The sequence below is a fragment of the Ovis canadensis genome, chromosome 1 (genome assembly GCF_042477335.2).
Source record: "Ovis canadensis isolate MfBH-ARS-UI-01 breed Bighorn chromosome 1, ARS-UI_OviCan_v2, whole genome shotgun sequence".
In the NCBI taxonomy this organism is placed as follows: Eukaryota; Metazoa; Chordata; class Mammalia; order Artiodactyla; family Bovidae; genus Ovis; species Ovis canadensis.
Window position 1 is genome coordinate 225,364,170 of NC_091245.1, and position 144,179 is coordinate 225,508,348.

General features: G+C 34.8%; 1 protein-coding gene across 1 annotated transcript; it reads left to right on the forward strand.

The window, feature by feature from the left end:
• Positions 1 to 2,312: 2,312 nt before the first annotated feature.
• On the forward strand, positions 2,313 to 117,059 carry SI (sucrase-isomaltase). The gene is made up of 47 exons (XM_069576813.1): positions 2,313 to 2,430; positions 3,673 to 3,767; positions 5,619 to 5,736; positions 6,031 to 6,140; positions 7,066 to 7,217; positions 8,390 to 8,561; positions 10,087 to 10,186; positions 11,293 to 11,405; positions 13,837 to 13,962; positions 16,606 to 16,737; positions 16,822 to 16,941; positions 18,820 to 18,933; positions 24,637 to 24,721; positions 31,311 to 31,428; positions 34,176 to 34,347; positions 37,653 to 37,769; positions 39,663 to 39,817; positions 40,759 to 40,843; positions 41,731 to 41,787; positions 42,516 to 42,640; positions 44,796 to 44,884; positions 48,101 to 48,150; positions 49,101 to 49,271; positions 58,075 to 58,230; positions 66,737 to 66,943; positions 68,776 to 68,930; positions 70,375 to 70,543; positions 72,154 to 72,250; positions 72,359 to 72,471; positions 72,562 to 72,687; positions 74,154 to 74,282; positions 75,022 to 75,132; positions 77,476 to 77,538; positions 78,879 to 78,995; positions 81,262 to 81,349; positions 82,311 to 82,449; positions 85,965 to 86,098; positions 88,040 to 88,074; positions 88,739 to 88,855; positions 91,837 to 91,985; positions 95,025 to 95,109; positions 95,194 to 95,250; positions 95,833 to 95,957; positions 102,769 to 102,857; positions 113,245 to 113,294; positions 113,753 to 113,920; positions 116,991 to 117,059. Exons 1-47 carry the CDS (start codon positions 2,313 to 2,315, stop codon positions 117,057 to 117,059), a joined length of 5,442 nt encoding a protein of 1,813 aa, XP_069432914.1.
• Positions 117,060 to 144,179: the final 27,120 nt, after the last annotated feature.

The following is a 144,179-nucleotide window of genomic DNA, read 5'->3' on the forward strand; positions in this document are numbered from 1 at the left end:
TTTCAATCATAAGGTATATTTTTAAAATTGAGCTTAAACTAATTTGATGTTAGGATCTGAACTACTTTCATGATTCTTGCTATTAGGAATGTGACAGTACAATGGAGGAAATTAACACGTGCTTAAATAATTGCAATAGATATACTATATACTGTTGTAAAATGGGAAGAGAATAGGTTTAACTCTGCTTCTGAAAGTAAGAAAACTTTCACAGATGATATAGTATTTGAACTGGGTGTAAATTGGAACTAGAAGAGCTGGTGTGGAAGAATTGAAGAAAGATTAAATAGCATGTACTAATGCATGTTATCCAGAAAAAATATTTCATTGTTGGAGATAAGGGTAAAATTCTGAAACTATTCCGGAAGTAGAATCAGCAAGACTTGTTGAATGCTTTATTGTGGTAGAAAGATATGGAAGAGAGAAAAAAAGTTTTTAGATCGAGACAGCTCAGTATATGAACTGACATAGACAGAGGAGAAAGGGTGAGTATAAGAGTGCAAAAAGAAAAATTGATTTTATTTATTTATTTATTTATTTTTGATAATTGAGCTTCTTTATTTTATTCATTAATAAAATTTATGTGCTGCTTACTAGGTGCCAAGCATTGTTTTAAGTACTTTATAAATATTAACTCATTTAATTATTACTATTATTATTTTACATTTCAATATAAATTATTATTATTTTTTTTTTACCTTGCAATGCTCTATTGGTTTTGCCATACATCAACATTAATCCGCCACAGGTGTACATAAGTTCCAACTCCTGAACCCCCCTCCCACCTCCTTCCCTATACCATCCCTCTGGGTTACCCCAGTGCACCAGCCCCCAGCATCCTGTATCCTGCATCGAACCTAAACTGGGGATTCGTTTCCTATATGATATTACACATGTTTCAATGCCATTCTCCCAAATCATCCCACCCTCTCCCTCTCCAACAAAGTCAAAAAGTCTGTTCTGTACATCTGCGTCTCTTTTGCTGTCTCGCATACAGGATTATCGTTACCATCTTTCTAAATTCCATATATATGTGTTAGTACACTGTATTGGTGAAGTAAGCCAGAAAGAAAAACACCAAAAATTGATTTTAAAACCAGCAATTTATAAGAGAACTTACTGTGAAAATTCTTAATTTCTATCTAAGTGTATTCTATCAAATTAAAACATATAGCAATATAAAATATAGAAAAATCGTGGAAGCTTAAAGACAAGGAGAGATAGATTATGATCAAAACTAAGTTAAACAAATAGGCTTTAAGATAATTACAAGAGAAGAGTTCTTCTCTACCTACATTTAGGCACCTCTGGACGGTAACTCAAATACATATTATCTGAAATAAATACATTTTTGATTTGAGAGTCTGGTATATTTTGCTATTTGAGAGCGGAATTTGGTGATCATGTAGTTTAAAGGCTTTTTTAAAGCAACAGCTCCTAAATGTATAGCATATATATATATATATATATATATATATATATATATGTGTGTGTGTGTGTGTGTGTGTGTACGTGTCCTATATATATGTATTTTCTACATTTTATATTTGTATTCTTTTATATGTTTATATTTATTTTATTTGCCCCATATTTATATTTATATACTTTTCCATACTTTTTACTTTTAACTTTGAAGCCGCGCAGTCGTGACCGAACCCCGTGGACTGTAGCCCACTAGGCTCCTCAGTCCATGGGATTCTCCAGGCAAGAGTACTGGAATGGGTTGCCATTTCCTTCAGGGGATCTTCCCGACCCAGGGATCGAACCCAGGTCTCCCACATTGCAGGCAGAAGCTTTAACCTCTGAGCCACCAGGGAAGCCCATACTTTTCCATGATATCCTTATAAGAAAGTAGTGCTGGAATTGCAGAGCAATAGTTATAGTAGGAAGAACTGGGTTTTCTGACTTTGAAAAAATAATATTTTCTCTAAGCCTGAAGTTCATAAAATAACAGTGTCTCCTTCATACAGTTGTTGTGGAATTAGGAACACAATATAAGTATTAGCTTTCCTTGACTTGAAAAATGCTCTAAAATGAGACAGCAACTAATCCCTCCTGGAAATTTTTTTCCTTTTATATTTTCATTTCAGTGTACTACTATAATGTTCATCGCTACTTCTGTCTTTTTACTTGAAATTGCATGTGTTGTTTACCCTTTTGCAAATGTGCATTATTTTAGATTGTAAACTGTTAGAGCTGTCTGGAGCTCTGCTTGCATTATGCTTAGTAGAAAAAATATATAATTTTATGATAATTATGGTCATTTATTCTATATTCTACATTTCAAATGTATATTCTTTTTCTTTCTTTAGATGGCAAAGAAGAAATTTTCCGGATTAGAAATTACTCTGATTGTCCTCTTTGCTATAGTTACAATAATAGCTATTGCCCTTGTTGTTGTTTTAGCAACTAAGACACCTGCTGTTGAAGGTAAATAATATTTAAAATATTTATACATTATAGTAAGTTGAGATAAAGTGTACTCTATAATAATTATGGATGTTGAAAAGTAATTTATAACATATATGAGATCTATATGAGATGAAATACTTCAAGAAAGATCTCAGGTAGGTTACAGTTACTCCAACTTTTTCTATCCATTATATTACAGATATTTCAATGAAGTGTCATTGCAATTAAGAAATCCATATGCTTTGATATTAATGGCCTTGCTTTAGAACTAGCAAATAGGCAAAAGAAACAAAATATGAATAAACAACACAGTAATCTTCTATAGTTACCAGTGAGGTTCTTCTAACTAGCAGGAAATCTCATTAGTCGGGTTTTGCTCTAGCTTTCAGACACTTGCAGTCACGGTTAGGAAATTTAAGGGGATAACCTCTTTGTCAAAGACTTTTTTTTTTTTTTTTTAAGAGTGAGGTCATATGAGAGAAACAGAGAGAGGTGAAACAGGCTTGAAGTGTCTATCATTTTTCCTGAATATTTATATCCTAATTTAAAGTTGATGCATGCTACTTTCATCCACCTGATCTACTTTTTCTTTCTTCCTCATTCTCTCCTGATTAAATCAGAAGTGAAAAATGTATTGCAAATTATCTTATACTCTAACAATAGTTAGTGTTTTCTGCTGCCTTATGCCTTGTTTTATAATCTTCTAGTAAACTGAAAGCTTGCTACATTATGAAGCAATCAAATTTATCTTCCCCATCTCTGGTTCCTAGAAAGTCCCTCTTTATTATACAGAGCTGGGATTTTGCTTTTTTTGCTATTCTCTTCTTTCTCTTCTGTTTAAGTATCTTCTTCCTCCTAACCTTTTTTTCTTCTCTAATTCTTGTCTCCTTCTTTGCATCCTCTCCCCATATATATTCCCCATACATATTTCTCCATCTTCTTTCTTCACCTCTAAAACACAGTTTGTGAGTATGGTACAGGAAACATTTTGCTTCCTTTTGAGTCTATCTTTTAAGACCTTCTGTGAATGTACTTTGATTCACTTAAGGAACAGTCAAAGGGCTTTATACAGGTTTAAATATTGTTTGGATAATTTCCTTTCGGTAATTAGGACTTGAATTTGTAGGGGTTTTTAAAATTTTCATTTTATATATATATATATATATATTTGTGTTTACTTTCAATGTATTTGTTACTTGAAAATTTGAAAAGCAAATTTTTAAAACCATGTTTTGTTTTACTGACCTGTTTCTTTCTCAGAAATCAGTGATTCAACCGGAGGCACATGCCCAAGTGTGTTGAACGATCCTATCAACCAGAGAATAAACTGCATTCCAGAACGATCTCCCACACAGGTCTGCAACCAAAGTCTTTTATATTTCTATGAATAGATATATAGTATGATAATTATATTAAGATAATTATTGGATATATTCCATATTTTAAAAAGTATAGCCATTAATTAGGCTGTATTTCTTTTTATTTATGTATGAACAGATGAGAGATAATGGAAATTACTGACTCTGCTTTTCTGTACTTCAATTCAAAATAGCAAGTTAATATTTTTCCATACTTAAAAAGCTATTGTTAAATTTACAATTCTTTATGAAATTCTATCCACTCAAACTACTGCTTAAAAAGTGTGACCTTTGATAAATATAGAACTTTTAAGAAAGAATATCTACACTCTAATAGAGTGTAAAATAGAGTGTAACTATTTAAATAGTTTAAATATTTTAAATTGTTTGTGATGATGACATTAACAAGAAGAATCTGTGGAAAATAAAGTAACATTGATTCTTGTAACTATTTTTTTAATTTTTAAAACCATTTATTATTTTATTATTTGGGGAGAAGGAATTCAGCTGAGAAAATTAAGTGTAAATAAATGGATTCACTTAACCGTAAATTGACTCTTCCTTAGTCATAACTTGTATGGGATTAAGAGGTCAATGAGTGAAGGTGTGTATGTGTGTATTCCCATTTTGTGATGTTTATATCAAAAGTCACACACACTCCAGATTCTGTTAGGTAATGACCCTCCAAAATGCTCAGTTCCCATTGAACTATCATTTTTTATAACATGTATGCATGTGCATGTGTGTGTGTATGTGTGCCCAGTTGCTCAGTCGTATCTGAGTCTTTGCGACTCCATGGACTGTAGCCTGCTAGTCTCTTCTATCCGTGGGATTCTCTAGGTGAGAATACTGGAGTGGGTTGCCTTTTCCTCCTCTAGGGGATCTTCCCAACCCAGGATTGAACCTGAATCTCCTGTGGTTCCTGCATTTACAGGCAGATTCTTTACCATTAAGCCACCCGGGAAGCCCCTGTGTATATGTGTACCTGATGCTATTTTAATTTGATGTTAAAAATGGGAAAGAATTTAACATGTGTACCATTAACTGATAAACATGGAGATTAAAAAAAAATTTTTTCAAGGCAAATAGCCAAGAAAAAGGGCTCACAAGTATTCAAATTACAAAAATATGTTACACTATTAAACTTAAATATTAGATTTTTTATCATACCAATGTTAACACACAGCATCACCATGTGACTCAAATTTTACTATAAACATATATAAATTTTCTTTCCCTTCATGTAACCTTTCCATATAGATCATAATATTGAGGAGAATTTATTATTTTACTTTATACATTAGATGTAATGGCAGCCTCTATTTGCAACAGCTAGCATATGAACTAGTTTAAATAGTTTAAATCATATCAAACTAATAATTATCTGGAAATAAAGACCTTAAACATTTCACCTAGGCTTAAATTTAGGATCATCTCTTCTTTATGGCCTCACTTGCAATTTGATATATAATTGGTGCACAATAAATATTTTAGTTCTTCTGCACTGACTACATGGTAAAAGAACAGACTATAATTAACTATCTAGAGGGCAGGAATCTTGAAAATAACATGACCTTACAATAATGTATATTCATATGTAAATTTGATAAATCACAACTCAGAGCATTGATCACTGATGTAATTCAATTCATCAAATATTTACATTTCTTCAAAGTGAAAGGAACAAAAGAATAAATGATATTTTAGTACATTACATATTTGAAGAAATAAGTTTTTTAGAATATTCATTCAGACAATTATTATAATGAGTGAATGTTTAAAAAATAGAGACCAACATATATAATAACAGTACTAATCCTATGATTCCTTTAATAAATGTTTTATCAGACACTTTGTGCAGCTCGAGGTTGCTGCTGGAGGCCATGGAATGATTCTGTTATTCCTTGGTGCTTCTTCGTAAATAACCACGGCTATAATGCTGAGAAAGTAACATCAACAAATGCTGGTGAGAAGTGTTCTATCCGGGGTGATCCAACATATTTTAAGTTGAATAAAAAAAGTATATTCACATTTTTTCTTTGGAAAAATATCTTAAATAAAATCAAATAGGAACATGTACACAAGAATGTTCAAATTTGGTATGTTAAGAACTTATTTTTTTCACAATTCTATCTTCCAAATTAAAAAAAAGAAAAGGTGAGATCTACAATAAAATTAGAAAAAATATGAAAATATTTAGTGATTATTAATCATTATAAATAAAACCATAATTCATACAACTTTTTTTTTTTTCTTTAAGGACTTGAAGCCAAATTAAAAAGGAAAGCTTCACCTACACTCTTTGGAAATGACATTAACAGCGTACTCCTCACAACTCAAAATCAGACACGCAATCGTGTGCGGTTCAAGGTTTGGTTTTTGAGTTTCCTAAAGAAAAGTTAATACTAAAGAGCATGTTATGAATATACCCTCTAACCTACCAAGACATTTTCCGTCTTAATAAATGTCTATTCCAAAGAACTTATTGGGCTAGTTACTCCACTTCTCTGAGCCTTCTACTCAGATAGAACTCAAGAACTAGTTCCTCTGGCAGTAGTTTCTAAAGAATTTAATAGTATAGTCAGCGTAAAATACTTGATACAGTGTCCTGAGAAGAACTAACACTCAATAAACTGTAGTAATTTTTGTTATTGAACTATAGACTGTGACAAAAAATTAGTTTAGAATTTAATTTAAGGAAGCTGTTAATTGTTCCATGTAAGTTTGACACACTCACTAGTTCTTTTTACTGGTATCACTTCTAGTCATGATTTTAAAGAAACTAATTTCTGCTTTCTTTACCAAATTGTTTGTGAGTATGGTCTTTTGGACTGGCAGTAAAAACAATATATCCTTTGTACAATAACTTTTCGCAACAATTTCAAAAAATTGTTTTTTTAAAACAAAATTCAAATTACTTTCAGGACTTGTGAGTGAGTGATCATCAAAATACTGCATGGATAATTAATAATTAAATTCACAAAAATCTACTATTTAAGAATCAATATTTAATAATAGTTTCATGATTTTTTCTAATGGTTAATAAAAATTATATTTGATATAGTACCTTTATAATTAACTAATTCTATTAATTCCTTAAGAGTATTTACAATTTATTTTTTGCATAGCCATTCAACAATGTAAGTTAAGTTTATGACTAGATTAATAACTCATTTATAAAATCATTAGATTTATTGTTTTGTATTTAGAACTTGCATTTAATGCCTAATTCAAAACTGAAAAATTCAGTAACAGTTTTGAATCAAATAATGCTAATTTTGAAATATCTTTGCAGATCACTGATCCAAATAATAGAAGATATGAAGTTCCTCATCAGTTTGTAAAAGAATTTAGTGGAACTGCAGCTTCTGATCCACTATATAATCTGGAAGTTATACATGATCCATTTAGCATTAAAATTTCTAGAAAAAGCAATAATAAAATTTTGTAAGTAATTATCTTATATTTATGTAAGTTTAAATAATTGGTAAATTTTACTGTATTATCATAGAACCACAAAAGTCTCATTTTCAGAGCATTTTCAGAAAGAATAAATTTCCTTCCAAAAGAGGATGGGAGTACATGTTTTTAAATATTATAATATCAAAGAAGCTTTAATTTCTTATGGATGAAAGGTACCAGAATATGAAGTATAGAATGGGCCAACCAAAGTTGAAATGAAGAGAGCCACTAATGCAATTTTAGCCTTGCATATATTTTGCATAACTATAAAACCTTATATGTCTTTTCCTTGTTATCTATTATATTCTCTTTCAATTGGTAGGATCAAATAGTTACTATTCAGAGAGGGACAAATATCCATAGTATTAGAGGATTTTTCATTATGTGTATGAAATTAATTGAATAAATTTACACATAATAAATTTAAATAGCCATAGATGATAATTTAAACATTCTGTGAATACCTTCATTATAAATGTATTTTGAGGGACATTTCTGGTAAAAAAGTTACTAACTTTCAATATTGCTGCTCTTGAGTTTCCAAGAAAAGTTAATTGGATGATCAGGACTTAATCTCAGCAATTAATTTTCATAAATATATTTTAATAACTTGAAGTTGATTTTATGTTAAATCACAAAAGAAATGCTATTTGACATTTTGCATAGCTTATATTTGATATATATAAAACATGAAACCTTTCTTTTTCAGGAAAAATGATTTTCAACTTAATTTTAATACATGTATAGAGGTATAGAAACCAGTATAGTACTATGTTTTAAAACTCTGTCTCTGTAGAAAGTCAAAACTGGGTTTGAAATTTGGTTCTGCTGCCTACCAGTTTGTCACCTTGAAAACATGAGTAAATTTGTCCAAATTGTGCCGTTTCTGAAATGAAATTTATAATAGTGGTTCTGCTTCAGTATTGTAGTAAAGATAAAAGGAGAGAAATGCATGTGAAGACTCATATTGTTGATGATGAAGCAAATTGTGTTGATAAAATTAAGTTCTGGTTATGGTACAATTCATGTGTTCATAAGAAGTAATCACAGCTAAAGACTGACCTATTTAAAATGAAATATTCTGTATGATAACATAGATCCATATTTAGTAGAACATTTTATATATTTTTAGCTCTTTTATTTATTTCATGCTCTAGGTTTGATACCAGCATTGGTCCCCTGGTATACTCTGACCAGTATTTACAGATCTCAGCCAGACTTCCCAATGAATACATTTATGGTCTAGGGGAACATATTCATAAGAGATTTCGTCATGATTTATATTGGAAAACATGGCCAATTTTTACTCGGGATCAACTTCCTGGTGATGTAAGGATCTCTATTTTTTGTTATAAATAAAATAATTATATTTGACAGGAGATAATTCTAGCCTTTTTGTAACCATTATTTTTTGTTGTCAGTGATATATATTCCAGAAGCTTCTTTACTTTAAGGGTGAGGATTCATATTAAAGTCCTAAATTAAATAAATAAGTGAACAACAGATTTTATGAATATTTTAAAAGGTATTTCTATTTTATGAATGTTTTCCTTTGACTTTTCTCTTTTATATTTTATTAATCACTTTTCAGTTACTCTTGTACTTACACTATCTAGGACTAGTTATTACATAAGAACACTTCCAAACACTTACCATGTTCAACATGGTTTTGTATATGTGCTGTCTGTCTATCTAGTGGACATCATGTCCTGCAGCTATACCTACTTTTATCTCTTCTGTAACTGATAATCTTTCTTAGGTTCACATATTTTCACAAGAAGTTAGTTTTTTATTATTTATACATATCATTGATAGCTCATTTGATCTCACCTCATAAGAAAATTTCCCAAACTCCTCTATGCAGAATTAATCTTTATTTTCTAAAATACTTTATTCATATTTTGTTATGACATCATCAGTTATTATTAGTATATATATATTTCTGAATTTCAAAAGCATGCAGTTTTTTATGACAAATACAATAGCATTAAAAACCTTTTAAATTGATTCATGATTCCTTTGAGTCAAATGTTACTGATTTTTTAAATTCCAGTGATATTGAAATGAATAAGTCAGTTGTTTTAAAGATTCTCATTTGGTACAAAATATTAATAAATTTTGCTACTCATCAGCTTTCAACATCTATACTGAAAAAGTTATATGAAGTGGACATCATCTTAGAATTCCTGGCAATACCTTGGGGCATACATGAGACATGATATATAAACATTCTATTACCCTATCACAGATAGCTTATTTTTAGTTGAAATATAGTTGATGAATGGCTTATTAAAACTCATTTAATCATCATAAAACATAAAAGAAAGTTAAATAATCTATTAATAGCATAATATAGTTATATACTTATATCTTAATGGATTAATAAGCAAGATAAGTTCAATGCCTTTTGTGCTACAGTGTTTCATATGGTATAAAGTAGAAAAAATTATTATAGAATATAAGGAGTAAATTTGGCGAAGGCAATGGCAACCCATTCCAGTTCTTGCCTGGAAAATCCCATGGATGGAGGAGCCTGGTAGGCTGCAGTCCATGAGGTTGCTAAGAGTCGGACACGACTGAGCGACTTCCCTTTCACTTTTCACTTTCATGCACTGGAGAAGAAAATGGCAACCCACTCCAGTGTTCTTGCCTGGCGAATCCCAGGGACGGGGGAGCCTGGTGGGCTGCCATCTATGGGGTCGCGCAAGGTCGGACATGACTCAAGTGACTTAGCAGTAGCAGTAGCAGCAGGAGTAAATTACAGAAAAAGATAGGAATACATAAAAGCCATTTAAGTATACTTTTTTATTTTAAATGTACTTTAAGTTTTAATTTTCCAATTTATGCCGTACAGAATAATAATAATTTATATGGCCATCAAACATTCTTCATGTGCATTGAGGATACTTCTGGAAAATCATTTGGTGTTTTCTTAATGAACAGCAATGCAATGGGTAAGAGTAATTTATCTGATAATATGTTTAAATGAGACTTGAAATGTTTTATCTGCTTTATTTATTCCAATCATAGATATATTATAGCAGAGTAAACTTTGTTGTTAGTGATTTAGAATGTGAAATTATTATAAGCAGGTTTTATAGTTAGTGAGGGCTTCCTTTGTGTCTCAGGTAAAGAATCTGTCTGCAATGCAAGAGATGTGAGTTTGATCCCTGAGTTGGGAAGATTCCCTGGAGAAGGGAATGGCTACCCACTCCAGTATCCTTTCCTGGAGAATTCCATGGACAGAGGAGCCTGAGATATGGATTTTTGTGTGTCTGTGCTTCTGTTTTTGGGGAAATATGCCATATTATGATATACAAGCTCTTCCTTTTCCCTCCAGAGCAACATTGAATGTATCCATGTAAATGACTATTCCCATTCCCATAGCCTTGATTGTTAAGATAAGTTCATATGCCCTGCAGATCAAAAAAAAAAAAAAAGGTATATATGGGGAAAAAAAGAGAGAAGAATGAATCATATTTCAGTTCATCATAACTCAAGCAATGTAGAACCTTTTATTTTCTAATGTTGTGAGTAATGTAATACCTATATTTGATAGATGAATCAGTGATAATTAAAAAAAAAAAACTACAAAAATAATAATATTCCAGCAAGAGCAGTGCTCCATATGGTTATCCAGACAATTACTATGTTTAACATATAGAAAAATTAAAACCTTCATAGTTTTATTTTATAGAAATCAACTTGTGATATGATCTTTCACAAAATCTTCAATTAAAATAACTGAGATGCAACTTCAAAAAGAAATATTTTTTATTGTAAAAGGACCAATCCTTTATTCCCTGCTAAGCATTTTCTAGGGGAGCTTTTGCCAATATCTGTAAAAGGAATATCTGGAATAACCTATCATAAACCTCATATATGGTGCATTCCACTTTTCTCCTGTATTCTTATCTTAAATATCATATTTTATCTTAATAATTAAAAAGACTCTAAAATGTATGATTAATGTGAAGTACTTAAAGTAGACATTGAAATTATTTTCTTATTATGTAAATTTTTACTATATACATATGCTTTTCCAATTTTTGTTTTGTAGAGATTTTCATCCAACCTACTCCAATAGTAACTTACCGAGTTATAGGTGGAATTCTGGACTTTTATATCTTTCTGGGAGACACACCAGAACAAGTAGTTCAACAGTATCAGGAGGTGTGTTGCAGGTCTATTTTAAAATTTTTTTCTACCATACCTTTCTTTCATCTAACATATTTAAATGATTTTAGTTTAGCTATTGGAGGCCCCTTAGCTGAATATATTTTTATACCTTAACCATTTTTCAGACATGAGAAGATACTTTTTATTTTTGTTTTTCTTGTACAATGACACCTAGGTATATTTAGATGTCTATATTTCTGATAACAAATTGTTTCTTGCTTCCAGGCAGCTGAGTTCAATATTTAAATTTCTTTGAGATGTTACATATGGGATAAAAAATGGGATATCTTATCTTCATTTGATAAGAATTCCGGAAGCAACTGAGTTTAGAAAAAGGGCTAGTGACACTTGCTGTTAATCTACAGTAGGTAAATCCCAGTAAAATTGACTCTGACACTCAGATTTAGAAGGGCAAATTTTGAAAACATAGTCTGAAGTCTTACACCTTAAACATACTAACTAAACAACTTTCATTTACCTATTAAATAACATGCTATTGTACATGAGCCCAAGAAAAACTTCAGAAAGGTGAAGAACTCAGGACTTATTTTGAGCCGGATTCTAAATGTTTCTCCCATGTAAATTGTTAGCATATATAAATCTTGGTGTTATCATGAAAAATAAATAATTTTTATAGACATAAAATTTAAGAATCATGTCTATTTTTTAAATCTTGTTTTATTGATAAATATTTTGACATACAATTCCCATATCCTAGAATAATCTCAAAAGAGAAGTAATTACTATCAAAAAATTTAGTTATGATCTAAAACCCTGAACTAACAGTAGCTAGAATTTTACCCAATTGAATAATTTATAAAATCTTTCAATTTCCAAGTTGCCGTTCATAGATGTGAATTTCAGAAATGTACACAAAAGTTACAGTCTCAATAATATGACATCATATTTATTGTGTATGGCTGTCACAACATCAAAACAGGGGACAGCACATTTTTGAAAGAGCTGAAGATTTGATTTGTGAAATATTAGTTGGGATAGTTGTCTGTTACATGCTGAGTAAAGTCTGTGTCAGCACTACCTGAACTTGACTCATGTTTGACATGCCAGTGCAGCATTCATGCATTAGTAATACAGTTGCATACATCATTTTATGGGTAGACTTGCAAAGTCTTGAATTTAAATAAAAAATGGCATGTAGAATATAGCATTATTTATCAGTGCTAAATTTCAGTGGGGGAACAAATTAGACAGAAATTAGGCAAAAGTGAGTATTTCTTGTTTGAAGAAGAACAAACTATCCTTTCTGTACAAATTAACTCAATAGTGGTGCCAGAATGTCAAAATTGAAAACTTCAATGCGTTTGAATGACCAGATCATTTTATATGTTTTAAAGATAATATATACATATAAAGTATAAGATGAATAGTACATGAATTAATATCATACATAGCAATACCTATTTTATATACTTTTATGAAAACAAATTATGTGATATGTATAACATACACACACAGAAATTTCAACCACATGTCTAAATCTTTAAAATTTTGAGAAACATAATATGTTTATGAATAGTGTAAACATATTGAGTTTTGGCACAGTTTTATTTGATACCAAGTTTTAAAAAATAAATTTAATGCTTAAATTGAAGAGAATACAATGACCCAATATTAGTATTTTAAAAATTTTTTAAATAGTAATTTTTAGACATACATGATGAAATCACAGTTCATTCCCCTATAAAGTTATTTGTTTTAATATAACCTAATAATTCGTTTTTAGTGAAAAAAAAAATATCAGTTGCACTTGTATATCCAAGTGCAAAATCCTGTACTTTGTTGTTGTGATAAGACACTGGGGGCCTGTTGTGACTGTGCACTGAGCCTGCTTGGGCTACCAGAGAGTGGGAGGAGAAGGGCCCATCTGGTCCTTGGGGGAAGGAAGAAAAGAAGGCCCTACATGTGACTATCAAAAGTACCTTATGAAATAATTTGTGGGGAGCCTTGTAGGCATATATTTTATTAATATTTTTGCAAACTAGGAAATAAGTGCCAAATGTAATAGAATAGGAATTGTATTATTCATTCATTTTGTTGCTACAGGAAGTGGGGAGTGTGGTGGGACAGTTTTCTTGTTCTCTAATATCTTTAATGCTATCCTTTTATTCTTTTCTTTAACTCCGTGCACAGCAAAATACACTTTTGTAAATACTACTTTTTAAAGTGCTACCTTTCTGATGTTTTAACACAAAATAAAAGATGAATGACTGAACATAAACTTGCTAAGTGTTTCATAACACAATTCTAAGAGAATATCCATTTCAGAATGTAGATACGACAAAATCTTTGTTTAAAATATGTAGCTAAATTTAAATCGGTACTAGAGATACAGCAATTAAAAGCATATTAATATTAGTTTCTAATGTTCATTATTGAAAGTAATTAAATATCCATTTACTTCTAGCTCATTGGACGACCAGCAATGCCAGCTTATTGGAATCTTGGATTCCAGCTGAGTCGCTGGAATTACAAGACACTTGATGTAGTGAAAGCAGTGGTAAAAAGAAATCGGGAAGCTGGCATACCATTTGTAAGTAGGATGAAGGGTTTGTGGGAATATATATAAAGTTAAATATTTTCACATTATAATAAATGCAGGACATTTTCAGGATTACCATATTTGCCAAATATGAGTTCAGTTCAGTTCAGACACTCAGTCGTGACCAACTCTTTGTGACCCTATGGACTACAGAACGCCAAGCCTCCCTGTCCATCACCAACTCCTGGGGTTTATTCAAACTCATGTCCATTGAGTCGGTTATACCATCCAACCATGTCACCCTCTATTGTCTTCTTCTCCTGCCTTCTATCATTCGTAGCATAAGTTCAGTTCAGTTCAGTTCAGTCACTCAGTCGTGTCTGACTGTTTGTGACCCCATGAATCACAGAATGCCAGGCCCCCCTGTCCATCACCAACTCCTGGAGTTCACTCAGACTCACGTCCATTGAGTCAGTGATGCCATCCAGCCATCTCATCCTCTGTCGTCCCCTTCTCCTCCTGCCCCCAATCCCTCCCAGCATCAGAGTCATTTCCAATTAGTCAACTCTTCGCATGAGGTGGCCAAAGTGCTGGAGTTTCAGCTTTAGCAACATTCCTTCCAAAGAACACCCAGGGCTGATCTCCTTCAGAATGGACTGGTTGGATCTCCTTGCAGTCCAAGGGACTCTCAACAATCTTCTCCAACACCACAGTTCAAAAGCATCAATTCTTCAGTGCTCAGCCTTCTTCACAGTCCAACTCTCACATCCATACATGACTACTGGAAAAACCATAGCCTTGACCAGATGGACCTTTGTTGGCAAAGTAATGTCTCTGCTTTTTAATAAGCTGTTTCAGTTGCTCATAACTTTTCTTCCAAGGAGCATGCATTTTTTAAATTCATGGCTGCAGTTACCATCTGCAGTGATTTGGAGCCCCCCAAAATAAAATCTGTCACTGTTTTAAATGTTTCCCCATCTATTAAGTAATGGGACCAGATGCCATGATCTTAGTTTTATGAATATTGAGTTTTAAGCCACCTTGTTCACTCTCCTCTTTCACTTTCATCAAGAGGTCTTTGGTTCTTCTTCACTTTCTGACATAAGGGTGATATCATTTGCATATGTGAAGTTATTGATGTTTCTCCCAGTAATCTTGATTTCAGGTTGTGCTTCATCCAGTCCAGCATTTCTCATGATGTACTCTTCATATAAGTTAAATATGCAGAGTGACAATATACAGCCTTGATCTACTTCTTTTCCTATTTGGAACCAGTCTGTTGTTCCATGTCCTGTTCTAACTGTTGCTTCCTAACCCACATACAGATTTCTCAGGAGGCAGGTCAGGTGGTCTGGTGTTCCCATCTCTTGAAAAATTTTCCACAGTTTATTGTGATCCACACATCAAAGGCTTTGGCATAGTCAATAAAGCAGAAATAGATATTTTTCTGGAACTCTCTTGCTTTTGCAATGTTCCAGAAGATGTTGACAGTTTGATCTCTGATTCCCCTGCCTTTTCTAAATCCAGCTTGAACATCTGGAAGTTCACATTTCACATACTGTTGAAGCCTCGCTTAGAGAATTTTGAGTATTATTTTACTACCGTGTGAGATGTGTGCAATAGTTCAGTAGTCTGAGCATTCTTTGGCATTGCCTTTCTTTGGGATAGGAATGAAAACTGACCTTTTCCAGTCTTGCGGCCACTGCTGAGTTTTCCAAATTTGCTGGCATATTGAGTGTAGCACTTTCACAGCATCATGTTTTAGGATTTGGAATAGGTCAACTGGACTTCCATCACGTCTACTAGCTTTGTTCATAGTGATGCTTGCTAACGCCCACTTGACTTTGCATTCTAGGACAGTGTTCGTGATTATCAGGGTCATGAAGACCTTTTTTGCATAGTTCTGCTGTGTATTCTTGCCACCTCTTCTTATTATCTTCTGCTTCGGTTAAGTCCATACCATTTCTGTCCTTTATTGTGCTCATCTTTGCAAGAAACATTCCCTTGGTATCTCTAATTTTTTTGAAGAGATCTCTAGCTTTTCCCATTCTGTTGTTTTCCTCTATTTTTTTGCATTGATCACTGAGAAAATTTTCTTATTTCTCCTTGCTCTTCTTTGGAACTCTGCATTCAAATGGTATATCTTTCCTTTTCTCCTTTGCCTTTTATTACTCTTCTTTTCACAGCTGTTTGCCAAATATAGATATAGGTTATTAAGCTGCTTATTAATGATGAAGTACACTTTATGTCCATACACAATGCTCAGGTGTACCTGAATTTTGAGAACTGATCATGAGTTATACTAGAATAGAACACATGTTGAAGTATGAACAAAATTATATTATTGTTCATATATACTTTTAGAGTTTGTATACTTTTAATGTAATAAAATTTCATGTGTTTTATTTAATGTGAAGATTTTTGTTTTCTATACAATGATCCAATATATGTACATATACATGTGTTTATAACATAATACATACCAAGTGGTCATCACTTAAACAAATGTGAATAATCATTAGACAGACTAGCTTTATTAGCCATATCATTGTGTCTTTAGTGAAATAAAAGAGATCTAAGTTCATTTACCTTTTAATCATTACATTTATATAGCAATTCTTTGGACTTTAGGGTTAATGTGATTAGAGGTTTCGTTCAGTGCTGTTTATTGAAATATACTCTGCTAATTTTTAGGACACACAAATCACTGATATTGACTATATGGAAGACAAGAAAATCTTTACTTATGATCAAGTTGCATTTAACGGCCTCCCAGAATTTGTTCAAGATTTGCATGCCCACGGGCAGAAATATGTCATCATCTTGGTAATAACTGAACATATATATTAATTTTAGTATTTACACATTTGAAAATTAATTGATTTTCTAGTTTCTTCTCTCTATTATTAGGACCCTGCAGTTTCCATAGACAAACGTGTGAATGGGACAGCATATGAGTCCTATGATAGGGGAACTGCCCAAAAGGTGTGGGTAAATGAGTCAGATGGGACTACAGCCATTATTGGAGAGGTAAATTATGATATTCATTAAATTTGTGTTGCTTGGATTTTCTATTGTACAGCAACAAGTGTTTCTGAGTGTGTGTATGTATGTGTGTGTCAGAGAATTTGCTTGCTTTCAAATCTGGATTTGCTATTTTAATTGCATAGAGAAGTTTTAGGGTAAATATTCCAATTATCTCTAAAGCAGTTTTTATAAGAAGGCAGATAATTTTCAATGATAAGCAATGAAATTAGTTATACAAATATGATAAATACCTTGATTACAGCAATTCTCATAATTTGATGTAAAATAATTGCATGTATAAATTGAATACTTACATGTTGGATAATAAGATTTATGGTGTATATTTATGGTGCAATGATTTTACAATAAAATCATTAGATATCTATGATTAAAGTTATTTTTAATACTTTACATTTGAAAAAAAGCCAATTTGAGATGGCTTTAACGTTTAAATTTCCTTTTCCAATTTTAACTTTCCTCATATCACGGAACTAATAAAGAGCAGTGTGAAGAAAATGCCTAGCTCCCAAAGGCATAATTTTTAATCAAGATAAATATTCAGATTCATAGACATAGAGACAGATTCATAAGACATACCAAAAACCATAATGTGTAGATATGTTGACCTGATAATTCCAATTCTGTAATTTAGTCAAGGGAAATGAAACAGCAGAAAATATCAACTTATAGAAACATATTTATTATGACTTTATATACAAAAATAAAGACTAAATAAGACAATAAGACTAAATAAATTTATTTACAACAATAAAGACTATACTAACAATAACTTTTTATTTAATCACATTCACCAAAGTTAAAATTTCTGATGAAAATTTTCTTAATTATGAGCTCCATCAGGAAACAAAATATTCCTTCTCTAATGTCATTAATATCTTAACATATATATTTTGTTAAGACCTGTACCAGGGCTTCCTTGGTAACTAAGTCGGTAAAGAATCTGCCTGCAAAGCAGGAGACCCGGGTTCAGTCCCTGGGTCAGGAAGATCCTCTGGAAAAGGAAATGGTAACCCACTCCAGTACTCTTGCCTGGAGCATCCCATGGACAGAGGAGCCTGGCAGGCTACAGTCCATGGTGTTACAAGAGTCAGACATGACTTATCGTCTAAACCACTACCAAGACCTGTTCTATTGAATATGGACAGATCTGATCACTAATATGCATAATTTGAATATTAAAGCAATATTATTTGTCCCAATACATCTGAAATTGAATTTATCTTGCTGAATGTCATTATTTTACATGGTAAGTAAAATAATATGAAGAAGCATAAATCATGAAGAGGCATCTAGTATTTAACAGCATGGAATTGGATATGAGAGTGCCTGGATATGTGATTGGATATGAGGTTCCTTCTGTACTACTTATTAGCAAGTGACTTTGAAAAGCTCCTTTGTTTATCACCTTTTTCATCAGCAAAATGAGTTTAATTATACTACTTACCTCTTCTGTAAAGTGATGATAAAAATAGTACCTAGTTCCTAAATTTCTAGTGAAGATTTAATGAAGTAATAACTAAAAGCCATTGGAGTAGTCCCAAGAACATCATAAATGAGTGACTAAGAATACACACAAATATAAATAAACACACAAAGAACTTTTTAGCTTAAATTTCTAGAGAACATATGCCTTTGGAAATGCACTAATATAATCCCTCTTATCAAACAGTTAATATGTCTGTGCTTTCAAGTAGACCTAAGATTATTGTAAATATAGGTGGTGCAGGGATCACATATACCTAAAGAAGTACAATGTCATAACTTTAAAAATTTTTTACTCTTCCTCTTCACTCAGTCTGAATTTCCATTATTTACGTTTTCTTTTACATTCGTATATATGGGAATAATCTGTTCTTCCAGGTATGGCCAGGATTAACAGTATACCCTGATTTCACAAATCCAAGTTGCATAGAATGGTGGGCAAATGAATGCTACCTTTTTCATCAACAAGTAAATTATGATGGACTTTGGATTGTAAGTAGTTATTTTAGACTTGTGAATTTGGACAATAAATGTAGAATTATTTTTCCATAAAATAACTATAAGTTCAACAAGATGTACTTTATAATATATTAAGCATAAAATAATGTTATAATTTTCCTAAAATATATAAATATCATACCTGACATATTTGTGGGTCAGAAAATACAAACTAAAAACTATTAATTGAGATTTTTATCATCTAATAATATTCTTTATAGATTAAAGTTTATTTCTATAACTAAGAGGTTATATTTTTATGGTTAATAATTTAAGTTGAAAACATTTAACAAAATTTGTAGTGCAACTTCAAAAACACTTATTAATAGATGCAGTAGTTAAGCAATTGCAGCAACATGGGCTTGAACAAGCTCTTATCCTTTAGAAACTTTCTTTTAATAAGTTATAAGTAGAACAAATCAATGTTGTCAATAAGTTAAGTGTTTTATCTCAAGACAGATGACAACAATAAACAGACAAAATTGTATGTTTACTGGTAAAGTTATTAAAGGAAAACACTAATGTTTAAAAGTTGCTTTGGATAAAATTTTTACATCTATAGCTATTGATGCCTGTTGGTAGGCTTATGATTTAAAATAGTGATTATAGTCAATGATTTAGTGTCTTTTGTTTAAGATACTTGGCTTCCATGGTGGCTCAGTGGTAAAGAAACTGCCTGCAATGCAGGAGACACAGTTCTGATTCCTGGGTTGGGAAGATTCCCTGGAGAAGGAAATGGCAGCCTACTCCAGTGTTCTTGCCTGAATGGACAGAGGAGCCTGGCAGACTATAAAACTATAACATATGGGGAATGAAATTACTTGGTAATCTGAGAACTCTGTATTTCAGGAAAAAAAAATCTGATAAGTTTGGACACAGAACATCAGCCATGTTTTACAAAGTTATTACAGCTGTACAAAATTTTGGAAGGAAAAATAATGAATATCTGGGGATAGCTAAATTATTTTACGTTTGAGGTCACAGCATCTCCACTTTCCTGAAATTTTCACTATTAATTCAGTCATTATTAAATTATTCATCTAATCATTTATTTACCCAATCAATTACAGGTGTTTATTTTTCACCATCATGAAAACATGGAGTTGACTAAAAGATTAGCATAACCTTCAGAATTCTTATCATGATAACCAAATGAAGATGGAAAGGCATTTAGTTATTTGACAGAAAATTAGTGAGACTGCAATGATGATATCTAGCTGCTGGGATTTTATTTTCATGATTTACTTTCTGTCTTTTTAATAAAATTTCAAATTATCAGATGCTCCACACAAACAGTTATTGGTGAGATAACTATAGTTTCACCCAAAAACTCATAAGACATACTGTCATCTAGCAGTCCTCTCTTTTGTCTTTTTACCAGTTAAATTTCCATTTATCCTCAGTGAATACTCCATTTTACTAACAGCTCTTATCTATAGAGAGGATCTCTCTCTCTCCTTTATAGAGATAATGGAAGACTATGACATGAACTGTTTCCGCTTCCCACCCCAACCCATCAAAAGCCAGCATCCCTCCTCTTTTTCTTTATTTTCAGTTGATGAAGTGGCTCTTACTCCAGTCAGCATCAGTCCTCCCATGTGGATTTTTCTTTCTCTTCTGTGCAGTTTGCCTCCTATATTTTTAAATCTCTTATGCTAATGATATTTCACTTTATTCTACTTAAGTCTTCCTTATGATGAAGAAAAAAGCCGGGTAGGGAATCATTGACCATACTTGTCATCATCAATCCTACCTCATTTCTTTATTTCCTTTTTTAGCAACAATTCTTGATAGAATCAACAACACTCAGTTCTGGTAGAAATGACCAAAAGAAAAAACAAACAAACAAACAAACAAAAAAAAACAAAGCAATCTTCTCTTGAGTTTTGTTTTCAATTCTAGCTCCAATTTCAATTGCTTTATTTAAATTAGAAGTGCCTTCTTGCCTTCTTCCCTTTCTTTGTTTCCTTTTTTCCCCTCCCTCTCTCCCTTCCTTCCTTTCTTCCTTCCTTCCTTTCTTTCTTTTTATTGCATATGAAATAATTTGAGTCCATTGCATCAGAGTTACAAGTATAAATGACATTTAGCCATAATGCAAGATAATTTGACTATGCTATAAAGAGAAAATACTCCAGTTCCCAAGTCTATTGAAGACTGAAATACTTGATTCATATCCAAAGAGAGGAAAGGATGGGCTGAAGAGCATCTGAGCAAGTCAGAATAATTATGAAACTGACACAGAAGCATTTTGACTAATTAAAAACACACACACACACACAACATGATAACTAGTATGATGTCAAAGCTCATTAAATATCACCAAATTCATATTTACTCTGTGTGTATGCTGAGTTGCTTCAGTCTTGTCTAACTCTTTGCAACCCTATGGACTGTACTCTTCCAAGCTCCTCTGTCCATGGACTTCTCCAGGCAAGACTAATGGAGTGGGTTGCCAAACTCTCCTCCAGGGTTCCTCCCACCCCAGAGATCAAACCCAGATTTCTTAAGTCTCCTGCATTGACAGGCAGGTTCTTTACTCTTAGCACAACCATACATTTGGTTTATGTGGATATTCTGTTTCTAGCTTTTACCTAAATAACTGCCAAATTCTAGTGCTAGTTGTTTCTCTACTTTTTTCATTTTATTCAAATTATTTTTTCTGACAATGAATATATAGTAAAGGAGTATTATTTAACTAATGAAAAATTATTGTCATGTCAAATTTTAAAATATTTGTATAATTTTATAATTTGATAGATTTTTAATTTTGATTCAATGCTAATGCTTTTTAATTTTAAGTATTAAAATCACTTCAGAAAATGTTATGAACTTAATTGAAGTAGAAAAATAGATTTTTCTTGCATATAAGAATACATTACAGTTGAATTATCTTTTCTGTATCATTCTTAAGATAATATCTTAATATTTTTAGAAATAAGAGCCAACTGCATTTGGTACAATTAAGACTAAAACTGATTTTAAAATAAAAGTATCAGTCAATATTTTTAAAATTCAAAGAACATTTCCATTTTTTTCTGAAAAAATAGGCATATTTTCATAATCACATTGTTTTTATGGTTTTATTCTTTAAAATCTGAACAACTGAGTTTTCCCATAAAGAAGTCTAATAATTTAATATATAGTGTTGGGAAGCTTAAAATTCATCAAGAAAATATATCCAAACATGTTCAATGTATCCCAAATAACTGAAGGCTTAATTGGATACATTCTCTCAACATTTCATAAGATTCTTAGAAAAAGTCGATTATTTAAATTTCTTTGAAAATAAAGGCATTTTCATTTAGATTTTTGGAGAAGGAAATGGCAACCCACTCTGGTACTCTTGCCTGGAAAATCCCATAATGGGGAAGCCTGATAGGCTAAAGTCCATAGGGTCGCAAAGAATCAGACATGACTGAGCAATTTCACTTCACTTCATTTAGATTTAGTTTAAACGTGAAGTTAAGTAATGTCACCAGATTATTATAAAATTTTCAATGGACTTGATAAAGTACCCATAAAAATGCCATTGCCAATTTCTACAAATAGTCATTATTAGGCTTGAGATGATTTTAATGATACCTGAAAATCTGTAGGAATACATCTTACTATCAATTCATTGAGTTCTCAGCCTCAAAACTTACAAAATTTTCAATCTGACTCTAAGTTGAAATGCTAATCAAATTCACTTTTTACATGACATTATATAAATGTAACATCACTTAAATGATTTGAGTATGCTAGAGAAAAGTATTTTCAGAATTCTGAAAGAACAAAAATACAAAATACATTAAAAGAAATACAAATCAATTCCTTCAAATTATGAGTAGTAAGTTTAGCTTATTAATAATATAATCTTTCCAAACAGATAAGATATTTTAATTAAAAATAAGAAAATATCAAATGCTATCCATTTATTGTAGAATGTAGTTAAAATCATTTTAAGTTATTTTGCTATTATATTTATTAAATTATTTTATTTACTCTTAAATTGAATAAGATAAAGTATATTTTGAGTGAATGCTGCAATTTTTTTGCAAGTTTGCAAATATGCGGTTCAAGTACAATAACATTAAAATCAGAGTTAAATGTTTGCTCTTGCATTTCTTCAGTGATATTATATACAAGAGTTAGTAAAATATTTTAGAAAAAGACTTAAAATTTAAAATAATACAACTCAGTTCCATTTATGAATTTCAGTACTTGATGCTATGTTTAAATTTAATTCAATTTCTGCAATCAAGAAGAAAAAAATATTTATGTTTATCTAAAATTATTGCCTGTTCAACTATAGTATCTCTTTGTATTAATTTTACTGGACATATGACAGCAAAATTGAATATATTAGGTAAATTTCAGTAAAAAAAAAAAACAATGTATACTTTAGAATAACTACTTGTTTTTCTTTGTGGCTCTTAAGAAAACAAAAATGTGTATCAAAATGAGAAATTATATCTTCTCCCTGAATGGCCTTAATTTCTTACATTAATTCCATCTGAACATCATGTAGATTGAAGAAGGGAAGAGTAATGAAGAGAATATGCTTCCTCTCAGGAAAACCAGATTAACAAAGGAATTGACTGAGTTTGATACCTTTGTGAAAGCAGAAACAAAATATTGTAGAGATGAGGGAAATAAGACTCAAAAATATATAGAAGTTTGGTATATTAACAGAGAAGGAGAAAGACACACATTTCTTGAGCATGTTATAAATGATTTTATATGAATTATCTTTTTTAGTCCAAAGATTTTACTCAACTGTTTGTGGACATAAAACCAGTAAGTAGGAAGAAAATATTGAGGCCTCAGTTTACAAAGCAAGAAAATCCATAGACACAATACCCCACAGCTCTGACTCCAAAAGGTATCTAGATCACTGGTTCTTATAATGTGGTCCAGCAGCCCTAGGGTTCCCTGAAACTCTTCCAGGGATTCAATAAGGTCACAGCCATTTTTATTAGAATGCTAAAATGCTATTCACCTTTTTTGTATTCTCACTCTCTCATGAAAATGAAGGAGTTGTGTTAGTCACTCAGTAGTGTCTGACTCTTTGCAACCCCATGGACTGTAGCCCATCAGGCTCCTCTGTCCATGGGGTTTTCCAGGCAAGACTACTGAAGTGGGTTGCCATTCCCTTCTCCGGGGGATCTTCCTGACCCAGGAATTGAACCCAGGTCTCCTCCGTTTTTTACCAACTGAGCTATGAGGGAAGCCCATTCTAACACCATACACAAACATAAATGCAAAAAATGGATTAAAGACATAAACGTAAGACCAGAAACTATAAAACTCTTAGGAAAACATAGGCAGAACATTTATTTTAAAAGACAGTTGCTTAATACATTTACTCTAATATGATTAATGCTTTATATGTATTTTAAACAAGGTAAATCAAATATATTTTGGTTGTATATAATCCTTTAATTCCATCAAGATACTGATGTTATCTAGTATATACATTTATTCAAACACAAGCAATATTTTTTTCTCACTATAATAACTTGTTCATACTAGAAGTAGAATCAAGTAATGAGAATAGTTAAACAAGCTTGTTTGTAGGTTGGTAGGTTATATTTGTCTTCTGGGAGAAGAATGTCATGGTCGTGCTTGATAAAATATTTACAAATAAATAGACCTTATGCAAATATGATTTACAACTATTTAAAATCTGTTGTTTTATATCTTAAATCCATTTAGGACATGAATGAAGTTTCCAGCTTTGTTCAAGGTTCAAAGAAAGGATGCAGTGCGAACAACCTGAATTACCCACCTTTTACTCCTGGTAAATTTCATTTATTTTCTACAGTTAAGTGAGAAAAACTATATTTATTTACTGGTAAATTCAAGCATATCTTTCTAAATTACAGATGTTGATATAATTTTGAGACCCTGAAATAACTGGTGTTTATTTTTGTCCAAAATATTTATGCCTAAGTAAAGGAGCACATTTTTAAATTTTGGTGCAGAATATTTTGTCTTTACCACAGATGAATTGCTTATGATTAAATGATAAGTGAAAGACACAAAATTTGTTTGAAGTCATAATTTAAGTGATAACAGTTTTTTCCTTGAACGCTATGCTGTGATTCTGTGTCTTTATGCAGTTCAGTCAGTCACTCAGTCGCGTCCTACTCTTTGCAATCGCATGGATTACAGCACACCAGGCCTACCTGTCCATCACCAACTCCCTGAGTTTACTCAAACTCATATCCACTGAGCCAGTCATGCCATCGAACCATCTGTTCATCTTCTATTGTCCTTCTCCTCCTGCCTTCAATCTTTTCCATTGAAGCATATGGGTCTTTTCAAATGAGTCAGTTCTTTGCATCAGGTGGCCAAACTATTGGAGTTTCAGCTTCAACATCAGTCCTTCCAATGAATATTCAGGACTAATTTCCTTTAGGATGGACAGTTTGGATCTCCTTGCAGTCCAAGGGACTCTCAAGAGTCTTCTCCAACACCACAGCTCAAAAGCATCAATTCTTTGGCATGTAGCTTTCTTTATAGTCCAACTCTCACACCCATGTATGACTACTGGAAAAACCATAGCTTTGACTAGACACACCTTTGTTGGCAAAGTAATGTCTCTGCATTTTAATAAGCTGTCTCAGTTAGTCATAACTTTTCTTCCAAGGAGTAAGTGTCTTTTAATTTCATGGCTGGAGTCACCATCTGCAGTCATTTTGGAGCCCCCCAAAATAAAGTCTGTCACTGTTTTAACTGTTTCCCCATCTATTTGTCATTAGGTAATGGGACCAGATGTTATGATCTTCCCTGGTGGCTCAGAGGTTAAAGTGTCTGCCTGCAATGTGGTAGACCTGGATTCAATCCCTGGGCTGGGAAAATCCCTTAGAGAAGGAAAGGGCAACCCATTCCAGTATTCTTGCCTGGAGAATCCCACGGATGGTGGAGCCTGGTGGGCTAAAGTCCATGGGGTCGCAAAGAGACAGATACGACAGAGTGACTTCACTTTCACTTTCACTTTAATGGGACCAGATGCCATGATTTTAGTTTTTTGAATATTGCGTTTTAAGCCAACTTTTTCACTCTCGTCTTTCACTTTTCTCAAGAGTTCTTTCATCTTTAGTTCACCTTCATCTTTAGTTCTTCCTCGCTTTCTGCCATGAGGGTGATGTCATCTGTATATGTGAATTTATTGATATTTCTCCCAGCAATCTTGATTCCAGCTTGTGTTTATTCCAGTCCAGCATTTCTCATGATGTACTCTGCATATAAGTTAAATATGTAGGGTGACAATATACAGCCTTGATCTACTTCTTTTCCTATTTGGAACCAGTCTGTTGTTCCATGTCCAGTTCTAACTGTTGCTTCCTGACCTGCATACAGATTTCTCAGGAGGCAGGTCAGGTGGTCTGGTATTCCCATCTCTTGAAAAATTTTCCACAGTTTTTTGTGATCCACACATCAAAGGCTTTGGCATAGTCAATAAAGCAGAAATAGATATTTTTCTGGAACTCTCTTGCTTTTGCAATGTTCCAGAAGATGTTGACAGTTTGATCTCTGATTCCCCTGCCTTTTCTAAATCCAGCTTGAACATCTGGAAGTTCATATTTCACATACTGTTGAAGCCTTGTTTGGAGAATTTTGAGTATTATTTTACTACTGTCTGAGATGAGTGCAATAGTTCAGTAGTTTGAGCATTCTTTGGCATTGCCTTTCTTTGGGATAGGAATGAAAACTGACCTTTTCCAGTCTTGTGGCCACTGTTGAGTTTCCCAAATTTGCTGGCATATTGAGTGTAGCACTTTCACAGCATCATGTTTTAGGACTTGGAATAGCTCAACTGGAATTCGGAGAAGGCAATGGCACCCCACTCCAGTACTCTTGCCTGAAAAATCCTATGGATGGCAGAGCCAGTGGGCTGCAGTCCATGGGGGTGCTAAGAGTCGGACACGACTGAGCAAATTCCCTTTCACTTTTCACTTTCACGCATTAGAGAAGGAAATGGCAACCCATTCCAGTGTTCTTGCCTGGAGAATCCCAGGGACGGGGGAGCCTGGTGGGCTGCCGTCCATGGGGTCGGACAGAGTCGGACACGACTGAAGCGACTTAGCAGCAGCAGCAGCAACTGAAATTCCATCACCTCCAGTAGCTTTGTTCATAGTGATGCTTCCTAACATCCACTTGACTTTGCATTCTAGGAGAGTGATCATGATTATCTGGGTTGTGAAGATCTTTTTTGTATAGTTCTGTTGTATATTCTTGCCACCTCTTCCTAATATCTTCTGCTTCTGCTGGTCCATACCATTTCTGTCCTTTGTTTTGCCCATCTTTGCATGAAACATTCCCTTAGTATCTCTAATTTTCTTGAAGAGATCTCTAGTTTTTCCCATTCCAATGTTTTCCTCTATTTCTTTGCATTGATCACTGAAGAAGGCTTTCTTATTTCTCCTTGCTATTCTTTAGAACACTACCTTCAAATCGGTATGTCTTTCCTTTTCTCTTTTGCCATCATTCAGTTCAGTTCAGTCGCTCAGTCATGTCCCACTCTTTGAGACCCCATGAATCGCAGCACGACAGGCCTCCCTGTTCATCAACAACTCCCGAAGTTAACTCAGACTCATGTCCATTGAGTCAGTGATGCCATCCAGACATCTCATCCTCTGTCGTCCCCTTCTCCTCCTGCCCCCAATCCCTCCCAGCATCAGAGTCTTTTCCAATGAGACAACTCTTTGCATGAGGTGGCCAAAGTACTGGAGTTTCAGCTTTAGCATCATTCCTTCCAAAGAACACCCAGGGCTGATCTCCTTCAGAATGGACTGGTTGGATCTCCTTGCAGTCCAAGGGACTCTCAAGAGTCTTTTCCAACACCATAGTTCAAAAGCATCAATTCTTTGGTGCTCAGCCTTCTTCACAGTCCAACTCTCACATCCATACTAGACTACTGGAAAAACCATAGCCTTGACTAGACGGACCTTAGTCAGCACAGTAATATCTCTGCTTTTGAATATGCTATCTAGGTTGGTCATAACTTTTCTTCCAAGGAGTAAGTGTCTTTAATTCCATTGCTGCAGTCACCATCTGCAGTGATTTTGGAGCCCCCCAAAATAAAGTCTGACACTGTTTCTACTGTTTCCCCATCTATTTGCCATGAAGTGATGGGACCGGATGCCATGATCTTCATTTTCTGAATGTTGAGCTTTAAGCCAAATTTCTCAATCTCCTCTTTCACTTTCATCAAGAGGCTTTTTAGTTCCCCTTCACTTTCTGCAATAAAAGTGGTGTCATCTGCATATCTGAGGTTATTGATATTTCTCCTAGCAATCTTGATTCCAGCTTGTGTTTCTTCCAGCCCAGCGTTTCTCATGATGTACTCTGCATATAAGTTAAAAGCAGGGTGACAATATACAGCCTTGATGTTCTCCTTTTCCTATTTGGAACCAGTCTGTTGTTCCATGTCCAGTTCTAACTGTTGCTTCCTAACTTGCATACAGGTTTCTCGAGAGGCAGGTCAGGTGGTCTGGTATTCCCATCTCTTTCAGAATTTTCCATAGTTTATTATGATCCACACAGTCAAAGGCTTTGGCATAATCAATAAAGCAGAAATAGATGTTTTTCTGGAACTCTCTTGCTTTTTCGATGATCCAGCAGATGTTGGCAATTTGATCTCTGGTTCCTCTGCCTTTTCTAAAACCAGCTTGAACATCTGGAAGTTCACGGTTCATGTATTGCTGAAGCCTGGCTTGGAGAACTTTGAGCATTACTTTACTAGCATGTGAGATGAGTGCAACTGTGTGGTAGTTTGAGCACTCTTTGGCATTGTCTTTCTTTGGAATTGGAATGAAAACTTACCTTTTCCAGTCCTGTGGCCACTGCTGAGTTTTCCAAATTTGCTGGCATATTGAGTGCAGCACTTTCACAGCATCACCTTTCAGGTTTTGAAATAGCTCCACTGGAATTCCATCACCTCCACTAGCTTTGTTCGTAGTGATGCTTTCTAAGGCCCATTTGACTTCACATTCCAGGATGTCTGGCTCTAGATGAGTGATCACACCATGGTGATTATCCAGGTTGTGAAAATCTTTTTTGTACAGTTCTTCCTTGTATTCTTGCCACCTCTTCTTATCATCTTCTGCTTCTGTTATGTCCATACCATTTCTGTCCTTTATCGAGCCCATCTTTGCATGAAATGTTCCCTTGGTATCTCTAACTTTCTTAAAGAGATCTCTAGTCTTTCCCATTCTGTTGTTTTCCTCTATTTCTTTGCATTGACCCCTGAAGAAGGCTTTCTTATCTCTCCTTGCTATTCTTTGGAACTCTGCATTCAGATGCTTATATCTTTCTTTTTCTCCTTTTTTTTCCCCTCTTCTTTTCGCAGCTATTTGTAAGTCCTCCCCAGACAGCCATTTTGCTTTTTTGCATTTCTTTTCTATGGGGATGGTCTTTATCCTTGTCTCCTGTACAATGTCACACACCTCATTCCATAGTTCATCAAGCACTCTATTTATCAGATCTAGTCCCTTAAATCTATTTTTCACTTCCACTGTATAATCATAAGGGATTTGATTTAGGTCATACCTGAATGGTCTAGCAGTTTTCCCTACTTTCTTCAATTTAAGTCTGAATTTGGTAATAAGGGGTTCATGATCTGAGCTACAGTCAGCTCCTGGTCTTGTTTTTGTTGACTGTATAGAGCTTCTCCATCTTTGGCTGCAAAGAATAGAATCAATCTGATTTCGGTGTTGACCATCTGGTGATGTCCATGTGTAGAGTCTTCTCGTGTGTTGTTGGAAGAGGGTGTTTGCTATGACCAGTGCATTTTCTTGGCAAAACTCTATTAGCCTTTGCCCTGCTTCATTCCACATTCCAAGGCCAATTTTGCCTGTTACTCCAGGTGTTTCTTGACTTCCTACTTTTGCATTCCAGTCCCCTATAATGAAAAGGACATCTTTTGGCGTGTTAGTTCTAAAAGGTCTTGGAGGTCTTCATAGAACCGTTCAGCTTCTTCAGCGTTATTGGTTGGGGCATAGACTTGGATTACCCTGATACTGAGTGGTTTGCCTTGGAGATGAACAAAGATCATTCTGTCGTTTTTGAGATTGCATCCAATGAGATTGCATCTGCATTTCGGACTCTTTTTTTGACCATGATGGCTACTCTATTTCTTCTGAGAGATTCCTGCCCACAGTAGTAGATATAATGGTCATCTGAGTTAAATTCACCCATTCCAGTCCATTTTAGATCACTGATTCCTAGAATGTTGACGTTCACTCTTGCCATCTCTTGTTTGACCACTTCCAATTTGCCTTGATTCATGGACCTGACATTCCAGGTTCCTATGCAATATTGCTCATTATAGCATCGGACCTTGCTTCTATCATTAGTCCCATCCACAGCTGGGTATTGTTTTTGCTTTGGCTCCATCCCTTCATTCTTTCTGGAGTTATTTCTCCAGTGATCTCCAGTAGCATATTGGGCACCTACTGACCTGGGGAGTTCCTCTTTCAGTATCCTTTCATTTTGCCTTTTCATACTGTTCATGGGGTTCTCAAGGAAAGAATACTGAAGTGGCTTGCCATTCCCTTCTCCAGTGGACCACATTCTGTCAGACCTCTCCACCATGTAGCTAATATGAATAGTTGGGCTTCCCTTGGGAGTTGATGGTAAATCATCCACCTGTAAATACTGGAGGCATAGATTCAATCACTGCATTGGAAAGATCCCCTGGAGAAGGAAATAGCAATTCCAGTGAACAGAGAATCCTGGTAGACTACACTCCGTGGAGTCTCAAAAGAGTTGGACATGACTTAGTGACTAAACTACAGCAATAACAAATGTGAATAGCTTTTCACCTATTTTAAAAAGAACTTTTTCACCATTAAAACTGGTTAAAAATTTAACGTAAAGACAAATAAGTGCTCTTAGGGAAATAGATTGTGGTAAGGATATCTGAAGAAAGATAATAATAATTATTACAATGCCACATAAGTGTGCAAATTAAAAGACAATAAAAACTAAAAAGCAGAGATTTAAATGGTTTGCTGTTGTGTAACAAATCTACATGTGTGGAATTAGGTTATATTTTAAAAAAATATTCAGTTTTCAAATTGGAATATAATTATATGATTTACAATACAAATGTATATATTTCTATATACATAAACTCTATTTTTTCCATGAATTTATTTATTACTGAAGCTAAGAAACATAATATGTATTACTTTAAGTGCAAATGTAATGGTCAGTTAATGCAAATAAAGGGTAGAGACCCAATTGGAATTAAGCATAAAGTGATATCTTTAATTATTTTCTAATTATATATAGAATTACATAGCACATCACTTAAGAATTATGAAACTTAAAATGGCAAAATATTTCTTACCTAATTATTTCTTATATTTCTTTCTAAGATATTCTTGACAAACTCATGTATTCCAAAACAATTTGCATGGATGCCATGCAGTACTGGGGAAAACAGTATGATGTACACAGCCTCTATGGATATAGTATGTCTATAGCCACAGAGAAGTAAGTACAATTTCACTCAGACAACTCTCTAAATTTATTGTCTAGAAATATATTTGGTAATTTACATAGAGTGGATAATAACAACTGTAGGAAAGCAAAGAAAGATAATATTTTCATTGTGAAAAATCAGGACATATAAGCATCACCTCTTTTATTAAATATTCACATATTTAAAACTTAATTATCAAGAACTAAATGATATATGTACTTAACTGCGATACTTTAATTCATTGACTGAAATTATTCTTCTAAATTTTGATTCAGCTTGGTGTCACTGAACATGTGTTCTAAACATGAATCTCATAACTGGCCTAAGACAATGGTGCTATTTGAACAAATCACTATTTTTTTTTTAAGTTCAGTTCAGTTTAGTCGCTCAGTCATATCCAACTTTTGCGACCCCATGGATCACAGCATGCCAGGCCTCCCTGTCCATCACCAACCCCCGGAGTTCACTCAAATTCATGTCCATCGAGTCAGTGATGCCATCCAGCCATCTCATCCTCTGTCGTCCCCTTTTCGTCCTGCCTTCAATCCCTCCCAGCATCATAGTCTTTTCCAATGAGTCAACTCTTCACATGAGGTGGTCAAAGTACTGGAGTTTCAGCTTTAGCATCATTCTTCAAAGAACACCCAGGATTGATCTCCTTTAGAATGGACTGGTTGGACCTCCTTGCAGTCCAAGGGACTCTCAAGAGTCTTCTCCAACACCACAGTTCAAAAGCATCTATTCTTTGATGCTCAGCTTTCTTCACAGTCCAACTCTCACATCCATACATGACCACTGGAAAAACCATAGCCTTGACTAGACGGACCTTTGTTGGCAAAGTAATGTCTCCGCTTTTGAATATGCTATCTAGGTTGGTCACAACTTTCCTTCCAAGGAGTAAGCGTCTTTTAATTTCATGGCTGCAATCACCATCTGCAGTGATTTTGGAGCCCCCCCCCAAAAAAAAAGTCTGACACTGTTTCCACTGTCTCCCCATCTATTTCCCATGAAGTGATGGGACCGGATGCCATGATCTTCGTTTTCTGAATGTTGAGCTTTAAGCCAGCTTTTTCACTCTCCTCTTTCACTTTCATCAAGAGGCTTTTTAGTTCCTCTTCACTTAAAGAGTGTTTCATTTAAAATGTGGTTTTGTACGTAGCATCTTTAATAAAATGGGTTTGCTTGTGTGTAAAAATGTAGCATGATACAAAGCAAATAAAGGAGATAATCATATATTGATTGCCTACTATTTTTCAAGCATTGTATGAGGACCTATAATGCAATAGTAAGTAAAAAAACAAATTCTGGATCAATAAATTTTAATTTTTCTAATAATTAAGCAACTGTGATCAAGTTTTAATTCTAAAGCATATTTGGTCCTAAAGCATACTAGGATATCAAAATTGTATATGCTATCTTCATAGTGTTTACTTCACTTCAATCTATATATCATAGAGTATAAGTAAATAAATTCTGGAAAGAAAGAACATTATAGTTCATATAAAGGTAATTTTTAAAAAAGCAGCTCAGAATACTATTATATTTTTATTAAGGTAATCTACAAACTTAAATTTTTATTACCTTTTTTCTGATTATTTTCCAATTATGAAAAAAATTTGTCAACAATATTCAGGTACTAATAGTGGTGAGATGAATAATGCTAGTATTGTGGAGATGAAATTCTAAAAACAAAATAAAATGCTTTTCAAGTATTTAAGTTTTACATCAACATTGCTAGATAATATTTGAAAATATAGACATCAATGTATGATTAGCCAAAATCACTGCAGATGGTGATTGCAGCCATGAAATTAAAAGATGCTTACTCCTTGGAAGGAAAGTTATGACCAACCTAGATAGCATATTCAAAAGCGGAGACATTACTTTGCCAACAAAGGTCCGTCTAATCAAGGCTACGGTTTTTCCTGTGGTCATGTATGGATGTGAGATTTGGACTGTGAAGAAAGCTGAGTGTCGAAGAATTGATGCTTTTGAACTGTGGTGTTGGAGAAGACTCTTGAAAGTCCTGTGAATGGCAAGGGGATCCAACCAGTCCATTCTAGAGGAGATCAGTCCTGGGTGTTCATTGGAAAGACTGATGTTAAAGCTGAAACTCCAATACTTTGGCCACCTCATGCAAAGAGGTGACTCAATGGAAAAGACTCTGATGCTGGGAGGGATTGAGGGCAGGAGGAGAAGGGGATGATGGAGTGAGATGACTGGATGGCATCACCAAATCAATGGACATGAGTTTGAGTAAACTCTGGGAGTTGGTGATGGACAGGGAGGCCTGGTGTGCTGCGATTCACTGGGTCACAAAGAGTTGGACATGACTGAGTGACTGAATGAACTGAACTGAGCATCACTGAATCACAAAAAATGTGTTTGGGGTTCAAGTTTGGACTACTGTATTTTATATTATAAAGAGATTTTTCACTGTATTTAAATCACATATTTCAAAAACAAATATTGATTTGTTTTCTGGGTACAGAAAACCCATGTTTAATTTGGTAAATAAAATTATTCAAAGTCTAAATCATTTTTAGAATTTGTTTTTCTATGTTTGATCTGAATGTATTTTACTAAGTACATATTAATATGTATATACAAAATTAATATAAAATATTGATTAAATAGTTGTAACTATTATAGCTTGGTTCCTAAAACTAATATATGCCTTGAATTTAAGATTTTAGAATTTATCATATCAATATTATTTTAAAATAAATGTTTTTTATTAATTTGATTTTGTTTTTAGAGCTATAGAAAAAGTTCTTCCTAATAAAAGAAGCTTTATTCTCACCCGATCAACTTTTGCTGGATCTGGAAGCCATTCTGCACATTGGTTAGGAGACAATACTGCTTCTTGGGAACAAATGGAATGGTCTATTACAGGAATGCTGGAGTTTGGTTTGTTTGGAATACCTTTGGTAAGTAGTTTTACAATACTGTTTATAAACACTGCAATTACAAATGTTGTAATATTGTCATCTTAATGATTTTCAGTTAAATGATTGAAGGTATATGACAGAAAATTTCAATTTCTATTACTAGAGAATTTATGAGAAAAATAAGATTGTGGATGGTGTTTATAACATTAGAGTGTAAAGAGAGAATGAACAAAATTCAGTCAAATCATACTAATTCCTAAAACAAAAGTCAATATAAACAAAGGACAGAAAAATCTTATATAATAAATACAAAAGCACCAGAGAAAATCATAGGGAAAAATCCAAATTGGCATTGTAAAAAAGTCAATATCAAAAGTCTAGATATATTCAAAATTCTCTAGATTTTCATTTTAAGTTAAAAAATTAATAAAGTTGTTTCTTCTATTTAAAAGAGAAAAGATGACAGAAATGTTTCAGATTTTTTAAGCAGAGAAAATTATATAGGCTATTCCAAATATAAGAAACCAGGTAAGTCTCTAAATCATGCAAAAAAAAAAAGTACTATGCAGTGTTGATTTTCAACAGTAAGAAGTATCATTACATAACAAAATAAATATGAAATATTTATAAAATTATAGTGATTCATTTATTCTCTCATATGTATCGAACAAAATGAAAACCAGAAACAAACCAAACCAAAACAAAAAAGCTACCACACACACACACACACACACACACACACACACACACACACACACACACACATCATCTTGAATTTGGAAAGTAAAGTAAACACATTACCAATTGATTCACCAAAATAAACTGAATGGAAATGAAGGAAAGAAACCGTAAAATTGAATGTAAACAATTGTACTTCATATCAGAAATCTGGGACATCAGACAAATTGGTATTTAGAAGAAAATTTTTAGCTTTAAATGCTTAGATTATAAACAAAGAAGTTTTAAACATTAATTAGTGAAGTACATGAATTACAACAATGAAAAACAATAAATCTAAACATATAGGTAATGAAAATAAGAGATGAATGCAATGAAAGCAATGTCTCTAGAGAAACAAATGTCAAAATAAAAAGGTGACTGAAATCTTGAATAAAATAGACCAATATATGGCAAGTTTTGTCCAAAAAAAAAAAAAAGAAAAAACAAGCAATATTACAATGTATTCCAAGATAAGGTGTTATGTATAGTATAGCAACTAACTAATAAGCAATAACCAGGAGTAAATATTCAAGCTAAGTGTGGGACTTTTTGAGAGAAATTGTAGTAACAGTAAATTAAAGATACACCATGTTTGTGGATAAGAAGTCTCATAGAAATATACTTTCTCCCAAAACTGTTATCTAAATTCAGTGATGTTCTATTTTAAGCTATAAAGAGAATTTGAAGAATATATAAAGTTATTCTAAACTTCATGTGGAAGACAATACACTTTAAAGACAGAAAAGAGCACATGGATTTTGTCCTATCAGCTAAAATAGTGATATAATGCAATGATACTTAATTGAATAATCAAATAAGTTAATATTTCAAAATAAGACATGGGTCCATACATTAATAGAAATGTTTAATGGTAGCACTATCACTGTAGCTCAGTGAATAAAGTATCAACCATTCATATGGACAATTGATTATCCGTTTAAAATATAAAGTAAAATGACTCTCTGTCTCAAATAATACACAACCTATGTGTGAAAAGTATACTTTAAGCATCATAGAAGAAAATATAAGTGAGTAACTTTATGATGTAAAGTTAAAAGTTGAATTTCTTAGAGCACAGAGGCACAACTAATAAAGAAACAATTTGGTTACAAAATGAAAATTTCTGTTCATCTAATATCTAGTTTAAAAATTAAAACAAAATGTTTCCTACTACTGGAAAATTATATTTTCAATTCATATAAGTAATAAATGATTAATATTTAATTTAAAGAACCTACTATAAATCTATAAAAGGTAAAAACAGTAGAAACGTCAGCAAAGGATATATCAAGCAATTCTATAGAAAGAGAAATACATATGAAATTTTTAAAAGTGTGAAAAAATTCTCAACTTTCCTAGTAATCAGAGATGTGCAAGTAAAAACTTTGGTGAAATGCATTTAATATATATAGGAGATAAAAATTAAAAGCCTGAAAATATCAGAAATCAGCAAGAAAATGAAGCAAGTGGGAACATTCCTGTACTGTGACTGTACTTATTATAAATAGTTACTGTTGGGGTCCTTTAATGGACCAGAACTTGGCGTCCGTAGTTAACAATAAGAAAGTGAAAGAGAGAAAGAGAGAGAGAAAGAAAGAAAAAGACACGGGACCCAAGCTCTGATGGAGCAAGTGTGCTTTATTAGCAGAAATACAGGCTTATGTATCTTTAGTAAGATGATTACTCAGCTGTTATCCAGGATGAAATTTTATCAATAGCCACAATATGGATAGTCTAATACATACAAGGTCCCTGACACTGAAAAGAGTTACTGCATGTCTCATCTTATGACCTCAGTCCTGAGAACTGCGTGCAGCTCTACTCATTCTCAGAATAGGAACTGATAAGGAACAGAGAATCCTTGAGAAATAGAAAACAGTATGCAGGAATCCTCCTGTTAAATGTTCCCTGACAAGATACAACTAGTTTTGATTTTAAAAATATACTTTTCCAATTAGTCAGGAATGTAGTCTTATATACATATATATTCAAAAAGAAGCTTATATACACGCTTCATACAATCATATTTTATAGTGATGGGATCCCATACAATAGAGAACTGCAGCCATATTAACCTAATTGAATCTCACAAAAATAATTCTTTGAGAATAAAAGGGAAATGCAGTGTAACACATACATGTCACTTATGTAAAGGTAATAAGAATGCAAAATAGTATTATATATTGTTTATAGATACATATAAACCACTTACAAAAACACAGAAATACTTGTAAACATTAAATACTAATAGTAAATTAAGTATAGTCATTTTCTTCTGAAGAGTTCTTGAGGGACAAAAAGTACAATTATATGTGATCATACATCTGGCAATATTTTTACTCTTTTACTCCTACAGCAATATAAATAGGGAAAGTCAAATCACAGATGGTGAGTTTTGGATTAAGAAGCCACACATTTTAATAACTCAGTTTCGGCTTTATACATTGAATTAGAGGCAAGCAAGTGTGTGGCAAAAATCCAAAATCAACTAGACCAAGGAGGAGTAGTAAAAAGACAGTAAAACAAAGACTAAGTTGGTACAGATTAATCAGTTGCATAAATGTGATGCCCTGGGCAATCTGAGAATCTTTACAATATAAATAATAGATATATATGTTATTTAGGTTGGAGCAGATATCTGTGGGTTTGTGGCTGAGACCACAGAAGAGCTTTGCAGAAGGTGGATGCAACTTGGAGCTTTTTATCCATATGCCAGAAACCATAACGCTGATGGATATGAGGTGAATGCCTCTTGTTCTCCAGGTTTCAAAATAAAACATAATCCTATTTTTAGCAATGTACTTAAATGTATATATGTAGAGATCTGGTCTGAAAGTTTGTGGTATAATTCGCAAAGAAGAGTTGGAACTATTCTTCACAAGGTCTGTATTTTGTATATAAAAATATGATCAAATAAGGAAATCATGACAGTATTGCAGAAATATTTTAAGCCTAACACATATACACATGTGTAAAATTACAATATCTTAAGTTAATGACAAAGCTTTTTGAGTCTGATTTCTTACATTCTAATAATAAGTTCCAGGTAACTTTTCTTTCATAAAAATAGAATATATTCTTAAGGATTTATAATTTTTCTTTTATTAAAGATATACAAGAAATTAAAGACACTTGCAAAGTAGTTTGGGTCCATAATTTTTCTTTAGTAAGTAAAATTGTAATGACAGGTGGGGAAAAATTTAAAACTAACACTTTGTAAACATGCATCTGAACTGGTGGGAGGTTAATCTACAAACCCTGAGCTATGGGCTCTCATAGGCATATTTCTTAGAGGGAATGAGAAAATTAGGTGAAAGTATTAAGTCAATTAAGTGCAAACTGGTTAAGAAATTATTCACTGTACGCACAATGGGGCATAATTCTCTTTGAGAAGAAAGACAGCCACTCAGAGCTCTGCCTGGAAGAAAGCATGACAATACAGAAGTAAAAGGTATAAACTTGATAGTTGTTATTTCCTAATCCACCTAAGTGATGCTTCAATAAATTTGTGTTCTTGGGAGATCCTCATGTGAATTAAATTATACTTGTGTTCATGTATGTCCTCCAAAAAACAGATGCCAAGACAGAGTTAGAAACGTTAGCAATTTATTGATGAAATACTTGTGGTGGATAAAGGAGAAGAAGAAGGAGAAAGTGGAGAGAGCCTTCAGATCACAATACAGGCCTAAATCTGATGCAGATGAAGGCAAAGAAGGAGGTTTGATAAACACTTATATTCTACAGCCCAGTTCAAATGAAATTTTGGCTCATCCAATAGGGAGTCCTCAAGGCAAAGCTGACCACTGGAAAAGACCTGTATCTCCTTGGCATAGGTCCTATATATCCCACCAAGCTCATTGATTTCCAGGGAGCAGCCAAAGGAAACTGTGGCTTTGGCGTAAACATGATGGTGTATCCAGGGAGGCAGTAGCTGGTTTCAGGAAATCTAAGCAGGTTTGCTTACATCATTATAGCTTGGCTTAGTCAACTAAACCAGCTTGGGCTCAGCAAGAAGGCTGTCCTTCTTGCTGGTTGCAAGCCTACAGACTGACCAGATGGCTTTGTTCTTTGTGTCCCTTGGTTTCCAGAGTGAGCTTATTGTTCTAATAGCAGTGACAAGGTGCAAGGCAGCAAATCCTTTGGCAATCCAAGCACGGTTCAAGCCCTTACTTGCAAGTGTCACGTGTCCTAAGGTTACTTTAGTCGGAGTATATCATGTAGCTGAGCACAAAGTCAAATAGTGGGGAAATACATTCCACTGTTAGAGGTAGATACTAACAAGATTTATATAACAGAAATTGTGGGTACAAGGAGGCATGAAAATTGGGACCAATAATTCAATCTACTGCAAATAATAGAAATGAAGAATACTTTGTTAAAATATGTTTTATCTTCTCCAAGTATGTGTATTCAAAAGGGAAATGTCTGCTTTAAAATAAAGTTTAATTAATATATATATATATATCCAAATGAAAACATAAAAACTAGAAATGATGAAATAGGAGTCATCTCAACTATCTATAAGCATGCCCAAAAGTACACATTTTGGTTTTCAAAAATAGATCAAATGCTTATGTTTTCATTTTTATTCATATTTTAAATTTCTTATTTCAATTTCTCTGTTTATCCCACAGCATCAGGATCCAGCGCATTTTGGACAGGATTCTCTTTTGGTTAAGTCATCAAAACACTATTTGAATATCCGCTATGCCTTGTTACCTTTCCTTTATACTCTATTTTATAAAGCCCATATGTTTGGAGAAACAGTAGCAAGGCCTTTTCTTCATGAGTGAGTATCATGTTCAAGAATTTCAGCATTTCAAATTATATTCAGACAAATCATGTGGATTTCTGATGCTTTTCTTGACATTCATGTAAATTATTTGGTGAAATGTGAAATGATAGTAGTAAAAATAATTAATTTGGTGAAATGGACAAGTTCAATCTAGAAATGTGATAATTATATAAAACTTAAAAGGAAAGAAATATGGTAGAATATATTGGAGTAAGTATATCAGTAAGTAATATAGAATATTAAAACACATATTAAATATTACATGTATTAAATATTTAATATCATTTATTAAACATTAAATATCATTACTTAAATAAGCAAATATTAACAGCATAATCATGTATATTGTGAAAATTATCTAAATATAAATAACATATAGTATAGTTGTAAAACAATAAATTGTGCTTGTCTTTGTATTTCTTGACCAAAACAAGGGCGTTCCTCAAGAAATGACTAAAGATCCCTTCAAGTCCAAGTCAAATTGAAGTTTATAAGGAAAAAGTATAAAAAGGAGAAAAGTAGAATATGAAGGATTTCTGATAGTTCATGAACCTATTTTACAGGAAAAAATGAATTAAACAGAATAGTTGTTTATTATACTTTTTATTTTTATAGTTGTTTATTTATCATATATTATAGATTATGTTTTTGAGTCCCAAATGAAGTAATTTCCTCTCTCCCACCTTTCTTTACTTTCTCCTTTCCTTTCTATGTTTCTTTTTCTTGAGTGTCAGGTGTACCATAAGGATGCATTAATAATTATAGATTCAAAATTTACATATTAAGTCAGGTTTGACTTTATAAAGTCAATTTTACATATCAAGCAAAATTAAAGACAATGATTATTTCCAGGGAATAACTTAAAAGATAATAAATTGAAGTATTTGGATTAACATTTTTTATCTTTATATTGTAAACACTGTCATTGTTCTTAGGTTTTATGAAGATACTAATAGCTGGATTGAGGATACTCAGTTCTTATGGGGCCCCTCATTACTTATAACCCCTGTATTGAAACAGGTAGGATACAATTTTAATAAATTTTAAAGGGAATTTTGTGTAATCAAATCCACACTAAATTACAAAACATTTGGGTAATAAATGTTACTCAGTAGAATGCTTCAAACTGATAAGTGTTTAATTAAATTCTAAAACATAGAAGAAATTCTGAAAAGTTTTAAGTGTATTATGTAGATTTATGCTTTTCAAGTATATAATATGTACTGGGGAGCAGAAATTGTGTACAATTAGTATTCTTCCACAAAAGAAAGCTGTATTTATGAAACATATCAAATCTTATAATAGTAACAAATAACTGTCATTCATGTCATAGACATTGAAATTTTGCTATCCTGTAAATAAAAGAGAACTTGAAAGCCAATAGATTATATGAAAATGTTGAAAAAATGGTGGAATGAAATATGTGGATTTTGCCTATTACTTAAAAGTTGGTATGTCATGGAAATATATAGAAATGAATGTGTTCACACTCACACTTACCATGCATATGATAATGATACAAATATATGCATCCATTTGTTTAGTTGCCACTTAAATTTACTTCATCTTTGCTTATGGAATATTGTGTATTATGAAAGTATCTAAAATTATTAAAATAGCCTTTTGTGATATATAGAAAATATTGTAGTGTAACATACAAAGGAAGCTTTTCACTTCACTATGAAAATCTGACATTTGATGTGACTCTCTTCTGTTACATATTTAAGTAAAATATATGTATCTACATACAAATTATTGTTGTTTAGTTGCTAAGTTGTGTCTGACTTTGCAACCCCGTAGAATCTATAGCCCACCAGGCTTCTCTGTCCATGGGATTTTCCAGGCAAGAATATTGGAATGGGTTGCCATTTCCTTCTCCACATACAAATTATCTTGCTTTATTTTAGGGTGCAGAAACAGTGAGTGCATACATCCCTGATGCTACTTGGTATGACTTTGAAACTGTAAGTAAACCTAATATAATAATAGATCAAAAGTATATATTGCCCAACAGCTATACATGGGAACTTAACAATATTTCTGTTATTATTCTAAAAAATAACAATTTCAGATTTTAATAGTGCATAAAAGTCTGCACAGGTATACATTTTCTTACATGTGAGCAGGTATATGTCCCATTGCACATGATTAATATGAAGTATATTCTTCAGTGTAAAGAGTTATCCATCTTAAATTGTGGAAATAAAAGGTCAAGAGTAACTTTAAGAAGAATTGGTAACTTATTTTAATAGTTTTCCTATTTTACATATTCTTCCAGAAAAATTGTGTATTTTAAAGGAAAGTATTTTGCAATGCACTTATATTTGCTAAGCAGACCCTTTATATTTTATAAGAAAGATTTTTTTTCAGTCCTTTCAAGAGACCTGGTTAACTTGAACCAAAAACAAAGAATAAAAATAGGACTAATTAAGAATATTGTTAATTATTGTAGAAAGGAAATGGATTTCTCTATGGTGATTTTTTTGTAAAACAATTTATTTTAGCAAAATTTCTTCAGTAAACTGAAGAAGTTTCTTTAAAAGTTAGAAAACAACATGCTACTATTCACTAAAATGACATGAATGGATCATAATAAGAATTATTTCTGTGTAAATTCTATGTGTAATTCTTGTGAAATGGGGTTAAAGTCATTGCAATAATGAAAAAAATATTTTTATTTTCCAAATATTAGGGTGTAAAAAGGCCATGGAGAAAACAACGTGTTGATATGCAGCTTCCAGGAGACAAAATAGGATTACATCTTAGAGGTGGTTACATTATCCCCTTTCAAGAACCTGCTGTAACTACAACAGCAAGGTAAAATTAAAAGGCATTAATTGAAATCTGAACTATAATATAATATTTAATGTTTCACATATTTATTAAAAATCAGTGATATTTAATGCAAAGGATTCTTACATATAACTATCAGGTATAAAAAGAAGAAAGAATCAAATTATGTCTTAATATATTACAACAAACTTCTTAATTTAAAAAAATGAGCATAATTAGATTAGAACTTTATCTCCTGTGTCAAAACTGTACTGACTTATTTCTGTAAAGAATATATATAATTAAAATTAATTGCTGATTATTACTAAATAATGAAGTATTAAATGTTATATAATTGATTAAAGTGTCAGTTGTTACCTGTTTGGATTGTCAGTACATAAATGTCAAAATGATTGTTTTCCAGGTAAAATGTTTAAAGTCAATAAATGAGGTAGATATTTCTGTATAGGTAAAGAATGATATAGAAATTAAGTTGTTCAGTAAGAATACATTTTAGAACTATTTCAAAAAAAGGAGAAACTTGAAAATTCTGGTACTTCATCTTGAAAATTCATCCTGGGTATATGGACAGAATGTGTCATATTGCATCTACACATTTCCCCATGTTCTACAACACCTCAATAGATAGTCACCCTATGTTCCTTACCCTCTGTATTTTCTTCATAGCATTAAGAATATATGGAATTATATTTTTACTTGTTCTTGTATGTAGCATGTCTGTTCTCCTCAACTATATACTCCATGAAGGCAGGGACCCGACTTTTCACCATTTTAGTTCACATACCAATCCGTTCAGTTCAGTCGCTCAGTCGTGCCCGACTCTTTGCGACCCTATGAATCGCAGCATGCCAGGCCTCCCTGTGCATCAACAACTCCTGGAGTTCACTCAGACTCACATCCATTGAGTCCGTGAAGCCATCCAGCCATCTCATCCTCTGTCGTCCCCTTCTTCTCCTGCCCTCAATCCCTCCCAGCATCAGAGTCTTTTCCAATGAGTCAACTCTTCGCATGAGGTGGCCAAAGTATTGGAGTTTCAGCTTTAGCATCATTCCTTCCAAAGAAATCCCAGGGCTGATCTCCTTCAGAACGGACTGGTTGGATCTCCTTGCAGTCCAAAGGACTCTCAAGAGTCTTCTCCAACACCACAGTTCAAAAGCATCAATTCTGCCGCGCTCACATACCAATAGTGTTACCCTACTATGGAATGAAAGTGAAGAAAGTGAAAGTTGCTCAGTCGTGTCTGACTCTTTGTGACCCCATGGACTATACAGTCCGTGGAATTTTCTAGGCCAGAATACTGGAGTGGGTAGCCTTGGGGGATCTTCCCGACCCAGGAATCAAACCGGGGTCTCCTGTACTGCAAGCAGATTCTTTACCAAGGGAGCTATCAGGGAAGCCCTACTATGGGATAAGCTCTTTCCCTAGATATTTGAAGGAACAAATTTATGAGTGAATGAATTAAACTAGTTAGTCATGTAATTAGATTTGTTTCCTAGAATTATTTTCATATTGTCAATGTTTCATGATTATGTTCTTAAAATCATTAGGTATACTCTAGAGATGTATCAAATAAGAGAAACATACACTCTGATGGGTGCATGCTGGAAAGAATATATTCTGTATAGAGCAGTTACTTGGACTATACAGCCTCATTTTAAGTTTAGAAACCAATGGTAATATACAACTAAAAAAAATATTAACCACATTTCATTTCACATGGTATAATTAGCTTCATTTGTATGATTATTAGAGATTCTACTTGGCATTTAAAAGTTTATTTTATAGTTTTTTTATCATTTTGTAACCTTGATGGATTGCAATGCAGGGTTAATATATTTGTGGCAAATACATGTTGAATATGGTATTTTATAAGATATATTTAATTTTATTGTTTGAATTGAAATATTATTTTACTGTTTCAATTTTGATGATGGTGTCTTAGCCTCCAAGAAGTTCCATACTATATTTATTGTATTTATTTCTTTCATTTATTTTCCAAGTATATAAATTATTTTTCTCATTGAAAAATTATTAATAAATATAGACATGAATTTTATTAATATCAATGTTCTTGTGCAGAAATCCTACAAATCCTTATGTTGAAATTGATTTATTTATAGGATATTTCACTATTATAAATTTATTTTTAATTGCAAATACACCCAAACTTACTTAACAGCCGAAAGAACCCTCTAGGACTTATAGTTGCATTAAATGATAATAACACAGCAAAAGGAGACTTTTTCTGGGATGATGGAGAAACTAAAGGTAAGTTTCAAAGTGATATGCTTTAAAATGTTTATTTTGATGATGGGAAGTTTTGCTTTTATTATGGAATTACATTCATTTAAAAATGTTACAAGTTTTAATTTTTAATTTCTGTTTTATTATTTATCTTAAGAGTTTAAGCAACTTTATGTAATTTAGCATTGCTATTTAATTTATGTATATTTAATTACAACATTTAGTTTTATCTCTTGGTTTATTGTAAAAATCTTTGACAAGTGTAAGATACCTTTATTTATTAGATTATTGAATAAAAATTAAAATAGTTAATAAGTTCACAGATGTGTAAATTGTATCTTATTTTCAACTATCTTAGGTGATTATAGTGGTTAAAACTAATATTTTATTACTGTAAAAGAAAACCAACATTAAAGTTTATTCAATGTAGGAAGGAGGGATAAATTGGTAATTTGAGATTAACAAATACACAATACTATATATAAAATATATAAACAAGGACCTAGTATATAGCACAACAAACTATATTCAGTATCTTTTAATGAACTGTAATGGAAAAGAATCCAGAAAAGAAATATACATATATATATATATATATATATATATGTTTAACTGAATCACTTTACCTGAAGTGTTGTAAATTAACTATACTTCAATAAAAATATTTAGTTAATGTAAAATTATTTGAGATAAGGATTTTACCATATAAATGTCATCATTTATTTGAATTATTAAATGTCTTCTAATTAATTGGCCCAAAAGCTGAGAATTCAGTACACCAAGGGAATAAAAATAGAATCACTTTTTCTAATATTAAATTATGCTATAGAAAATTGATCTGTTTGGATTTACTTAGTCAATTACAACCACTCTCATAAATTTAAGGTGTTTAAATCTCATTTTTTAATAGACGGCTCTTAGATAATAAGTTTTATATATGTGTGTACCCTGGTGGCTCAGACAGTAAAGCGTCTGCCTACAACATGGGAGACCTGGGTTTGATACCTGGGTCGGGAAGATCCTCTGGAGAAGGAAACGGCGACCCACTCTAATATTCTTGCCTGGAAAATCCCATGGACAGAGGAGCCTGGTAGGCTACAATCCATGGGGTTGCAAAGAGTCGGACACGACTGAGCTACTAAACTAAATAGCTCAATACCTCACCGATGTTTTATAGTATATGGCTTGCCTGGGTGCTCAGTCATGTCTGACTCTTTTGCAACCCCATGGACTCTAGCCCATGAGGCTCCTCTGTCCATTGGATTTTTGAGGCAAGAATACTGAGTTTCCATTTCCTCCTCCAAGGGATCTTCCCAACCCAGGGGTCGAACCTGCATCTCTTGTGTCTCCTGCATTAGCAGGCAGATTCTTTACCACTGAGCCACTTGGGAAGCCCGTTATAGTATATGAAGCATCCAATATCTTTAACTTAACTCCAAGAAATAGTCTATGTATTGGTGTGTTCTCTTATAATTTGAAAAATATCGAATCTTTGAAAAAATTGTTTTCTTTTTGAAGTCTTACCTGCCTGTGAATATGTAAATTACCACAGTATATCTGCTCGACTAAATGCATTGTCTTCCACTTGTCAGTTGATGGTAACTTCACCTCAACAGGATACCAACAACTTTACAGTTCACTCTTATCTAGGAATCTCTTTTGGTTCCGTCTTGATCTAAGAATCTTATCAACTCCACCATTGTTATCATCACTACTTTTCATTCTAATTACTGAGATAGCTCCTTAATCATCTATAAGTTGATTGCTCTTGTCAGCTGCCTCTTTTTACATTCTCTTTACCAACTGGCAGATAGAATAAGCCCTTTAGAAAATGATTCAAATTATCTCTTTATGCTCACCTCTGCTCAAAACCCTCTATCAATTCACCATTACAGTCAGGAGCCACAGTCTTTATAAACATCCAGAGCACTCACCATGTCCTGTAGATTTTACACACACACACATGCACACATGCACTCTCACACAAACTGTTCCTTACTGCTCTCCATTTTTCATTCTACTTCAGCACACGAGACTTTTCTTTCTTACTCAATGTGTTAGAGTTTAAGCATACTAAGGTGAGCTCTGACCTGAGTATAGATTCCAAACACTATTACATAGAAATTCAGTAAGAGTGGACTTCAGCAGAAACATTAATAAACTGTTCATAATCATCAGGTAAAGAATTTTGTTGAGACAATACCTCTATTGGTAGCATCTGAGACTTGATTTTAAGTTTATTCTTATTTCTCAAATTATTTGTTTCCAAGTTCATTACTTTTTTCCTACTTGCAAAAATTTACTTATGGGTGATTCATGTTGAGGTTTGACAGAAAACAGCAAAATTCTGTAAAGCAATTATCCTTCAATAAAAAATAAATAAATTAAAAACTATATTGATAATTTACTTCATATAGGATGGTTAAAAATATGAAGTTATACTTTAATCAGTCATCTAATATGAAGACTATATACTTAAATGTGTTGAAAAGTTAAAATCAGAATTTTCTGAATAATCAGTCAAATATGTAAACAGCAAAATAACCTTCAATTCAGATTCTGATTTTAATTTTATTCCCTAGGATTAAAATTTTAAATAAATTAATGTTACTCAAAGTAGTCTATATAAATCCTAGGATTCTCCTTGTATTTTCCACTCTATTTTCTCCCAAATATTTTAGTTATAATCTATGGTCTCCTGTTAAAGAAACATGTTGATAAAAATGCTGTGTTTCATATATGATGCAGAAAATAATTATTTTCTTCCATTTTTCTCATTAAAGTGTACATGAATCTTTACTATGTCTCCACATTCAGTCCTTCAGATAATGAAAAAAAAAACAAATTGAAAGATGCAAAACAATATTGTGGTGTCCCACGTCTTCCCAAGATAAACTTCTTGTTACACAGTTTATTAGAGATAAAATATCATTCTAAACAATAGTTATAATTGTATATATTTTACTACAAGTTTGCATTCTCTGAATTTCTAGAACTATTTTAGCGGTCTGAAAAATCAAACTGGGCAAAGATGCATTTATTAACTTTACTTCCTGGGAAAATAAACTACTAAAGTTATTTTATTTAAAGATAATTAAGAAGTTTAATGAAAAGAATTTATTTAATTTGCTTAATAAATAATACTTATTTTTTAAAAATGTCCTGTGTTGTCTAACTGTAATAATAAAATAAAAATATGGCATTATTTTGATCTGATAACTTATTTTTCCCTCATTACAGATACCATCCAAAAGGGAAACTACATTTTATATACATTTTCAGTTTCTAACGTAAGCATTCTCCTTGGACACATAGTTAAATATAATAGTTTGTTAATGTCTAGATTGTGCCTTTTCTTGGAAAGATGCATTTCTCTCCAAAGATCAATGGAAAGACATGGAATAAATTGTTTAATTTAAATCATTAAATTGTATATGAATTACCTTAAATTTTTATGTTTCAATATAATAGTATATTCCAATGTAATAGATGAGTTTCTGATGATGAAGTTTATACACAAAATCATAAGACTTCTTGAAGCACTAAGTCTTGTTTAAGCAGATCTTAGGAAAATAATCTCAGCATATTTGACAATGTTTTAATATACCAATCATAGCAGTGACTGTCATGGATTTGGGGTGAAAATGAAAATGCTTTGCATAAGGTTAAATTTTGAATAATTAGTAGCAGTGCTTCTAGTAGAAGTTAGATTTCTTCATATATTCTTTCTTGTTAAAGCTAAGTTATTCTTCACCAACATCAGGGCTAGAATGAGAAGTGATAAGAATGATTTGCATCATGCATATTTTATCTCTGAAAATAATTTTATGCAATATATACAAAAAAATTTTAAAGAGTCGCTAATAAGTATATTTATATAGGATACTTGAACGTGAAGAGCTGTTGAGAATGTAAGGATAGATGATTGGTTATTTTCTTATCATATATATAATTAAATACTAAATTATTAATGATATCAGTGTAAATGAATTCTAAATCATGTGAGATTCAAAATATTTTCTTAGAATTTTATCTAATTCTTATGCTCTTTGGTTCAGAGTTTTTCACTTAGCAATTTTCATAAAAATGTGTGTTGGTTAATTGTCTTTATTTAGTAAATAAACTATAATTTATATATATTTAGAACTATAAGATTTAATCCGCTTGTTATAAATACACTTGTATTGTTATTTCTGATTTGCATCCAGTGACCATCTACTTGATATATATTTTTTTTCAGAACAAGCTAGATATCATATGTATGCATTCATCGTACCCAGAGGGAACTGCTTTAGCATTTGAGACTGTAAAAGTCCTTGGGTTGATAGACACTGTTACAGAAGTTTCAGTGATAGAAGACAATCAACCACTGAGAGCTCACTACAATTTCAGTTATGATGCTTCCAACCAGGTAAATACAATCTCTTAAAATATTTTAGTGTCATATTCTGTCATTTTTAACATATAATCATTCAGGCTCATGGTTTTATGAATTTTTTATTCATTACATTTCTAGTTTTATTTTCCTTTTGCTTGCAATATCCCATTTTAGTCGTTTCAATTTATATTGAGATATCAACCATAAGGTGAATTCATACTACTCCTTCTCTATTCAATTTTTTCTTTGATATCACTTATCTTATCTCTGCCTTCCTAATATGTTTTTTATTCAATTTCTCTAATTTACCTACTGCATACAATAAAAATAATAATTTTTTTAACTTCTCATTTAAGACTCCTTAAGTTATTGATTGAATTCATTTCTTCAGTTTTCCCCACTTCTCCTTTCATGAGTGCTCTTTGTCCTCAACATATCTTGTATCAATATTCTTTTTCAAATTTTTGTTAACACTCTTCCCTTCTTGTGGTCCCTTTCTTATCCTCATTCTTTACTCCTTTGACAAATGTACTAGAGAGGGAAAAGAAGTAGCAGAACTGGGTTCAATTCCAGCCCTGCAGTTTGTTCATTTAAACCATAGATTAATATCTCAGCTTCCTCATATGTAAAATGAAATATTTAATCATAATGTTGCTTAACTATGTTAGATAAAATTATTTAAAACATAGAAGTGATTTTTATTGGCATTTAATTTCCTACCATTTCTATAATCCTAATTATTAGTAATGTTAGCATAAATTCTAAATTAAGATATAGAATATGATTTTGGAGTGCTTTTGTCTGGCTCCTAAGCCCTCTAGCCCAGGGTTTCCATGTAGGAATTTCCATAAAATATGTATTGGTTAATTGTTTTTTTATTTAGTAAATGTACCATAAAATAAATATTCTTGTGACTATAAGAACTCATCAGTATAAATTAAACAATGCAGACTTATTGAAAATTTTATGAGTCTAGTAAAGATTATATGGGGGCACAATACAAAATCATTTTATTATACGGTTTTTACAGTTCCAGTTCATATTTATTTCTAGCTTTATGCTAATGTAGAGATTTATGAGGTCTTGGTGACTCAGCAGTAAAGAATACCCCTGCCAGTGCAGGGAAGAGGGGTTTGATTCTTCGGTTGGGAAGTTTCCCTGCGGAAGGAAATGGTAACCCACTCTAGTATTCTTGCCTGGGAAATCCCATGGATAGAGGAGCCAGGCAGGCTATAGCCCATGAAGTCACAAAAGAGTCGGACATTATTCAGCAATTAAACAACAACAAAGATTTACAAAGACACTTGGAGGTACATCTTTCTAATTCTTCTGAGCTTGGACTGATCTTTGTATGACTTTTTATTTCTAAATTAGAGCTATGAAGGATAAAAAAAGAAACTGTACAGATGAAATTGTGATAAATTTTGTCACTGTCATAAACAATAACCAAACAAAAATTTGAAATATCGTAACAATGAAAATACATTCATTGGGTTCTCAAGGCAAGATGTTGAAATGGTTTGCCATTCCCTTTTCCAGTACACCATATTTTATCAGAACATTGTACAGGAGGCAGTGATCAAAACCATCCCCAATAAAAAGAAATTCAAAAAGGCAAAATGGTTGTCTGAGGAAGTCTTACAAATAGCTGAAAGAAGTTAAAGGCAAAGAAGAAAAGCATTTCATGCAAAGATGGGCACAATAAAGGACAGAAATGGTATGGAGGTAACAGAGCAGAAGACATTAAGAAAAGGTGGCAAGAATACACAGAAAAACAATACAAAAAAGTTCTTGATGACCTAGATAAGATCAATGCTGTGTTCATCCATCTGGAGCCAAACATCCTGGAGTAAGAAGTCAAACGGGCCTTAGGAAGCATCACTAGGAAAAAGCTAGTGGAGGTGATGAAATCCCAGCTGATCTATTTCAAATCTTAAAAGATAATGCTGTGAAAGTCCTGCACTCAATATGCCAGAAAATTTGGAAAACTCAGCAGTGGCCACAGGACTGGAAAAGGTCAATTATCATTCCAATCCAGAAGAAGGGTAATGGCAAAGAACGTTCGAACTACAATCCTCCATGCTGCACTTCAACAGCACATAACCAGAGAATTACCAGATGTACAGACTGGATTTAGAAAAGGCAGAGGAATCAGAGATCAAATTGCCAACATCCATTGGATCAAGGAAAAAGCAAGAGAATTCTAGAAAAACATCTACTTTTGCTTCATTCACTACAGTAAAGCCTTTGTGTGGATCACAAGCTGTGGGAAGTTCTTCAAGAGATGGGAATACCAGACCATCTTACCTGCCTCCTGAGAAATCTGTATGCAGGTCAAGAAGCAGCTGTTAGAATCAAACTGGAACAACAGACTGATTCAAAATATGGAAAGGAGTGCATCAAGGTTGTATATTGTCACCCTGCTTATTTAACTTATATGAAGAGTACATCATGTGAAATGGATGAGTTGGATGAGTTACAAGCTGGAATCAAGATTGAAAAAAGAAATATCAATAAAGATATGCAGTTGACACCACCCTTATGGCAGAAAGTGAAGAAGAACTAAAGAGCTTCTTAATGAAGATGAAAGAGGAGAGTGAAAAAGTTGGCTTAAAACTCAACATTCAAAAAACTAAGATCATGGCATCTGGTCCTGTCACTTCAAGGCATATAGATGGAGAAACAATGGAAACAGTGACAGACTTTATTTTCTTGGTTCCAAAATCATGCTGACAGTGACTACAGCCATGAAATCAAAGATGCTGCTCCTTGGAAGAAAAGCTATGACAAAGCTAGACAGCATATTAAGAAGAAAAGACATTACTTTGCCAACAAAAGTCTATGTAGTCAAAGCTATTATTTTTCCAGTAGTCATGTATGGATGTGAGAGTTGGGTCATAAAGAAAACTGAGTGTTGAAGAATTGTTGTTTTTGAACTGTGGTATTGGGAAAGGGACTCTTGAGAGTCCCTTGGACTGCAAGGAGATACAACCAGTCAATCCTAAAGGAAATAAACTCTGAATATTCATTGGAAGCACTGATGCTGAATCTGAACTTCCAATACTTTGGATACTTGATACAAAGAGCTGACTCATTAGAAAAGACCTTATGCTGGGAAAGGTAAAAGGCAGGAGAAGTGGATGACAAGGAATGAGATAGTTGGTGGCTTACAGACTCAAAAGACATGAGTGTGAGCAAGCTCCAGGAGATGGTGAAGGACAGGGAAGTCTGGTGTGCAGTAGTCCATGGGGTCCATAAAACTGGGACATGAGTGAACGACTGAACAGCAACAACAGTAACATGAAAGTAATAGTGTATGGAATATTTGGAGTATACAGTGTACACACCAATACACTATTAAATATATATGTATCAGTTCAGTTCAGTTGCTCAGTCGTGTCCGACTCTTTGTGACCCCATGAGTCACAGCACGCCAGGCCTCCCTGTCCATCACCAACTCCAGGAGTTCACTCAAACTCACATCCATCGAGTCGGTGATTCCATCCAGCCATCTCTTCCTCTGTTGCCCCCTTTTCCTCCTGCTCTCAATCCCTCCCAGCATCAGAGTCTTTTCTGGTGACTCAACTCTTCATGTGAGGTGGCCAAAGTACTGGAATTTCAGATTTAGCATCATATATTCCAAAGTTCACCCAGGGCTGATCTCCTTTAGGATAATGAAAGGGGAAAGGGTCGGTAGGTACCCAATATAATACTGGAGATCAGTGGAGAAATAACTCCAGAGAGAATGAAGGCATGGAGCCAAAGCAAAAACAATACCCAGCTGTGGATGTGACTGGTGATAGAAACAATGTCAGGTCCATGAATCAAGGAAAATTGGAAGTGGTCAAACAGGAGATGGCAAGAGTGAACATCAACATTCTAGGAATAAGCAAACTAAAATGGACTGGAATAGGTTAATTTAATTCAGATGAACATTATATTTACTACTGTAGGCAGGAATCCCTTAGAAGAAATGGAGTAACCATCATTGTCAACAAAAAAGAGTCCGTAATGCAGTACTTGGATGCAATCTCAAAAATGACAGAATGATCTCTGTTCGTTTCCAAGGCAAACCATTCAATATCACGGTAATCCAAGCCTATGCCCCAACCAGTAATGCTGAAGAAGCTGAAGTTGAATGGTTCTATGAGGACCTACAAGACCTTTTAGAAATAACACCCAAAACAGATATCCTTTTCATTATAGGGGACTGGAATGCAAAAGTTGGAAGTAAAGAAACACCTGGGGTAACAGGCAAATTTGGCCTTGGAATACAGAATGAAGCAGGCCAAAGGCTAATAGAGTTTTGCCAAGAGAATGTACTGGTCATAGCAAACACCCTCTTCCAACAACACAAGAGAAGACTACACATGGACATAACCAGATGGTCAACATCGAAATCAGATTGATTATATTCTTTGACGCCAAAGATGGAGAAGCTCTATACAGTCAGCAAAAACAAGACCAGGAGCTGACTGTGGCTCAGGTCATAAACTCCTTATTGCCAATTCAGACTTAAATTGAAGAAAGTGGGGAAAACCATTAGACCATTCAGGCATGACCTAAATCAAACTCCTTATGATTATACAGTGGAAGTGAGAAATAGATTTAAGGGACTGGATCTGATAGACAGAGTGCCTGATGAACTATGGACGGAGGTTTGTGACATTGTACAGGATACAGGGAACAAGACCATCCCAATGGAAAAGAAATGGAAAAAAGCAAAATGGCTGTCTGGGGAGGACTTACAAATAGCTGTGAAAAGAAGAGAAGTGAAAAGCAAAGGAGAAAGGAAAGATATAAGCATCTGAATGCAGAGTTTCAAAGAATAGCAAGGAGAGATAGGAAAGTCTTTCTCAGCCATCAATGCAAAGAAATAGAGGAAAAGAACAGAATGGGAAAGACTAGAGATCTCTTCAAGAAAATTAGAGATATCAAGGGAACATTTCATGCCAAGATGGGCTGGATAAAGGACAGAAATGGTATGGACCTAACAGAAGCAGAAGATATTAAGAAGAGGTGGCAAGAATACACAGAAGAACTGTACAAAAAAGAGCTTCATGACCCAGGTAATCACGATGGTGTGACACTCACCTAGAGCCAGACATCCTGGAATGTGAAGTCAAGTGGGCCTTAGAAAGCACCACTACAAACAAAGCTAGCAGAGGTGATGGAATTCCAGTTGAGCTGTTTCAAATCCTGAAAGATGATGCTGGGAAAGTGCTGCACTCAATATGCCAGCAAATTTGGAAAACTAAGCAGTGGCCACAGGATTGGAAAAGCTTAGTTTTCATTCCAATCCCAAAGAAAGGCAATTGCCAAAGAATGCTCAAACTACTGCATAGTTGCATCCATCTCACATGCTAGTAAAGTAATGCTCAAAATTCTCCAAGCCAGGCTTCAGGAGTACATGAACCGTGAAACTCCAGATGTTCAAGCTGGTTTTAGAAAAGTCAGAGGAACCAGAAATCTAATTTCCAACATCCTCTGGATCATCAAAAAAGAGAGTTCCAGAAAAACTTATATTTCTGCTTTATTGACTGTGCCAAAGCCTTTGACTGTGTGGACCACAATAAACTGTGGAAAATTCTGAAAGAGATGGGAATACCAGACCACCTGACCTGCCTCTTGAGAAATCTGTATGCAGGACAGGAAGCAACAGTTAGAAGTGGACATGAAACAACAGACTGGTTCCAAATAGGAAAAGGAGTACGTCAAGGCTGTATATTGTCACCCTGCTTATTTAACTTATATGCAGAGTACATCATGAGAAATGCTGGGCTGGAAGAAGCATAAGCTGAAATCAAGATTGCCGGGAGAAATATCAATAACCTCAGATATGCAGATAATGCCACCCTTATGGCAGAAAGTGAAGAGGAGCTAAAAAGCCTCTTGATGAAAGTGAAAGTGGAGAGTAAAAAGGTTGGATTAAAGCCCACATTCAGAAAACGAAGATCATGGCCTCTGGTCCCATCACTTCATGGAAAATAGATAGGGAAACAGTGGAAACAGTGTCAGACTTTATATTTTTGGGCTCCAAAATCACTGCAGATGGTGACTGCAGCCATGAAATTAAAAGACACTTCCACCTTGGAAGGAAAGTTATGACCAACCTAGATAGCATATTGAAAAGCAGAGATATTACTTTGCCAACCAAATTCTGTCTAGTCAAGGCTATGGTTTTTCCAGTGGTCATGTATAGATGTGAGAGTTGGACTTTGAAGAAAGCTGAGCACTGAAGAATTGATGCTTTTGAACTGTGGTGTTGGAGAAAACTCTTGAGAGTCACTTGGACTGCAAGGAGATCCAACCAGTCCATCCTAAAGGAGATCCATCCTGGGTGTTCATTGGAAAGACTGATGCTAAAGCTGAAACTCCAATAATTTAGCCACCTGATGTGAAGAGTTGACTCATTGGAAAAGACTCTGATGCTGGAAGGGATTGTGGGCAGGAAGAGAAGGGGACGACAGAGTATGAGATGGCTGGATGGCCTCACAGAGTCAATGGACATGAGTTTGAGTGAACTCCGGGAGTTGGTGATGGACAGGGAGGCGTGGCGTGCTGTGATTCATGGTGTCCCAAAGAGTTGGACACGACTGAGCAACTGAACTTAACTGAACTGTTGCATTATGTATACATATGTATATGTTGTGCATGCTTAGTTGCTATGTTGTGTCCAACTCCTTGCTACCAAATGGACCATGGCTCATCAGGCTACTCTGTCTATGGGGATTCTCCAGGCCAGAATACTGGAATTGGTTGCCATGCCCTCCTCCTTCCCAACTGAGGGTTTCAACTCCAAGTGTCCTGCATTGCAGGTGGATTGTTTACTGAGCCATCAGGAAATCCCATACATATATTGTATATATGCATGTATGTGTGTGTGTGCCTACTAAGTCGCTTCAGTCATGTCCAACTCTTTGAGACCCTATCAACTGTAACCCTCCAGGCTCCTCTCTCCATGGGATTCTCCAGGCAAGAATACTGGAGTGGGTTTCTTTTTCCTCCTCCAGGGGATCTTCCCTACCCAGGGGTCGAACCCACATCTCTTATGTCTCCTGAATTGGCAGCCAGTTTCTTTCTTTTTTTTTTTTTTTCAGTTTTTTATTTTTTTTAAATTTTAAAATCTTTAATTCTTACATGCGTTCCCAAACATGAACCCCCCTCCCACCTCCCTCCCCATAACATCTCTCTGGGTCATCCCCATGCACCAGCCCCAAGCATGCTGCATCCTGCGTCAGACATAGACTGGCGATTCAATTCTTACATGATAGTATACATGTTAGAATGTCATTCTCCCAAATCATCCCACCCTCTCCCTCTCCCTCTGAGTCCAAAATCCGTTATACACATCTGTGTCTCTTTCCCTGTCTTGCATACAGGGTCGTCATTGCCATCTTCCTAAATTCCATATATATGTGTTAGTATACTGTATTGGTGTTTTTCTTTCTGGCTTACTTCACTCTGTATAATTGGCTCCAGTTTCATCCATCTCATCAGAACTGATTCAAATGAATTCCTTTTTTACAGCTGAGTAATACTCCATTGTGTATATGTACCACAGCTTTCTTATCCATTCATCTGCTGATGGACATCTAGGTTGTTTCCATGTCCTGGCTATTATAAACAGTGCTGCAATGAACATTGGGGTACATGTGTCTCTTTCAATTCTGGTTTCCTCGGTGTGTATGTCCAGCAGTGGGATTGCTGGGTCATAACGTAGTTCTATTTGCAATTTTTTAAGGAATCTCCACACTGTTCTCCATAGTGGCTGTATTAGTTTGCATTCCCACCAACAGTGTAGGAGCGTTCCCTTTTCTCCACACCCTCTCCAGCATTTATTGCTTGCAGATTTCTGGATTGCAGCCATTCTAACTGGTGTGAAGTGGTACCTCATTGTGGTTTTGATTTGCATTTCTCTAATAATGAGTGATGTTGAGCATCTTTTCATGTGTTTGTTAGCCATCCGTATGTCTTCTTTGGAGAAATGTCTATTTAGATCTTTGGCCCATTTTTTGATTGGATCGTTTATTTTTCTGGAATTGAGCTGCAGAAGTTGCTTGTATATTTTTGAGATTAGTTGTTTGTCAGTTGCGGCAGCCAGTTTCTTAATCAGAAGCACACCTAGAAAGCTCATATGTATATCTATCTATCTATCTATCTATACCTATATATTATTATGTTTCTATATATATGTGTGTGTATACACTTCAATACACTATTATATATATACAGATATATATATATATATATATATATAAATAAAACACTATCCTCTCATTTTTTTCTTTTTGTGTATTGCCATATTATTTCCTAATTTGTACCTCAAATATTGTTAGCAGTGGATTTGATTCGGGAAGCCTCCAAATCAAGCACAGTGTCAATTTTGTCTTCATTGAAGAAGTTAATATTTATATCATACCTAATATTTGAAGCCCTGTGCCTCAAGCATTGTATGTGTTTTAAATTTCACATATTATTTATCTGTTAATCTTATTTTACAGAGGCAGGAAATTGAAGCTAAAACAAGATAGGTGTTTCCTCAGACTCATGAGTATTTATTGGCAGAATTGAGATGTAAACTCATGTCTGGATTTAAAGATGTTTTTCATCAGTATTCTGTAATTTCTCATAGTTTTCCTGTCTTGAGGTTCTAGCTTTTCCAGTGGCGTGACATGTTTTCTCCTATCTATTCTTTTCTTTTAATATTGCATTAAAATTATTAAGATTTGATTTATAAGAATTGCTGATGGGTTGCTGCATTTTATAAATGTTAACTATTTTTAAATTATCCAATGGTCAAAAATACTCTTCACTATTTTCTTTGTCTTCAAAGATTCTACTAATTTACAATCTGACATTTAACCTTGGAGGAAACTTTACTGTTCAATGGGATCAAACTTTCTTGGAAGTTGAAAAGTTTACTTGTTATCCAGATTCAGACACGGCAACTAAAGAACGCTGTGAAGAACGTGGCTGCTTATGGCAAACGGTAATAAGATTTTTAATCATTCATGAATGGATTTCACATAAGCATTTCAATGTAAACTGTACAGATTAAAATTTTAATTCTATAGCATATAAACTAAATTCATCTAGAGAAGCATTTGGAATTTGAAATTAAACTTCCAATAGGTAATTTATCTTAATTAATTCTCCAAAGACATGGTTTAGTACTGCTATGCTAAATGTATGTGTAAATTGTGCTCCAGGTACTTTAGAAATAGTGTAACTTTATTTAATAAAATAGAATTCTATTTGTGGCAAACTGTTAGATGTTGGTTGTGACTGACTAGCTTAGTTCAGCAAGGCATTTTGCCAGTAGGGAGTAGTCTTTCAAAAGCATTGTCTCAAGTTATCGAAACTTCTGAAATTGATTGATAGGTTGTAACTGGTCCACTAAGAGGTGACAATTTCTGCCAGTAATTCTGGTCAAACCTTCAAGAACAATGATGGTCATTAAAAGCAGAAGTTTTTACAGAAGGGTGTATGAGAAGAGTACCCTCATGTGCTTATCTAATTTTATGAATTCTGAGCTTTTGGTTACATCATTGGGATTTTTTGGGAAACAACAACAACAACAACAACAACACACATTTATTTCAAGTTCAGTTCAATCACTCAGTCATATCTGACTCTTTGGGACCCCATGAATCGCAGCACCCCAGGCCTCCCAGTCTATCACCAACTCCCGGAGTTTACCCAAACTCATGTCTATTGAGTTAGTGATGCCATCTAACCATCTCATCCTCTGTTGTCCCCTTCTCCTCTGCCTTCAATCTTTCCCAACATCATGGTCTTTTCAAATGAGTCAGTTCTTCTCATCAGGTGACCAAAATATTGGAGTTACAGCTTCAACATCAGTCCTTCCAATGAACACCCAGGACTGATTTCCTTTAGGATGGACTAGTTGGATCTCCTTGCAGTCCAAGGGACTCTCAAGAGTCTTTTCCAACACCACAGTTCAAAAGTATCAATTCTTTGGCACTCAGTATTTTTTATAGTCCAACTCTCACATCCATACATGACTCCTCGGAAAATCATAGACTTGACTAGAGAGAGCTTTGTTGACAAAGTAATGTCTCTGCTTTTTAATATGCTGTCTAGGTTGGTCATGACTTTCCTTCCAAGGAGTAAGGGTCTCTTAATTTCATGGCTGCAGTCTCCAACTGCAGTGATTTTGGAGCCCAAAAATATAAAGTCTGACACTGTTTCCACTGTTTCCCCATCTATTTCCCATGAAGTGATGGGACCAGAGGCTATGATCTTAGTTTTCTGAATGTTGAGTTTTAAGCCAACTTTTCCAATCTCCTCTTTTACTTTCATCAAGAGACTCTTTAATTCTTCACTTTCTGCCATAAGGGTGGTGTCATCTGCATATCTGAGGTTATTGATATTTCTCCCGGCAATCTTGATTCCAGCTTGTGCTTCTTCCAGCCCAGCTTTTCTCATGATGTACTCTGCACATAATTTAAATAAGCAGGGTGACAATATAAAGCCTTGATGTACTCCTTTTCCTATTTGGAACCAGTCTGTTGTTCCATGTCCAGTTCTAACTTTTGCTTCTTGACCTGCATACAGGTTTCTCTAGAGGCAGGTCAGGTGGTCTGGTATTCCCATCTCTTCCAGAATTTTTCACAGTTTATTGTGATCCATACAGTCAAAGGCTTTGGCACAGTCAATAAAGCAGAAATAGATGCTTTTCTGGAACTCTCTTGCTTTTTCAATGATCCAACAAATATTGGTAATCTGATCTCTGGTTCCTCCTCCTTTTCTAAAACCAGCTTGAAAATCTGAAAGTTCATGGTTCATGTATTGCTGAAGCCTGGCTTGGAGAATTCTGAGCACTTTACTAGTGTGTGGGTTGAATGCAACTGTGTGGTAATTTGAGCATTCTTTGGCATTGCCTTTCTTTGGGATTGGAATGAAAACTGACCTTTTCCATTCCTGTGGCCACTGCTGAGTTTTCCAAATTTCATGTTACCCACAAATTAAATGCATGTCTTATTACACTGAGAAGAGTCTAGACTCATCTGCCAGCAAGTTCCCAGAAATATCGGTACTTATATGAAGAAAACATAAAATACCTGCCCAAAAAGAGATGGCCCTCATTCCTCTTCATTGCTTGGTAAAATTGCATAATCTTTAACATTAGGAAAGTTTCAAAAGAACTGAAGAAAACAAGAGAGAAGGAGAAAAGATTCTGAAATCAATAAAAACAAATATTGAAGTATCATTACAGTTTGCCTACAGTATCTTCTTTTTACTTCATTCAAATCCATATCCATCCTCCATTGAGTTCAGTGCCTGGCCACTTCTGTTATCAAATTGAATTTAAAGGATGGTACTAAAGCTCTAATAACTTCTAATAAGAAAGTGTGAAAGATTTATTCTTCCCATTACTGTTACTCTTCATATTCAACACGTTATAAATTTTTAAGTCAAATAAGTGGAGCTTTAATATTAGAAATTTATCAAATATAATTTAGAAAATTAATGTTTCTTTAGACCATACTGTTTATTCTTTGATTCACTTAATAAATACTTGAGAGCTACTTACTATGTTCTAGGCACTGTTCTAGGAGAACAAAATAAATGAAACTCTTTTTTCTGTTAGAGATTATATTTCAGTGTGGGAAAACAAACAGATAACTTAAAAAGCTGTTTTAGGGACTTTCCTGGTGGTCCAGTGGTTAAGACATTGTCTTCCAGTACTGGGGCTGTGGGTTCAATCCCTCTTCAGGGAGTTAAGATCCCACATGCCCTGTAGCCAAAAAACAAAGCATAAAACAGAAAAAAATATTGTAACAAATTCAGTAGACTAAAAATGGTCCACATCAAAAATATTTTAAACACTTAAAAAATAAAAATTGTGTTCTATGTTAGATAATTATTACAGAGAACAAAAAGCAGAAAAGGAAAAGGGAGGATGTGGGATGCCAGTGGTGTAACTATAATTAGTGTGCACAAAAGGTTTCTTTGAAAAGGTGGCATTTGTTAAAAGAGACAGAGGAAAGAAGGAAGGAATAATATTCCAGAAAGAAAATAAATCAGTCTGAATTGAATGCGAAGTAAAAATGTACCTGGTGGAGTCTACAAACAGCAAGGAGGCCATCATGTCTGAAACAGAATGAGTGGGAAGAAGAGCAGGAAGAGATAAAATTACAGACATATTGAAACAGATAATGTAGTTCCGTTACTCAGACCACTTTTAGTAATAAGATTTCTACTCCGAGATCGAATTCTACTAGAGAGTTTTGAACAGACAAATAAGTAGATTAAATTTCCATGTTAATGGAACTATAATGGTTTCTGTGTTGAGAACAGACTGTGAGAAAACTAAGACAGGGAGACCAGGAAAGAGGTTACTGCAGTAAAAAAGTAAAATATTGGTAGATTGAGCCAAAGTGGTAATGGTAGAATTAGTAATAAGTGTTTGACTTTGTGGGAAGCTTCCCAGGTGTCTTACTGGTAAAGAGTCCATCTGCCAGTGCAAGAGACCCAGGAGAATCAGGTTCAATTGCTGAGTTAAGAAGATCCCCTGGAGGAGGAAATGGCAGCCCACTCCAGTATTCTGGCTTACAAATCCCGTGGAAATAGGAACCATGTGGGCTACAGTCTATGGGGTCACAAAGAGTCAGACACAACTTAGTGACTAAACAAACACACGATTGACATTTGTCCATATTTTTAACCTAAAACTAGAAAATGTTGTTCTTTGATTGGATATGGGATATGAGAGAAAAGAAGAGTAAAATGACTGCAAGTTTTTGGTGTAAACAGCTGAGAAAAAGAGAAAGTATTTAGTAACACACTGTCAAAACTATGGGGAAACAAGCAAGGAGAGGAAGAGTTTTGTTTTGGAAAAATTAAAATTAAGACTTTCAATATAAATCAAAGTGAAGCTTTCCAATTGTGAGATATAAACTAATGAACACACAAGAACTATACAAAAAAGATCTCATGACCTGAATAACTGCGATGGTGTGATCACTCACCTGGAGCCAGACATCTTGGAATGTGAAGTCAAATGGGCTTTAGGAAGCATCACTATGAACAAAGCTAGTGGAGGTAATGGAATTCCAGTTGAGCTATTTCAAATCCTAAAAGATGATGCTGTGAAAGTGCTGCACTCAGTATGCCAGCAAATCTGGAAAATTCAGCACTGGGCACAGGACTGGAAAAGGTAAGTTTTCATTCCAGTCTCAAAGAAAGGCAATGCCAAAGAACATTCAAACTACTGCACAATTGCCCTCATCTCACATGCTAGCAAAGTAATTCTCAAAATTCTCGAAGACAGGTTTCAGCAGTACGTGAACTGTGCACTTCCATGTGTTCAAGCTGGATTTACAGAAGGCAGAGGAACCAGAAATCAATTTGCCAACATCCTTTGGATCATAGAAAAAGTAAGAGAGTTCCAGAAAAACATCTACTTCTGCTTTATTGATTATGTCAAAATCTTTGACTGAGTGGATCACAACAAACTATATCTGCCTCCTTAGAAATCTGTATGCAGGTCAAGAAGCAACAGTTAGAACAAAACATCGAACAAAAGACTGCTTCCAAACGGGGAAAGGAGTACATCAAGGCTGTATATTGCCACCCTGCTTATTTAACTTATATGCAGAGTACATCGTGTGAAATGCTAGGCTGGATGAAGCACAAGCTGGAAACAAGATTGACCGGAGAAATGTCAATAACCTCAGATATGCAGATGAAACCACCCTCATGGAAGAAAGTGAAGAGGAACTAAAGAGTCTCCTGATGAAAGTGAAAGAGGAGAGTGAAAAAGTTGGCTTAAAGCTCAACATTCAAAAAACTAAGATCATGGCTTCCAGTCCCATTACTCCATGACAAATAGATGGGGAAACTGTGGAAATGGTTGCAGACTTTATTTTCTTGAGCTTCAAAATCACTACAGATGCCTACTGAAGCTATGAAAAAAAAAAAAAAAAAACTTGCTTCTTAAAAGAAAAGCTATGACCAACTTAGACATCATATTAAAAAGCAGAGACATTTCCTTGCTGACAAATGTCCATCTAGTCAAGGCTATGATTTTCCAGTAGTCATGTATGGATGAGAGAGTTGGACTGTAAAGAAAGCTGAGCACCAAAGAATTGGTGGTTTTGAACTGTGGTGTTGGACAAGACTCTTGAGGGTCCCTTGGACTGCAAGGAGATCCAACCAGTCCATCCTAAATATTTATTGGAAGGACTGATGCTGAAACTGAAACTCCAATACTTTGGTTACCTGATGTGAAGAACTGACTAATTGGAAAAGACCCTGATTTGGAGAAAGATTGAAGGCAGGAGGAGACGGGGACAGCAGAGGTTGAGATGATTGGATGACATCACCAACTCGATGGACCTGAGTTTGAGCATGCTCTGGGAGTTGGTGACAGACAAGAAAGCCTGAGGTACTGTAGTCCATGGGGTTGCAAAGAGTTGGACACGACTGAGTGACTGAACTGAACTGAAACTAATGAAACTGAAAATTTTACATTATTGGTAAGATATAAAATATAGAGTCAGTGTGTGTATATATATATATATATATATATATATATATATAGTTTTTAAAGTTATGTGATGCACTGACATCATCAAAGGAAGGAGCTTGAAAAGGGGAAAGTTCAAAAACTAAACTTCTGAATCATCCAACACTTTGACTCAGTGAAATGATAAAGAATCAGTTAAGAGACTGAAAATAAATTGTAAATGAATTAGATTGAAAGCAATCTAATTGTTGTTCTTGCCAGCCAAGTAAATATGGCATTTCAAGACAGAAAAAATTTCAATTGTAAAAGTTATGCTTATAAATTAGTAAGATAAGAACTGGAAAGTGGCATGGATTTGGCATCATGAAAGTCTTTGGTAACTATTACAAGAGAAATACTGATAGAGTTCTGGGAATAAAAGCCTCATCAGAGAGAGAATGAGATTCCATTAACACTGCCGTCACAACTTAGACATAGAGAATATGGTGAGCTTTTTGTCTTTGACCATAAGGAAAGCATAAAAAATAGAGCAGTAATTGGAGAAATTAATGAGGCAACAGTTTCTTTAAGATGCGTGCATGCTAAGTCACCTCAGTCATATCTGACTCTTTGCAACCCCGTGGACTGTAGCCTGCAGGCTCCTCAGTCCATGGGATTCTCCAGGCAAAAATACTGGAGTGGGTTGCCATTTCCTTCTCTAGGATATCTTCCCAACCCAGGGATTGAACCTGCATCTCTTGAGTCTCCTGCATTGGCAGGTGCAATGTTTACAACTAGCACCACAAGATGGGAAAAATCAAATCAGTTTATGCCAGTGGGAATAACTTGTAATGAGTGGAATGTTAGTAATACAGGACAGAAAGTTGAGAATTGCAGGAGAAATGTCTTTTCTGGTAAAGAGGCATGGGACTGGGTGCACAAATGAAATGGTTCTCCTTACATAGAATCACAGGCAGAAAATATTTTGTAACAGGAAGTAAAGAGGTGGTCGGGTAGTTGTCCTGTTTTATTCTGATATTTCTTCTGATTGCTTTCCTTTCCATACTGAAATAATAAGGAAAATCATTAGGAGATGATGAGAATTGGGAGGATTTTCATGAAGACAAAAGGAAAATGTTATCCAGTGCAGTGTGATAGTGAATGAACTAGGCAAATATAGCGTGGTTGTGTCTTTTGGACCCACTCGAACTTTCATAAAGGGAGAGCAGTCTGCACAATTTCCGGCATTTTTTAAGCCACATTCAGCCAAACAACTTAGGCACTGAGATTTAGAAAGAAAGTGAACGTGTTAGTCACTCCGTTGTGCCAGGCTCCTCTGTCCCTGGAATTCTCCAAGCAAGAATACTAGGGTGGGTAGCCAATCCCTTCTCCAGGGGATCTTCCTGACCCAAGGATCTCCTCAGTTCAGTTCAGTTCATTTCAGCCACTCACTTGTGTCCAACTCTATGCCACCCCATGGACTGCAGCATGCCAGACTTCCTTGTCCATCACCAACTCTTGGAGCTTACTCAAACTCATGTTCAACAAGTCAGTGATGCTATCCAACCATCTCATTGTCGGTTGGTCCCTTCTCCAGCCTTCAATATTTCCCAACATCAGGGTCTTTTCCAATTAGTCACTTCTTTGCATCAGGTGGCCAAAATATTGGAGTTTCAACTTCAGCATCAGTCCTTCCAATGAATATTTAGGATGGACTGGTTGGATCTCCTTGCAGTCCAAGGGACTCTCAAGAGTCTTCTCCAAACCACAGTTCAATAGCATCAATTCTTTGGTGCTCAGCTTTCTTCATAATCCAACTCTCACATCCATACATGACTACTGGAAAAACCATAGCCTTGACTAGATGGTCCTTTGTCAGCAAAGTAATGTCTCTGCTTTTTAATATGCTGTCTATGTTGGTCACAGCTTTTCTTCCAAGGAGCAAGCATCTTTTAATTTCATGGCTGCAGTCACCATCTGCAGTGATTTTGGAATCCAAGAAAATAAAGCCTGCCACTGTTTCCACAGTTTCCCCATATATTTGCCATGAAGTGATGGGACTGGATGTCATGATCTTAGTTTTTTGAATGTTGAGCTTTAAGCCTGTTTTTTTTCTCTCCTCTTTCACTTTCATCAAGAGGCTCTTTAGTTCTTCATTTTCTGCCATAAGGGTGATGTCATCTGCATATCTGAGGTTATTGATATTTTTTCCGGCAATCTTCATTCCAGCTGGTGCTTCATCCAGCCTGGCATTTTGCATGATGTACTCTACGTATAGGTTAAATAAGAAGGATGACAATATACAGCCTTGATGTACTCCTTTCCTGATATGGAACCAGTCATGTCCAGTTTTAACTGTTGCTTCTTGACCTGCATACAGATTTCTCGGTAGACAGGTTAGGTGTTCTGGTATTCCCATCTCTTTAAGTATTTTCCATGGTTTGTTGTGATCCACACAGTCCAAGGCTTTGGCGTAGTCAATAAAGCAGAAGTAGATGTTTTTCTGGAACTCCAGTACTTTTCTAATGATCCAACGGATGTTTGCAATTTGATCTCTGTTTCCTCCTAAGTTGTGAAATTTCTGAGTCTTGCTTTTTATAATTGAAGATTACTGGCAAGGTTTGTGGTAGAATGTCCATCAGTTTGGGTCTAGTTGATGTCTTCTTAGGATGGTGGCTCAGATGGAAAAGGGTCTGCCTGCAATGCAGAATACCTGGGTTCAATCCCTGGGTTGGGAAGATCCCCCTGGAGAGGGAATGGCTATCCTGATAGATAATGTTGCCTGATAGATATTTTGTGTTATGATTGCACTTTCATTTTAGTATTAAATAATTTGTAAATTATTTAATGTATTTTATTACACAAATAATATAAATTTTAATTAATATTTAATGTAAACTACAGATTTTTAATGTAAAAATTGTATAAGTCATACATGTGGTTAACATGTCTACTCTGGTTTTCTTTAGCTAAACATTACAATTCTTACAATTTCTGAAATGAACATGTATTGTGTTTTTAGGCTCAGTTAGGATCCAAAGCACCTGAGTGTTACTTTCCTAAAGAAGACAACTCTTATTTAGTCCACTCAACTCAGTACTCGTCAGTGGGTATAACAGCTGACCTCCAACTGAATACTGCAAATCCTCGAATAAAGCTACCTTCTGATTCCATCTCATCTCTTCGTGTGGAGGTGAAATATCACAAAGATGATATGTTGCAGTTTAAGGTATGTTTATTATAAACTATCACAATGCATGATTCATGTCTCAAGAAAAATTTTAAATAGATTAGGTGCTTGGGTTTTTCATGTAATATTAAGGATTATTAATTGGATTGATGGTCTTTTGATTCTATAAAGCTTTCTTTGTCTTCCTACAGAGCCCATAGCTAGATGCACAAAAAGTAAAATTTTCTGTTTTTGCTAGCTTTTTGAACAATTAAACATATAATGGTGATTTTTAATCATTTAAATTATTGATAAATCATTTAGTTGGACTCTGTTGGTTGTTTCATTCAAGTAAACAAAATAGGACAAAACAAACACAATAAGATCCTTATTGTTTCCATTCTTTTTAAACAGTGATCTGAAGTTTATGGCCAATATAGTAAGAAATACAAAAGAAATAATTTCTTTCAATAGCTATACTTAGCAGTTATCTTTTACTTAAGAGCACTGAAGTGAAGTGAAGTGAAAGTCACTCAGTCGTGTCCGACTCTTTGTGACCCCATGGACTATACAGTCCATGGAATTCTCCAGGCCAGAATACTGGAGTGGGTAGCCTTTCCCTTCTCCAGGTGATCTTCCTAAATGTGGGATTGAACCCAGATCTCCCACATTGCAGGCAGATTCTTTACCAGCTGAGCCACAAAGGAAGAGCACTGAAGAACTCCATTAAGAAAATTATTAGAAATTGTACTACATATATGACAAATGGAAAGCAATTTCAACCCATACATATGCAGGCATTTAACTGAAGAAATACAATCTGGAATAAAATATTAAAATACTTAACACCCTTTATTTTTTAATATAAATTTATTTATTTTAATTGGAGGCTAATAAAAATGAAAGAAATTAAAGAAAAATACAAAAAATGAGGAAACCATGTTTATCCTCTACAGCAAGGAAATAAATGGCAATTTTAGAAAAAAAGTGTTTTCTTGTTTAACAAAGAATAGTATTAGAGTACATATTTTAATGAGAATGTTCTTTAATATACTAATTCTGGAAAATAGTTTACCAATAGATATCAAGGACCGTACAAATTGTAATACATTCTGACCTAATATTATCACTTGTAAGTAATATACTAAGTAAAGATGTGAATGAAGATAAATTAGCATTAATATTCATTGTAAAATCATACATAAGGTTAAAATATTGAGGCAACTGTGTCTAACCATGAGTGGTAAATAATTTTGTGTATCCATATAAGTGAATATCTAGCTCTGAAAGTTCTCTTCTTTAAGAGTTCTTACTGTATGGAAAAATGAATTAGAAAACATTAAAACAGGTAAAATATAGTACATTATTTAATTCATTCTATATCTATATATGTTTATGGAATTTGAAATAGATATATGGGCCATGGATACAAAATTAGGAATTATGTAAATAAGAATGTAAATGTTCTTGTTTGAGGCATTATTTAAATTATTTAATGATATGTACCTAAATATATTGGGCTTCCCTGATAATTCAGCTGGTAAAGAATCCGACCTGCAGTGCAGGAGACAACAGTTTGATTGCTGGATCATGAAGTTCCCCTGGAGACAAGATGGGCTACCCACTCCAGTATTCTTGGGTTTCCCTGGTGTCTCAGATGGTAAACAATCTGCCTACAATGTGGGAGACCTGGGTTCTTGGGTTGAAAAGATCATGGCAGCCCACTCTAGTATTCTTGCTTGGAAAATCCCCATGGACAGAGGAGCCTGGCAGGCAATAGTCCATGTGGTCTCAAAGAATCAGACACAGCTGAGGGACTAAGCACAGCACAACACCTAATACGTCACCATTAAGAACTAAACATATTTCTTTTCATTATTTCTCTATAATAGATTTATGATGCCCAAAATAAGAGATATGAAGTTCCAGTACCATTGAACATTCCAACTACACCAACAAGTACTTATGAAACTAGACTTTATGATGTTGAAATCAAGGAAAATCCTTTCGGCATTCAGATTCGAAGAAGAAGCACAAGAAGAGTTATGTAAGTGATTGAATTATTTGATATGAAAGATAGTTTCATTTTAGCTTAGGTGGCAAAGTTGGATGATTATTTTCACAGCCTTCACTGTGCTACTGTGTCAGAACATCAAAAGTAGTTTTAAAGATGTTAAATAATTGGCTTATTTTAATATTCAAAAATGAAAGTTGGTGGGCTGTTAACAACTGGTCTAAGATTTTATTGACACTTTGGATGTGATGAATTTTATTATTAAATATCAGACCCATTCTTCCATTCAAGCTGAGAGCAAAAATAAAGACTCATGTTGAAAAGCCTGATGAGTGTTGTCAAAATAAGTATCTATACATGTATTTAGAAATATGTCATATTTTATTAGAATGATTGAAATTGGAGTTTTTTAGTTCTGGATTTTGATCAAGTTAATACTATCTCTGTCAGGAATTGATGAAAGGAAGTTTAGATATGTACATATAGACATGATTTTTATATTCAATGAATAAACTTAATTTTTAAAATATTTCCTTTATTTTAGTGAAAAGTTCTACAAAGTATATTCCTTTGTATTTTCTATTACAAAATACTTCTATGTAATTTAAACTTTCCCTGTATTCTTTACATGATGTTGTCAGGATGTTTTCAGGTATTGTCAGTATGGATACAAATAATGAAGAAAAACATGTTATATTGTTTCAAACTGTTGAAGAGTTTCATTCCAAATGTTAAAAAGCTAAATGATTTTGTGGAAAATCCCTGGTACAGAGACATTATTTATTGTTATTCAGGAAGTATTATTCTTTAGCAAATACTTTTCCAAAATCATTAATATAAAAATATGAATATGTTCCAAATTCTTTGTAATAATGTTTTCTTCCTCTGCCAACTTTCTTTTCCTCTTCTTTTATCTTCTTATTGCAAATGACATTCTCTGTAACACATTTCTTCTGGAGTTCTTTGTAAACACGTTTTTACAAATATAAATTAAAAGATGAAAATGATTAGGTATAGTAATAGAGTTTGAAATTAAAATATACATTATGTGTTATTTATTTTGATATTGATTTCTTTTTATTCTATATGTAGTAAAAGTTTGCTGATTCTCTCAAGAGAACAGGAAAATGAAGGACTTTCAATTCTTAGGACATATATTACTTCTAGGTCATATATTATTTATAGATTCATATTGATTTTATTTTAAAAAGTGATATATATCTAAAGATACACATATAGCCATAATAAGATTATGAATTTGTGAAACAGATTTTGATATTTGCTATGTTAGCCAAAAAAGTATTGGAATAATTATCTATTTCCATCTATATCTGGGTATGATAAGCCCTATATAGGGAAAAATACTACTGATTTTCAGATCACCTAAGAAAGAATTACCATTATTATTTGTGATCCTATTTGTATGCATATACAGGAATAAAACTGTATATGTTTATATGTTTTCTTTTGTTTTCAGTTGGGATTCTCGCCTTCCTGGTTTTGCTTTTAACAACCAGTTCATTCAGATATCTACACGCCTGCCTTCAGAATATGTGTATGGTTTTGGGGAAATGGAACACACAACATTTAGGCGTGACCTGAACTGGCATACTTGGGGAATGTTCACCAGAGACCAACCCCCTGGTGTAAGTACCAGTATTTGACTACCATAAGTGGCAACTAAGACACAGTCATCTCCTTGTCGGCCTGTATTTCAATATTGAAACAAAGAAAGGGACTAGAAATCATGACAGTTGCTGGAGTGTTTTTCTGAAAAACAAAAAGTCACAATAAAGTACAGGTGAAAGTAAATGACTGATCAGATAACATTATTGACTACAGTGAGAAGTGAGGTCGTGACCTAATTGCTTGCTCTCTCAACTGCATAGAAAGAACATTCAGATTCAATATTCCCTGCCAAAACCATGTTTACTTTCAGCTTTTAGAAAAAAAACTGGCTAAGGTTTTCCTTGAGATTTTCTTTTTTACTCCTTAGATAAAGATTGGATTCTCACTTTTTCCTTTGTTACCCTAAGCTGCAGTTGTGCCTTTTTATGAGGTTATACTGTTAGTTATAATCTTAGGAAATATTTTTATGTGCTCATGACACTTTCCCCAAAGTTTTGTCTTATTAATGGTATATATTTCATGAATATTTAATATATTTCTCACAATTAGTATTAACTATAATTACTCTAAATATATCATAGAAAAGCACATTTTAATAAAAATACTAGTTCATTTGCATTTTCCATTTGTCATGTGTACTTAAAGGATATATTCAGAATGAGATTATAAATGTGTATACTATCATAACCACTTCTTATTGTAAAGTACTCATACAATTTTTATTTGTATCACAATAGTTCAAATCTATGAACACTGTTTTTCATTTATTCCAGCTTGAAAGACCATGTTTACCAAAGTTTACCTCTTTAAAACCCTTCAGGGACTTCCTTTGTGGTACAGTGGTTAAAACTCCATGCTTCCCCTGCAGGAAGCACAAGTTTGATCCTTGGTTGGGGAATCAAAAAACAAACAAAAAAAAAAAAACAAAAACCCTTCAACATTAAGTATTGGCACTGTTAGGCTTATATAACCTTGATCCTAAATATATAAATTTTCTGTCACATGCTACTCAGTTACTAGGATTCATTGTGGGTCAATGACATTAATTCGATTAGGGATCTTCAACTTATAAGTTTTGTAATCTTGACATTGCATGACTCTGCATATAGATTTTCCATTCTGAAAAAATAAAAGATGATGCTGAAAATGAAATTAAATGCTCAGTAGAGGAAAATATATTAATTTAAAATACTATCATAAATTAGTATAGAAAGTTAGATATCCCATTAAGTCCTTGAGATTGAGTACTTTGATCACTTTAATCATTAATAAAACATTCTATTATTGAAAAATAAGTACTAATTCGTAAATAAACTAAGATACATAATCTACGGAAAGAAACACAACTATTCTAAAACCAGTGGTTTCTTTATGTAAGTTAATTTGGCAGTATTTGTGAGTATTACACATTTGTATATTCATTCTCATACTCTAATGCACTAATGGTTTGAATAATTACATTTTTTAAAAAATGTGTTTGTTTTAATTCAGTCATAGTTTGGGTGTGCAATGAAGGAATATTTAAATTCCTAGGCTCAATCTTATAGTGAATTTAAATATCACATTGACAAAAATTCGCATGCTATTATTATTTAAATATACATTATGTTTATTTTTAAAATTTTAGTACAAACTTAATTCCTATGGATTTCATCCCTATTACATGGCTCTGGAAGATGAGAACAATGCTCATGGAGTTCTCTTACTTAACAGCAATGCAATGGGTAAAACAATTTTTTTTAAATTTAAATTTAAAAAATCATATTTTATGTGACTCAAATAAAATAATAACTTATATATAGATAAAATGTAATAATATTTTGGATTTCCAGATGTTACATTTCAGCCAATGCCTGCTCTGACATATCGCATGATTGGAGGAATCTTGGACTTTTATATGTTTTTGGGCCCATCTCCAGAAGTCGTAACAAAGCAATACCATGAAGTATGACTGTGCATTTTAAAAAGAGATAACATTTTCTTTATAATATAAAGTATTTATCTTAGTTCACCAAGAATTTTTTTTTTTTCAAAGGTAATTGGCCAACCAGTCATGCCACCTTACTGGGCTTTGGGATTCCAGTTATGTCGTTATGGGTACAGAAATACTTCACAAGTTGAAGAAGTATATAATGACATGGTGGCTGCTCGGATCCCTTATGTATGTATATCAACTTTTAAAACAGTGTTAAATATGTCATCTATAAAAGCAGAATGAAATAATTAAACACACACTTTAAAATTATTTAAACCTTTGACAAAAAGCAATACTTGGTTTGTTAGTAGCACAAAATGAATTGGATATCAGATTATACTGATTTTCTTTAGCAGAGGGATAAAGAAAGGGCTAATACCATTATTTTTCTTTCTTTCTCATCAGTCTTATGACTGTGAGTTGTGCTAAACAAGTCACTATGCACTTGCTTTTCTCTTAGAAACTCTGTCTCATAGGTAGTCAAACACATTTATTGTCTTCTTTTAAATGAGAGTAAGAATCCAGGGAACTTATTTCATCAACTGATATGAAAAGTTACAAAAAATTTGAGGTGAAACAATGATTTTTGCAGTGGAATTGATGACAGTTGTCATACAGAATAAGTGGGCTTGCAGAATATCCTCTTCCCTCAATGTGTGGGAAATTAATATTTTTATGTATCGAAAATAATCAGTTCCTGTGATTTTTATTTTTTAGCAAGATTAAGAAATCTCAGGTATCTTCCTGGTAATATTTAAAAATTGAAATCTAGAATGCTTTGTATATAAGAACTCCCTCTAAGAAGAAGAAGTAGAGTATCATTTATAAGACATCAAGACATACAGTAGAATCCAACATATGGTTCCCAAATACATTATTATAGGGAAATTAATTGTATAGGTTAATGAGGTAGTGATATGAAAGTGAAAAAATATATTGAAGAAGATTTTTTCATTATTAGTTCTATGTTATCCATATTTTTTGTAATATCTAGAAAAAGAAATTGCCTTTAACAGAAAATAATTTTTAAAGTAATTTAGGCCTAAATTAAGGATTTAATAATATAATGAAAGCATTTATTCATATAAATATATTTGTAAATATCTACTGGTAAACAATATTTTGCTTATTTAAGCTTAGGCTATTATTTTGAAAATGACTTTGATGGATGATAAAAGAATAACTTTAAATAATTGATGAATTTATTAATAATTTATTCTCCTTTATAATTTTATAATTATTGAAATTATCCCATATTTGCTTTTTGTTTCCAGAAATAGAGCAATACTTATTTCTGTATACTGTGCAAAATTCCAAGTTATTATTTAATACAATTTCATGACCTCATAAGTCCTTTACTCTTGTGTCTTATTTCTTTTGGGAATTATAAAACAAAAGATAGTGATTTAAAAGGATTTTTACTTCTAAATCAGAATTACTATTTAATGAACTTTTAACAAAACATAGCATTTATATGAACTTGTTCTTAGAATATTTTGCATCTATACATGCTCTTTTTATTTCTTGAATATCGCACTACTCAAGTCTCAAGCATTTAAACTTTCATACTACTATTACTTTTATAAACATGATAGAATGTGATAAACTCAATCTGCTGATTCTTACCACACTACAATTCTCATATTTTTCAGGATGTTCAGTACACAGATATTGATTACATGGAAAGGCAATTAGACTTTACAATTGATGATGAATTCCGTGACCTTCCTCAGTTTGTTGACAAAATAAGAAGTGAGGGAATGAGATACATTATTATCCTGGTCAGTATTTATATTTTATCTCCTATCTGAGCCTTATTATCTTAGTTTTGTTCAGACTTCTCTTCTTAATGAGGGAGGAAAAGGTGTTTCAAAATATGAAATATGTAAGTTTGAATTCTACTCCCAAATCTAAAGCTTTCTTCCTTTAACACTTCATTTACGTGGGCAGCCACAAGGCTATCTTCATTCTTGGGTTTATCCTTAGAGACCTAAGACTAAATAAAGCTGGGAGTCAAAGACAGGCTGTTTCTTAATAATCACCCAAGCTACAAACTGACCTCAGTTTATAGACACTATCACAAAGTGATGATGGATTTTTCTATTCCTGTAAGAATCTCATATCATTCTCTGGGACAGCTTCTTACTCTTGCCATGTTTAAAAATTTGCTTCGAGTTAGTGATTCAATGGGGAGATTATTTCATCAATATATTACCAAAAGCAAGCTAGGCAGTCAGAAATCCCACTGGGGAAATAAAAGCAAAACAAAAACAGTAGTAATCTTGCTTGTAATCATAGCTAACACATTTTCAAAAGTTCTTAAATTTTCCTTCTAGAAAATTTAAAAAACAATCAAGCTAGAACACAGAAATTTATACCGTCAGTCCATCTGTCAGTCTATGTGATAATACAATACAATGATAATTTGATAATGGAAAATTGTAATATTTCATAACAGCTACCCAGGTGGCTATACTTCTATATCATAGACACCTGTTTTGTATTTCATTTTCGTTTTAGGATCCAGCAATTTCAGGAAATGAAACGAAGCCTTACCCTGCCTTTGAAAGAGGACAGGAGAAAGATGTCTTTGTCAAATGGCCTAACACAAATGATATTTGTTGGGCAAAGGTATTGAATTGATAGCTTGAAATAAAATAAGTGTAAAAGTGCTATTTCACTGAAAGTTTCTACTTAATTAAGCAACTGTTAAGGCATATTCAGAAGAAGAGATACAGTGATTCCAGTTCAGTTCAGTTCAGTTCAGGCGCTCAGTCCTGTCTGACTCTTTGCAACCCTAAAAATTGCAGCATGCCAGGCCTCCCTGTCCATCACGAACTCCTGGAGTTCACTCAAACTCACAACCATTGAGTCAGTGATGCCATCCAGCCATCTCATCCTCTGTCGTTCCCTTCTCCTCCTGCCCCCAATCCCTCCCAGCATCAGGGTCTTGTCCAATGAGTTAACTCTTCACATGAGGTGGCCAAAGTACTGGAGTTTCAGCTTTAGCATCATTCCTTCCAAAGAACACCCAGGACTGATCTCCTTCAGGATGGACTGGTTGGATCTCCTTGCAGTCCAAGGGACTCTCAAGAGTCTTCTCCAACACCACAGTTCAAAAGCATCTATTCTTTGGTGCTCAGCTTTCTTCACAGTCCAACTCTCACATCCATACAAGAGCACTGAAAAAACCATAGCCTTGATTAGACGGACCTTTGTTGGCAAAGAAATGTCTCTGCTTTTGAATATGCTATCTAGGTTGGTCATAACTTTCCTTCCAAGGAGTAAGCATCTTTTAATTTCATGGCTGAAGTCACCATCAATAGATACTCCATGAGTTCAATCCAAACTATTAGAAACAGAAAGAATTCATACATCATATGTCCAAATACTATTTGTTTCATCTTTAATGTGTTTTTTATTGTATTTATTGGTACCTTTGTGTTTTATTATAAAATTGTCGCTAATAAGATGGTCATTCATTATTCTATACTACAAAAGTTATTTAATATTTGTAATTCTCTTTAAAACATCTTGTATAATTGTAAAAGCTATAGTTATATTCCTGACTTGAACAGGGAAAATAGTTTGTTGTATTTCATTTAGACAATAATATTCAGATCTGAGTATATTAATACATTATAGAAAACATCCTCCTTTGGCTTATACACAAAGAATAAAGATGCTCAATACTCTATAAAAGCCTAAATGGGAAAAGAATTTCAGAAACAATAGATACATGTATATGTATAACATAATTACTGTATACCTGAACTAATACAATATTGTTAATCAACTATACTCTAATATAGAATACATTTTTTAAAGAATAAAGAAAAAAATCCACTAGTCACAGTCAGAATGAAAATAATTTCCATAGTGGGAGATGTAATTAAATGCAATGTGCAAGTCTATTTGGATCTTAAACCAAAAATATTAACACTAGTGATAAAAGTGGTGAAATTTGAACATGGCCAATAGATTAGTTCGTAATATTCTATTAATGTTAGCTTCTCGGTTTTAATAATTGTACAGTGGTTATAAATATATTACTATTAAGAGAAGCATGGTAAAGGGTACAGAAAAACACTAGGTATATTGTTTGTGACTTTTCTATAAGTCTGAAAGTATTTCAAAATAAAAAGATAAAAGTTAAATAGAAAAAATTCTGCAGTAAAAGGTGAAAAATCACAATGTTTTAAGAAACATGAAAGTATAGAATATTGATTATTAAAAGGGATTATTTCCCTCCTACTTTCTTCTAATTCTATATTTTTGTATATTTTCTCATTTTATTACCTTTTAAGCACTATTCTCTATCAGCAACTAATCTCTTATATGTAATTACCCTTCTGCAGATTCTACTTTCTACAACATAAATTTAAATCCCAGAGCTTTTGGCATGATTGAATTTGAGTCCTGTTTTGTGTTTGTGATTGGAATAGAAGAAACACTGGTAGGCTAAGAGGCAGTGACTGGGTTAGGTATATGGTAGAGAGAAGGATTTTAGTACTACTGTGAAAACCAAGAGGATTATTTGCCTCAGTGTGGCCTCATCCAACTCAGATATTCAATTCCTTTCATATAAAAATATATATATTTTTGTTTTACAAATGTTTTTTATTTTTATCCTGGAGTAAGTGTAGAAATAATTTTAATATATCACATTACATTAAATTTGGTGTATGTGATTCAAATTAATTGTTGACTAGACACTTTGGTTGCATGCATTGTTTTCAAAATCACTACCTACACCAAGGTTGGATTTTTTTATTTGTCATATTAAAGAGAAGATTAATATGGAAAATGGAAAGAGTTTGCAAATGATACATATGCCAAAACACAAATTAAGCAAATAATTGAAGGGAATATTTTTTATTATTTGCTTATAAAACTTTCTTATACTTTATTTATAAAAGTCATACCACACTGAATTTATTTTGAGCTGGTTTCTCATTTCTTCTCTTTTTGTAGGTTTGGCCAGATTTGCCTAATGTGACAATAGATGAAAGTTTAACTGAAGATGAAGCTGTTAATGTAAGTTTCATATTGATTAATTATAGAACTAAAAGAAATTCAGCACTTAGATTTAATAATTAGAGATTTCACTGTTCTGCATGTGAATATCCAGTTTCTCCAGCACCATTTGCTAAAGAGACTATACTTTCCTCACTGCATACTCTTTCACTCTTGTCAAAGATCAGTTAACTATACATGTGTGGATGATTTCTGGGCTCTTTAACTGTGCCATTGGCCTATATGTTTATTTTTATGCCAAGACCATGCTTTTCACTACTGTAGCTTTGGAATATATCTTGAAATTAGGAAACTTAATGCCTTCAGCTTTTTTCTACTTACTCAAGATTATTATGATTAAGGAAATATTCAAGGTGTTTCCTAAAGAGTATGATATTAGCTATCGGGATTTAATATATAGTCTTCATCATGTTAAGGTAATTTCTTTCTATTCCTAGTTTGTTGAGAGTTTTTTGTTTTTTATTTTTATCATGAAACAGTGTTGAATTTTATCAAATACATTTTCTGCATTGTTTATTGATATGCTTATGCTTAGTCATTCAGTCGTGTCTGACTCTGGGACCCTTTGGACCATAGCCTACCACGCTCCTCTGTCCTTGGAATTTTTCAAGAATACTGGAATAAGTTGTCACTTCTTTTTCCAGGAGATCTTCCTGACCCAGGGATCAAACCTGCGTCTCCTGTGGCTCCTGCATTACAGGCGGATACCTTACCCACTGAGCCACTGGGGAAGCACTGTTATTGATATGACCATGTGATTTTTATCATTTATTCTGTTGATATGCTGTATCACAGTAATTGATTTTTGTATGTAATATAATCCTTGCCTCACAGGGAAAAATCCCACTTATTCATGGTGTATGAGCCTTTTGATGTGTTGTTGAATGTGTTTTGCTAATAGTTTGGTTGAGGATGCTTGTATATCTACTCATCAGATATTGTTTGTGTGACTCTAGGAATGTGTCCATTTCTTCTAGGTTATCCAGTCTGTTTTATTAGTATTCATCATGGCCTCTTACCACCCTTTCTATTTCTGTGACATCAGTTGTAATTCTCATCTTCCATATCTGATTTTATTTAACTTTCTCTTTTTTCTTAGTCTAGCTAACAGTTTGTAAGTTATATATATGCTGTCAATGAGAAACTCAGTTTAGATTTAAGGACACACATAGACTTGGTTGTTGGAGGAAGATCACGGATATGATTTCATTAGAGTTGAGGTCAAGTTGTCTTTACTATCACTTGTTGACAACTTGTGAATCTGATAGATAAATGTCTTACTGAAATATAAGGTTTCTGTTATGACTTTCTACATGTTGGTCTAATTTTTGTTTTTACAGGCTTCCAGAGCTCATGCAGCTTTTCCAGATTTCTTCAGGAATTCTACAGCAGAGTGGTGGGCAAGGGAAATTATAGATTTTTATAATAACCAGATGAAATTTGATGGATTGTGGATTGTAAGTAAACTTTAAGAGACTTACATTTTAAGTTATTTATTGTGTACTGATTATGCAAAAATTGTACTAAATTCTATATAATCTTAGCAAAGTATTCTTTATGAAAATATCTCACTCATTTTTTTCTGTAGAACTTTCTTATGCAAAGAACTGATAAAATGCAGTTTGAACAATTCAATTTAAGTATTTGGCTGCTTTTTCCTGAATAAACTTTACCAAGAAACCAAAGTAGTCTCTTTAATGATTTATAAGTGCTTATAAATACTTATTTTATTTTCATTCAATGTAGGAATAAATCTCACACTCAACTGTCAGTCTTTGGTTTAAGAAGTCATAGTCTCTTACAGATGTAACAAAATCATCCTTTAAATACTGTTCTAATTTTATGTGTAACATTAAAGTGTTGATATAAGAGTTTTAGTAATAAAATTCTGAGAAAACATAAAATGAATTTACTGTATCACAAGTAAACATTTAATACAGGAGATTTTGCATAATACTTCTCTAGATATTTGTAGGTGAATTTATCTGTTGATTTTTTTTTTTTTGCTCTTTATTTTTTTTATTTTTTTTAATTTATTTTTTTTTATTTTTAGTTTTTTATTTTTTACATTTTAAATTCTTTAATTCTTACATGCATTCCCAAACATGAACCCCCCTCCCACCTCCCTCCCCATAACATCTTTCTGGGTCATCCCCATGCACCAGCCCCAAGCATGCTGCATCCTGCGTCAGACATAGACTGGCGATTCAATTCACATGATAGTATACATGTTAGAATGTCATTCTCCCAAATCATCCCACCCTCTCCCTCTCCCTCTGAGTCCAAAAGTCCGTTATACACATCTGTGTCTCTTTCCCTGTCTTGCATACAGGGTCGTCATTGCCATCTTCCTAAATTCCATATATATGTGTTAGTATACTGTATTGGTGTTTTTCTTTCTGGCTTACTTCACTCTGTATAATCGGCTCCAGTTTCATCCATCTCATCAGAACTGATTCAAATGAATTCTTTTTAACGGCTGAGTAATACTCCATTGTGTATATGTACCACAGCTTTCTTATCCATTCATCTGTTGATGGACATCTAGGTTGTTTCCATGTACCCCAATGTTCATCGCAGCTCTGTTTATAATAGCCAGGACATGGAAACAACCTAGATGTCTATCTGTTGATTTTTTAGTGAAGAAAGTGAAGTCGCTCAGTCGTGTCCGACTCTTTGCGACCCCATGGGCTGTAGCCTGCCAGGCTCCTCTGTGCGTGGGATTTTCCAGGCAACAGTCCTGGAGTGGATTGCCATTTCCTTCTCCAGGGGATCTTCCCAACCCAGGGATCAAATCCGGGTCTCCCGCATTGTAGACAGACGCTTTACTGTCTGAACCACCAGGAAAATCCCCTTATGTCTGCATTAATTTACTTACTTTTTTAATTAAAAAAATTATAGAGGTGATATTATATACAACGCTAGAGGATATAAAAGTGTATGTATTTTTTAAATTAACAGAAATACAGTTTTATTTTATTTATAAAGTTGTGCACTATAAGGGATTTTATTAAATAATCCCCAAGAATTATATCTTGTTTGAGAAAAAATAACCTTTTTATGCTAAAGGAATTACCTTTAAATGTGTTTGTTAGTTTCTTCTGTCGTGTCCAAATCTTCACAACCCCATGGACTATAACCCACCATGCTCCTCTGTCCGTGGGATTCTTCAGGCAAGAATAATGGAGTGGTTTGCCATTTCCTCCTCACCTTTAACTGTCAACTAATTTATATATTTATATGATGGTCCTTTTATATGTGGCTACTAAGATTCTAAAATGTGTATTCAAAGACTTTTTGAAGTTTTCTGTATTTGTAAACTATATCTTGCAGTTTTAAAAACCACAAGCCATTGTTCAAAAATAAAAATTATACAAAGTTCCAGGGCAGAAGTGGAGGGAAAAACATGGGGGGAATATACACTATTATAATTTAGTTTTATGTCTAGAAACACAGAAAACAATTCACTTTTACATATAGGTTTTATCTACAGAGAAAAATAGTATATTTTATATTTTAAAAAAGGAGACATGAACTGTAAAATGTTAAGAAATATTGAGCTAAACTAAATTCTTTAGTATTGTTGGGATTGTCTTATATTTTTTTCTTTTTAAAAAAGTGTTGTTATTTGGATGTGCTATTTCAATTTGAGTTTCTAAATTAGTTCTTTTAAGAAGATATGCCCTAAATTTGTTTTTGTTTACTTTTCTTTCTCTCTTTAAGGATATGAATGAACCATCAAGTTTTGTAAATGGAACAACTACTAATCAATGCAGAAATACAGAGCTAAATTATCCACCTTATTTCCCAGGTACAATATAGCTGTTATACCTTTGATGTTATCATGTTATTATCATTTATTTATCAGGTTTATATACTTTATGATCTAGAGAATAGGATTCACATTCCCAATTCTCACTACCCATTTGCACACTGGACCACACCTCAGCTCATTACCAATATCATCTAGATCATCTAACATTACTTTGAGAAAAAAAAAAAAGGTCAAGAAACATGATTTACCTATATGAATACATTTCTAGGTTTGATTACTTTGATTTTCTTATGAATCATCCCAGATTTGAGAATCCTCAATATTGTTTGAATAAAAGTCTTTAAATCTTTTATAAAGGTTTTTTTTTTTTTTCAAGTTTTTCTTTACTAGGGAAAAAGTGAAAGAATGCTAACAGCACTTCCTTGGTTGTCCTGACCTAGGAGAGAAAAGAACAGTCTTTTGGCATTCATCCACATACTCCTACATAGGCAGTAAATTGAATAAATGGTTAACATCTAAAGTTATGGCAAAGCTCTGATAATTTTAATCTGAAACTGAGAAACAATTTGATCAAGAAATAGTGCTGTTGTAGCATTTGCTTGGCTCTTTATCCCAGGGCTTTATGTTAGCAAATGGAATCTTTAAAAAAAAAAATCTATTTAATCAATATTTCTTATCTAAATGCATAAAATATAGTAGATTTTAAGGAGTACATTTTTCATGATTTTATGAATTCATATTAATTATTAACATTTTTGTTACTAAGTAGAGCAAAATTTTGCACATATTTTCCAGTCACAATTGTAATTGCAATCACTTACAGTTGCAGACAAGTTTTTAATTTAAAATTAGCATAAACAAAGTGCACAATTGATTAAAAAGTATTCTTTTCAAACAGAGATTAATGTTTTACCAAAATAGCTTATGAGTACAGGTTACAGATTTCAAAACAGATGACTTTATAACATATTAATGTTTTTTCATTGATTCTCCCCAGAACTCACAAAAAGAACTGATGGATTACATTTCAGAACCATGTGTATGGAAACAGAGCAGATTCTTAGTGATGGATCATCTGTTTTGCATTATGATGTTCACAATCTATATGGATGGTCACAGCTGAAACCTACTTATGAGTAAGCAATTTTCATAATCATCCTTTATATTATTTGTTAGATTTACTTTGAGTCCTTCGCTGCTGATCTTACCTTACTTGATCATTCAAAGCACTTGGAATAGTTTTTTCTCTCTCTCTGTCTGTATATTTATTTTAAATTTTCATCCTATTCCCAAAGGACCCTGAATTATTATATTTTGTTCCCAAGCATGTACTCAGCTCATAGTAGCACAATGCCTCAGGAATAGTAAGAGCTCAAAGAATACTTTTTAATGAATATGTGTAAACAATGTATAGTTTGATGTCATTAATTAAAGCATAAATGCTAGGCTAAATCTGCTATTTAAATCCATTATTAGCAAATAAGAAACTATGTAATTGACTTTGAGCTTCTCAAACTTTAATACTCATACACGTGCTCAGTCATGTTTGACTCTTTGCGACCCCATGGACTGTAGCCTGCCAGGCTCGTCTGTCCATGGAATTTTCCAGGCAAGAATACTGAAGTGGGTTGCCATTTTCTATTCCAGGGCATCTTCCCAACCCAGGGATTGAACCCATGTCTCTTGAACTGGCAGATGGATTTTTTATCACCACAACATCTGGGAAGCCCACTAGTAGCTCTATGAAACAAATTCTTATATGAGGCTAATAATGATGGAACATAGTCTATTCTTTAAATAAAAGTCTTTATTAACATTGTGCAACAGATTTTTCTGCAATGATAGAAATGTTTTATAATTCTGGATAGTTCAATATGGTAGCTACCAGCCATATATGATTGTTGAACAATCTGGCTAGTGTAACTCATAAAAAGAGTTTTAAATTTTATTTAATTTTCATAGATTTAAATTAAACAATACCATGTGGCTTATGGTCACCATACTACACAGTGCAACTCTAGATCATCTTAACTACAGATTATAATCCACTGGATATTTTTTAAATTTTATTTTATATTGGAGTGTAGTTTATTAACAATGTTGTGTTATTTGTAAGCATATGGCAAAGTGATTCAGTTATACATATATATATATACGTATATGTACTTTTGTATATATATACATATATATATGTATATATATTCCTTTTCAAATTATTTTACCATTTAGGTTAATATAGAATATTAAGTAGAGTTCCCTGTTCTATACAGTAGGCCTTTGTTGGTCATCTATTTTAAATATAGTACAAAATTAGAAATTTTTGTACTATATAAATTCTGATTTTAATTAATCTGAATTGCAGCCTAAGAATCTGAATTTTTTTAAATTACCTAGGTGGTTGTAATGAGCATCTGGGATTGAAAACCAGTACTCTAGTAGATGACTAAAGTTGATAAAAGAATGAAAAGCATTTTGCAGTAAAGGGTATGGGTAATATTTCCTCATTTAGTGAAACACACATCTTATTTCCAGGACCAAAATCAATTTTCAACCTAGAATCAGTGAATTATCTAAGATATTATTACATGAATGATAGACTATAGATTTGTTCACGAAATCCCAATGCAAGGGCATTCAGAAAAACTAGTAGATGTATTTCTTAAGAGTAATGCTTTTTTATTGAGACAAATGCTTCTTCAGTTGACCCTACTGAAACATACTATGGGGCACAATTACCCTTCCTTAACCTTACTTTACCATAATACTATAGATATTAAGAATAACAGAAATATTGAGAAGTGACTGGTGAACCCGTTAGCAAAACTTATATAACTTGAGAAAAAATTGTACTTTAAGGGAAATGAAAAAAAAAATCTTTTTTCAAAGAGGACAATAAATTGAATTTCTGGAGCACATTACAGAATTTAGCATGGTTCCTGACACACTGTGCAATGTTTAGTACATCTAAATGAACCAGTTTTATCTTACCACAGCTATTAAAATTGTATAAATAAACTCAGGGAAAAATTAGGTAAATCTCTAGATAGTTGATATGTTGTTATATGATATGTTATAAGTTGTTTGGGGATTTAAAAATCCATTTTCGGTTCTTAAATAGCATTATGAGGAAGATATTGGTACAGTTTTCCAAAGAACATCCATTTAATGTTAATTTTATTCTTATACATAAAATCTTTCAGTAAAACTTTAATCATATTTGTTGTTTAAATTAAAAGATTAATAAGTTTTAAATATTGAGTTAAATAACTCAATTTATGCATAGCCATAGACTTTTTATATCTTTTAAATACTTTCTTACTATTTAATTTTTTCAGTTATATGAGAATAAAATTGTTGAACTCTCAGATATTATAGAGATAATCATTATAGATTTAAAGATCTTGCAAATGTAAAAGGATGCTATAAATAAACTACATTTAAACAAATGATGGACAGTAAGACTTTTTAACATTGGAAAAAACTGAAAGAATGAAAAGCATAATATTTTCATTCAAGTTATTCAGACTGTACCATTTTTAGTTTCATTATTTCAGTTTCAATAATTCTCAGTTTCCTATAAGTTTGAGATATTCGTTAATTCAAAAATTAATTATATGCCAAGCACTATATTAGGTATAAGGAGTACAAAGAAGAATAAGGCATTCCTTAAACTTCAGAGTCTCAAGGTCTCATTGAAGAAGTTTTATGTATAAAAAAATCAGTACAAACACTGTTATCCATCTTTAACAAGGAAATGATTACATAGAGTTGATAACATGCCTATAGGTTACAAATCTGCCTAATTAAGAATTTGAAATATTTTTCCAATATGGTTCTATAGTCCCTATTCATATACAATTTATTTTGAATAATAAAATAAAAACAATTATTTTTAAAGCTAATACAATAGTGAATTTTTTAATTTTTGGTACATTTATAATAGACAGATACTGATAACATATTGCATTATTCTTAACACTAGCATATGTTTTAAATAAATAATAAAGTCAATAAACTTGTTCTTCAAAGGCTGAAAAGAGAGGAAAAGAAAAATATATGATCCAATTTTAAAAACCATTCTCTTGAGATCTGTCTTTGGACAGATTCTATCTTTAAAATAGAATAACTATTTTTATTTTTTTTTAATTTCTAAGACCTAGAGAAGCCTTTCTGTCTTTAAACTACCCGCTAAAACAGGGAGTATTATAGCCAAGATTCTCTGCAGAGTGATATGGAGATTAATTGTTGACAAGTTATAAATAAGAAGAGTTGAAGCATTAATAGGGCCTAAACTTTATTAAGAGAACATATTTAAGTAGGATGAAATGAGTTCATTCAAAACCTCACAATATAATTAGTTGAGTCGATAATATCAATAGTTGGCTTATATTCACTGGTCAAATAGCAAAAGGGCCACTTAGGCATGTTGCTCTGCTATGTGTTGGAAGGGAAAAAGATGTTTTCCATGTCTGTGAGGATTTTATAGTATAATGAGAGAAGACTCACTTGTAAAGGCTAGCTATAGCAAGAGACAGCATAGACAACATAAATAAAATACTTTTTTGTTTAAGGAAGTGGTCCTATGTAGAAATATATGAAGAAAATATCTCATATATTATAAGAACTCATAGTTCCTCTCCATCTATATTAGTGCATTGCAAAAGGCAACTGGCAAAAGAGGAATTATTATTTCTCGTTCCACATATCCTTCTGCTGGACGATGGTCAGGACACTGGTTTGGAGACAACTATGCAACATGGGACAATTTGGAAAAATCTATCATTGGTATGTGAGAGTCACCATCTTTCTCATTATTCTTTTGAAGTTTGTATTAGCTATTCACTGTTGCTAGTTCATATACTTTATAAGTCCTTTTAATATGCTTTTGGCACCATGTTCTCTGACAAATAACATAATGAAAAAGCAATGGGCCAGAGAGCAGGATTTAGCTTATTTTGAGAAAATCATTTTGTCCCTTTTGGTCTCAGTTTCCTTTTGTGAAAGGGCAGAAACTGAGAAAGATAGCATATAGAACTAAGAAAAGAAATGGATAGAAATTCTAGAGTCTAGGGAATAAGAATATCTTGTAGATGCTAAAGTATGAAACATCTCAAACAAATTTTGAAAGTTTTCTGACTATATTTGGATAGAGTAAATAAAATATTATTTTGTTAAAGGGATTATTTTTCAGTTTCAGATATAGACTTAAAAATTATTTATATTTATATTAGGATTCAAGGAAAACACTTAATCAATGTTTAGAAATATTCGTTTAAAAGAAGAGCTGGAAATTCACATACATTCTATTTCATGAAAATGATCACTCCTCAGGGGATTTTATCTAATAAGGATAACTCAGTTTGTTTCAAATGATAAGATCTATGGCTAGATAATTACAGAAACAGCCTTTTATTTTAATAATAAAACCAAGGAAGCCATTAACACGTTCTTATACTATAATTTGTTCATAACAGCTTTGTGATCTAAATGTGTCATCTTGAAAGAGTCAAGGAGTCTTATTTTTATAAATGTCATTAATACTATAAAGTAAAAAAAAATACGTACATTTTATAGGAAGAAAAAATAAAAAGTGTATTAATAATCGGAAAAGCTGTTTTATTGAATTAGAGGTCAGTATTAGAAAAAATAAATAGAAAATATACAAGCAACTTATGCAGCTCAATTCCAGAAAAATAAATGACCCAGTCAAAAAATGGGCCAAAGAACTAGACATTTCTCCAAAGAAGACATACAAATGGCTAACAAACACATGAATAGATGCTCAACATCACTCATTGTTAGAGAAATGCAAATGAAGACCACAATGAGATACCACTTCACACCAGTCAGAATGGCTGCGATCCAAAAGTCTGCAAGCAATAAATGCTGGAGAGGGTGTGGAGAAAAGGGAACCCTCTTACACTGTTGGTGGGAATGCAAACTAGTACAGCCACTTTGGAGAACAGTGTGGAGATTCCTTAAAAAACTGGAAATAGAACTGCCTTATGACCCAGCAATCCCACTACTGGGCATACACACCGAGGAAACCAGAATTGAATGAGACATGTGTACCCCAATGTTCATCGCAGCACTGTTTATAATAGCCAAGACATGGAAACAACCTAGATGTCCATCAGCAGATGAATGGATAAGAAAGCTGTGGTACATATACACAATGGAGTATTACTCAGCCATTAAAAAGAATACATTTGAATCAGTTCTGATGAGACGGATGAAACTGGAGCCGATTATACAGAGTGAAGTAAACCAGAAAGAAAAACACCAATACAGTATACTAACACATATATATGGAATTTAGAAAGATGGTAACGATGACCCTATATATGAGACAGCAAAAGAGACACAGATGTGTAGAGCGGACTTTTGGACTCAGAGGGAGAGGGAGAGGGTGGGATGATTTGGGAGAATGGCATTGAAACATGTATACTATCATGTAAGAAACGAATCACCAGTCTATGTTTGATGCTGGATACAGGATGCTTGGGGCTGGTGCATGGGGATGATCCAGAGAGATGATATGGGGTGGGAGGTGGGAGGGGTGTTTCATGTTTGGGAACTCATGTACACCCGTGGTGGATTCATGTTGATGTATGGCAAAACCAATACAGTATTGTAAAGTAAAATAAAGTAAAAATAAAAATTAAAAAAAAGAAAAAAGCAAATATCAAAATATTGATTTCTGCAATTTTCTTTTATAATTTTTAGGTATGATGGAATTTAGTCTCTTTGGAATGTCATATGTAAGTAGCTCTATTCCTCTTATCTTCATCACTTGTGAATATTAAAAAAAGTACTATTAACGTTCATTAAATATCACTGTATTTTATTTTTTTTCTTATTAACTTTTTTATTTCTTTTAAATGAGCATAATTATAACATCATTATGAGAATTAAATTTCATACATGTAAAAAATTTTATAGAAGTGATTAGCTCATAGAAAATACTCATTATGTGTGAGTTATTAACTGGAGCCGATTATACAGAGTGAAGTAAGCCAGAAAGAAAAACACCAATACAGTATACTAACACATATATATGGAATTTAGGAAGATGGCAATGACGACCCTGTATGCAAGACAGGAAAAAAGACACAGATGTGTATAACGGACTTTTGAACTCAGAGGGAGAGGGAGAGGGTGGGATGATTTGGGAGAATGGGAATTCTAACATGCATACTATCATGTAAGAATTGAATCGCCAGTCCATGTCTGACGTAGGGTGCAGCATGCTTGGGGCTGGTGCATGGCGATGACCCAGAGAGATGTTGTGGGGAGGGAGGTGGGAGGGGGGTTCATGTTTGGGAACGCATGTAAGAATTAAAGATTTTAAAATTAAAAAAAAATAAATAAAAAATTTAATAATAAAAAAATAAGTACTAAGAATAATAAATCACTGTATTTTAGACTGGAGCAGATATCTGTGGTTTCTTCAACAATTCAGAATATCAGCTCTGTGCCCGCTGGATGCAACTTGGAGCATTTTATCCATATGCAAGAAATCACAACAGTGCATTTACTAGAGTATGTAATTACTGCATTTACTCTCATTCTTTTGTCCCACTAACCTTAAGCATCTCTGACTAGAATTCACCCTTCCTGGCTGATTTCCAGATGAATGTTTTGAATCTCTACATTTACTGAGGGCATCTGAGTCCATCAGTTTAAGAATTTCCTGATTTGGGTTATCTTTATACTTTGGGGTTTAAGACTTGGTTGGCTGGCATATGTACTGCTGGTCTATATAATTTTGGAGAAGCCAGGGCAAAAACTGCTTCTGGAAATCCTTACAAACCTGGACAGAACAATGAAAAAAAAATTGTCTTCAAACTAAATAATTAGAAAGAGTCACTTAAAATACTAGTATCAATGTGTGAAACAGGCAAATTTAAACAGCAAACATTTTAAAGATGAATTGAGAAGAAATAAAAGGAAAAGGGAATCATGAGAACAAATTTATATGTGGTGGCACTATATACCTTATATATACTTTACTAAACTGGAAGAACTTTTTGAGTGAGGTGGTTGGTGGCGTTAGTGGTAAAGAACTTGCCTGCCAGTTCAGGAGACATAGGAAACATAGGTTCAGTCCTTGGGCTGGAAGATCCCCTGGAGGAGGATGGCAACCCACTCCAGTATTATTGCCTGAAGAATCCCATGGACAGAGGAACCTGGAGGGCTATATGTTCCATAGGGTTGCAAAGAGCTGGGCACGATTGAAGTGACAGCACACAGCTCATAGAAAAGTATAAACAATTGAAGACAGTATTTAACTAAGTGTTATATTTTGTGATATTCATTTTCAGTGAAAAATTATAGAAAAAAAGATAAATTATCAAAATGCACCTCATTGAAGAATTGTAGATGGAGCTGGTCTTTTAAGGATGCAGTTTAGCCATAATAACTGAATGGCAGAATTCATCATGTGTTGTGAATTCTTCATGTCACCTCTAGGAAATTTCAGTCAGAATAGAAGGAAAAATTTGTATTACAAAATGAAAATATATACAAGGTTAAAGGCAGTATGGGGCCACATTTTGGGAGAATTTGTAATTCTTTGTAATAATTTGTAATAAGTTGGGCAATAAAGAAGTTGATAAGATAGGAATATTTTAACAGGAGAACATTTTGTCAATAATGCAATTCAGAAAGCTGTATTATTAGGAGATTGAGGCTTGAATGAATAAAATCCTAAACAGGGATTCTTTAATAATTCTTTAATTTTTCTTTCATTCAAGAGGAATTCATTGAAAATCTATTATTTAATAATTTACAAAGTCCCTGCACTCTATATGATTTATATAATATATATCCAAAGGATAGAGATAATAGACAATTATGTGTATATATATATACACATAATATAATATGTATATATTGTATGTATACATATTGTATGTATGTATATATGTATATAATATGTATATATAACATATATATAATATGTATATAGAACAGCAGTCCAAATAAGTTATATGAGGGAAAACTTGGGTAAGCTAAAATTATAAAGAGTTATTTGGGTTCTGTTTTAGAGGGGATGCTCAGGGAAGTCTTCTTGGATAAAGTGACATTAGCATTAGAGCAGAGACTTGAGTTGGGGAAACAAACAAATTTAAACATATGGGGATGAATTTCAAGACAGGGGAACAAGTGAAAGACCACAAAGTGGGAATGTGGCTGGAGTTTTGAAGGCTATGAAATTGGAGAGGGAAAGACTGATGAAGTATTTCTGAATGAAATGTGAAGAACAGAAGTCTCACGTTTAGGAGGTAGTATAATTGAATTTAGGAATGTATGGTTTAGGATTAAATGCTTATTTTCAGCATGTAAAAACTGAAATAATGTCAACAAAGTCAGTATGCAACAGATATGGTCTTTACCTCTTCTAACTTGACTTGGAAACTGGTAACAGTAGGAGAAGACAGAGCTTAGTAGTTATTGGATCATTGTACTTTCAAGGTTTTACCTATTCTAATTCTACACGTACCAATTTAACAATTGGTCACCATTCAAACGTTTTTACTACTGGAATCTAGGAAAATTGAAATCTTCATAGATAGGATACCACTCTTAAAAACTCTGTTCCTGTTGATAATCACAAAAAACACTGAAAGTGTTGTCCCCTGGAGTCATGTGGCAGTCTTATTTGTTCCCTTGATATAAAGTAGAATGTAAGATAGTAATCAATTTCCCTATTATTTTTTAACCAGTAAGTGCGATAACATTGTTTGAGTGCATGCATGGGTTGTGCAACCCCATGGACTATAGCCCACCAGGCAATTTCCCTTGAGAATACTCAAGCGGGTTGCCATTTCCTCCTCCAGGGGATCCTCCTGACCCAGGGATTGAACCAGCCTCTCTTGAGTCTTCTGCATTGGCAGGCAGATTCTTTACCACTGAGCCATGAGGGAAGCCCACAATAACATTATTTAGAAGTTTTTAACTTTCCAGGATCAATTTTAGGCTTTTTACCTGGAGAGTGATTCCAGAGCAGATTTGGTGGGCATGTTCTTTTTTGTTATGCAATATTAATTTGATCCTCTCCTCTTCCTATACTATTATTTCTTCAGTACCATAGTTTATTCATTTCTCATGAGATCACAGTGTGCAGGGTTACTGTGATGGACTTTGCATGTCTCTTTATTTCAATCCACTTTTGTATAGCATTCTGTTTCTCCCCTAGACTTTTCATCCTATAGTGAGTATCACCACAGTTGACAAGGGTATTTGTCACCTATTCAAATATGAACTGCTCTTTAAGTAGGTTCGCCTACATGAAATCATGTATGAGCTTAATTTGTACTTTCTTATTAGAGTGTTAATATTATGCTCTGTCTTTCCATCATATGAGATAGAAATATTACTCCAGAAGAATTTTGTGAAGAACGTATGTAGCATATGATGGTGATTTAAAGTATTCCATAGTTTTTATCCTTCAAATATGTATTTGAAAACTATGATTTAACCAAGGACAAGAGCTTATATTTCATTTTGCTTTGTTTCAGAGACAAGATCCTGCTTCCTGGAATAAAACTTTTTCTACAATGTCAAGGGACATTCTAAATATTAGATACACTTTATTGCCCTACTTCTATACACAGATGCATGAAATTCATGCTCATGGTGGCACTGTTATCCGACCCCTTTTGCATGAGTAAGTTCACATTAATTTTCCTACCACAAAGAAATTAGCTATTCTTTGTTTTATTCAATTATCAATATAAAATGGGCTTTCCCTGGTGACTCAGCTGGTAAAGAATCCGCCTGCAATGTGGGAGACTGGATTTAATCCCTGGGTTGGGAAGATCCCCTGGACGAGGGAATGGCTATCGACTTCAGTATTCTGGACTGGGGAATTCCATGGAGTGTGTAGTCCATGGGATCACAAAGAGTCAGCATGACTGAGCGACCTTGACTTTCATTTCCAATCTACTTTCACTTCAATATAAAATATTTTAAACTAAAACATTTTTTGTTGTTGTTTTAGTGTACATTTTGGATTAATAAGCATTTACATGAGGAAATCTGCTAAAAAGCAGTCTAATATATGCCATTAAAAATGAAGTACATTAACCAGTTTTTAAAAAGCAATAATTTTTAGAAATAACTACTACATACCAAGTATTGTTTTAGATTACTTATAGACCTTATTACAGTGTGTATTTTTGAGAATTCTTGCAAGTAAGTAATATTATCTCTATATTATGATTTGTTTAACTGAAGTTTACTGCAATTCAGTTAATGTACCACATACAAATGCCTGACTGAGGAAGACCATCCTAACTCTCCCATTCTTTGTAGAAAATTGTTTTGGATTTACTCTTTAAATCTCAAACTGATACATGACCAAATCTTGAAATTCAATTCTATGAATATAGTTGCAAAAATGTTAACATGTTCTGTTTTTAGTGCAAATACATTTCTTATGGATGTTACACAAAATAAAAAACAAACATGTATACAAACCAAAAAAAATTGAAATAATCATGATATACTTAACTTCCTGTGTGACCTATATTATCAGAATAATTGAATGCGGTCATTTGTTAGATTTCACTATTCATAAACCAGTAAAAAAAAATACACAGAGAATATTTACTTAAATTAAGCAGTTCAGGTCAATTAAGTCACACAGTCATGACCTAATCTTGGCGACCCCATGATTCGCAGCAGGCCAGGTCTCCCTGTACATCACCAACTCCTGGAGTTCACTCAGATTCATGTCCATTGAATCAGTGATGTCATCCAGCTATTTCATCCTCTGTCCTCACCTTCTCCTCCTGTCCCCAATCCCTCCCAGCATCAGAGTCTTTTCCAATGAGTCAACTCTTCCATGAGGTGGCCAAAGTACTAGAGTTTCAGCTTTAGCATCAGTCCTTCCAATGAGCAGGACGGATCTCCTTTAGGATTGACTGGTTGGATCTCCTTGCAGTCCAAGGGACTCTCAAGAGTCTTCTCCAACACCACAGTTCAAAAGCATCTATTCTTTGGCATTCACAGTCTTTCTTTCTTCACAGTCCAACTCTCACATACATACATGGCCATTGGAAAAACCATAGCCTTGACTAGATGGACCTTTGTTGGCAAAGTAATGTCTCTGCTTTTCAATATGCTATCTAGGTTGGTCATAACTTTCCTTCCAAAAAGTAAGCGTCTTTTAATTTCTTCCTGCAGTCACCATCTGCAGTGATTTTGGAGCCCAGAAAAATAAAGTCTGACACTGTTTCCACTGTTTCCCCATCTATTTCCCATGAAGTGATGGGACCAGATGCCGTGATCTTCGTTTTCTGAATATTGAGCTTTAGGCCAACTTTTTCACTCTCATCTTTCACTTTCATCAAGAGGCTTTTTAGTTCCTTTTCACTTTCTGCCATAATGGTGGTGTCATCTGCATATCTGAGGTTATTGATGTTTCTCCCGGCAATATTGATTCCAGCTTGTGCTTCCCCCATCCCAGGGTTTTCACGATGTACTCTGCATAGAGGTTAAAAAAGCAGGGTGAAAATATACAGCCTTGACGTACTCCTTTTCCTATTTGGACTGGAACAACCAGTCTGTTGTTCCATATACAGTTCTAACTGTTGCTTCCTAACCTGCATACAGGTTTCTCAAGAGTTATGTCAGGTGGTCTTGTAGTGCCATCTCTTTCAGAATTTTCCACAGTATTGTGATCCACACAGTCCAAGGCTCTGGCATAGTCAATAAAGCAGAAATAGATGTTTTTCTGTAACTTTCTTGCTTTTTTGATGATCCAGTGGATGTTGGCAATTTGACCTCTGGTTCCTCTGCCTTTTCTAAAACCGGCTTGAACATCTGGAAGTTCACAGTTCACATATTGCTGAAGCCTGGCTTGGAGAATTTTAAGCATGACATTACTAGTGTTGAGATGAGTGCAATTGTGTGGTTGTTTGAACTTTCTTTGACATTGCCTTTCTTTGGGATTAGAATGAAAATTGACCTTTTCCAGTCCTGTGGCCACTGCTCAGTTTTCCAAATTTGCTGGCATATTGAGTGCAGCACTTTCATAGTCTCCCACTTTTCTTCCAGAGTGTTTGTATCTTTGCTTCCTGTTTTTTGATCTTCTATTTGGCAAAGTTAATATTTGAACCTATGTATTGGTGATGGACAGGGAGGCCTGGTGTGCTGTGATTCATGGGGTCGCAGAGTTGAACATAACTGAGCGATTGAACTGAACTGACTGAACTGAACTTAAGTTCACTTCAAAGGAGATTTCTCACTCAGTCGGTCTTACATGTCCATTGTAACTCTGCATTTTGTCAGAAGGTTTAGTCATGCTCTAGATTTACTCATAAAATATTGTACCACTGTGTATTGAATTTTGGGGCTTCCCTGGTGGCTCAGCTTGTAAAGAATCTGCCTGCAATGCCAGAGACCTGGGTTCAATCCCTGAGTTGGGAAGATCCCCTGGAGAAGGGAACAGCTACATACTCCAGTATTCTGGCCTGGAGAATTCCATGGACTGTATAGACCATTGGGTCACAAAGAGTTGGACATGACTGAGTGACTTTCACATATTGAATTCCAAATGATGGAATTGTTTTTGATCTTTTATAGTTTGATTTGCATTTCTATCCACAAAAGTCCATGCTTCAAAATATGTTTTCAATAATTATTTTATTGTATTTCAAAGAGATAAATTTATTTGATTTAACTTTGTATATATTTTGTCCAGGTTTTTAAATGAAAAGCCAACCTGGGATATATTCAAACAGTTTCTGTGGGGTCCAGCATTTATGGTTACCCCTGTATTGGAACCTGTAAGTCCCATTTAATATTTTTGTTCACAAAAGAATATTCTTTGGTTTATATGTTTTTAATGACTATATATTTTTAAATTCCAGTATGTTGACACTGTAGAAGGCTATGTCCCTAATGCTCGGTGGTTTGATTACCATACAGTAAGTAATTAAGAAATTTGGGGGGATTGACAAAATAGAAATAACAAATTGATTATAGCATTTTTATTAATGACATACTTGTTTTCCTTTCCACTTAAAAAGAATAAGATGTTTCTTACTAATTAACAAACAGTGAGAGAGTTAATTTATTGTGCCATAGATTGTTATATAGTCATGGATTTATTTTACTAAATAAATGTGAAAATTGTACATTGTGCATTAAAAGGTCATTACCTTTTATTAAGTATGCAAGAAGATTGCTAAAAGTAATGCATTCCTTCCAAGAATAATATATGTGACAAGTCAGGAATAACTTTTGTGACCCATCAAACACCCATGTATTTTTTGCATGTGCATACTACAAAAAATAGTGGTAAGTTAATTTCAAAGCTATAAATAACCTAAGGAATAAACTGGTTTATCATTTAACCAACATAACTTCCTGAATAAATGTGTGTGGTTTTATTATTTTTAAATTAAAAATTATATTATTTGATTCTATAAATGTGCCCCCTCAAGTACCAGTGTTGCTGATGATTCTCTAATTGCTTTTGTTCTTTCTTGCAACTGTCTCATTTCCAGGGCAAAGATATTGGTGTCAGAGAAACATTTCATACGTTTGCAGCTCCTTTATATGAAATCAACCTACATGTCCGTGGTGGTTACATCCTACCATGTCAAGAGCCTGCTAACAACACATTTTACAGGTAAGTGAAGTATAAGTCTTGAGAGTCCCTTGAACTTCAAGTCGATCAAACCAGTTAATTCTAAAGGAAATCGAGCCTGAATATTCATTGGAAGGACTGTTGCTGAAGCCCCATTTTGGCCCTGCATGCGAAGACCTTACTTATTAGAAAAGACCCTGATGCTGGGGAAGATTGAAGACAAATGGAGAAGGGGGCAGCAGAGGATAAAATGATTAGAGAGTATCACCAACTAAATGGACATGAAATTGAGCAACACCAGGCAGATAGTGGAGGACAGAGGAACCTGTCAGCTACGGTTGTAAAGAGCTGGACACGATTTAGCAACTGATAACAGCAACAAAAACAAAGTGTTTATAGAACTCAGATTAGATTTTCAGATACATAATGCTAGAATTGTCAAGAACCAGGAAAGTTCTTAGATTTTGTCCTACTTCCAAGCTTACAGGTTAGCCTGCCACAGTTTCATGACTACGGTGTCTGAGACAAAGGTCTTACTCATGGCATAGCAAGAAATATGAGCTTCATGTTTACTTCAGTGTCACTTGACCCCCAAGTCCCATGTGGGTGAGTGACATCAAGTGACCCAGGTGGATACTGTCCACGCAGGAGGTTTATGTCACAATGAAGGAATGCCAAGTTTTGGGAAACTCAACCTTTTATAGTAGACTTTGAGTAAATTATCCATTATTTGCTTTGAAGGGAGAAAAATTGTCAGTGCTTAAATAATGTAGAAATTTGACTCATGGAAAATTGATTTCCAACATGATAGAAATGTTTCACAGACCAAAACAACAACTGAAATTTAATGTCTTCTGTATAAACATGCAAAGGTATTGATAACATGCAAAGCTTTTGTATTTTAAATGGCTGCCTCACCTAAGACTCATTATTTTTTCTGAGTCTGATATGTGGAAAGAAGTATTATTTTATTCATTAAAGTATATTTTTATTTTTTATTTTATTTTATTTTTTAGTTTTTATTTTTGCTTTATTTTACTTTACAATACTGTATTTGTTTTGTCATACATTGACATGAATCCACCACGGGTGTACATGAGTTCCCAATCCTGAATCCCCCTCCCACCTCCCACCCCATATTGTCTCTCTGGATCATCCTCATGCACCAGCCCCAAGCACCCTGTATCCTGCATTGACCATAGACTGATGATTCATTTCTTACATGATAGTAAACATGTTTCAGTGCCATTCTCGCAAATCGTCTCACCCTCTCCCTCTCCCACAGAGTCCAAAAGTCTGTTCTATACATCTGTGTCTCTTTTGCTGTCTCACATACAGGGTTATCATTACCTTCTTTCTGAATTCCTTATATATCTGTTAGTATACTGTATTGGTGTTTTTCTTTCTGGCTTACTTCACTTTGTATAATCAGCTCCAGTTTCATGCATCACATTAAAACTGATTCAAATGCATTCTTTTTAATGGCTGAGTAATACTCCATTGTGTATATGTACCACTGCTTTCTTATCCATTCAACTGCTGATGGACATCTAGGTTGTTTCCATGTCCCGGCTGTTATAAACAGTGCTGCGATGAACATTGGGGTACACGTGTCTCTTTCAATTCTGGTTTCCTCGGTGTATATGCCCAGGAGTGGGATTGCTGGGTCATAAAGCAGATCTATTTGCAATTTTTTAAGGAATCTCCACACTGTTCTCCAAAGTGGCTGTTCTAGTTTGCATTCCCACCAACAGTGTAAGAGGGTTCCCTTTTTTCCACACCCTCTCCAGCATTTATTGCTTGTAGACTTTTGGATCACAGCCATTCTGACTGGTGTGAAGTGGTACCTCATTGTGGTCTTGATTTGCATTTCTCTGATAATGAGTGATATTGAGCATTTTTCATGTGTTTGTTAGCCATCTGTATGTCTTCTTTGGAGAAATGTCTATTTAGTTCTTTGGCCCATTTTTTGACTGGGTCGTTTACTTTTCTGGAATTGAGCTGCATAAGTTGCTTGTATATTTTTGAGATTAGTTGTCAGTTGCTTCATTTGCTATTATTTTCTCCGATTCAGAATGTTGTCTTTTCACCTTGCTTATAGTTTCCTTTGTTGTGCAGAAGCTTTTAATTTTAATTAGATCCCATTTGTTTATTTTTGCTTTTATTTCCAGTATATTGGGAGGTGGATCATAAAGATCCTGCTGTGATTTATGTTGGAGAGTGTTTTGCCTATGTTCTCCTCTAGGAGTTTTATAGTTTCTGGTCTTACGTTTAGATCTTTAATCCATTTTGAGTTTATTTTTGTGTGTGGTGTTAGAAAGTAATCTAGTTTCATTCTTTTGCAAGTGGTTGACCAGTTTTCCCAGCACCACTTGTTAAAGAGATTGTCTTTACTCCATTATATATTCTTGCCTCCTTTGTCAAAGATAAGGTGTCCATAAGTGTGTGGATTTATCTCTGGGCTTTCTATTTTGTTCCATTGATCTATATTTCTGTCTTTGTGCCAGTACCATACTGTCTTGATGACTGTGGCTTTGTAGTAGAGCCTGAAGTCAGGCAAGTTGATTCCTCCAGTTCCATCCTTCTTTCTCAAGACTGCTTTGGCTATTCGAGGTTTTTTGTATTTCCATACAAATTTTGAAATTATTTGTTCTAGTTCTGTGAAAAATACCGCTGTTAGCTTGATAGCGATTGCATTGAATCTGTAGATTGCTTTGGTTAGAATCCTCATTTTCACTATATTGATTCTTCCAATCCATGAACATAGTATATTTCTCCATCTATTAGTGTCCTCTTTGCTTTCGTTCATCAGTGTTTTATAGTTTTCTATATATAGGTCTTTAGTTTCTTTAGGTAGATAAATCCTAAGTATTTTATTCTTTTCGTTGCAATGGTGAATGGAATTGTTTCCTTAATTTCCTTTTCTACTTTCTCATTATTAGTGTATAGGAATGCAAGGGATTTTTGTGTGTTGATTTTATATCCTGCAACTCTACTATATTCATTGATTAGCTCTAGTAATTTTCTGGTGGAGTCTTTAGGGTTTTCTATGTAGAGGATCATGTCATCTGCAAACAGTGAGAGTTTTACTTCTTCTTTTCCAAAGTATATTTTTAAAATGAACTTTTCTATGAACTTTAAGCAAACAATGCTCAGAAGACTTCTCTTTCCTTCTGTCTTTTCCAGACCCCCTTTTCTTCCTCCATCAGTACTATGACACAACTAGATCACTTTCTAACACCACACACAAAAATAAACTCAAAATGGATTAAAGATCTAAATGTAAGATCAGAAACTATAAAACTCCTAGAGGAGAACATAGGCAAAACACTCTCCGACATAAATCACAGCAGGATCCTCTATGATCCACCTCCCAGAATTCTGGAAATAAAAGCAAAAATAAACAAATGGGATCTAATTAAAATTAAAAGCTTCTGCACAACAAAGGAAAATATAAGCAAGGTGAAAAGACAGCCTTCTGAATGGGAGAAAATAATAGCAAATGAAGCAACTGACAAACAACTAATCTCAAAAATATACAAGCAACTTATGCAGCTCAATTCCAGAAAAATAAACAACCCAGTCAAAAAATGGGCCAAAGAACTAAATAGACATTTCTCCAAAGAAGACATACTGATGGCTAACAAACACATGAAAAGATGCTCAACATCACTCATTATTAGAGAAATGCAAATCAAGACCACAATGAGGTACCACTTCACACCAGTCAGAATGTCTGCGATCCAAAAATCTGCAAGCAATAAATGCTGGAGAGGGTGTGGAGAAAAGGGAACCCTCCTACACTGTTGGTGGGAATGCAAACTAGTACAGCCACTATGGAGAACAGTGTGGAGATTCCTTAAAAAATTGCAAATAGAACTACCTTATGACCCAGCAATCCCACTGCTAGGCATACACACCGAGGAAACCAGAATAGAAAGAGACACGTGTACCCCAATGTTCATCGCAGCACTGTTTATAATAGCCAGGACATGGAAACAACCTAGATGTCCATCAGCAGATGAATGGATAAGAAAGCAGTGGTACATATACACAATGGAGTATTACTCAGCTGTAAAAAAGGAATTCATTTGAATCAGTTCTGATGAGATGGATGAAACTGGAGCCGATTATACAGAGTGAAGTAAGCCAGAAAGAAAAACACCAATACAGTATACTAACACATATATATGGAATTTAGAAAGATGGCAATGACAACCCTGTATGCAAGACAGGAAAAAAGACACAGATGTGTATAACGGACTTTTGGACTCAGAGGGAGAGGGAGAGGGTGGGATGATTTGGGAGAATGGCATTCTAACATGTATACTATCATGTAAGAATTGAATCGCCAGTCTATGTCTGACGCAGGATACAGCATGCTTGGGGCTGGTGCATGGGGATGACCCAGGGAGATGTTATGGGGAGGGAGGTGGGAGGGGGGTTCATGTTTGGGAACGCATGTAAAAATTAAAGATTTTAAAATTTTTTAAAAAATAAAAATTTAAAAAATAGTAATAATTTTAAAGCTATTATACTAATACTAAAAAAACAATTTAGTTTATGAAATTTAGTTTATAAAAGTAGATATCTATTGACAATATCACTACTCTTTCAAACTGCTAAGTCCTCTGTTGTCCATAGAAGAACCAGTCCTGTTTTTATCAATCTTGTCCCATTTTACAATAAAAGGTAGTTCAGATTTTCTATCCATTACCATTTATAACTGAACATCTTCTAAGACTGCTTATGTGACATCTCCCTCTTGTTCAACGATGTGTCATATCTACCAGGGGTTGTGGGTCCATTCTGTCTCCTATGACTGATGTAAAATGAATTTCTGATACCAATCACAGAATCTATTTCCACTGTTAAACTCCTGGCTTAGATATTCAGATTCTAGAGAACTCAGTTCTGTTTCTCTTCTCATCTCCTGCTGTACCTCCTCTCATGGTGATCCATGTGCTGACAGCCCCAGCTGGCATGAATAGGTTATGAGGAGCCTGGAAGGCTGCAGTTCATGGGGTCGCTAAGAGTCAGACACGACTGAACAACTTCACTTTCACTTCTCACTTTCATGCATTGGAGAAGGAAATGGCAATCCACTCCAGTGTTCTTGCCTGGAGAATCCCAGGGACAGGGGAGCCTGGTGGGCTACTGTCTATGGGGTCGCACAGAGTCTTACACGACTGAAGCTACTTAGCAGCAGCAACAGCAACGCCATCCAGATCCATCTCTGTCAACACCTTATCTTGTGCTGTGGATAGTCGCTCAGTTATGTCTGACTCTTTGCAACCTCATGAATTGTAGCTGGCTAGGCTCCTCTGTCCATGGGGATTCTCAGGCAAGAATACTGGAGTGGGTTGCCATGCCCTGCTCCAGTACTCCTCCAATACTTTATATTGATATCATTAAAGAGGAGAAAAATGATTGCACCTGAGAAGTAAGAGTCTCATGAAGGAGACCAGTTATAAATTGTGCCTTGAAGAATCCTTATGTTATCAAAGAGGACTAGAGAGGCCATTCTGTGTGTGTGTGTGTGTGTGTGCGCGTGTGTGTGCGTGTGTGTGTAGATAGGTAAAGTAAATAAGATATTTAGGTATACAGTTAACCTTTGAACAACATGGGTTTGAATTACATGAGTCCGCTTATATGTGGATATTTTTCAATAGTAAATAGTACAGTACGACTCAGTCCATGATTGGCTGAATCTGTGGGTGCAGAGGAACTGTGGTTACTTGGATGTATGTTGTTCAAGGGTAAACTGAACTTTCATTCTATACAGGGTAGAATGAAAGTTGTGAAGCTTCTCTTAATCTCATTTTAAGTATGTTGGGAAATTATGTTAAACCAGATATTCATGTTGCTAATAAGATCTACTTATCTTTTAATTCAGTGACTGTGAACTGAAATACATACATACATACTTGCTAAGACATGCTAAAATCTTTACTTGAAAAATATAAACTTGCTATGGAGATTTGAACTCTAGATATTTTAGGAGACTTCCATAGCAGTACAGCCTTTAACATTTGTGATCAGAAAAGGCAGATAGCTAAGCATAATTAATCCTTCCATGGCAGTATAAGGCTGTCAAACCAAGTGATTAGTATACTGAGAATGGAAGCAGATATTTAATTCAGAAATAAGCATATTATAGGCAGAAGATGGTAAGTATTGCTCAGTCCAAAGACAGGATGTGCAATTTTCTACTAGCTACTCTTCACATTCTTATTAATGGCTGTCAATGATAATTAAGTTATTTATTTATGGAAATATGAGGATAATTTATGTCATAAGGATTAAAACATGATACTGAAATAGCTTTATGTTTAATGGCCAATCATAGAATTATCATAGAAAGTGTAAATAAATAAATAACCTTAACATGGTTTTAATTATAAATGAGGTCACTTCTGATTTTCTATAGTAGGTGAATCCTTGATATCAAAGATATGCATGATATTTTCTATTAAATATGAAGGATTTTGTGGTTTATATACTTTCCATTCTTGTTAGTCACTCAGTTGTGTCTGACTCTCTGTGATTCCATGGACTATATCCCACCAGACTCCTCTCTCCATGGAATGCTTCTGGCAAGGATATTGGAGTAGGTAGCCATTCCCTTTTTCAGAGGATCTTTCCAGGCCAGGGATTAAACCTAGATCTTCTGCATTACAGGCAGATTCTTCACTATCTGAATCAGCAGGGAAGCCAGGAAAATCCTTTTATTTTCTTTTCCTAAAACAATTTGTATTCTCCTTAATTGATATCCTTATTTGTGTTCTTTGGACACATACAATAAAACACTCGATACTCTTTAAACGTTCATAAAATTATATTCTTTTTACAGCCGGCAGAATTACATGAAGCTCATTGTTGCTGCAGATGATAATCAGATGGCACAAGGATCTCTGTTTTGGGATGATGGAGAGACTATTGGTAAGTGTTCCATTTAGGAGTGTCAGGGGAGTGTGTAATTTCCTCAGTTCTGTCTCGCCACAGCAAAAATTTGAAGCAATGGACAGACCAGTGTTACAGTTTGGTGATACAGCTCAGTTTCATTTGGCAAGCAAAGGAAAAAACATCCTTGAAGCGTGAGGGTGGGCCGATCCAAAAGAAGTGAACAGAAGAGAAAAGAATCCAGAAACTCCTCTTTTTATATATTTTTCCTCCTCCCCCTGAACCTGCCCTGTGTAAATTGGGCTAGCCAGGAGGGCTGTTTGCTTCACCTGAGGTTCTTACTCTGGTCCTCAGACTGTTCTTCATTCTATTTTTGCAGGCTTTTTCTTTGTCTTTTAGCCACTGCTATTTTTTGGACTCCTTTTTTCCTATTCTAACTGCCTAAAATTCCCCCCTCAAGAGATGGGAGGTGCAATTCTTTAGGAATAGAGGCCTCCATCGAGGTCTTTCTGGCTACTTCCTGCTAAACTGGGATAGTGAGGGATATTGGGCCTCCCCCTCTTGCTAATCTCAAGCCTCAGAGTCCTTATAGTGGTGTCCATCTAAGGGTGAGTGATATTTCCCATGGTCGGGTGTAGTTTTATATATCCTTGTTGAACTGGCACTGCATGTTGTAGCTTATTGACCTGGGCAGAGACAAAAAATGTTTTACACAATTGATAATACGTGGAGCAATCATAAGCAGCATCAATATTGTGATAATAGGGATTAGTAGGGGCATTAGCTAGCTCCAAATCCTCCATTGCCAGAAGAAGGATCCACAAAGAGAGATTATAGCCACACTGAGAACTCTCCAGCTCATTCTTTGAGCTCCTGTAGGATCTGAATGTTTTGTTTTTCTTGAGGACTGTGAGACTTCCTTAAACTTTAGCTGGAGGTATTTACCCAGAAAAAACATATCTCATCCAAGATGGTTCAAGTCCCTCCTTGTTCAGGGATCAGGAGATCTATCTCTTGTCTATTTTGGAGTACAACTCTTGCCAAGCTGTGTTGGCTTTTTAGAGCTATCCTGAGAAATTTTATCCCCAGAAACTTAATTTTTGGCTGTTCATTAGAATGGCACTCATTTGTAGTCCTGAATAGGTATCTGAGATCTCCCAGGGGCTCACAGGTATATTGATTGTCCTCTTCAGTTTTCTTCCATGGCTTGACTTGTGAGTAGTGAATCCAGGAGTCGTATCCTATTAACTTGACTGTTGTAGGGGTATAAAGTATTACAGGGAAGGGGCCCGTCCCTGTGGGCTGGAGTTGAGCCTTTGGAGACTCATCTTTCCAGACTGTAATTAGGACTTGAGTCCCTAGAGCATATAGTGGTGGTTCTTTAGAATCTTTTGGGTCCTAGTTGACACCCCACAAGTGCATATCTTGTTGGAATGCCCAGTGGCCATGGTATGAGGCTGGAGGATCTGAGCCTCTGGATCTAGGAAGAGGTCATTGACATAAACAAATGGTCTCTCATATAGCATCTCATAAGGACTAAGACCAACCTGTTCCTTAGAAGCAATATGGATGTGAAGGAGAGCTATTGGTAAAGCCTCCTTCCATCCCAGGGAGGTCACCTGAGTTATCTTTTTAATTGCTGGTTTTAATAATTGTTTGGCTCTTCCTACTTTTCCTGAAGACCGAGGCCTCCAGGCACAATGGACATAAGAAGTAACGCCTAATGCTTTAGATACCTTGGATGACCTTAGAAGAAAATGGTGTCCCATTGTCACTTTGTAACGATCTGGGCAGACCAAATCTCAGAATGATTTCATAGAGCAGTTTTTTTACCACCTCCTCAGGCTTCTCAGTCTGGGTGGGAAAGCCTTCAGTCCATCCTGTGAATGTATCTATCATGACTTATAGGTATTTATACCCTTGAGAAACTGGCATCTGGGTGAAGTCCTTCTCCCAGTCCTCTCCTAGGTAGGTACCACGTTGTTGGGCAGACTGGGCCAGCTAGTGTCTTTGGGCTCCTTAGGCATTGTTTAACTGGTAATTGGGACAAAAGGAGAACACTTGCCTTCTAGTTGTTCAGAGGCTTGTTCCTCTGAAGGACCTTTCTAGTAATCTTAGGAGGGCCTTTCCCCCTAAATGAGTGGTAGCATATCACTAGTTAACCAACTTCCATTGAAGGTTCCCAGGCAGAAAAATGAGTCCCTCCTTTTGGAACTACTCTCATATGATATTTTTGAAAGTCTTCACTCTTAGTTTTAAGAGTCTCACCTTCAGCTTATGAAGGAGTTTCTGGCAAATTAGTCTGTGGATCTAAGGTAGCAACCCCTATTGATCTGTAATGCTGCTCTCTTAGCTGCCTGATCAGCTGCTTGGTTCCCTTGTACCACTTCTATGCTCCCTTTACAGTCAATGAGCAGATGGACTGCCTTCAAGAGCCTGAGGATTTTATCACCATATTTGATTGGGGACCCTCAGGTGTTCAAGTGCCCTCTTTCTTTCCAAATAGCAGTGTCTATGTAGCACCACAAAGGCATACTTGGAGTCAGTGTAAATGGCTACTCTTTTTCCTTTTCTCGGCCCGAAAGCTCAAGTCAGGGTTATGAGCTCAGCTAATTGGGCTGAAGTAACTGGTGGCAAATGTTTAGCAGCTGTGGTCTCAAAATTGGAGGGTACTGCATATCCAGTTCTTTTTCCATCCAAGACAAAGCTGTTTCCATCAGTGTACACAATTTCCTCAGGATTGGTCAGAAGATTTTCTGACAATCCCTCTTGGGTTTTGTCCAGTGGTCCAAGATTTCTAGGCAAGAGTGAAAAGGAAGAGAGCCCTCAGGGGTAAGCAGGAGGGTAGCTGGGTTAAGAACCTCACAAGGGGATGTAGTCAGGCATGGAGTTTCCATCAGCACCACTTGATATCTGAGGATCCTTTGATCAGACATCCATAAATGGCCTTTCCCATTCAGGAGCTGTTTCACTTGGTGACTGGTAAAAATAGTTAGTTTGTCCTCAAAAGACTGTTTTAAAGCATCTTCTATCAGGACCCCAATAGCTGCAAGACTTAAAAGTCAGGGAAAATCGGTGATGCCATTCAGCCATCTGATCCTGTCATTCACTTTTTCTCATGTCCCCATTCCCTCCCATCATCAGGGTCTTTTCCAATGAGTCAACTCTTCGCATGAAGTGGCCAAAGTACTGGAGTTTCAGCTTTAGCATCAGTCTTTCCAAAGAACACCCAGGGCCGATCTCCTTCAGAATGGATTTGTTGGATCTCCTTGCAGTCCAAGGGACTCTCAAAAGTCTTCTCCAATACCACAATTCAAAAACATCAATTCTTCAGCACTCAGCTTTCTTCACAGTCCAACTCTCACATCCATGCATGACCATTGGAAAAACCATAGCCTTAACTAGACGGACCTTTTTTGGCAAAGTAATATCTCTGCTTTTTAAAAATGCTATCTATATTGGTCATAGCTTTCCTTCCAAGGAAAAGCATCTTTTAATTTCATGGCCGCAATCACCATCTACAGTGATTTTGGAGCCCCCCAAAATAAAGTCTGACACTGTTTCCACTGTTTCTCCATCTATTTTCCATGAAGTGATGGGACCAGATGCCATGTTCTTCATTTTCTGAATGTTGAGCTTTAAGCCAACTTTTTCCACTCTCCTCTTTCACTCTCATCAACAGGCTTTTTAGTTCCTCTTCACTTTCTGCCATAAGAGTGGTGTCATCTGCATATCTGAGGTTATTGATATATCTCCCAGCAATCTTGATTCCAGCCTGTGCTTCTTCCAGCCTAGCATTTCTCATGATGTATTCTGCATATAAGTTAAATAAGCAGAGTGACTGTAAATAAGTACAGCCTTGACATATTCTTTTTCTTCTTTGGAACCAGTCTGTTGTTCTATGTCCAGTTCTAACTGTTGCTTCCATACCTGCATATAGATTTCCCAAAAGGCAAGTCAAGTGGTCTGACATTCCCATCTCTTTAAGAATTTTCCAGTTTATTGTGATCCACACATTCAAAGGCTTTGGCATAGTCAATAAAGCAGAAATAGATGTTTTTCTGGAACTCTCTTACTATTTCCATGATCTGGCAGATGTTGGCAATTTGATCTCTGGTTCTTCTCCTTTTCTGAAACCAACTTGAACATTTGGAAGTTCATGGTTCATGTATTGCTGAAGCCTGGCTTGGAGAATTTTGAGCATTACTTTACTAGCATGTGAGATGAACACAATTGTGTGGTAGTTTAAGCATTCTTTGTCAATGCCTTTCTGTGGGATTAGAATGAAAACTGACCTTTTCCAGTCCTGTGGCCACTGCTGAGTTTTCCAAATTTGCTGGCATATTGAGTGCAGCACTTTCACAGCATCATCTTTCAGGATTTGAAATAGCTCAACTGGAATACCATCACCTCCGCTAGCTTTGTTCGTAGTGATGCTTCTAAGGCCCACTTGACTTCACATTCCAGGATGTCTGGCTCTAGGTGAGTGATCACACCTTCATGATTATCTGGGTTATGAAGATCTTTTTTGTACAGTTCTTCTGTGTATTCTTGCCACCTCTTCTTAATATCTTCTGCTTTTGTTAGGTCCATACCATTTCTGTCCTTTATCAAGCCCATCTTTGCATGAAATATTCCCTTGGTATCTCTAATTTTCTTGAAGAAATCTCTAGTCTTTCCCATTCTGTTGTTTTCCTCTATTTATTTGTATTGATCTCTGAGGAAGGCTTTCTTATCTCCCCCTGCTATTCTTTAGAACTCTGCATTCAGATGCTTATATCTTTCCTTTCTCCTTTGCTTTTTACTTCTCTTCTTCACAGCTATTTGTAAGGCCTCCCCAGACAGCCATTTTTCTTTTTTCCATTTCTTTTCCATGGGGATGGTCTTGATCCCTGTCTCCTGTACAATGTCATGAACCTCCATCCATAGTTCATCAGGCACTCTATCAGATCTAGTCTCTTAAATCTATTTCTCACTTCCACTGTGTAATCATAAGGGATTTGGTTTAGGTCATACCTGAATGGTCTAGTGGTTTTCCCTACTTTCTTCAATTCAGGTCTGAATTTGGCAATAAGGAGTTCATGATCCAAGCCACACTCAGCTCCTGTCTTTTTTTTTGTTGTTGACTGTATAGAGCTTCTCCATCTTTGGCTGCAAAGAATATAATCAATCTGATTTCAGTGTTGACAACCTGTTGATGTCACGTGTAGAGTCTTCTCTTGTGTTGTTGGAAGAGGGTGTTTGCTATGACCAGTGTATTTTCTTGGCAAAACTCTATTAGTCTTTGCCCTGCTTCATTCCGTACTCCAAGGCCAAATTTGCCTGTTACTCCAGGTGTTTCTTGACTTCCTACTTTTGCATTCCAGTCTCCTATAATGAAAAGGACATCTTTTTTTGGGGTGTTAGTTCTGAAAGGTCTTGTAGGTCTTCATAGAACCATTCAACTTCAGCTTCTTCAGCATCACTGGTTGGGGCATAGGCTTGGATTACCGTGATATTGAATGGTTTGCCTTGGAGACAAACAGAGATCATTCTGTCGTTTTTGAGATTGCATCCAAGCACTGCATTTTGGACTCTTTTATTGACCATGATAGATACTCCACTACCCCATAAGGAGAAAATATTTGCCTTTCTCTTCCCCACCCCTACCCACTATATGTGCCTCATCCAATCAACAAATGACCCACAAGACCCCTATCCAAATCCTTGTACCATGGGTATAAAAGTGGACTAAGGACTCCTGTTCAACATTGATTCTCCCTTGAGCTGGCCCACTCTTCTAACAGTGTTTCCCACTCTGATAAATGTTATTCTCCTCTCATTTTGCCTCATGTCTGGAAATTCTTTTCCAACCCACACCCAGACCACAACATTAAGATTTTGTTAGCCATATGTCCCCTCAGCCATAGGATCAAGGACATCCTACCTTAACCCCTTAACAGGATCTTTTGAAATTTGAGACTGAGCCATGTGAGCTTTCTGCCAAGTTTGTTTTTGCTGTTCTGGTTTCCAGCACACTGGGCTTCATGTCAGTTCCTCTGTGCTGCATTTTCTTTGCATTAAGCTTCCACCATGGGAGCTTTCACCAAGTTAGGCTTCTGCTATGCTTGGTCTCTGCCTCATGGGGGCCAGGCTGACATTGTTTCAGCCAGGTTATATCCGAGAAACAGCAACAGAGATGTCAGGGGAGTGTGTAATTTCCTTGGTTGTGTCTTACCGCAGCAACAGTTAGAAGCGACAGATGGACCAGTGTTACAGCTCAGTATTATGTCAATTACAGCTCAGTTTTATTTGCCAAGCAAAGGAAAATACATTGTCAAAGTGTGTGAGTGGATGAGAGGACAGGCCCACCCAAAAGAAGCAAAGAGAAGAGAAGAGAAGCCAGAGGCTCAATTTTGGCTCCTCTCTTTTGGTGTTTTTTTCTCCTACCCCTGAGTCTGTCCCATGTAAACTGTGCTAGCCAGGAGGGCTGTATGCTTCACCAGAGGTTCTCACTCCCGTCCTCAGACCTTCCTTTGACCTATTTTTGTGGGCTTTTTCCTTTCTTTGTCTTTTAGCCATTGCTATTTTTTACTCCTTTTTCCTACTCTAACTACTTAACAGGAGATTAAATATAACTGATAGCATACATATTATCTCACATTATTTTTTGGTTATGTATTATTGTGCTTTGGAAGCTGAGTAAAAAAAAAAAAAAAGGCCAATAATGTTATTGAGAGCTAAAATAGTTTAATAAATAGTTGAATCAACTTAAAAATAGACTTACAAATATTTAAAGACGTTCTTCTTATCTTAAATATATGTAATCCCTATGATCAATGTCTAGATAACAAAGAGATTTGTGTGGACAGGATGGTATATTGATCATCTTTGTATTCCCAGAAGTTAGCCAGTTCTGTTTGCATAATAGACATTCAGTATGTGTGAGGTCAGCTGAGTTGAAAAGCCACTTTCCCATGTGCATATATTGATGCATAAACATGCCTTTAAAACATGAGATAGTTCAGAAACAAATTTAAACTTAGTCTGTGTGCTTTATGGCTATAGATTTTGTTTTTTCCTTTTTTCTTTTTTAATGTTGTACAGTTTTTTACATGAAAAGTTTAAGGATTTAAATTTAAACCTTTGTTTACTCCATGGCTATCCCTCAAAATCGGACTGAACTGCTAAACTTTTAGCAGTGTGTGCTCTGCTTCTTGAGTAGTTTGTAAAGAATGGATATTCTAAGGCCATCGAAATTCCATTAAGTAAAGGAGAGGCCCAGAAATATGCCTTTGAGTCAAGTGCCCCCAGGTTATTATTTCACTGATAAATAAACACTGTTGAGGATTAGTAGTGTCAGCTCCCTTAGATGGGGATCTAGCATTCTCTTGACATGGCTCTTAGTCATAGCAACTAACATCTGTGTGGAGCTGTAGGATGGTTTACTACAATTTAAATACATTATCCATAGATGAGAGATTTTTCATTAATAGCAAAGACATCTTTCTTTCATCTTTTGAGGTTAATTATAGTTAATAGTCTACAACCATAAGAAATAGGAATCTATTAGTAAGTAATCTATATCAGAAAGTGATATAAGAATCATATGGTAATAAGCAAGCCTCAAAATAAATATATGTTTTCTTAGTATTTTGTGAAATAGGAAGTAACTCAACTTCTATTAGTTAAATAAAATCCTATGTTTTCAGAGCCCTGAACTTCATTAACACATTAACTGAGGTTCTACAAAGTTTACAGCCTTTCTTCCTCACTAGGAGGCACTTTGAATTTGCTTACAATTCTCCAAGAGTGTAAAGCTGAGTTATGCATAATTTGCACATTTGTCTTGGGATATTTGAATATCATTCTCTAGCAAATTTAGTTAATTCATTTTAGCTGTAGGGAGACAAAGCTTTTCTTAGTTGTTGTTGTTGCTTTTTTTTAATGCAGCTCTTTCTATCAAGCTAAGATATAGATGAAAGAACTTGGTAAAACCTTTACTCTGTTGAAGTTTCATGGCAGATTTTTCTTTTGTTATATCACTGAAAAGTGAGCAGAATTCATATATTTCTCTATGTTCTCTTTATGCAAACATACAAAGTTGTTCTGACCCATTATATCTACTAGTTTGGTTATATTTCACGATCTCAGTATATTTGTTATAAGTAACTATAAAGGTTTCAGCAAATCCTCTGAAATTTCTTAAGTGAATAACAACAACAATACATAGCAAATGCTTGGAATATTTAGATTTATTAGATCAGAATCTCTGAAGGAATTTTCTCTTACAACAAGCTTGCCAACCTATCTAATAAACTAAATATCTAAATAAATTTTTCTTTTAAGTACATTTAAATTATAAGGAATACTATTGAAACTGTAAAAATGTGTTTTGGGAGGCTCCAATTCTTTATGTTTCAGAGCAGAAAGAATTAAGCAAGAGGATCCTTAATAAGATGCAAGAATAGGACTCTTGTGAGGTTTATAAGAAGATGGGCAAGAGGGTGTTGTGCTGAGAACTTGGTGGGCTACTGTTTTATAATCAAAGGAGAGGTGGGGAGGAAGAAAAGACCACCTTCTTCCTCATTCTTGAGTAGACATCAAGCTTCCAACATCACCTCCTCCTCCACATCAGACAAGGGAGGGAGTTTTCTTGTCCCTACATGGTCAAATGGGGACTGTCATGGCACAATGCAAATGAGCAAAAAGGGGGTAACATACTAAAATATAGTAGATTATCTCAGGTTTCAGTATAATGTCATCTTTTCCTTATATTTTTGTTTTTAGTGTGTGCAGAAAGGCTTGTCCTAGGAATCATTAACTTACTGATCTTACTGAGCAGAGTGTGGGTTTCACTCCACTACTGTTTTATTCTTTTGGGCCATGTCTCATGCTTGCATTGTATGGTTTTGTTGCTAAGCAAGCCTGCTTGATTTTGTAGTTAAGCAAACCTATTTTCCTGAGTGATCATTAGCTTACAGGATTTTTTTTTTTTTTCTTAAAACTCCCTAGTGGAATTAACTATTTAATCATCTATCTGGTCCCTTTCCTCTGCTCCAATCAGTTTTATTTATAGACATGTATTTGTCTCAAAAAACAAACAAAAAAGGATAAAGCAAAATAAACTTATTTTGAAATGTGGGTATATTAAGTAAATTTTGACTGTTCTAGCTAACAAGGTTGTAGTCTAGTAAAATATTAATTTTTCCTACTCATCTTAGTGAAATAGACATATGTCTACCTTGAAGTAAGATCATAAGTGGTATCTTTCTCTTATTCATTAAAAACAAAAAAACTGTTATATGCTCTTAATAGCTGTCACTTTCGCTTTCTTTTATTTCATAGATCTGTACTTAAAAATTGCTCTTAAAAATTTGTTATACTTATGCATTTTAAAATTAGCTTAATTTTTTTGCCTCAAAATGTGTTATTAAAGTCATATATGAATTAATCTATTTATAGAGAAAAAAATTTACAGAGAATATAATTTAATCTTAGTATAAACAAAATTATTCTCAAATTAAGCATTTTATTTTTTAGAGAATTAATAAACATAATGCTGGCATGTGTAATGGAAGAAGGAATTAAAATTTGTTACTTTTTCAATGTTATCCTAATACTTGTTTTCATCATGCCTTTGACTCTACTTTTGCTTTTCTGTCTTACACGTTTGTTTGGTTTTACATATGAACACAATCATAGAAATCAGAGAAAACCAGACATAAATTCAGACTTGATATTAATTAGTTGTTTCACTTTGAGCTATTTATTTAATTTCTCTGGGACTCATTTCTATCTTCTATACAGTAGGAAAAATAATAATACATCTCTTACAGCATAGTGATAAAGTACTTAGAATTTGACAGATACTGAATAAATCTTAGATCTAATATTACATTTTTAATTGGTTTTCAGTATGGCAAGATTATACCTAATTTAAGTGATGAATATAAAGCCTGTGTTTTATCCATTTGATTTCAATTGTCCTGTTAATAATCTCTAACAATGAATATTTTTCTCAAATGACACTAGGATAAGTGGCCATCATATTTTTTTTCCTTTATATTGTTATTCTCAGCCATCAAGATGGCCGGGGAGTGTCGATGATTATCACACTTAATTCTGTTTATTCTTATACTCTTCCACCCTCCTAGAGAAGTGTTTAGACCTGTGTCTCCTCTACAGTTACTCTCCCACACACAAACGAGCACACATAAATCTACCCATCCATGTAGGACTCTGTCTACATGGATACATGACTCATTCTTCATATTTCAGTGCTCCTCAGACTATGTTGAATAAGATACATAAACTTAGACAGGATTAGATATACATTGATGATATTTGATATCCTTTGTACTGTGAAAGAAAAGCAAAATATGCTAGTATTTACTACAGATTATTTTTTGGAAATATAAATACATCACTCTTTTTTCTCTTATAGACACCTATGAAAGAGACCTATATTCCTTGGTACAATTTAATTTAAATAAGGTATGTATTCATTACAGATCATTTATATGTAATTGTGTTAAATAATATTTGAAGTTTTATGCCATATTTTGTATTTACATACTATATATGTTATATAATATACCTCTTTTCAAATATATGAATAAACAATCTGTATACTATGAAATATTGATACAGTTTGGTTAACAAATACATGCTTTTAAAACATTTAATGGGACTTCCCTGGTGGTTCAATGGTAAAGAATGCAGGAGACATGGTTCAATACCTGGGTTGGGAAGATTCCCCTAAAGGAAGACATGGCAATCCACTCCAGTATTCTTGCCTGGGAAATCACATGGACAGAGGAGCCTGGCAGGCTAAAGTCCATAAAGTTGCAAAGACTCAGACATGACTTACCAACTAAACAACAACAACCAAAGATTTAATTGCTTTTGCTAAATGAAAGGTTCAAATGATTTCTTTTTCTTTGTCTTCATAGACCATCTTGACAAGCACTATACTGAAAAATGGTTACATAAACAGAAGTGAAATGAGACTTGGATATATCCACATATGGGGGAAAGAAAAGATGCATGTTAGTGAGGTTACACTCACACATAACGGAAATAAAGAGTCTGTTAACTTTACTGAAGACCAAAACCTGGAGGTAATTGACAGAAGAAAATGTTTCTTTTTAAAAGGAACTATTCAAAATATCTATGTGAACCTCTTACATTTCTTAGATCTAAAAAAAAACAAACAAACAAACAAAAAAAAAACCTATTACTCTACTTATTTTCATTAAACTTTCATACCTATTTCTATATTATCATCCTTGGTAACTTGTCATATAAATCAACCTAATGGAATCTATTTTATAATTGTTCTGACATAATCAAAGCAAAATTAACATTAAATCTCTATTTTCATCCCTTTACGGTAAAGTGCCTCAAAACCTAGTACTTTTCGAAAACAAAATGCTCACATTTGAACATTTAATATGTCTTGGATGAATTATACTTGAAAGCCCTTTCAAAATGAATAGAATTATCGATTAACATCTATGAATAATATGGCATACAATACAAGGATATGATTCAAACATTAAATAGGGACTCAGGATTCTTATGTTAAAGTCCCTTTGCTGCTAGTAATGAGCTTTTTACTTTGAGTAAATAATTTCAGTGTTTCTTTTTCTTTCCTATTAAATAAGAATATGCAAGTAAACAATCTCTTAAACTCTTTCTCATCCTAAATTCTACAAAAATAGATTTTAAAGAACATATATTTTAGAATCCATGAACTGTTTTGCTTGATCCAAGTTCAAGGCTACATCTAAACTGTTAAACTTTGAGTGTGTGTACATATACCTGTTTTGTATTTAAAGCTGAATGAAAACAACTGGCTTTTTAATCAACTGACCACTTCAGTGAACATAATTTACAAAACAGCTAGTTGTTTGGCTGACTGCAACTGAAAAAGAAAATAATTGTGTCTTGGACACAATTTTAGGTTTTCATAAATTTTATAAGATGTGAGAGTTGAACAGTACCCGAAGTCATTTTGTCCTGTTGAAATTTAGCATCTATCCTATTATTACTGCTATTCTATAGGCAATCAGAATTTCCCCTTTCATATATATTTGAGTCTTAATTACTACTTTGACATTAAATTTCTTTAAACTCTATCAAGTTTAAGAAATTAGAGTTTTATGTATTTTGTGTCCATCTATGGTAGAATAATGGAGAAGGCAATGGCACCCCACTCCAGTACTCTTGCCTGGAAAATTCCATGGATGGAGGAGCCTGGTAGGCTGCAGTCCATGGGGTTGCTACTAGTCGGAAATGACTGAGTGACTTCACTTTCACTTTTCACTTTCATGCACTGGAGAAGGACATGGCAACCCACTCCAGTGTTCTTGCCTGGAGAATCCCAGGGACAGGGGAGCCTGGTGGGCTGCCGTCCATGGGGTCGCACAGAGCCAGACACAACTGAAGAGACTTAGCAGCAGCAGTAGCAGCATGGTAGAATAAAAGTTGATAACTTAGCACCTCACCTCCATTTTTTTCTTCTTAAATTTTTACTGGTTTATAAAATTCTAAAGTATGGGAATCAGTGATTTAGTCCAGTAGTCTTATATGACAGTCTAGGAAACTGAGCTTGAAAGGGAAAATTAATTTCCCAAGAATAAACAGTCAATGATTATCCATCATAATCAGAAATCAGCTTTTTTTTTAAACAACCCAGTTTTCAATGAAATTAGAGAATGATGGTTTCCCTTATTTATTTTCTTGTTCTTTGTTTACTACAACAATGGTGAAAAATAAAGCTCACAACATTTACTGTAAAACTAAATACAGTCAGTTAAGCAATGTCAAATAAGGTATTTTAACATATCAAGTATTGTTTCAAGTTAATTTTGACCAAGTACTTGGCATTAAAAAAAAATCACTATTTATAAAGAAAAGTTCATTCCACTGATTTCAAACATTCACAAAGAATTTTAAGTATTAAGAGTAATTTTTTAATATTTTATAATCTCAATGATTCTAAAAGAAGATGTTAACTTTACCAAAAATTGGAGCTATCCCTTCTAAGTACATTTAAATAAAACAAATATTTATGAACACCTTCTGTTTTCTAAAGCTTTATAGATATATGGAAAAAGGAAGGAGTGATCAATTTCTTTCTCTATCTTAGTGACCCTTGCCCATGGGTGTGAGAGTTACATACAAAAGATGATTTAATTGCTGTATCAGTGAATTTTTTAAAATATTTACCTAGCACAATTACTCCTAGTTGCCATCTATGCAGCTATTAAGAGCTATGGGATGCATGGGTTGTTCTTCATGTTTGATATAAAAGAATTTTGTTAGTTTTTCTTATAAGATGGATCAGTATCAAATCTTCCTGTTAGGTACTAAGAACATTATTTACCTGTTATGTTTTAAACTCTTCTAGTATAAAGTGTGGGAAATTCTAAGGTGCTTTAATAAAGAATAAATTGTATAATGTCCCTACGTGCATACTTGGTATTTGGTTAGCAGTAAAGGAATGCTCATTTTCTTCTTCTCTTACATATTTGATGATTTAATCCAACTTTCTGAGCTAAAGGCCCTGAGAATCATGTGAGTGTATCAGAGCAATGGAAGTCTAGTGAGTTCATTATATTACAGATGATTATTTAAGTACAGCTGCTTCATTAGTCACCCCCCTACTTAGTCCCTATATGGTCTGATAAAGATTCTCTCCAGTGAAAGAAAGTAACATACATGTAATGAAATCATTGGCAATAAATTCAGCATAAAGTCCTTTGAGACTGATGCAAAAGAAAGCATATTACTAAAATCTAAATTCTGTGTGTAGATGACTGGATAATATTTGAGGGCAGAAAGCATAGAGGTATATGTAATGCAATTATAATCAAGTATTTAAGAGTCACAGAGAAAGAGAAAAGTTGTAGAAATAAGAATAACTGGTAAATAGTCTCAGCTTCTGATTGTGTTTTGACAGCTCTCTGAGACTTATTTTCATTGTCTGTATAATGGGTGGGTTGGCTGGAAGTACTACTGAAATGGTTGCAAACTCTCTGATGTAAAAATTGACCAAAATGGGAAAGTAAAACAAGCTATAATGTGTTTACTTATAGAGCATTTATTTATGGAATTAGTTTTTGTTGAAAAACACCCCACAGGTTGGATTAAGCAATTAATTACCCTTTTTTTTTCTTTTTTAAGATATTAGATATTGATCTAACAGGGAATAATGTTACTCTAGATGAACCAATAGAAGTCAACTGGTCATGAAGATCACCATCAGTCCGAATTGTCAAAGAGAAATTAACATCTGGATTTAAGTTTCACCACCATACTTATAGTTTACCTTCTTCACTTGTTTCTTGTATTGTGTAAAATATGATTTTAATAACATCTACCTAAAGTTATTGCAGAGTGTTCATCAATATTAATACTATTATATAATATTAACATGGCCTAGATTCAATTTTTAAATATATTTAGTAGAATTTAATGGTTCTAGTTGCTTTTACTCAGTATCAGCTGACTGTAATCTAATTACTAAATACATGTGTGTGTAACTAAGATATAATTAAAATAAGTGATTTTTAAATTAAGCAAAAATTTTGTAATTTTATATGACATTTTCTTCAATGTTTAGTAGATTTAAGTTACCACCAATTGTCATCAGATTTAATTATTTCTTATTCCGTGCATTTAATTAGAAAGCAAAAAATAAACTGTATATCAATGCAAATAATGTACATTTTTCTTTATTTTCCAAAAGGAAATTTTCTTAGTTTGGGTTCCTGTAAGAATTTACCATAGATTTTGTGGCTTAAACAATAAAAATGTATTTCTCACAGTTTTGGGAAGTTTGAGATCAAGGCACGAGCAGATTTGGTGTCTGGAGAGGGCCCTCTTTCTGCTTTGCAGACAGCCAGTTTCTCCTTGTGTCCCCACATAGCAGAAAGCAAAGAAAAAGGACCTGAGCTCTCAACATCTCTTCTTATTGGACACTATTTCCATTAAAGAGGGCTCCACCCACAAGACTGCATATGTCTCAAAGGAGTCATCTCCAGATACCAACTTGTCAGAAATTAGAGGTTCAACATATGAATTTGGGGGAGGGGGACACAAGCTTCAGGCCAGAGTAGAAATCCAAATTTCTTCCTCTAGCTTTCCTTTATGGATAGGAGAAAAAAAAATACTATATATTTATTTAATTAGGTGAATAAATTACCTTAGCTCATTCATTCTGGTTGAATGACTCTCTAAGTCATGATTTAAAATAATATTCATTGGTATTTTTTTAACACTTAGGTTTCTTTGAATCTACTCAACCAACTAATATTCTGGAACAATTTACTTTTTCCTAATTAAAAAATTTTGAATGTTGTTATAGTTGAAATATTTAACAGAATTCATAACTCAGAATAGCTCAGTCACATGCTCAGTTGTGCCTAACTCTTTGCAACCCAATGGATGGTGGCCCACCAGGCTCCTCTGTCCATGGAATTTTTCAGTCAATAATAGAATGGGTTGCCATTTCCTACTCCAGGAGATCTTCCCAACCCAGGGACTGAATCCACATCTCTTGTGTCTCCTGCATTGGCAGGTGGATCCTTTACCACTGAGCCACCAAGGAAGCCCCCATGTTACACTTGATCTTAGCCAAAAGGCTCAGAATACAAGGATGCCATAATGATAATGATGGCTATAATTCAAAACACAAGAAATAAGTGTTGGAGAGGATGTTGATAAAAGGAAACTTTGATAGACCTTTGGTTGGTGGGGGATAAATTAGAAAAAAGTACAGACATACAATTTTGAATAAATGTAAAGAAAGTGGTTTTTTTATCACATAGATTTGAGAAAGTCATTCTAGATGAAAAGAAATACAAGATTAAGGAAGGAGCAAGCTAACTGGTACCAAGATCTCTGCAGGGAACAAAATATACTTATATACTTAGCCTAACTGAAGTTACTATTTTTATTAACTTGCATCAAAGGTACGAGAGCAACTGCACATTACATACAGAGAACTCTCCCTGGGAGATCTTCTGGTTCAACTAGGTAGGAAATGTTGAGACATCTTTTGAGCAGTTGAAGGATTGCAGAGGAGATTGTGGTGTTTTTATCTTTTGTCATTACCAATTTTTATGAATACAAGTTTCAAATTGATACAGTTTGCATAAATTAGGGGAAATGAAATATTATGTTACTACCCTATATATGTTGTACTTTTCCAGATAGCAACTTTTAGACTCCAGAGCTTGAACGTAGTCTCAAACTAATCAAAAAAATCTCACATTCTCTCTTGAGAGCATGTATTGTATCTTATGGTTACTGAGTACTACAGATTGTGGTTTTCCAAAAGAAATCTTTTTCTCTTCTCAAAATTTAAATATTTATCTTCTTATAATTTCTTTAAATGAAATTGTTGGATAAATTATTTGAAGTTTATTCTTTTATAAAATTCATTTTCTTCTGCTTCTTGTCTATTTGCATAACTCCTTGTTATATTTTTATGTATTTCAGTAATTCTGGACACTATCTGAATAGTTGGATGTAAATTTTTATCTTTTTAAACTTGACATATCATATAGGACTTGAAATAATCAGCCATTTGATCAAATAGCTATTTCCTTTATTACCCAGGTCTTCCACATTTTGTTCCTGATGTATGTTACTGCCATATCTGGCTAAGCTTTTTCTCTTATAATATATGTATTTCATCTCTTAATGTCATTTTAGTAAACATTTTAAAGATCTTTGATATAATTTTGTGTTTACTATGGATATGAAAATTGCTTCACTTTTTAAATGAATGCTAATAATATGTAGTGACTAGATGTCATTTTATTTTAAAAGGAGATTACAATGAAATAGGTTAATTGGAAAAAAACCAAATCTATTACTTTATTTTAGTCCTTTCATCACTGTGAATTTTATAACATCATCAACTAGTATTTCATTTCTCAACACTGAGTTTGGGAAAAAAAAATTTTAGCTCATGTAGGTGAAATCCTTACTTGAAACATCTGATATATTATGATATAATATTCAAAGAAATCACAGTGTATGAATTGAGAAAAATAATTATCTAGAAGTACAATAAGATTAAATAGTATTGAATCAAAACATTTACTCTTAAATTTCATCTGATGTGATAGTTTAAATGTGAAAGCTATTATCAATACACAGATGCTATAGTAAGATAAATTTTAAGAATTTGGAAGTAAGATGTCTCTAAAAACAACATGCAGTGGTTCAGAGCAGAAATATGTAAATTAACTTTAGAGGCATTCCATATCCCTCAAAGGCTCCCTACATCCTTTTCCCTTCACAGGTATTTACTCCTCTACCTCCTACTCATTCTCTGGGCCATTTCAGCTTCACAGTCAGTTAATGACCAGATCCTTCTGCTCAGAATATTCCCTCAGCACATTTTGCTATCCTTAGTGGAAGCTTGACTTCCCCCCTTGGCACCGCTTCTCTAGTGCTTTATTGCTTCAACCTTCAGCAATCTGAACCTCCAGGCCAGATCTCCATGTGAGCGTCACACCTGTGTATGCAACTCTTTTCAGTAGTTCTTTGGACATCTCACAAGCAGCACAAAGGTGAACTTCTCATATCTGAATTCACGATCTTCCCCAACTTTGCAACTCCATTTTAATTGCCAAACTAGCAATTACTTCACTTCAGAAAACGGCCCCACCATTCACCCAGTATTTTATACCAAAATTAGGAGGTCATCTTTGGCAGTGATTTCTTCTTAATATCCCAGAACTAACATGTCCCCAAATTCTGTAGATTCTAGGTCCTATATTTTTCTTTCAACTTTTTATCTCTCTAGCTCCTGACATAGTACGAGTCATTTTTATGGCTCATCTGGAATGCCATAATAGCCCATTAATTACTCTATCTTCCTCAGTTTCCTCAATTCTTGCCTCCCCCTCCAACCCATTCTCATTACAAAAGCCAACATGTTTAATAAACAACTGCAATTACATTGCCATCACACTTGCTCATCAATGGCTTTCCTTTTCTCTTAGGGTGGAAATAAACCATCACATGAACCTTCTTGATATGGTATAGTTCTGGTTCTTCATACTCACCTGGTGTCATACTATCCTTCACTTTCCCTGCTTCAATTATACATATCTTTTTTGTGTTTCTAGAAATGCTTTGCTTCTTCCAACTTGAGACATTTGAACATATTCTTCCATGGGACTCCCCCAACACACACACCATGGGGCATGGCATGCAGTATCTCCATGGAGTAAGAAATGATAACCCACTCGAGTATTCATACCACTAAAAATTCCATGGACAGAGGAGTTTGGCAGGCTATAGTCAGAGAAGGCAATGGCACCCCGCTTCTGTACTCTTGCCTGGAAAACCCCATGGATGGAGGAGCCTGGTGGGCTGCAGTCCATGGGGTCGCAAAGGGTCGGACACGACTGAGCGAATTCACTTTCACTTTTTACTTTCATGCATTGGAGAAGGAAATGGCAACCCACTCCAGTGTTTTGCCTGGAGAATCCCAGGGATGGGAAAGCCTGGTGGGCTTCCATCTATGGGGTCGCACTGAGTCAGACACGACTGAAGTGACTTAGCATAGTCTATGAGGACACAAACAGTCGGATACAACGGAGGGACAACATGGGTGGGCATGCAATATTTCAGTTCCCTGGCCAGGGAACAAGCCCAAGCCCCTTACAGTAGAGTCTTAACCACTGGACAACCAGGGAAGTCCCTCTATGGGCAGTTATTGTTTTCTATGTGTAATAGCACATCTGATTCCCTCACTTCCTTTAATGCTTGATAGTGGTTGCCTTCTCAATGAGGTCATCCCTGACCACACTGTTTTACTTCCTACCCACCTTCAATGGTTCATTTTTAGCACTTTCTACCATAAAACACACTATAATGTTTATTCGTGTATTTGTCTACCTGTTTGTCTACCTGCCCCCAGAATGTGAGCTCTTTGATGCCCAACTCCTAGAAAAGCACATGCCAATGAATAGATAATAAATATTTTTGGAGAAATTAATTCACCTTCTTTAACTCTCCTGAAAACACAACATTTATATAATTGTTTCTATTTTTTTAAATGAGGAATCTGACTGTTAAAGTCAGCCAGAATGAAAGTGGCAGAATGGTGGTGATTTTCATCTCAGCTATTTTGGCTGCAAGGTATTCTGGTTTGATACTCTCACATGCATTTGCTTGAATCAGGAGTGGCAGAAAAGAAGGTGTTTCCTCCAAAAGAATGGTTACTATTTTCCATAGATTCATTATTTCTATTTTAACTGATGTCTATTAGGAGGAAACAGCAATCAGTATTACTTACCTTGGCACTAATGGGTTTCTGCATACAATTAGACATATCTGTGGTAAAATTTAGCCAACCCAAGGAGCATTCTCACCCTCTGAAACATCAAAACACAGAAAACATTTGCATTTGACATGCTGAAAATATGGATATTTCCTTTTCAGCTCAACACATTCTAATAGGTGTAAATTGGTTTAAAACAAAACTCAGAAATGTGTTTTATTTCTTCAAACACTGTTAATTTTTTAAACAGATATTTTCGTAACAGAAACACAAATTTCCTTGATAGGAACAATGTTATGAAATGAAAAATTTGGAAACTGCATTTTATATACAATATTTACAATACTGAAGTTCTAACAAAACACTGCCACAGTTATCATCACAGCAATTACCATAGCAAATACATTTTTTGGGGGGGCGGGACTTGGCATATTTGCTCAAAGACCATAGTAATCAGATAGAGGAAAACAATAGAATGGGAAAGACTAGAGATCTCTTCAAGAAAATTAGAGATACAAAGGGAACATTTCATTCAAAGACGGACTCAATAAAGGACAGAAATAGTATGGACCTAACAGAAGCAGAAGATACTAAGAAGAGGTGGCAAAAATACACAGAAGAACTGTTAAAAAAAAAATCTTCATGACCCAGATAATGATGGTGTGATTACTCACACTCACCTAGAGCCAGACATCCTGGAATGTGAAGTCAAGTGGACCTTAGGAAGCATCACTAAACAAAGCTAGCGGAGGTGATAGAATACCAGTTGAGCTATTTCAAATTCTGAAAGATGAAGCTGTGAAAGTGCTGCACTCAATATGCCAGCAAATTTGGAAAACTGAGCGCTGGCCACAGGACTGGAAAAGGTCAGTTTTCATTCCAATCCCAAAGAAAGACAATGCCAAAGAATGTTCAAACTACTGCACAATTGCAGTCATCTCACATGCTAATAAAGTGTTGCTCAAAATTCTATAAGCCAGTGTTTAGCAACATGTGAACCATGAATTTCCAGATTATTAAGCTGGTTTTAGAAAAGGCAGAGGAATCAGATCAAATTGCCAACATCTGCTGGATCATTGAGAAAGCAAGAGAGTTCCAGAAAAACATCTATTTCTGCTTTATTGACTATGCCAAAGACTTTGCCTGTGTGGATCACCACAAACTGTGGAAAAGTCTTAAAGAGATGGGAATACCAGACTGCCTGACCTACCTTTGCGAAACATATATGCAGGTCAGGAAGCAACAGTTAGAACTGGACATGTAACAATAGACTGGTTCCAAATAGGAAAAGGAGTACGTCAAGGCTGTATATTGTCACCCTGCTTATTTAACTTCTATGCAGAGTACATCATGAGAAACACTGGGCTGGACGAAGCACAAGCTGGAATCAAGATTGCTGGGAGAAATATCAATAACTTCACGTATGCAGATGATATCACCCTTATGGTAGAAAGTGAAGAAGACCTAAAGAGCCTCTTAATGAAAGTGAAAGAGGAGAGTGAAAAAGTTGGCCTAAAGCTCAACATTCAGAAAACTAAGATAATGGCATCTAGTCCCATCACTTCATAGAAAATAGATGGGAAACTGGCTGACTTTATTTTGGGGCTCCAAAATCACTGCAGATGGTGATTGCAGCCATGAAATTAAAAGACACTTACTCCTTGAAAGGAAAATTATGACCAACCTAGACAGCATATTGAAAAACAGAGACATTACTTTGCCAACAAAGGTCTATCTAATAAAGGCTATGGTTTTCCCAGTGGTTATGTATGGATGTGAGAGTTGGACTATAAAGAAAGCTGAGCACCAAAGAATTGATGCTTTAGAACTGTGGTGTTGGAGAAGACTCTTGAGAGTCCCTTGGACTGCAAGGAGATCCAACCAGTCCATCCTAAAAAAGATCAGTCCTGTTTGTTCATTGGAAAGACTAATGTTGAAGCTGAAACTCCAATACTTTGGCCACCTAATGTGAAGAGCTGATTCATTTGAAAAAAACCCTGATTCTGGGAAAGATTGAGGGCATGAGGAGAAGGGGATGACAGAGGATGAGACGGTTGGAGAGCATCACCACCTCAATGAACATGAGTTTGGGTAAACTCTGGGAGTTGGTGATGAACAGGGAGGCCTGGCATGCTGTGGTTCATGGGGTTCCAAAGATTCAGACACAACTGAGCAACTGAACTGAACTGAGCTGAATCAGATAGTCATCCAGTTAAAGGTTAGTGATCTAAAATCTTTATCTTTGGTCTATTTTTTATACCCAATTGTACTAGGCTGAATAATACCCACCCCAGAGATGTCCATGTCCTTATTCTCTGAATCTTAGAATATATTAGGCTACACAGCAAAGGAAAGTTGCAGAAGAAATTAAAATTTCTAGTCAACTAACTTTGATATTGAAAAATTATCCTGGGTTACTTTAGTGGTTCCAGTGTAATCACAAGGATCCTTATAAGGGGAGGAGAGAGGCAGAAGGGCATCAGTGTCAGGGTGCCGTGACTGGCCATTTTTGGTTTGAAGATGAAAGGGAGCACAAGAAATATATCACAGGAACTCTTGGGCAAGAAAGTCTGGGAAAGTTTTACAGGCCCTTGTGGTAAGAGTTAAAAAGTTAGGTGGGATACTGAATATCAACAAGCATTACTGTGACTATTAAGTGCATGACTTTGGGCAAATTATGTAATTATTTTTATCTGTAAAAAGGGATAATGATAGTATCTACTTTGTATATTTATGTAGATTAAAGGAAACGATAATTGGAAAAAATTTAACATATGATATACAGAAAGATCTTATATAGTTTAGAAATTATTTTAATTTCAGAAGAATGTGTTAAAATAATATATGTAAAATTTAGGTGCTCATAGATTTAAATCTTGATTTTTATATCACTTACTAGTTTTACACATTTGCTATGTTACTTCATTCTCTAATGCTTCTTTTCTTCAGCTGTAAAAAATAGACACATCCATCCATAGAAAAGGTGACGACAGAGGATGAGACAGCTGGATGGCATCACCGACTCGATGCACGTGAGTTTGAGTGAACTCCGGGAGTTGGAGATGGACAGGGAGGCCTGCCGTGGTGTGATTCATGGAGTCGCAAAGAGCAGGACAAGACTGAGCAACTGAACTGAACTGAACTGAACTGATCCATGAGTTAATGCATGGCAAGCACAATTTGTGATCTGTATATTAGAAGTCAATGTTTTGATTTAAATTAATATAACAAATAATAAATTTGAATTAAATAAATATCTTCTGATTTGTTTCATATATCAATAAATGAGTTGTGGTTGTTCAGTGGCTTGCTTGTCTCTGACTCTTCGCAACCTCATGGACTGCAGCACACCAGGCTTCCCTGTCCTTCACTATCTCCTAGAGTTTGCTCAAACTCATATCTGTTAAGTAAGTGATGCTATCCAATCCTCTCAATAAGTGAGCTGAATACAAATACATAAAATGTGAAGTAGGACTCATGATTACACAGTTCAGTTCAGTTCAGTCGCTCAGTCATGTCCAACTCTTTGTGACCCCATGAACTGCAACACGCCAGGCCTCCCTGTCCATCAACTCCCGGAATTCACCCAAACCCATGTCCATTGAGTTGGTGGTGCCATCCAACCATCTCATTCTCTGTTGTCCCCTTATCCTCATGCCCTCATTCTTTCCAAGCATCAGGGTCTTTTCAAATGAGTCAGCTCTTCGCATCAGGTGGTCAAAGTTAGAGTTTCGGCTTTAACATCAGTACTACGAATGAACATCCAGAACTGGTCTCCTTTAGGATGGACTGGTTGGATCTCCTTGCAGTCCAAGGGACTCTCAAGAGTCTAATTCAACACCATATTTCAAAAGCATCAATTCTTCAGTGCTCAGCTTTCTTTATAGTCCAACTCTCACATCCATACATGACCACTGGAAAACCTAAGCCTTGACTAGACTGACCTTTGTTGACAAACTAATGTCTCTGCTTTTCAATATGTTGTCTAGGTAGGTCATAACTTTCCTTCCAAGGAGTAAGCACCTTTTAAGTCTAGCTTTATCTTGAAAAAGGATGTTAAAAGAGATTATTCATTAAGAACACTTTCTCCCAATTCTCACTCCAGCCAAAAATGATTGCATGCTAAACCTAATTGATTTGAAACCTGGGTTTTCTATAAATTTAATGAATGATAAACATTCACAATAAAACAAATCTTTAAAATGCCAATATAATATTTAAAGGTATTACAAAAGAGTTTTATTTTCAATTGTCTATTATTTAAGAAAATATAGTGCATTATTTTTTTTAATTGAGCAAAGCAGAGAAATACTAAGAAATTTTAACCACCCGAAATCACACCACCCAGAAATAACATTATTTATATTTGATGACTACTATTCTAGAGATCTCAATATTTATGTTACAGAAAGACACCAAAAACTATTTCTTTTTTTAATATAAATTTATTTATTTTAATTGAAAATTAATTACTTTACAATATTGTATTGGTTTTGCCATACATCAACATGTATCCGCCACAGGTATACACGTGTTCCCTTTACTGAATAACTCAATTTCATTATTAGTATCAAAGCATAACAACTTCATTAACTTTTACATTCTTTCTTTCCTTTAGGATTTTATAAGTAGTACTATCTTAGAAAAATATATAGATGTAATTACAGTAGTTACCACACTACAGGTTTTTTTGAAATTGTCATTCTAAAATGTTTTGCTCAGATTATCATTAGGAAAGTGTTAAAGAAGATAAGATTTTATTACTTTATTTATAAGACAAGGGAACAAAAATCACTTTCCCTTTAATTTTGATTTTTCCCTCATGTTAAGTTGCTCAGTCATGCCCGACTCTTTGTGACCCCATGGACTGTAGCCTACCAGGCTTCTCTGTCCATGGGATTCTCCAGGCAAGAATATTGGAGTGGGTTACTGTTTCCTTCTCCAGGGCATCTTCCCGACCCAGGGATCGAACCTGGGTCTCTCACATTGGAGGCAGACGCTTCAACCTGCCCTTGGATGAGCATAAAGCTCCAGCACAACAGGCTGTGTGTGTATGTATGTGTGTTATCTTCAGAGAGACATTTACTTAATTCTAATTTTTAGCAGGAAATAAAAATCTTGAAGCCCATCTCTCTCAGGATTAAAATCTTCAAAATTTATACATGCAAATTGAAAATGAAAATTTGAAGTAACAACCTTCAGCCCCGTATTGTTTATTTGAGAGCAGACACAAGAGGAAAAGAGGGAAACTGCATTGAATTTTTGATGCTATGTAGTAAACCAGGCTCAGTTCCCAGATGAATGTCTCTTTTCCACATTTAAGACTTCCAGCAGGTGTATGACTGGAATTTGTTTCAGCAAAGTTGCAAATTACCATGCCATAGACTTTCCGAGTCATTCATGAATTGTCCAAAACAAGAATACAAATGAAAGAATTTACAGCATCCCATTTTGGATATTTATATTTGCACTTCTGTCTTGAATTTCAAGAGGTTGTTTTGAATTATTTAAAGAAAGCTATAACTTTCACTTTTCAGACTGCTTGAGAAAAATAAATCCATTCTTAGTAATGTGACAAAAACCATTCTCCTGAGTTTGCAAAACTGTCCGGTAAGTTCTGATACATGGCTAGTTCAGTTAAGGGAGACTAACTTGCACCTCCACTTACTGACTTCTCTGAATCACCATGAGCATGGGGACCAAATTTCTTCTTGCTAGAGATCTCAAAATGTGCATTTAAATTTTAGAATTGAAAACTACCATATAAATTTATTATTGTGCTTGACAATGGAATCTGCTAGCTCTGAGACTAATATGTGGCTGTTTTAAATTTTTATAAACAATTTTGACATAGTTGCTCTATGTTTCACTTTGCAGAATTAACAATATCAGTGCTGTTAAGAATTTGCAGCATAAGGTGATTAATTGCCAGGAATACAGCATCAAAAGAAATAGCAGAAGTGGAGAAGAGCTGGCTTAAATGAGGCACATGTGATTTTCTTGTGTGGTTTAATAACTGAAAGATGGTGGTACCATCATCTGAGGTATTGAGATGATGAAGTAGGGAAAGTGGGGGGAAATTCCATAAGATGGAAGGGGGGGCTTATGGAAAGACAAGTTAACAAACATTTGTAATCTAAACAATGGTTTTTTAAGAGGAGCTGTATAGCTACCTTCACATTCAGTTCAGTTCAGTTCAGTCGCTCAGTCGTGTCTGACTCTGTGATCCCATGAATAGCAGCAAGCCAGGCTTCCCTGTCCATCACCATCTCCCGGAGTTCACTCAGACTCATGGCCATTGAGTCCATGATGCCATCCAGCCGTCTCATCCTCAATCGTTTCCTTCTCCTCCTGCCCCCAATCCCTCCCAGCATCAGAGTCTTTTCCAATGAGTCAACTCTTCGCATGAGTTGGCCAAATTACTGGAGTTTCAGCTTTAGCATCATTCCTTCCAAAGAAATCCCAGGGTTGATCTTCTTCAGAATGGACTGTTGGATCTCCTTGCAGTCCAAGGGACTCTTAATAGTCTTCTCCAACACCACAGTTCAAAAGCATCAATTCTTCAACACTCAGCTTTCTTCACAGTCCAACTCTCACATCTATACATGACCACTGGAAAAACCATAGCCTTGGCTAGACAGACCTTAGTCAGCAAAGTAATGTCTCTGGTTTTGAATATACTATCTAGGTTGGTCATAACTTTTCTTCCAAGGAGTAAGCATCTTTTAATTTCATGGCTGCAATCACCATCTGCAGTGATTTTGGAGCCCCCAAAAATAAAGTCTGACACTGTTTCCACTGTTTCCCCATCTATTTCAGATGAAGTGATGGGACCGGATGCCATGATCTTTGTTTTCTGAATGTTGAGCTTTAAGCCAACTTTTTCACTCTCCTCTTTCACTTTCATCAAGAGGCTTTTTAGCTCCTCTTCAATTTCTGCAATAAAAGTGGTGTCATCTGCATATCTGAGGTTATTGATATTTCTCCCGGCAATCTTGATTCCAGCTTGTGTTTCTTCCAGCCCAGTGTTTCTCATGATGTACTCTGCATATACGTTAAATAAGCAGGGTGACAATATACAACCTTGATGTACTCCTTTTCCTATTTGGAACCAGTCTGTTGTTCCATGTTCAGTTCTAACTGTTGCTTCCTGACCTGGATACAGATTACTCAAGAGGCAGGTTAGGAGGTCTGGTATTCACATCTCTTTCAGAATTTTCCACAGTTTATTGTGATCCACACAGTCAAAGGCTTTGGCATAGTCAATAAAGCAGAAATAGATGTTTTTCTGGAACTCTCTTGCTTTTTCCATGATCCAGCAGATGTTGGCAATTTGATCTCTGGTTCCTCTGCCTTTTCAAAACCAGCTTATACATCAGGGAGTTCACGGTTCACGTATTGCCGAAGCCTGGCTTGGAGAATTTTGAGCATTACTTTACAAGCATGTGAGATGAGTGCAATTGTGTGGTAGTTTGAGCATTCTTTTGCATTGCCTTTCTTCAGAATTGGAATGAAAACTGACCTTTTCCAGTCCTGTGGCCACTGCTGAATTTTCCAAGTTTGCTGGCATATTGAGTGCAGCACTTTCAGAGCATCATATTTCAGGATTTGAAACAGCTCAACTGGAATTCCATCACCTCCACTATCTTTGTTCATAATGATGCTTTCTAAGACCCACTTGACTTCACTTTCCAAGATGTCTGGCTCTAGATGAGTGATCACATCATCATGATTATATGGGTTGTGAAGATCATTTTTGTACAGTTCTTCTGTGTATTCTTGCCACCTCTGCTTAATATATTCTGCTTCTGTTAGGCCCAGACCATTTCTGTCCTTTATCGAGCCCATCTTTGCATGAAACGTTCCCTTGATATCTCTAATTTTCCTGAAGAGATCTCTAGTCTTTCCCATTCTGTTGTTTGCCTCTATTTCTTTGCATTGATCACTGAGGAAGGCTTTCTTATCTCTTCTTGCTATTCTTTGGAACTCTGCATTCAGATGCTTATATCTTTCCTTTTCTCCTTTGCTTTTCACCTCTCTTCTTTTCCCAGCTATTTGTAAGGCCTCTCCAGACAGCCATTTTGAGTTTTTTCATTTCTTTTCCATGGGGATGGTCTTGATCCCTGTCTCCTGTACAATGTCACGAACCTCATTCCATAGTTCATCAGACACTCTTATCTATCAGATCTAGGCCCTTAAATCTATTTCTTACTTCCACTGTATAATCATAAGGGATTTGATTTAGGTCATACCTGAATGGTCTAGTAGTTTTCCCTACTTTCTTCAATTTGAGTCTGAATTTGATAATAAGGAGTTCATGATGTGTGCCTGGTCTTGTTTTTGTTGACTGTATATAGCTTCTCCATCTTTGGCTGCAAAGAATATAATCAATCTGATTTCGGTGTTGACCATCTGGTGATGTCCTTGTGTAGAGTCTTCTCTTGTGTTGTTGGAAGAGGGTGTTTGCTATGACCAGTGTATTTTCTTGGCAAAACTCTATTAGTCTTTGCCCTGATTCATTCCGTATTCCAGGGCCAAATTTGCCTGTTACTCCAGGTGTTTCTTGACTTCCTACTTTTGCATTCCAGTCCCCCATAATGAAAAGGATATCTTTTTTGTCTGTTAGTTCTAAAAGGTCTTGTAGGTCTTCATAAAACCATTCAACTTCAGCTTTTTCAGCGTTACTGGTTGGAGCATAGACTTGGATAACTGCCGGGGTCCAGCTCCCACAGGATCCAGGGGAACCTGAAGGAAAAATGGCATTGGCGGATGATTTAGAGGGAGATAAGGAAAGAATATTGTAGATAAGAAAACAGAGGAGAGAAAGAGGCTGATATTCCTTGGTTTACATAGAAAGCCAATAAAACTTCGAGACAAGAAGTTTGCCCTGTTCACGGAGGCCACAGGTGCCTTCCCGGTCTCCCGAGGGAGTGAGGATGCAGTACATCTTCCCATTCAGGTCTTAGAAACCCAGGCAGATAAGTGAAAGCAGGGAGCCTCTATGCTTCAAGGCATCAGCCTAAACAAGAAAGTAAGAGAAAAAAAGAGAAAAAAGAAAAACACAGGGTGACCAAGCTTCTTCAAGTGAGGCCCAATAATTTTATTTTTAAAAGGTACTTTTATACCTTATCTTAAACATAGAGGGAAATAAAAGATGCAAAGTCATACAGAGTCAGCCCAAACATTAAATCTGTTTTGTCTTTATCGAAACCAGGATTTTTCTGCAAACCTTTCCCATAAACAATATTGTGTACATTATCTTCTGGCCTTGGAGGCCTGTGAACATTTTATAACCCTCTTTTGATAAAGGCTTCTCAACCAGAAAACTTATTTTCCCTTGAAATGTTTTTTCTTATATTTCTAATCTATGTCAGCCTCAAAAAGTATTAAACAGAGTTACATTCTCATGAAGCAAAGGTGCAGTGAGTTACAAGAAAGAACCAATTAGCTCAGAAGTCTGATGTGGTTAATTTCAAGGCTACACTTGTTTTTCTTACTTTTCAACTATATTAACTAATGCATTCCCAGGTGCACAGTGGATAAGAGATATGGAACTTAGTTAGTAACAAGCATTGGCCCAATAATGAAATCCTATGCCTAACACTACTCTAATAACTTTTAACTCTTTAAAAGGCTCTATGTTTTAGGCTTTCCATGCCTCTCACAGTTGGGAGGATGTAAATAATCATATGCATAGCTGCAAGAGTCTGGATATACCTGCCAAGCAAGCTATAATGCTAACAGAGGGGTTTTGATTGGAAATATTCCTCTCATGTCCAGGAGACTTATTAGCTATAGCCCTAAGTTAATTTTCTCCAGAGAAAGGTGGTCAGGGTTAGCCCCCTGTTAATGTCAGAGGAATTGGTGAAAGTCATGAAATAGTAAAACAGACAGATTCTGGTTTTGGGGTAGATGCTCGAGAAAGCCTAGGGAGCCCGTTGAGTCCTGAAGCCTTGCTTAACAGTTCTCTTCCACATGACCTTGTCATGGGTGGGATCTCCCGTGGTGGCTCCCGGCAGATAACTGTGATATTGAATGGTTTGCCTTGGAGATGAACAGAGATCATTCTGTCGTTTTTGAGACTGTATCCGAGTACTGCATTTCAGACTCTTTTGTTGATCATGATGGCTACTGCATTTCTTCTGAGGGATTCCTGCCCGCAGTAGTAGATATAATGGTCATCTGAGTTAGATTCACACATTCCAGTCCATTTTAGTTCACTGATTTCTAGAATGTCGATGTTTACCCTTGCCATCTCTTGTTTGACCACTTCCAATTTGCCTTCATGGACCTGACATTCCAGATTCCTATGCAATATTGCTCTTTACAGCATCAGATCTTGCTTCTATCACCAGTCACATCCACAAGTGGGTATTGTTTTTGCTTTGGCTCCGTCTCTTCATTCTTTCTGGAGTTATTTCTCCACAGATCTCCAGTAGCATATTGGGCACCTAATGACCTGGGGAGTTCCTCTTTCGTATCCTATCATTTTGCCTTTTCATACTGTTCATGGGGTTCTCAAGGCAAGAATACTGAAGTGGCTTGCCATTCCCTTCTCCACTGGACCATGCTCTGTCAGACCTCTCCACCATGACCTGCCCATCTTGGGTTGCCCCGCAGGCATGGCTTGGTTTCATTGAGTTAGACAAGGCTGTGGTCCTAGTGTGATTAGATTGACTAGTTTTCTGTGAGTATGGTTTCAGTGTGTCTGTCCTCTGATGCCCTCTTGCAACACCTACCATCTTACTTGGGTTTCTCTTACCTTGGGCATGGGGTATCTCTTCACGGCTGCTCCAGCAAAGCACAGCTGCTGCTCCTTACCTTAGACAAGGGGTATCTCCTTACCACCACCGTTCCTGACCTTCAACGTGGGATAGCTCCTCTAGGCCCTCCTGGACCTGCGCAGCAACTGCTCCTCGGGATGCTCCTCCCAGCTGCTGCTCCTGGCCTCGGGCTCGGGTTGGCTCCTCAGGGTCACCGCCCCTGGCCTATTATTTTAGTGCCATCAACACTCTTTCCATCCCTATATTCACCATCTAGTTACAGTCTTTAATTACATTGTTTGTTATGTTGGAGATATGATCAGGATATGTGGCTTTTAGTAGCTTCCATAAATCATAGAAGATAATATCATAAATAAACATGTTAATTGCTAATCTGTTTCATTATTATTATCTAGATGTTTTATATCTGTAATATTCAGCTATTTAAATATATTATTAGGACCTACTATGTTTAGCATTGTACTAAAGCTTGGGATAGTGAAATATGACTTCTCCTTTTCATAGAAATGATAAGGTAGGACAAAATACTGAACTGTTAGTGCAAATGAATAGATGTACAAGTGACAAGAGTTGCTCTTTCCACTCAAGGTATCTCCCAATATCCCAAGTAACTACTTAAAATTACCCAGAACTCCATTTTAGTGCAGTAATTTGCATCCATCATCCATTCTACTTTAAAAAATTCCTGGTAGGCCAAAGTTAATGCATTTTAATTTTCCAGATTGAAAAATTTATTTTCCAGGGTGAAAAAGCTGGCTTAAAACTCAGCATTCAAAAATCTAAGATCATGGCATCCAGTCCCATCATTTCATGGCAAATAGATGGGGAAACAATGGAAACAGTGACAGACTTTATTTTCTTGGCTCCAAAATCACTGCAGATGGTGACTGCAGCCACGAAACTGAAAGAAGAAAAACTATGACCAAACTAGACTGCATATTAGAAAGCAGAGACATTACTTTGCCGACAAAGGTCTGTCTAGTCAAAGCTACGGTTTGTCCAGTAGTCATGTATTGGTGTAAGAGTTGGACTATAAAGAAAGTTGACTGCCGAAGAATTGATGCTTTTGAACTGTGGTGTTGGAAAAGACTCTTGAGAGTCCCTTTGACTGCAAGAAGATCCAACCAGTCCATCCTAAAGGGAATCAGTCCTGAATATGCTTTGGAAGGACTGATGTGAAACTGAAGCTCCAATACTTTGACCACCTGATGCAAAAAAGTGACTCATTGGAAAAAAATCCTGATGCTGAGAAAGACTGAACTCAGGAGAAGGGGATGATAGGGGATGAGATAGTTGGATAGCATCACCAAATTGATGGACATGAGTTTTAGCAAACTTTGGGAGTTGGTGATGGAAAGGGAGGCCTGGCATGCTGCAGTTCATGGTGTCTCAAAGAGTCAGATATAACTAAGTGACTGAACTGACTGAATTTTCCAGAATGCAGATCAACAAGATACATATTCTGACTTGGGCCCCATACATGTCTTCTATCATTTATAAGATAGTTTTCCCATAGTTTTTGGTTGTCATTTCTTTTGTTGAGCAAAGAGCAGTATAATTTTATGCCACTTTTGGTTCTGGGAATCTGGCTGGCAGTGGATAATGATGAAATCTCAGTCTCTGTGCAATGGTACCAGATCAAATCTCAGTCAGAGTTTTGGATGAGGTAGAGAAGAATGGTTTTATTGCTTTGCCAGGCAAAGGGGGTCACAGCAGATTCTTGCCCTTAAAACTGTGTGTCCTGACCCAAACGGTTTTGGTGAGGAGTTTTATAGCAGTTGTTCAAGAACGGGGTTGTGGATAAAGCAGAGAGACTGAACTACTTTAATCTGGCCTCAGGTGGATTCCTGATGAGCTTCAAGTTTATCAAATTATCAATATAATATACATATATATTATTTCTCATATTTATTTCCATTGTGGTTTATTATAGGATATTGAATGTAGTTCCTTGTGCTATACAATAAGACCTTGTTGGTTAGCTCCAAATTTCTGTTACTATATTCCTTAGGATTTCTTTTTTTTTTTTTTTTTCATTAACCGGTAAGGGATGAAAGAATATGAAGAAAGGGAAGACTCTCTTATATCTTCAAAAAGCTAAAAATGTGTCATAAGACTAAGATGATTTTACTCCATTTACATATAAATTGTTAGTGAAAATACATAGTGGTAGTTATGTACAAATTCATTACATATATCATAAATGCCATATTCTGATACTGCAATGTTACTTAAAAATATTTAACAGGTCATTAGTTGTTTCTCTCTAAATTTTAAGTGTTAATATTTAGCACAGCTTCTAAAGCCCCTCTCAGTTTGGGTAGTACTTCTGTCTTCTTTATTCTCACTTTCTGTTATTTATTTACACACAAATCCATGTTATATTCTCTAGCCATATTTTTAAACAGTATCAGTTAAACTATTTTCTGCATGACTCATATTGCTCTAGGTTTGCCTATGAATTAAGGCAAAAAGTTTGCAGGATAAACTAAATTTAGTCTAAGTTCCTTGAACTTTTCCTTCATCTTGATTGTGCAATATTTTCTTGTGGTTATACATTGTGGTATTTTTAATATAGTAAGTTCATAAATGAAAATTAGGTGGTGGTAGTTTAGTTGCTAAGTCATGTCTGACTCTTGAGACCCCGTGGACTGTAACCTGCCAGGCTCCTCTGCTCATGGGATTCTCCAGGCAAGAATACTGGAGTGTGTTGCCATTTTCTTTCCCAGAGGATCTTCCTGACCCAGGAATTGAACCTGGGTCTCATTCAATAAATGAAAATTAGAGAAGCAGTCATATGATTTACTCTTATAAATGTAAAATGGTAAAGACTGAGATATACAATAGCTTAGCTGTTGAACACCATAGCTTAACATCAGTTTTTGTGTGTCTTTACAACTTTCAGATTTTGAAGATGAAAAAATATATTATATACAATTTTATTTCAGTGATTTATAGAGTCTGTTCATTATCTTTGAGGATATGGAAAAATATCCTCTACAACAGGAAGGAATTAGAAAGACAGCAGCGCATCTGGTAAGAAAGGGTACAGAATGACACATGCCATCTACATGTGCCTGCGATTAAAAAAAGACAAGGTCACAGCATTGAAAATAAAATAAAAACCACAAATGCAATTCTCTTAGAAAACAGTAAAACATAGCTTTTGCAGATAGAACTTATTGTCCACAACATTTAATGACAGGGAACAGATAACATTTAAAGAAGATAAGTAGTAGAATGTTCTGATAAAAAATGGAACACACACACAGAAGCTGAAAGTATTTAATTATTGCTTAAAATGTTAGACAAAAGGATCAGGAATGTGAGTCACAGATTTAGGCCTGGTTCACCAATTCACCGCTTGGCTTGAGTCAATTTCACATAATTAACTTTTTGGAAAAATAAGCTGGGAAAATGGAATAATATGGGTACTTAAGGCCCACATATAGAAATGATTTTGTGATGAAATCTAGCCTGTCGGTAAAACAGAAATCTGATATAAGGAAAGCTGATAATCATAAGTGAAACTAAAACTTGAACCATTAAAAGGAGAGGGATACTAAATATCAACATCTAATAATGAAGAGTCATTTCTGGGGATCTAAAAATACATTACATGAATTTTAATGTATTAATTATCTGTTATTCAAGCATAAAAATAGTATGATTGCTATTTTATAGTATAATATAATACTTTTGTATAGTATAATACAAAATGTATTTTGTATAAAAGGAACACAGCTCTATTAAGGATTAGGGATTTTCCATTCAGTCATTGAAAAAAAATATGAAAAATATTGCAAAAATACCAAGGTAAGAGTTTCTAGAACTGTTTAGAAGAAAATTAACTTATCTTTTGGAAGCTTGTAATCAATTAATATTTATAAAGTAGATATAAGTAGCTCTGGACTTTGTTTATGTGAGTTATTTATAGCTTATTTCTACTTCCACCAAAGCTTTCCTAAAAATTATGCTATTTCTTTGTACCATATAGGGCTTCCCTTGTAATTCAGCTGGTAAAGAATTCACCTGCAATGCAAGACCTTGGTTCCATTCCTGGGCTGGGAATGTACCCATATGTACTATATGATACTTGAAATTTGTTTCAGTTTTTCTAAAAAAAAATATTCATTCAGCCTACATCAATAATAGCTTACAAGGTTATTGGAGACATTCCAGATTTTTAAAAAAATTTTTTTTTGTGAGAAATAATCCAGAAGAAGTAGTAAAATAGCATATTGTATGTAATAAATAATGAGTACGTAATAAGCAACCAGTCCATTCTGAAGGAGATCAGCCCTGGGATTTCTTTGGAAGGAATGATGCTGAAGCTGAAGCTCCAGTATTTTGGCCACCTCATGGGAAGAGCTGACTCATTGGAAAAGACTGATGCTGGGAGGGATTGAGGGCAGGAGGAGAAGGGGACGACCGAGGATGAGATGGCTGGATGGCATCACGGACTCGATGGGCGTGAGTCTGAGAGAACTCCGGGAGTTGGTGATGGACAGGGAGTCTTGGCGTGCTGCGATTAGTGGGGTCGCAAAGAGTCGGACACGACTGAGCGACTGAACTGAACTGAACTGAATAAGGAACCTAATGCTTCCTTCACTATTCATCCTAGTTTGGTAACATCTAATACTTATTAAAATTGTCAGGTTAAGGAAAAGTATATATAGGACACTTTGAACCTGGTAGGCTACAGTGCATGGGGTCGCAAAGAGTCACTCACTCACTCGCTTCTTTACTGACCATTATGTAGCTTTTCTGCTATAAATTCCTCATTCTTTATATTACATTTCTTTAATTTCTATATTTATTAACTTTTTAATGAAATCACTTTTTATAAAATGTTAATTTCTGGGACGTTTAAAGTCATATTAATATTTTGAATGCAAAAATTCTTTTTCCCCCTTTGGTGAAATATTTTTAATTTAGAATCCAGTATTAGAAATATTGGAGTCCAAAAATCTGTTCTATACATCTGTGTCTCTTTTGCTGTCTCACATACAGGGTTAGTTACCACCTTTCTAAATTCCATATATATGTGTTATTATACTATATGGGTATTTTTCTTTCTGGCTTACTTCACTCTGTATAATTGGCTCCAGTTTCATCCACTTCATTAGAACTGATTTAAATGTATTCTTTTTAATGGCTGAGTAATACTCCATTGTGTATATGTACCACCGCTTTCTTATCCATTCATCTGCTAATGGACATCTATGTTGCTTCCATGTCCTGGCCATTATAAACAGTGGAGAAGGCAATGGCAACCCACTCCAGTACTCTTGCCTGGATAATCCCATAGACAGAGGAGCCTGGTAGGCTACAGTCCATGAGGTCTCGAAAAGTCGGGCACGACTGAGCGAATTCACTTTCACTTTTCACTTTCATGCATTGGAGAAGGAAAATGGCAACCCATTCAAGTGTTCTTGCCTGGAGAATCCCAGGGACAGAGGAGCCTGGTGGGCTGCTGTCTATGGGGTTGCACAGTCAGACACGACTGAAGTGACTTAGCAGCAGCAAAGAACACTGGGGTACACGTGTCTCTTTCAATTCCGGTTTCCTCAGTGTGTATGCCCAGCAGTGGGATTGCTGGGTCATAAGGCAGTTCTATTTCTAGTTTTTTAAGGAATCTCCACACTGCTCTCCACAGTGGCTGCAGACAGATGGTATGGGGAGGGAGGTGGGAGGGGGGTTCAGGATTGGGAACTCATGTACACCCATGGGGGATTCATGTTGATGTATGGCAAAACCAATACAGTATTGTAAAGTAAAATAAAAATTAAAAAAAAAAAAAGAAATGTTGGGGCTTCCCAGGTGGCGTTAGTGGTAAAGAACCTGCCTGCCAATGCAGGAGACATAAGAGACATGGATTCGATCTCAGGTCCTGAAGATCCCCTGGAAGAGGAAATGGTAACCCCCTCAGGTTATCTTTGCCTGAAGAATTCCATGGACAGAGGAGCTGGCAGATGAGAGTCCTTGGGATCACAAAGAGTCAGACATGCCTGAAGTGACTTAGCAAACAAACAATTAGAAATATTAGTAACATAGTTACCTTAATAGAGAATTCACTTTAAAGAATTACCAATATGCATTTACTACTCCTCTCTAAGATTTTCAATGGGAAAAAAATCATTTCTCCAAATTGTCAAAAACATTTTTGTATATTCTAGATAAAATAACATTTTTCTAAGGTGAGTTTTTGCTGGCACTCACATAAAAGAGTGGTATATATTTGAGAAAAGAAACTTAATGATGATATTGATGATGATAATTTTTAATCCCATATGACAAAGTTTTTGCCTTGAGTGAGGTTATGCAAAAATAACCTAAATTCAATTGCCATAGATAATTATAGTATTCTTATTAATACCAGCATTGTATTTGCATATTTCTTGAGTAATAGACTTTTACAATGTTATCTTAAGACAGAGCACATACAGAAAAGGAAATGTTCTGTGAGATATGATTTTAACTAATATAATTTGGATGAATAAATACAAAATTTTGAAGTGAAGTACTAATTAAATGTTTTATCTGAGATTAAGGAAATTTTTTTCTGATCCCAATGTTTTTGTTCTTCAAAAGTCAGTAATATGCTTGAATTAAGACAATTTACTTACTATGTGGCACCTACAAAATAGTGTTTATTATCCCAAATCATAAATATACATCATTATATTTATATATATTTAAATATAAAAACTGCAATGTAGAGCATTAAATACAATTAACTTTTATTGAGAGCTAACTATTGACCAGGTACTCTTCTAGACCAGATACTACTATAAATTCATGCTTATTTCATTTAATTTTCAATCCACCTGCAGTGCAGGAGACCAGGGCTTGATCCCTAGGTTGGGAAGATCCCTTGGAGAAGGTAATGGCAATCCACTCCAATATTCTTGCCTGGAGAATTCAGAGGAGCCAGAGGAACCAGGCAGGCTACAATCCATGGGGTTGCAAAGAAGTCAGATGGAACTTATACTTTCACTTTTGATAATTGCTGAAGTGAAAGAAAATAGATTTTCCTGTAAGAAAAGCCTTTCTTTGCCCAAGCTTATTGGACCACTACTGATATCTTCAAACTGGACACTTGAATTCCACTTGAGCCATTGGAATTATTTAACTATGCATGATGTGAAGAAATGATAACTAGAAATTTGGAAAGAGGCATTTATTTGGTTTTGTTTGGTAACTAAGTACAATATGGAGTGTTTGTTTTATTTTTAAAAGGAAATTTTCCTCAGAGCAAGTAAGACATCTGAATTTAAATAAAGATATCTTAGAGAAGATAGTGCTTTTTAGAGAGATTATACACCCTATAATTCACCCTATCAGAGAAGGCAATGGCATCCCACTCCAGTACTCTTGCCTGGAAAATCCCATGGACGGAGGGGCCTGGTAGGCTGCAGTCCATGGGGTCACGAAGACTTGGACACGACTGAGCAGCTTCACTTTCACTTTTCACTTTCATGCATTGGAGAAGGAAATGGCAGCCCACTGCAGTATTCTTGCCTGGAGAATCCCAGGGACGGGGGATCCTGGTGGGCTGCTTTCTATGGGGTGCACAGAGTGGGACATGACTGAAGTGACTTAGCACCAGCATACATCCTATAGTCACCACCAAGAGAGAATAATAATGAACTGCATTGTCGGGGGCCAGCGTAAGGAACTCCACCCATGGCAAAGGTCATGAGGAAGAAGGCTTGGCATACGCAAAGGCGTGATCAAGCCTCAGGAAACCCCCTGTTCCCGAGCATCTAACCCCAAAACCAGAGTCTGTTTTATGCTCTCCCCCATAACCATTTCTCTCAGAGAAGGAGTAAACGTGCAGCTCCAAGGCAATAAAAATTCCTGGGCCTGACAATAGTCTTTCAATTTACAGACTCCTCTGAAGGTTATCTAGCCCGCCTGTATAGGTTTGTCTGGCCACATGTGATTGTTTACAGCCTCCCAACCTGAGAGGCACAAGATGGTTTAGACTTACTAAAGGAAAATTCTTTGGGGGAATTAGAAATTATTAGTATAGTGGGTTGGTTAGGAATTATATTGGTGAAGGGTTTTTCATTTGTTGTGCCAATAATTGCTGCTAATTCCCTGCCCTGGGTGGGACAAGGATGTCTCAAGTCAAACATCTCTGCTGACAGACTAGCTTGTGTGACAGGATTATCCATATTCCTGCCACTACACATATGATTGTTTTCTACCTCTCAACCATAAACAGCACAGAGAGTTTTGGAGTATTTTGAAAGTCTTAATTAGCATAGGGCTTTTTCTCATTGTTGAGTCAATGATTGCCGCCAGGCCTCCATATCCTTAGGCACTTGGGAATATATTAATCAATGTATTTGGAATATAGAAAAGGAAATATAGTAGTTTTTAAGATTAGCAATACTAGACTTTTTGAGTCAATGAATTTTCTCTCTTGTAATAGATCACTGTACTTTGTTATAAATCACTGTGTCCTTGCTATGTAAAAATGTAACTTTATCACTATCTTAAGACTAAATAGATCTTAAGGGGGACATTGGTGAAAGGATTTTCATTTGTTGGGCTGATGTTTGCTGCTAAATCTGCATGTTCCCTGCCCTTATAAAGAATATAATTAGCATATAGGAGAAATAAGTATTAACCTTTAAGATTAATCATGTTAACCTTGGGTTAAATAAATTCCTTTCTTGATTGTAACTCACTACACCCTCACCCTATAGGAATGCAACTTTATTTGGAGGATGGTGCCTGGTTTAAGAAAAAACACCCTTGGGAAAAATAAGTTTTTTGGTTATCAGAAAGAAAAGATCATAAAATGTCATCAGGTCTCAAAGCCAGAAGAGGATGTAATATCCCTAAGATCTTTTTTTTGTACATTTATGTGAAGCACCTGACAGAGTGACTCTGTATTCATCCCTATGTATAACAAAAGGTATATAAGCAAACCCCAAAATAAAGAAGTTGGATCAGTTTTCGGAAAGACTGATTCCCCCATGTCATTTCTTTCTTGCTCCCCGTTTTTCTGGCTGAATTCCCATCTGGAGCATGGATGCTATTCCACGTAAACCAAGTGATTCAGCCTCTTTTTCTCCACTAAATTTCCTACTACACTATCCATTTCTAATCTCTCTATATCTTTGTAATTAAATACATATTTTTCCAAGGACACCGATGCAGTCCCCACCTATGAATTCCTTGGATCCACCAGGGCTGGACCCCGCCACTGCATAACATACACACACAGACACTGATCTGTTATAACGAAAAAGCATTCCATATTTCAACAAGTAAAGGAAACATTGGTACAAACAACTGAAGAAATAATTTTACACATGGATTTCTCAGATGCTTTCAAATATTTATTTATTATTTTTAAAAATCAAAGATTTTTAGTCTTTAAACTATTTTAATTTTGCTTTTTTAGCTGCATTGTGCAGCTTGTGAGATATTATTTCTTTGACCAGGGATTAAATCTGTGCCATCGGCACTGGATGCACAGAGTCTTAACTACTGAATCACTAGAGAAGCCCCCTTGGATGTTTTAACTTATAGTGCTACTGTGACAATGTGCACTGAGGATCACCAAGAAATAGGCACTCTGAGTATCTTCACAAACATGCATATTCAGGGAATGCTGCTTCAGGTCACTCCTCTAAATATCTCTCAGAAGAGGGTTACTGAGTTGCATCAACGCATTAACTATACGTAGTTTTAGAAATTGATGTACATTAAAGATGTATGGCTAAGTATACTATAGAGTAAAATTCAGTAATAGCTAGTCTAATTTGTGGCAATGTAGCTGGGTGATTTTCGCAAAGCTTTTAAGCCAATAAGAATCTGTTCTTTTGCTATTAAGGGATAGGATTTGTAACTAACTGAACAGTCAATATTGAATATTAACAACAAAAGGAAAGACAGAGAGAATATATTGTGGTGTGGAAGTTATACTAGAGGAGAAAAGATGAAGTTTGCCATCAATTTTTTAAACCATTTTAGGTTAAGATACTTGAAAAAACAGATTAGAAGCTAAAATTTAAGAGTGATAAAATTTAAATGGTAAAATTAGTGTGCTCTGGTATAATTTCCCCCTCAATAAGAAATATAAATTATGCAAAGTAATACAAACTACATAAATAATTTTTCTAGTGAATGATAACTTTAATAATAAGCTTGTACATTCTTTTAAAAAGTACAATAAAAGCATGATCTGTGAATAAAGACTAGATATGGAGAGAAATTTTAAAATCTCCAGAAGATGCAGAAAGGTTTACTTTGGCAAGGAAATTTAATGGTCATAATTTTTACTAATGATCTCACACCCATACTTTCCTTTGTCTTAAGTTTTATTTTGAAACACATACGTGGATTGAAGACATTCAGTTCTTATGGGGCTTGACATCCTTTATCACTTCTGTTCTGAAAAAAATAAGTACAGTCAGCCCTTCGCATCTGGAGGTTCCACATTGAAAGATTTAACCAACAGCAAATGGAAAAAAATATATATATATATATAATATATATTTAATTCCAGATATTTTCAAAACACAAAACTTGAAATTGCCCTGCTCACAACTACTACAAAAGAATTACATCGTATTGATATTCAGTTCAGTTCAATCGCTCAGTCATGCCCGACTCTTTTCGACCTCATGAATTGCAGCACGCCAGGCCTCCCTGTCCATCACCAGTTCCCGGAGTTCACTCAAAGTTACATCCATCGAGTCAGTGATTCCATCCAGTCATCTCATCCTCTGTTGTCCTCTTCTCCCCCTGCCCCCAATCCCTCCCAGCATCAGAGTCATTTCCAATTAGTCAACTCTTCGCATGAGGTGGCCAAAGTGCTGGAGTTTCAGCTTTAGCATCATTCCTTCCAAAGAACACGCAGGACTGATCGCCTTTAGAATGGACTGGTTGGATCTCCTTGCAGTCCATGGGACTCTCAAGAGTCTTCTCCAACACCACAGTTCAAAAGCATCAATTCTTCTGCATTCAGCTTTCTTCACAGCCCAACTCTCACATCCATACATGACCACTGGAAAAGCCATAGCCTTGACTAGATGGACCTTTGTTGGCAAAGTAATATCTCTACTTTTGAATATGCTATCTAGGTTGGTCATAACTTACCTTCCAAGGAGTAAGCGTCTTTTAATTTCATGGCTGCAATCACCATCTGCAGTGATTTTAGAGCCCCCCAAAATAAAGTCTGACACTGTTTCCACTGTTTCCCATCTACTTCCCATGAAGTGATGTGACTAGATGTCATGATCTTCATTTTCTGAATGT

Bases quoted from the DNA above. Each gene is read 5' to 3' on its own strand.
- SI (XM_069576813.1), top strand. From the start codon at position 2,313: ATGGCAAAGAAGAAATTTTCCGGATTAGAAATTACTCTGATTGTCCTC. The intron at 72,251-72,358 runs GTAAAACAATTT...TTGGATTTCCAG, and splicing joins ACTTAACAGCAATGCAATGG to ATGTTACATTTCAGCCAATG. The intron at 86,099-88,039 runs GTATGTGAGAGT...TATAATTTTTAG, and splicing joins TTTGGAAAAATCTATCATTG to GTATGATGGAATTTAGTCTC.